Source organism: Heloderma suspectum, chromosome 2 (genome assembly GCF_057233095.1).
Source record: "Heloderma suspectum isolate Gila_16-S chromosome 2, 16-S_ref, whole genome shotgun sequence".
In the NCBI taxonomy this organism is placed as follows: domain Eukaryota; kingdom Metazoa; phylum Chordata; class Lepidosauria; order Squamata; family Helodermatidae; genus Heloderma; species Heloderma suspectum.
Window position 1 is genome coordinate 221,154,699 of NC_139459.1, and position 144,179 is coordinate 221,298,877.

Genomic DNA, 144,179 nt, shown 5'->3' on the forward strand with positions numbered 1-144,179 from the left:
CGGGCCCCAACCCCTACATTTACCTTGGGTATGCTAGCACTGCCCAGGGTGTGCCTTTCACCATGACCCCAGTCAAGGGGTGTTTCCTGTCTCTGTTTTTCCCAGCACAAACATGTGTGTCTACTCAGAAGTAACTCCCATTGTGGTCAATGAGGCTTGTTCCAGAAATGCGCACTCCCGAAGATACTGAGATTCCCATCGAAATAAGACATTTAGGAGCCTTCATGTCAAAGCTTCAAAGCTTCGATTGATCACAACAGGGTAGGGAGAACACTGTGTTCCTGTAATGACTGTTGCTTTAAGGAAGTACTTAATGTGGGCCGGGAGGAGACAAGGAGATTGTTCGCAGCTTCGGCAGCTTCAAGGCAAAGAGAACACTGTGTTCCTGTAATGATTGTTGCTTTAAGGAAGTACTTAATGCTGGGGGTGGGGAGGGAGAAGGAGAGTGATTTTTGTCAAGACACAGGAGGAAACCTCCCAGGATTTTATTGAAGGAGAAAGTGAGGGGAGAGCCTGGATGGGGGGAAGCCTCTCTTATTGGATGAGCAGCCCATGCCAGTCAGATGACATTCACTCCAATCCCCCCACCCCACTCAGAAGTATGTTCTGTGAAGCATAAGAACATAAGATGAGCCATGCTGGATCAGACCAAGCGTCCATCTAGTCCAGCATTCTGTTCACACAGTGGCCAACCAGCTGTTGACCAGGAACCCACAAGCAGGGCATGAGCACAACAGCACCCTCCCACTCATGTTCCCCAGCAACTGGTGTACATAGGCTCACTGCCTCTGGTTCTGGAGGTAGCACATAACCATCAAGACTAATAGCCATCGATAGCCTTTTCCTCCAGGAATTTGTCCAACCCCCTTTTAAAGCCATCCAAATGGGTGGCCATCACTACATCCTGTGGTACTGAATTCCATAGTTTAACTATGTGCTATCTGAAGAAGTACTTCTTTTTATCTGTCCTGAATCTCCCACCAATCAACTTCATGGGATCCCGGGTTCTAGTATTTTGAGAGAGGGAGAAAAATGTATCTCTATCCACATTCTCCACACCTTGTATAATTTTGCACACCTTTATCATGTCTCCCCTTACTCTCCCTTTTTCCAGACTAAACAATCCCAGCTGTTGGAACCTTCTCTCATAGGGGAGATGCTCCAGCCCCTTCATTGTTTTAGTTGCCTTTTCTGTACTTTTTCCAGCTCTACATTATCTTTTTTTAGGTGTGGTGACCAGGACTGTACACAGTATTCCAAGTGTGGTCGCATCATAGATTCATATAGGGGCAGTATGATATTGGCAGTTTTATTCTCAATTCCCTTCCTAATTATGCACAACATGGAGTTTGCCTTTTTTACAGCAGCCACACACTGGGTTGACATCTTCATTGAGCTGTCCACCACAACCCCAAGATCTCTTTCCTGGTCGGTCACTGCTAGCTCAGATCCCAGCAGGCTGTACTTGAAGTTCGAATTTTTTCCCCCAACGTGCATCACTTTACACTTGCTTACATTGAATCACATTTGCCATTTAGATGCCCATTCTCCCAGTTTGGAGAGATCCTTTTGGAGCTCTTCACAATCCCTTTTTGTTTTAACCACCCTAAATAATTTGGTGTCATTGGCAAACTTGGCCACTTCACTGCTCGCTCCTAATTCCCGATCATTTATGAACAGTTTGAAAAGCATTGGTTCTAATACAGATCCCTGTGTGACCCCACTATTTACTTCCCCCATTGAGAGAATTTATCATTTATTCCTACTGTCTGCTTTCTGTTCTTTAACCAGTTACTGATCCATAAGAGGACCTGTCCTCTTATTCTATGATGGCTAAGTTTGCTCAGGAGTCTTTGGTGAGGGACTCTGCCAAAAGCCTTTTGGAAGTCCAGTAAACAATGTCTACCGGATCACCCCTGTCTACATGTTTATTGACACTCTTAACAAATTCTAAAAGGTCAATGAGACAGGATTTACCTTCGTGGAAGCCATCTTGATTCTTTTTCAGCATGGCTGGTCCTTCTATATGCTTACTAATTTTATCTTGAATAATGCCTTCAACCAATTTACCCAGAACAGACGTTAAGCTAACTGTCTTGTAATTTCCTGGCAACTTATACTGGTGTGGTGCACTCACTCGTGGAGCCCTGCATGATGAATCAAAGCGCACCAAAGCCAATCCCTTGAAAAATCTGGATAATCCTCCATTCGCTTCTCCTTCCGTTGTCGTGGAGAAACCCCCGTGGTTGGAATCCTGATTTTCACACATATCAGAGTGAAGGGAAGTGCCCCCATTTTTAAAGATAATTAATGGAGTCTTTTTAAATCTTTTAATTTTTTATTGCATGCATGACAACAATCTAACTCAAAGCACCTTGACACACATCCCTTCAAACGTGACATGAAGGCACAGTTCCCCAAGCATATTTGTTTAATTTTAAAATCCCCTTTATTGCCCTACAGTGTCCAGCTACTCCTGCATTAGAACCCTTCTGCCTTCAGAAATGCATCTTTAAGATGTGTTGCTACCTTGATATAGTGAAGTAAGGTTAGCTATCTAGAATAGCACACAGCCATCTATAACTGCCAAGCAGTCTGTTCATCGATGGACCATGTATGAGCTCTGCTGAGGATTTAAAGCATCTGAGGTTATCAGAGAATTGAAGACTATGGTGCTTCTCTCAGTGTCTGAACCGCGGCAAGGTGGGTGAACGGTTTGCTGATTGATATAACTGATATCCATCAGAGGTGGCTGGGAAGAGAAGGAGCCCACTTAGAGGATCTTTCTGACAACGAGCCATAGCTTCCTTGTAATGAATTTTCTCCTTGGTGATAGGGTCAACAAGATCCTTTTCATAGTTAGATTCATCTTGCAGCATCATGGCCAGATCATTGCTAAGCATGCCTGTTTGGGCAGCTTCTGACACTAGGATACGACCAGTTTTCTTGGGATCTATTAGCCCTCCAGTCAAGTGTTGGACTTGTAAATAGGGAAAGGCATTGTCTTTGGTCATCCACCCTTTCTGGACTGCTTCTCCTACAGATAGCCTTCTCTTGGTGACAGGATCTTCAATCCCTGTGAAAGCTTTCTGAGCATTCAGCAGCCTCTGCATATAGGTGTTGTCGATCAGCCCTCTATCAATAGCTTTGTGGACAGAGTAGCGATCCCGTGAGATAAGATCAACAATACCTCCGGTAGCCGCTTGGGCCTCTAGAAGCTTTTGAGCTGTCATTGGGTCCACCAGCTTCTTGCTAAGTGCAGATTTGATGTTGTACTTGTTGTCGGAGGTGGTGTCATATACTCCAGCAATGGGAAATGTATCATCACAGAAAGCCACCTGTGGGCCAGGGGGGAAGAAGCTCTGCTTTTGTTGGAAGACAGGGGATGCAACAGGAGACTTGGAGATGATTGAACCAATAGAGAGGGATGAATTTTGCTTCGTTTCTCCTGCTACCAAGAGAGCAAACTCAGAGATGGGGATCTTGCCTTCCCTGTAGAGCTGGTATTCTTCTTTTGTAATCCTTCTAAACCGCAGGGCATCATCAATGGAGTACTGTTTTCCACTCTTCTTGTCAAGGAGGACAGAAACATCCCCTTTAGGTCCAAGGGTTGTAATTTCCTCCCAATCGCATTCTAATTCTTGCAGCTGGATATACTGACTCCTGTCTATCATGCCTCTCTTGTAGGCCTCATAGGGTGACATATCCTTGCCTGTCTCTGGATCAAGAATAGAGATCTTAGTGGAGAGATTTGTCTCTCTCATCTGGGTCTCGTGGCTTAGTTCTTCCTTGTTGACTCTGGATTGGAGTTCCCGGATATTCCGCTCTTTTTCATAAATTTGATCCTTCTCTGTAAGTATGTCTGATTCAAGGCGAGAAAGCTCTTGACCAAGTTGCATCTTCTTTTGTCTGTCATTTTCTGTCCTTTGGCTCAGGAGCTTGGACTGCTCTCTAAGGAAGAGGATTTTCTGTTGCTTCTGCCTTTCCAGTTCCCTTAATTCATCCTCAATATTGGCTTTTTCTTGCACTGTCAAATTCAGAGTTTTCTGGAGATCAGCTTCTTCTCTAGACCACGTTCTCTTCATGCCTTCTGCTCTCTCAATCTTTTCCTTGAGATGCCTGATACCTTCTTCTGCATTTTGCCGGGCAGTGCGCTCTCTGCTTAGCAGATCCCAGAGACGTGCTCGCTCATTTTCTAGCACCTTATCCTTTTCTACTCTGATTACTTCCTTGTAGATGGTTTTCTCCTGGGACTTTGTTTTTTGAAGAACATCAATCTCGCCTTGAAGATTCTTGCACTCCCTCTGAAGGTTCAATACTTGGGCCTTCTCATTATCCAGATTAATTCGCAGGTTCGTACTGGACTGCTCAAGAACGGGATCTTTTTCTAACTTGACCACTTCTTCTGTGATTATTTTTTCTTGAACTGGGGCTGGACTGTCCTCAATTTCCTTTATCCTCAAGGTAATCTGCCGCATTTCTTTTTCCAAAGCTAGCCGTTTGTTTCTGTCTTCTTGGAAGTTAAGCATTTTCTCTTTCTCTTCAACTGCTGTCCGAAGCTGTTGGACCTCACGTTCTAGGCGCCGGCGGTTGCTCACTTCATCATCCAAGCTCCTACTCAGCCTACTGTGCTCATCTCTGAGCTTTGGGTCTCTCTGTGTAAGAACTACCTCCTGGACCACCACTTTTTCCTCAGGCTTTCTCCTCTCCAGAAGCATGTACTTATTCTGCAGATCATAGATGGTATCTTCAGTTGCTCTCCTCTTTTGTGATGCATTACGTACTTCTTGCCGGAGGCGTTCAGCTTCTCTTTCTAACAGAGGGTCATTCTCATATCGGACAACCTCCTTATTAACTAGCTTGGTTTCAACCTTGGATCTTTCTCTTTTCCACTCATCCCTTTCTCCCTGTAGCCTGATCAACTGTTCTTGGGACCTGCCGTTTGTATTCACAAGGTCATTCAGTTGTTGCTTCAACCTGTCAATTTCTCTCAAAATCTCTGGGCTCTTTTCCATCTTCACTACCTCTTGAATGACTTCTTTAAATTCCACTGTTGGTGCTTGAGACCTAAGAACTTTCAGCTCAGTCAAGGCTGTTTCCACCTCGTGGTCAACCCTTGTCCTTTTCCTTGAAGTTTCTTGGAGTTCTCTCTTCAAACGTGCTATCTCCTCTTCTGTTTCTGGGTCAAGATGAAAGATCTCATTTACTCTTTCTTTAATCTCCACCCTAGGCTTTTGCTTCTCTACAGTGCTGTATTTGCTTTGCAGCTCTGTCAGTTCACTTGCTAGCAACAAGTTCTTGTTCCTCTCCTCATCTATGAGTGTCAGAAGCTTGGAAGATTCCTTCAGAAGCTCTGGATCTTGCTCCACTTGCTTTACCTCTTTCACAATGACTTTCGGCTCTGCCATTTCAATCAGTTTTTCAAGCTCTTCAATCCTGCTTTTCAATTTCCCTATTGTATCTACCACAGACTTCCTCTTGAAACTGTCTTCATCAATTTGCATTTGCAATGTCCTGACTGCCTTTAGCATCTCAGGGTCCTTCTCCAGCTTGACCACCTCTTTTACCACCACTTTCTCTCGGATGTTTGGCTGCATCTGCTCAAGCAAATGCAGCTCTTTCCTGAGCCGTTCAAGTTCAGAGAAAGAAGTTGAATTCTCGCGGAGGTGCCAGATTTCCTTTTGGAGCCTGGCTGCTTGGGCATCTAGGCTTGGATCTTTCTCTATCTTAGTAACTTCTTTTGTAAGCAGCTGGCTTTTCACCACCTTCCTGTCTTTCTCCATTTGGAGGACCTTATTGTTCATGATCTCTATATCTGCCTGTAGGCCCTTTCTCTTCTTCTTTTCATCTTCAATTTGATGAGATATTTTAGAGAGGTCACTCTCCAGAGCAGGATCTCTGTAGTACTCCATTACTTCTTTCTCTTCCACTCTTTCAATGGGCCGCTGGGTTTTCAGCATTAGCAGTTTGCTTCTCTGTTCTTCCAGCTCCTGCTGAACCCTGGCTTTCTTGCTCCGTTCCTCTTCCAGCTGCAAATTCAGAGCTTCAGATTCTCTCTGTGACCTGTTTTCAGACTGCTGGGTTTGCTCATGCATTACTTGCACTGCCTCATTCACTTCCTTCTGCAAAAAGAAAGAAGAAAGCAACTTTAAAAAGACAAGGCAAAAAAGGTTAATTCTTACACAGTGCTATAGAAATTACTCCAGATCCCAAAGTTTTACATTACTGGCTATTTGGGATAGATGGTAACACTTTAGTTATCTAGTGGGCAAGTTATTAAGAGAATAAAATATGAACTAGGAATCAAATCTCAGTACATGCATGAACTTGCTTAGATAAACCACTGTCTCAACCCCTCTCCCCATCTGTAATATAGAGATAATAATGCTGGCTTACTGGTTGAGATTATGTATATGAAGTGCTTTGAAAGGCTTTTCCTTTTTGATGTTCTAAAGGCATTTAAAATTAGAAACAAATTTCAATCCTGGATTAAATCAGTATATAAAAAGCCAAGAGCGATGTTTTAGTGAATAACAACTTGACATGATATATCTTACCAAAGGCACAAGACAAGGGTGCCCATTATTGGCCTTACTTTTTGCTTTATGTTTAGAACTGCTTGCAATTATGGTCAGAAATTTTAAAAAATGATTACAGGAATAAAAATAAGGACAAAAGAATATAACATAATTATGTGTGCAGTTGATGTGGCATTAACATTAAAAAGCCTGAAGTATCAATGAGACATGGCAATATAGAATTAAGTAAATATGGGTAAGTGGCGGGATTAAAAATAATGACAGAAGTTAATAGGAATCTGTACAAAGGCCAGATGAAGAAACACACTAAAGAGTTATTTGGGTATAACTGGACAAAGAAGCTTGTAAAATATTTAGGAATGAATAAAACAAAAATGGGGAAAAGACATTAAAGCATTATGAAAAAGTCAAACCATAAAAACACAACATGATTCACATATACCTTATCCATAACTTTCTTGGCAAATTCCAGCCGGCTGAGCTGCTGTTTGTTTTCAGCAGCTGCTTCTGTGTAGAGCTTTGTTACATCGTTTTCCTAAAGATAATTAGCAAAACCATTATTTAGATATTATGGCACTTCCTCCTGTGATATGCTGCCATTTTCCCTTTACTTCAAGGCTATCAAAATCTGCTAGACCATAGTATTGAACAAACAACACTTTGTGGGAATCAGGAATGTTTAGTCTTGACCAGGAATAGGGGACATTAGCAGTGGTGGGAGCATTTCTTGCTTACTTTGAACCTGACAATGCAATTCTGTGGATGTCTACTCAGAAGTAGGGATTTGGTTAAATTCATGTTTTGCAGATTGTAAGGGGTCTTTTGTTCTGTTGTCCACTCATGGATGGAATCAGATTTTTTAAACCAGAATTTCATTCTACTGGTATTAATGCATATTAGCGCTAATGTGAGTTGGTGCAAATTCCCCCCCACAAAGTGCAAAATCAGTCTGCAAGTCCACATGACTAGTAAAAAGCCAATCCGCTGCAAAATCTGCAGGTCGGATTCACAGAAATCCAAACTCATTCAAATCCATTGTGGATTTCTCTAATATCCAAACTCAGAAGTAAGTTCCATTGAGTTCAATGGGACTTACCCCCAGGTAAGTGTGTAGAGGATTGCAGCCTGTGTGCTTTGTCAATCTTATTCTATGTCCTATTAGCACTTAGCCAGGTAATCCTTGGTCCTTCGTTCTCTTTACTTGTGACACACTATAACAGATGTAATTTGTGTGGACATTAGAAAAGTCTTAAGTAGAGAGGATTTTCCATTACAGGAAAAAGTTGAACTAGATAATGACAAGCCAATTCTAAGAAACTGCAGCCCCCTTTACAACCCTTAGCCACTGGGCAATTTCCTCTTGTAAGCCTTGACTACTTATACCAAGTATGCATGCATCCCACTCCACTTCACCCACTGTCTCGCCTTCTTCAGGAAGCATCTTCAGGTTAAGGCCAGCCTTCATCTATTTAAGGGGTTCTTTCACTGAGCACTTTATTTTTAACTGCCTGACCCACTTTGTTGGATTTTTATGTTTTAAATGTTGTATGATTTTTAATGGCATGGTGCTGTTTTGACATTTTGTAAGCTGCTTTGAGAACATAAACTGCTGGTTAGGAGAAGTGGAAATTTTATATAACTAAGTGTGGGCTCAGGGTTCAAGCTCTCACCTGAGCCTGGATGCTCTCTTGAAGCGGGGTTACTCGGAGGCGTTTGGCAGAGGAAGCAGTCAAAGCAGGGTCCAGAGAGGACCGATATTTTCCTGCCTGAAGTTCATAATCCTGTTTTTCAAATAAATAAATAATTAAATAAAGTCAGAGGAGGATGGGCTGGTTCACCAAATGGAAATGAAAAATATGTAGAAATCCTATAAACATACATTGAGGACAGATTGTACACTCTGGGACAATTTGACCACGGAATTCTTGTCAGATGCTTTGCTCCGGATTTCATCTGCCAGCCTCTGCAGGAGAAACAGGGAGTTAGGACAAGATCCAGCACAATGCTGGATTATTACTTACAGGTAAAACTTATTTTTAAAGTACCAGTGGTATGCCTGGTGCTTTATTAAAAAAATTATAATGTCCCTGCCCAAATGAGGCTTTCTCTAGGGGTCTGATCGCTGATGACTATTTCACACATGTATGTCATCATTTGATATCACAGTCACTGTGTGTAGAACATGTACATACGAACTCACCCTAACTGTTCCTGCACTTTTTCCCATTATTTTCATGTCCTGCATGATCTCAAACGTTTTCCTTGCATGCACCCATCCGTTCATTCCACCTAGTCCTGCATGAGAGAAGGAGCCTTTCTTCCCTCTCTTTGTCTGAAGATAGCACAAGGCTCACCTTTTGGGCCTGAAGCTTGTAGTTGATCTGGCTGGGCCCATCTGTGGTCTTGACCTGATACCTGGGCAGGTTGTTGAGCCAGAACATCAGGTTCTCATTGGCATTTTGGAACTGTTGGTAGGTGAGGCTGGTGTTCCGGAGTGTCTTCTCCCTGCACAGAGAGTAGAGACTGAGATTAAGGCAAAGAGAGCTGTCTTGAATGAGTTTAGCAAGAGACCTTATGGCAGGTGTGGGCAACTTATGGCCCTCCAGATCATTTCACCTACAACTCCCATCAGCCCTAACTATCCACACATGTAACACAAGTCTCTGAGAAACTGGCTAGGCAAGAATGGCTCAATTTTCTCCTTTTGAAGTCCCATCCACGAACAAGTTGCTCTTTGCTAGATGAGAGGGGTCTCTTCTTAAAAGCCCCCATCCAATCAGCAGTGCCAGACAAGCTCAGGTTATGGCTGTTGATATGGAGAGAGGCTTTGACAGAACATGCTCTGTCCAGCTGTGAAAGGCAGGGCTATTCCTTTCTGATGACAGGGCAAGATTTTGCTTCCAAAAGATGGGATGAATAGAACTTTTAACCAAGCAGCAAGAGTCTGATAAATCCTTGGCTCCAGAACAGTGGGTGGAAAATGATGGGCTGGTCACTGAGAGAGAGGAGAGGCTCAGAATAAAATAGCTACCAGCTCTTCATATTCTTCCTTGGCTCCATAGAGAGGGAAATCATTTGCTGCACAAGAAGGTTTCAATATGGTGATTGTAATGAGAACTTGGAGGGAAAGGAGAGCCTGGAAACCATCTCTGCAAAGACCCATGATTCTAACTCTGGCCTTTTAATCAAGTTGACTCACAAGGCTAGATGTGGATTCATGAGCTTTCTTACTAGCCATGACCACCACTAGAGAGTGTTGGGCTTCTCACCTGTGATCCAGCTGGTCAGCAACAGCATGATATCGGTCATTAAGCAGTTGGACATCCTTCTTCTGCCTGGGTAGATCTGGGCAGTACTCTTGGAAATTGTTCTGCACAGCACTGCAGCAATGCTCTGCATCCTTAAAACTGCGGTTTAGCTTCAGCAAGCAGTCCTCCTGTTTCACTAACTCTCGCTTCAGTTTCTACAAAGGGAAGAGACATTCCATTCAGAACTGCAATTTATTTAATGAAAAATAAAGAAATTTCAGCATGATTGCTTTCCTGGTTTATTTGATCGTGAAGTGCCAAACATGTCCTCCCCCACCCCTAGGTAGAAAGGGATGGGTGATGCTGAGCAGAAATGAAAAGCAAGGCATCAACATTATTTAAAAATCAATTGGTTTACAATGTGTGAGGGAGAAAAAAGGACAAAGAAATGGTTTCGCCAGGCTTTATGAAACTGAAAATGTTGCAAACTCAGCTGGGTGTTAACCAGACAATTTTCTCTTCGTGTATCACAGAAGCAAGAAATGAAAGAGAGACAGAGGGAGGGAAGAGGTTCATTGGGGGCATGAAGGATGTTTTGCTAAGATTATCTGGTGGGGATCATAAATTCCCCTAGTTTACTAATAGGCTGTGGGAGCCAAGATGCTTTGCCCTGTTGAGCAAAAGTTAAGGAATTCCTCATAACCAGTGACATGCAGCACCAGTGCTAAAACTTATATTTCCCATATATGCCTCCAGTTGTGACTGTTCTGTAGCTTTTGCCCTTAATCCAAAGGTATTCAGTTGGTACGCAGCCTTCACTTTGACCTTCATGCACATATGTGGTCATACACACTACAGTGTCCATTATATCCCACATATTTTGTCATTGACCACTGAATATGAACTTTTCTACATGAAGCTGTTAATCTGCTATATCTACTTTTGGTTTTGTCGCAGAATTGAGATCCGAACACTACATGAAGACCATTTCCTTTCCTGCTTCTCCACTAGATAACCTCTAGGTGGCACTGTGAAATAGCACAAATACACAAGTGAAAAAATGATGCCTTTTCCATGCTAAAAAAAAACTAGCCGAAAGTGCTCTTTAGACACAGAAGTGAAATTGGAGGGTCATAATGTTATCTAAAGAACCTGTAAACAATTACGGGTAGGGAATGATGAGTGCACAACAAATGCCTCATGTAGAAACAGCTCTGTATCTCTGGAAGGGAGCTAAGCGAAATTGGAGGGTCATAACGTTATCTAAAGAACCTGTAAACAATTACAAGTAGGGAATGATGAGTGCACAACAAATGCCTCATGTAGAAACAGCTCTGTATCTCTGGAAGGGAGCTAAGCGAAATTGGAGGGTCATAATGTTATCTAAAGAACCTGTAAACAATTGTGAGTAGGGAATGATGAGTGCACAACAAATGCCTCATGTAGAAAAAGCTCTGTATCTCTGGAAGGGAGCTAATGGGCCAGAGGGAGGTCTGCACAAAGCTGACAGCAAATCTGCAACACTCCACCACCCTTGCCTTATTGGGTACTCTGAGCTATACAGAAAGTGCAAAAGTCAAAGAGACATAATATGAGCCAGTTTCTTCAAGAAGAGTAGGCATATGTTCCTGTTCTTGTATCCTGCCTCCAGCAATGTGCTCCCCCAGTCACAGTTATTCCAATACACACACACCCTTTCCAGTTCTATTTGTTCTGAATTCCTGGTTGCAACCCATGCCTACCCTGTGCTCACAAGTCCAGTTTTAATTTCAACATAGGGGGTTGGATCCAGAAATGTTCTTCCACACATGCAAAACTACTTGTTGCAGAACAAGACTTCCTGCATCCTCTTCTCCCCCCTGCAGCCCCCCATACACACTCCAAATCTCCTCCAGAGGGTCCCCCAACTGTCTGGAGTAGATCTGGAGGGCAAGTGGGGGGATGCGGTGGGGAGGAGAAGATGTGGGAAGTCCCGTTCTGCAAGCAGTAATCTTTCATGTGCAGAAGAACATTTCTGGATCCAACCCATGACTTCAGGTCACTCTATCTTAACCCCTGCCATTTGACTCAGACTAAAGTCTTGAGCAGCAACTTGGACCACTGGAAGTAACTCATATTCTACAGATGGTCTCGTATTACATTTGACCTTTGACAGGAGAGGAGTAATGGTACTTCAGTGAAGAGTGATGAGAGTGACTTTAGGCAGAACCAGATAAATGGGAGCTGGAAGACACCAAAAAAGGGATATCTCTGTGGTCACCCAGTTTCTCACAGCTTCAAGTCTATCATGAAGGAGACTAATAAGGAGCTTCTGACTTAGTGAATCTTACTTCCTCTTGTGTGTTTTTTTAAACGACTGAGCAAGCCATTTTGCTGGTCAACTCTCTCCTGTATCCTGTTAGTGGAAAAAAGTGGTTAGACTAATCACCTCCATCTCACCCTGTACCCATGTTCCTCTTCTCCAGAGGTCTCTCACCTGAAGTTCATTGGCACGATCCTGCAGTGCATTGGGTGATGCTGGGATGGTGCCATCATGAGATAACTTGGCCTCAAAATTGCTGATGATTTTGTCCGTGTTTTCTATCTGATTCTCCAGGTTCAAGCCTGCTTTGGCTCTGAGGAGGGGGAGACATTGTAAAGTCAAAAGGCAACATTTCACTTCAACACAGTTTTCTTCAGTTCCACACTAATGCAGCAAAAAAACCTCTTCCCCAATATCATTCAGGCTAAAACACTCAAGATTTCATAGAAGATTTTTCAGGATTCTTCCTCCTCTTCTATGCAGAAACACAGCTCTATTTTTTGCTGATGCCACTTACTTTTCATCATAGAGCCTGGAAAGCACCTTAACATCATTATATTTGTTCTTGATGTTGTTGAGCGCCACAGGAAGCTGAGAGGCAGGTGTGCCAGCAGGCTTCTTGGAAAGATAGGCCTCACACTCCTTGCGAGCAGTTTCCTTTTCTGCTCCTATGCCTTGAAGCCTCCTTGTTGCTCCCTGATTTTTTTAAAAAGGCAATCAGTTAAGTTCAGTGTGATATAACAGGTATCTACTGAGAGACCAGCGTTGATTTCAGGACACACACCGCCAGCGAATTTGAAGCCATGGGCTGGTGTGGGTACAGCCTATCAGCTTGGGTGGTTTAATGATGACTTTTGGCTTTCCCAACCCAATGGAGTTTGATCCCCATCGACATCTGAGAGGACTGGAAGCAGTTATTTCATGTGAAAGTCTCAGCCCCACACCCTTCACGGTTGTAGCCAAATAAATATTCTTATTCATCCACACAGTAGACAAAAGCAGTTGAAAATAAAAAAGGGCAAGCCAAGATTCATTCTACAGAAAAACTTTGCCCCTATGGAGATATTCATTCCCACAGAGTAGAAACAGCTCAGCTTTGGATCAATGTATGTGATTATGAGCATCTCTACACCAGCCTAAAATCCTGCATTTAAAATGGGGCTTTCTGCTTCCATTTTAAATGCAGGATCACGATGGACTCCCTTTACACGCGCTTCCTTCCCCCCTTATCTGAATCTTCCATATGTTTCATTATACGACCGCTATGTGCACTGTGGTCTAGCTCCTCTTATTGCGGGTTTTCCTCTTTTCACGGAGGGAACTCAAGCAGAACTCAAGCACTGTAATTTGATAGCTCATTATCTCTGGTCATTTAAAAAAATGAAATAAAGGTCATTTACTGCAGGAGATACCCTGGAGGTTAACAACATAATTTAAAGGACCCACAAAATTCTGTGAGTAACCAATCTCAATAGCAGGATAAAATCTCAGAGTGAAGAAGACCTATGTATCATGGACAAGTGAGCAATCCAAGGCCTTCAGCACTTACCTCCTGGGCTCTGATCCGTTGAGTAAGATCCTCTATAGGGTCACTGTAGTTTAGTGGGGACCGCATGCGGCTAAAAGTATCTTTCTTGACCAGGGCCAAGTCACCATCAATTTTATCCAGTTTATGGAGTAACTGGTCAGCTTGGGAGTCATTCTGGATCACAGTGGAGGTTCTGACTGGAGCTGGAATGAGAAGCAATAGTGACCATCCAAGGGAATTGTTATGGTCCAAATTCAATAACACCTCCATAAAGCAAGCAGAGCGTTTCGTTCAAATTCAAATTCACCCAGGAGAATAATTGCTATGCCTAAACTATTTCCTGTCATCTGTCACATCCAATCTAAAAGTTCATTCTTCCCTAAGATGTCTGAGACAAATCTCTGCTCCCCACTGATTCTTGCATAAGCAGCATATCAAACAGAGACTTGGCATCTTGAAGGCCCTAGGGCAGAGCTTTCCAAACTGTGTGCCGCGACACATTAGTGTGTTTGCGCGAAATGCAGAAAATTGTGCGGAAGGGCACCGCGGAAGGGCACCCTTACTCACATTTGCTTCCCTTGGCCCTCCCCCGGAACTTCCTAAAGCAGCTAATGTTAAAGCAGCTAAGGCTTAGCTGCTAAGACTTAGCAGCTAAGGCTTAGGTGCTTTAACATTAGCTGCTTTAGGATCATGTGGCATCTTGACGTAGGACGCACGTGATTGGAGGTGTTGGAGCAGTATGGCGAGGAGTGTGGTAATGCTGGCTGCATGAGGAGCATGGAGAATTCAAAGTTAGCGGAGCAATTAGTTGAGCAATTTGCAAACAGCTCGGGCGAGAGGCTTCGCCGCGTCCTTGGTGCGGCTGCAGGGTGGCGGGGGAGAACAACAGCCCGCTGGATGCCCCCGGAGCAGGGAGGGCTGCGCCGGGCAGGCGAGGAGCTTCGAGCCTGCACTCTCCGGAAAGATAGAGGTGTGGGGCAAAGAGAGGGGAAGGGAGGCGCTGCCCTGGGAGCAGAGCTTGGCTGGCGCGGAGAAGTGGCAGCGGCCACCAGCCCTGCGTGGTTTCGGGCGTGCCCTTTGCGGACTTCTGCACTGTGCTGCCGCGCGGCCAGGCCAAAGTAACACACAGGTGGAAACGCCGCCTGGGACTGGGACTGCACTGAGCGGGCCGTCTGCCATCTTGGCCAGTTGGAACGGAGCTCAGTGGAGGCCAGAAGCCTCAGAATCAGCGTGCTCCCAGTCACCCGGGCGAGCGCAGCTGCAGGCTGTCACCCAGTCAACCCACCTGCTGCTGGCTGAAGGGAGGCCACCCTCCCAAACCCAAGGTGGCAAACAGCAAACCACCCACCACGTGGTACTTATGATTTGATTTCTGCCATTTATTTTTATTTTTACTCTGCTGTATTCGTGGATTAACCACCCACTGGCAGTGTACCACTGGAGAGTGCTGGAACTGGACTCTGGACACAGGCATTGCAAATATTTACAGTAGTATAGCCTTGTAGTGAGACATATATATTTATACCATTTTTGTTGGACTTTTGCTTCTCTACTTCATGTGTTTTTGCAGCTGAGCTCCTACCTGGACCTATGTGTCCTAATATGTATTGTAAATACTTTAGTTAATTTTGTTTATTTTTCACATTTTCTCCTAGTCCTGATTCTTATCTTCATCTCACTTTAGCACTGTGGGAGTGGAGCGCAGGTGCTGTTATTTTCATAATAAAAAACAGAGAAAGATAAGCGCTAAAAACAGTCCTGTTATTTTCATATTTAGTTAATACTAAAACCTAGAAATAAATTTGCATAGATTTATTCATTAAATTGCAGTTGAATTACCCGTAAAATGGATATGTTTCTAATTAAGAAAAGGAAGGCTGGTGAAGATGACGTTTGCAATGAACAAAATGTAGCCGCTATAGAGGAAACTACGCAAGAATCAACTGTTGAACGGTCTGTATTAGTACGTAAGAAGTGTAAAGAAAAAATTTCCAAGCCTCGTTTTTACAGTAAAGATTATATGAAACTGGGGTTCACATTATCTGGTAATTAAAACAATCCTTGTCCCCAGTGTTTAGTTTGTGGGGATATACTTGCAAATGAAAGTATGGTACCAAATAAATTAAAGCATAATTTTACCTCAAAACACTGTCATTTGTCAGAAAAACCAGTAGAATACTTTACTGAGCTTTCAAAATCTATAAAGAAGCAGTCTGCATCATTCACAAAGAGAATGAAGACATCAGAGAAAGCTCAAAAGGCAAGTTACTTGGTTGCTCAAATAATTGCCAAAAACAAGGACCCACACGCTATTGCCGAAACCACCATAAAGGAATCTTGCTGTGCTATTGTTCGAACAATGTTTGGGCCCGAATTTGAGACAGAAGTTAATAAAATCCCTTTGGCAGATAACATGATTGGAAGACATATTCAAGACATGTCTGATGACATTAAGCAGCAAATGAAGGATATTTTTCAAGACGATAATATGATCTTTACATTGCAATTAGATGAAGCAACAGATGTCAGTGGGTTAGCACAATTATTGGTTTTTATACGTTTCATTCATACTGACAGAATTATTGAGCAATTCTTGTGTTGTCTTGCACCCTCTGCAAGGGTGGGGGACCTATTAAAATGGTCCGCCCCCGGAGATTAATGGATTCCGATGGATTCCAGAGGGCTCTGGGGGATTTTCCTGCTGGTATGGCTGGTGCTCTTGTCGAAGCCCAGGTCGCTCTGTGGAATGCAGAGATGACTCGGGCGGTTGACACGATCGCGCCCAAGCGCCCTCTCCCTCTGAGCAGAGCCCGGCCAGCTCCTTGGTATACACCTGAGCTGAGGGCAATGAAGCAAGAGGGGAGACGGCTAGAACGCAGGTGGAGGAAAACTTGTGCTGAGTCTGACCGAACACAGGTAAGAGCCCACTATCGAGCCTACTCTATGGCGGTGAGGGTGGCAAAGAGGCAGTTCTTTTCCACCAGCATTGCATCTTCTCAGTGTCGTCCGGCGGAGCTTTTCCGAGTGGTTCGCGGCCTGTTACATTCTGGGCCAGGGAGAGAGACGGTGGAACCCTCGGTAGCACGCTGTGACGAGTTTGCGCGGCACTTTGAGGATAAAGTCGCTCAGATTCGTCATGAATTGGACACCACCATTAATGCAGTTCCATTGGTAGAGGCGTTCAGAGCACCGTCTGGTCCAGTTTTATTGGATGAGTTTCAGTTACTGAGGCCTGAGGATGCGGACAAGGTGCTTGGCCAAGTCCGATCGACCACTTGTGTGCTTGACCCTTGCCCTTCATGGCTTATTAAATCAAACAAGGAGGGGTTGTCCGGCTGGGTCCAGGAGGTTGTAAATTCCTCCTTGAGAGAGGGAGTGGTGCCTGCCACTTTAAAAGAAGCAGTAATTAGACCACTCCTGAAAAAGCCTAACTTGGGCCCAGAGGATGTTAACAATTATAGGCCAGTGGCCAACATCCCCTTCCTGGGCAAGGTGCTTGAGCGGGTGGTTGTAGGACAGCTCCAGGCATTCTTGAATGAAACGGATTATCTAGATCCATTTCAGTCGGGCTTCAGGCCTGGTTTTGGAACGGAAACTGCCTTGGTCGCCCTGTGGGATGACCTCTGCCGGAAGAGGGACAGGGGGAGTGCGACCCTGTTGATTCTCCTGGACCTCTCAGCGGCTTTCGATACCATCGACCATGGTATCCTTCTGGATAGGTTGTCTGGGTTGGGAGTTGGAGGCACTGCACTACAGTGGTTCCGCTCCTACTTGGATGGCCGATTCCAGAAGGTGGTGCTGGGGGATTATTGCTCTGTGCCATGGCAATTGTGCCATGGGGTTCCACAGGCCTCTATTTTATCCCCCATGCTGTTTAACATCTACATGAAACGGCTGGGGGAGGTTATCCGGAGGTGTGGGCTGAGGTGCCATCAATATGCGGATGACACCCAGCTCTACCTCTCTTTCTCATCAAAACCAGGTGAGGCAGTGGCTGTTCTGAACCAGTGCCTGGGCATGGTAATGGACTGGATGAGGGCTAATAAACTGAAACTCAATCCAGACAAGACGGAGGTACTGTTAGTGGGTGGTTCGTCTGCCCGGCTAGGTGATATTCAACCTGTTCTGAAGGGGGTTGCACTCCCCCTAAAGGGTCAGGTTCGTAGTTTGGGGGTGCTCTTGGATCCAGAACTGTCACTTGAGGCACAGGTGAACTCAGTGGCATGGAGCACTTTTTATCAGCTTAGGCTGGTATACCAACTACGCCCTTATCTGGACAGAGATAGCCTAGCTACAGTTATCCATGCTCTGATAACTTCTCGTCTGGATTACTGCAATGCGTTATACGTGGGGCTGCCTTTGAAAATGGTCCAGAAACTTCAGCTGGTCCAAAATAGGGCAGCAAGATTGTTAACAGGGACTGGCCTGCGAGCTCATATTACGCCAGTACTTTTCCAGCTGCACTGGCTACCAGTCCATTTCTGGGCCCGATTCAAAGTGCTGGTGTTAACATTCAAAGCCCTTAACGGCTTGGGGCCAGGTTACCTGAAGGATCACCTCCTCCCATACGTGCCTGCCCGGACCTTAAGATCATCATCAGCGGCCCTTCTCCGTGAGCCCCTGCCAAAGGAAGTGAGGCGGGTAGCTACTAGGAGGAGGGCTTTTTCTGTTGTGGCACCCCGGCTCTGGAATGAGCTCCCTAGTGAGGTTCGCCTGGCGCCTACATTGTACTCCTTTCGGCGCCAGGTGAAGACCTTTTTATTTTCCCAGGCATTTTAGCTTTCTAAATTTTTATCTTTGCTGTTTTAAATCTGTATTTTAAACTCCTGTACTGCTGCTAGGTTTTATTGTGGTTGTATTGTTATATTGTGGTTTTAATGTTCTATATATTTTAAATTATTTTATTGTGTGTTGTTTGGTTTTAGTTTTTGTGAACCGCCCAGAGAGCTTCGGCTATTGGGCGGTATAGAAATTAAATAAATAAATAAATAAATAAATTATCTAGAACTTCCAGTGAGAACTAGAGGTGAAGATATATTTAAAACTTTTGATTGCTTCATGAAGGAAAATAATTTGCAATGGTTAAATTGTGTAGGAATATGCACAGATGGCGCACCCTCAATGGTTGGTTCAACAAAAGGTTTTATAGCTTTAGCAAAGAAAAAGAATAAAAAATTGTAATTACTCATTGCTTTTTACATCGCGAAGCACTAGTCGCGCAAACCATTGGAAATGAATTCAGAAAAGTTTTGGACAAAGTGGTTCAAATGGTCAATTACATTAAAAGTAGACCTCTTCAATCAAGATTATTTGCTCATATTTGTGAAGACATGGGGGCAAGGTTTAAAAAGCTTCTACTACACACAGAAGTTCATTGGCTCTCAAGAGGTTGAATGCTTTGTTGTGTATATGATTTGAGGGAAATGATGCTTAAACTTTTTGAGGAAAATCAGCAAAATGAATTCTGCGATCTAATTCAAAGCAAACTTTGGTGCACAAAATTGGCATATCTTGCTGACATATTTGAACATTTGAATAAAATACACACCAGTATGCAAGGAAAAGGAGAAAATATCTTAACAGCGGTAGATAAAATTTGTGCGATGAGAGACAAAATAGCTATTTGGAAAAGGAAAGTGAAAGAAGGAAATTTTGAAATGTTTTCCAAAACTGCTGAGTGCCAGCTAAAACGTGATATCATCTCGCTAATTGTTGACCATTTAACATTGCTTGGAGAGAAAGTTCATCATTACTTCCCAAATGTTGAAATCCAAGACTATGATTGGATCAGAAATCCCTTTCTTTCAACTGCAATGAGGAACTTTTCACTTACTGAAGAAGAATTAGCTGACATAAAAAATTATCGAAATCTGTTAATGATGCATGAACAGGGTGACTTAGACAGCTTTGGGATTCGCATTTCAAAAATGCATCCAAACATTTTTAACGCTTAAAAAGCGTTAAAAATTCTTCTGCAGTTTTCCACTACATACATTTGTGAAGTATCCTTTTCAACGATGGCAAACTTAAAGGCACTGAAAGGTGGAAGCTTAAAAATGCTTGATGACGAAATGTGAGTGTCTTTATCTAATATTCCACCAAATATTGAAAAGCTGTGTTCATCCCATCAACCTCATACATCCCATTAAAATGGTAAGTAGTTATTGGTGTTATTCAACTTTTTAAAATTCTTGCACATATTTACATACTGTTACTCATAAATGACAACAATGTATGTTATTATCTTACAAATCATATATTTTTAAATATATAAATGAAAGGTTTTCATGAGATATGTTGTATCCCCATACATTTCGTTATTACCATTTTATGTATGTGTCCATATCTCTTATAACGGGTTAGTTTAACCTCCGGTTTGTTAGTAAAACTGAATTACTGTGTCACGAAATGATGCATGTCTAAAAAGTGTGTCACCAACATGAAAAGTTTGGAAAGCTCTGCCCTAGGGGATATAGCTGAGTGTACCTTAGCCATCCTGTCACATTACAGTGGCATTGTAATTTCCAGCTAGAAAGCAGCTAAAATGCTGACATACCCTGGTGCATGGAATTCACTGGTTCCTTGTGGCTGCTTCTTAGAGTGTTCTGCGCTGTAGCTCTCTTCTGCTTTACTGTGTTCAGTTCACCTTCCAGCCTAAACACAATAGAAGATGTCAGTGTTGCTCACAGCACAGGGCTTTCCAACAGCACTTGTGCATGCAAGGTATGTTTAGGAAGACCACAGCTTTCTAGTAGGATATCAGTCAGAAGCTTTTATTCCAGATTAATTGGTAATTCATAATAAATAGCACCCCCCGCCGAAACAGTAATGATCATAGATTAGATTTACCACTCCCTACTTGGAGCATAATTCCCTAGTGTGCTGATTATGGCACAGGCCTCATTTATACCTGAGCAGCATGAGGGCTGCTTTTATATGACTGTTTCTTCCACACCACTCCAGTAGGACTGTAGGAAACAATCTTGTGGCTTGCTAGCTGGCCTGGTCACTGACTACCAACGCGTGAGATGGCTTCCTATGGACATTATCTGTGTCATGCATTCAGGAAGCAGCTACGTGGAAGCAACTCCCATGCTGCACAGATACCGCATGAATTGATTTTAATCACCTTTTATTCATAGAGTCTTGCATGACAAGGTAGATTTCATCCACTCGAACTCCTGTTTATAGCAGTGTATGCAAAATCGTATGTTAATAATTTATTCTGGATCAATTATATTACTTCTGTCACTGGATTAGTTAGCCTGGGAATATTTTCTGAACCATGTGAATTAGAATGAGGCTGCCACCATTTAAATTCACTTTGGAAGTCCCTCACCAAAGACTCCTGAGTGAACTTAGCAGTCATGGGATAAGAGGACAGGTCCTCTTATGGATCAGTAACTGGTTAAAGAACAGAAAGCAGAGAGTAGGAATAAATGGTAAATTCTCCCAGCGGAGGGAAGTAAATAGTGGGGTCACACAGGGATCTGTATTAGGAACTATGCTTTTTAGCCTGTTCATAAATTATCTGGAATTAGGAGCGAGCAGTGAAGTGGCCAAGTTTGCCAATGACACCAAATTATTTAGGGTGGTTAAAACAAAAAGGGATTGCGAAGAGCTCCGAAAGGATCTCTCCAAGCTTGGAGAATGGGCATCTAAATGGCAAATGTTGTTCAATGTAAGCAAGTGTAAAGTAATGCACGTTGGGGCAAAAAATCCAAACTTCAAGTATAACCTGATGGGATCTGAGCTAGCAGTGACCATCCAAGAAAGTGATCTTGGGGTTGTGGTGGACAGCTCAATGAAGATGTCAACCCAGTGTGTGGCTGCTGTAAAAAAGGCAAACCCCATGTTGTGCATAATTAGGAAGGGAATTGAGAATAAAACTGCCAATATCATACTGAATCTATACAAATCTATGGTGCGACCACACTTGGAATACTGTGTACAGTTCTGGTCACCACACCTAAAAAAAGATAATATAGAGCTGGAAAAAGTACAGAAAAGGGCAACTAAAATGATCAAGAGGCTGGAGCATCTCCCCTATGAGAGAAGATTCCACCAGCTGGGATTGTTTAGCTTGGAAAAAAGGAGAGTAAGGGGAGACATGATAGAAGTCTAAAAAATTATGCATGGTGTGGAAAATGTGGATAGGGAGACATTTTTCTCCCTCTCTCACAATACTAGAACTCAGGGTCATCCCATGAAGCTGATTGATGGGAGATTCAGGACAGATTAAAGGAAGTAGTTCTTCAGACAGCGTATAATTAAACTATGGAATTCGGTACCACAAGATGTAGTGATGGCCACCCATTTGGATGGCTTTACAAGTGGGTTAGACAAATTCCTGGAGGTAAAGGCTATCAATGGCTACTAGTCCTGAGGGCTATGTGCTACCTCCAGTACCAGAGGCAGTGAGCCCATGTATGCCATTTGCTGGGGAACAAGGGTAGGAGGGTGCTAATGAGCTCGTGTCCTGCTTGTGGGTTCCTGGTCAACAGCTGGCTGGCTGCTATGTGAACAGAATGCTGGACTTGATCTGATCCAGCATGGCTCTTCTTATGTTCTTATGGAAAACTGATGTGGGGAAGTTCTTCTTTAATCCCTTTGCTTGTGTATGCAGGATTGGCTAATATGCCGCACCATATTATTTTATTGTAGTTAATAGCTGCTTGAAACTCATGTAAAAAAGCAGGATATCAATTCTAAAGGAAAGTAAATGAGTTATGGGTTATTATTCTTTATTAATGGGGCTACCTTCTTCTATATACCCCCAGTATATAGGATGCTTTAGAAATATCAGATTTGGCTTTAGGTGGCTGTCAACACTTTGGAGTAAATATGGTTGTCCTGGAAGGATCAGAAAAGAGTACTAATTAGAAAGGATGTCACAGATTTACAGAGCCCCTGGTGAGAGTGGGAAGAACTTACAAAGAACAATTTGTCAGGATCTTTCAAGGACATTAGCTAATTAAAATGTTTATTTCAGAGAATGTGCTAAGCAACAAGCTACATGAATAATGTGCGTTTTGAAAGAACTGGTCCAGAGGAAAAGGGAATAGCTTCCATGCAGATAAGTCTCTTCAGCATGTTGGCCTGCAGCGTATCCCCTGATTATGGTTAAATAGGGCACTACTTCCTTAAGCCCCTTCATGGTTTACTGCCTTGTTGTGGCAAAGGGGCTTGCATAACTCAGTGAAGCCATAAGCTATGCCGTGCAGGGCCACCCAAGACGGACAGGTCATGGTGGAGAGTTCTGACAAAATGTGGTCAGAACACCAAAAAATTTTTTTTTCTGCTTCCACAAACTGTCCCTTGACTTTGTTGTTTCAGGCAGGGTAAACCTTTGAAAAGGGAGGGTCTGTCTAGAGTCAATGAGGCATTAAAGCACTTTAGACAACTGGTAAAGCAAGTGAGTCTTGCTCAAAAGGGTGGAGCCAGAAGGATGCAAGGGGGGGGATCCCTGCCTCACACCTACCTCTCAAGGTCTATGACGCTATCCCTGCAATCCTCTATTCATTGACTTGGGTGCAAGTCACCCTAAGCACAGTGAGCCTTACTTTTGAGCAAACATATATAGGATTGGGCTGTGAGAAGGCTTGATTCTGCTAGGAGTGTAAATACTAGCTAAGCATGTACAGTGCCACATCCGGGTTTTGTGGAGTCATGACTTGCTTACCTGACCTTTCTGTCTGGCTGAGAGGGAGAAGGAAAGTTTGAACAAGCAAGTGAGCACGCAGTTGTTGCTGCATCTGAGCTGTGTCGTCTGCTCGCCTGCCTGCATGGTCCACAGGGTGAGGGTAGTGAGTGAGCAGGTGCGAGGCGGAAGAGAGAGCAACAGCAGCAGTGGGGTCTGGTTGACGGTGAGCCCCAGTAGGGGTCTTGACAATGGCAAGTGACCTTTGATGATGACCGTGAGCACTTCGGAGAGATCTAGGGTAATTTGATCTGATTAAGTGTATATATCTGCATGGCCCCATCTCTTTCTCCGAGTGCCGAAACTTTCCGGATTTCACAGTTTAGGACACATTATGTTGCCAAAGCCCCTTCACTGCCTTGTTGTGGCGAAGGGGCTTGCGTAACTCAGTGAAGCCATAAGCTGTGCCGTGCAGGGCCACCCAAGACGGACAGGTCATGGCAGAGAGTTCTGACAAAATGTGGCCCACTGGAGAAGGAAATGGCAACCCACTCCAGTATTCTTGCCAAGAAAACCCCATGGAACGTATCACAAGGCTAAAAGATATGATGCCGGAAGATGAGCCCCTCAGGTCGGAAGGTGTCCAATATACTACTGGGGAAGAGCAGAGGGTATTTCCAAGTAGCGCCAGAAAGAGTGAAGTGGCTGGGCCAAAGCCAAAAGGACACTCAGCTGTGGATGTGCCTGGTGGTGAAAAGAAAGTCCGATGCTGTAAAGAACAATACTGTTTAGGAACCTGGAATGTCAGATCAATGAATCAAGGTAAGCTGGAGGGGGTCAAACATGAGATAGCACGATTGAACATCGACATCTTACGAATTAGTGAACTAAAATGGACAAGCATGGGCAAATTTAATTCAGGTGACCATCTTATCTACTACTGTGGGCAAGAATCCCTTAGAAGAAATGGAGTAACACTCATAGTCAATAAAAGGGTGGGAAAAGCAGCACTGGGGTACAATCTCAAAAACGATAGAATGATCTCAGTACGAATCCAAGGCAAACCATTCAACATCACAGTAATTCAAGTCTATTCCCCAACCACTGAGGCCGAAGAAGCTGAGGTTGATCGGTTCTGTGAAGACCTACAACACCTTCTAGAACTAACACCAAAAAAAGATGTCCTTTTCATCATAGGGGATTGGAATGCTAAAGTAGGAAGTCAAGAAATCACTGGGATAACAGGCAAGCATGGACTTGGTGTACAAAATGAAGCAGGACAAAGGCTAATAGAGTTTTGCCAAGAGAACATGCTGATCATAGCAAACACTCTTTTCCAAAAGCACAAGAGGCGACTCTACACATGGACATCACCAGATGGTCAATATCGAAATCAGACTGATTATGTACTTTGCAGCCAAAGATGGAGAAGCTCTATACAGTCTGTAAAAACAAGACCTGGAGCTGACTGTGGCTCAGATCATGAGCTGCTTCTTGCAAAATTTCGGCTTACATTGAGAACGTAGGGAAAACCACTAAACCATTCAGGTATGACCTAAATCATATCCCTTATGAATATACAGTGGAGGTGAGAAATAGATTTAAGGGATTAGACCTGATAGACAGAGCGCCTGAGGAACTATGGACGGAGGTCCGTAACATTGTTCAGGATGCAGCAACTAAATCCATCCCAAAGGAAAAGAAATGCAAGAAAGCCAAGTGGCTGTCTGATGAGGCTTTACAAGTAGCTGAGGAAAGAAGGGAAGCGAAAAGCAAGGGAGAAAGGGGAAGATATATCCAAATGAATGCAGAGTTCCAGAAAATAGCAAGGAGAGACAAGAAGCCTTCTTAAATGAAAAATGCAAAGAAATTGAGGAAAACAATAGAATGGGAAAGACTAGAGATCTTGTCAAGAAAATCGGAGATCTCAAGGGAACATTTTGTGCAAAGACGGGCATGATAAAGGACAAAGAAGGCAGGGACCTAACAGAAGCAGATGAGATTAAGAAGAGGTGGAAAGAATACACAGAAGAACTATACAGGAAAGATCTGAATGTCCCTGATAGCCATGATAGTGCGGTCACTGAACTTGAGCCAGACATCCTAGAGAGTGAAGTCAAGTGGGCCTTAGGAAGCATTACTTACAACAAAGCTAGCAGAGATGACAGTATTCCAGCTGAGCTATTTAAAATCCTAAAAGATGATGCTGTTAAAGTGCTGCACTCAATATGCCAACAAATTTGGAACACTCAGCAGTGGCCACAAGACTGGAAAAGGTCAGTTTACATTCCAATTCCAAAGAAGGGCAATGCCATAGAGTGTTCAAACTACCGCACAATTGCGCACATTTCACATGCCAGCAAGGTTATGCTCAAAATCCTACAAGCTAGGCTTCAGCAGCATGTGAACCGAAAACTACCGGAAGTACAAGTGGGGTTCCAAAGAGGCAGAGGAACTAGAGATCAAATCACCAACATTCGCTGGATCATGGAGAAAGCAAGAGAATTGCAGAAAAATGTCTATTTCTGCTTCATTGACTACGCTAAAGCCTTTGATTGTATGGATCACAACAAACTGTGGCAAATTCTTAAAGAGATGGGAGTACCAGACCACCTTACCTGTCTCCTGAGAAACCTGTATGAGGGTCAAGAAGCAACAGTAAGAACCAGACATGGAACAACCGATTGGTTCAAAACTGGGAAAGGAGTATGACAAGGCTGTATATTGTCACCCTGCTTATTTAACTTATATGCAGAGTACATAATGAGAAACGCCAGGTTGGATGAATCACAGGTCGGAATTAAGATTGCTGGGAGAATTATCAATAACCTCAGATACGCAGATGATACCACCCTAATGGCAGAAAGCAAAGAGGATCAAAAGAGCCTCTTGTTGAGGGTGAAAGTGGAGAGTGCAAAAGCTGGTTTGAAACTCAACATTAAAAAAACGAAGATCATGGCATCTGGCCCCATCACTTCCTGGCATATAGAAGGGGAAGTAATGGAAGCAGTGACAGATTTTATTTTCTTGGGCTCCAAGATCACCGCAGACGGTGACTGTAGCCATGAAATTAAAAGACGTTTGCTCCTTGGGAGGAAAGCTATGGCCAACCTAGACAGCATAGTAAGAAGCAGAGACATCACCTTGCCGACAAAGGTCCGTCTAATCAAAGCTATGGTTTTCCCAGTAGTAACGTATGGCTGTGAGAGCTGGACTATAAGGAAGGCTGAGCGTTGAAGAATTGATGCTTTCGAACTGTGGTGCTGGAGAAGACTCTTACGAGTCCCCTGTACTGTAAGGAGGTCAAATCAGTCAATCCTAAAGGAAATCAACCCTGACTGCTTATTGGAAGGACAAATACTGAAGCTGAAGCTCAAATATTTTGGCCATCTAATGCGAAGAGAAAACTCTCTGGAAAAGACCCTGATGCTGGGAAAGATTGAAGGCAAAAGGAGAAGGGGACGGCAGAGGATGAGATGGCTAGATAGCATCACCGATGCAATGAATATGAACTTGAACACACTCCAGGAGAGAGTGGAGGACAGGAAGGCCTGGCGTGCTATGGTCCATGGGGTCACGAAGAGTCGGACACAACTGAATGACAACAACACTTCCTTAAGGCGGGTTCACAACAATGGGAATAACCATATATATCGTATATAGATGCGCATGTCTCATTGTCAGGGCTCATTCATGCTTGCTGACATGAAAGTCTTACAGTGTGAATTAGTGCCTTACATGCAGTCACTATAAACATTAATGTAACCCATTTCCAAGAGCGCAAGCCCATTTTAGGAGGGTGTCATAATAATGGATGTAGACTCCATTCATGAATATGGTGATTATGCGTAGGGCCAATTCATACCATAGGCAGCAGACGTATGGGAGTGCGGATATGAGGTATGCCAACCATACCTTGTACATGCTCCCGCCAGTGTGACGCAGACTGTACAGCCTTTCAGTATATACATACAGAATTTCAGTATATACATATTCTCCAATAACTATATGATCTAGGAGGATGCTATTATTTCTGATTTAGAGAGAAGAAATGCTGTCATGGGACAGTTTCCAAAACCAACACCAATAAAAATAGGCAGAAAATGTATTCTTACCTTTTTGTAGCTCGTGTACTACTAGCTATATAAATGAGGGGGGAAATAAGAGTGGGGGGAAGCTTTATACTAACCTATTAACTCTATCTATGGCCTCAAGATCTGGAGGTGGGATGGAGAAGCAAACAGCAGGAGCGATCTTGGTTTCTCTCCTGCTATTCTGCACTACCCAGTTCTCCTGGTTGCTATTATCATTCAAAGTATACTTCTCACCCCTCTCAAGCTGTACCTAGAAGAATGGAGATTGAAAAGGGGATTGATTTCAAGTGCATTTCAGATATGGCTAACCTCTGCCATAAAAGATAAACTCAAAAACATTTTTCAGATGCCACAAAATTCTGTCCTTCACTATTCACACTCAGAGGTGTCCTGGGACTATTTTGGATGTATTTAGTTTAAATCTACACATTTTCGGCTATTACTGCCCTCAAAGTAGTAGGAAAACATAAAACTCACTCCCGCTTTCATGTATTCTCCTAAAACAAGGGAGGGGAACCTCTTACCTATGGCCCAATCCAGCCTCCAGACATTGCCTGTCTAGCAGGCAGAGCCTTCCTGGATTCCTCTAGGGAGTAGGGCTTGGCCTCCAAGCCCTGCCCTCCAGAGGAATCCCTGCTTTTATCTCGATTATCTCAGATCGGAGATAACAGCAGGACATACGGGCAGATGACTGCCCCACGCAGCACCTTACCCAGTGGGTAGGTCTCCATGGGCATCTCTACACCAGCCTAAAATCCTGCATTTAAAATGGGGCTTTCTGCTTCCGTTATAAATGCAGGCTCACAACGACACCCCTTTTCACCCGCTTCCTTTCCCTCCTCCCATTTCCCCTCCTTCTCCCCATATCTGAGTCTTCCATTATCTTTCATTGATCTCGCTCCTCTTCTTGCTGCTTCTCCTCTTTTCACTGAGGAAACTGAAGCAGAACACAACGAGGTAATTTGATAGCTCATCATCTGCGATCTATTTAAAAATGGAACAAAGGGCATTTAGTGCAGGAGATGCCTTGGATGGTCACAGTGTCATATAAAGAGCCCACAAACTTTCATGAAGGAGCAATCTCAATCGCAGGATAAAAGCTCCGTGTGAAGAAAGCCCATTGCAGAACCTAAAATTAAAGGGCCAATTGTAGTTTGGTTGTTATGCAGTCTTAGAGATAATTTGGACATAAAAGATTCAACTTTAATGGAAGAGTTTGGACAAGATGGCTTTAAAGTTCCCTAGAATTCCATGGCCCTGTTACGAGACATATGGTAAACTTGGGATAACAATCAGGGTTAAGTTTTCGACTGATGGTAGACAAGGAGCTCCTTCACACAGAGCTTTTATCCTGCGATTGAGATTGCTGCTTCATGGAAGTTTGTGGGCTCTTTTCATGACACCGTGATCATCCAAGGTGCCTCCTTCACTAAATGCCCTTTGTTCCATTTTTAAATAGATCACAGATAATGAGCTATCAAATTACCCCTTTGTGTTCAGTTTCCTCCATGAAAAGAGTAAAAGCGGCAGGAAGAGGAGCAAGATCAATGAAAGATAATGGAAGACTCAGATACAGGGAGAAGGAGGGGGAAGGGGCTGGGGGGAAAGGAAGCACATGAAAAGGGAGTCGTCGTGATCCTACATTTAAAACAGAAGCAGAAAGCCCTGTTTTAAATGCAGGATTTTAGGCTGGTGTAGAGATGCCCAAGGTTTTGCAATGTCCAAACATACATTTAGTGGAATGACTAAAGGATTTTTTGATAGGCAGGGGTGGGTGGGAGAGAAACAGGTAATTGTGCATCAACTATGCAGCTCTTGACACCCATACCCCACCCCCAAATAATCCACATAGCAATGAAGACCCAGATGGCGGATCAACAATGTCTCTGATCAGAATGCATAGCTGCCATCTGGACAAAAAGCAGAGTGGAGTCAGTGTGCAGTTCTTTTGCATCACACCATTCCCTTTTCAAATATGGCACAAAGTACTTCGCAGCTGCTTTCCCTTCTGCCTTTTGGGAGGCATCCACAGCAGCAGGGAAGACTTAAACCACAGCAAGGAACACATTAGAAAGGATAAACGCTTCAGCTGTATCAGCTTCCGTTACATACGAGAAAAGTGTTTACTCACGTCGCCCACATCCCAGTCACAAATGGCATCCACGTTAATTGGCTGGGAGGGGCAGACTCTGCGCAGTTTCAAAGGACTTATCTCCTTACTCCTCCTCTTCAGTTCAGCGATGCTCTTCTCAGCTTGCTTCACAGTCTTCTCATCATTCTGGATAGGAAGGAGAAGTAGAGAATTACAGCTGGTACATGTCTGGGGGAAATGACGCAGCCTACACAACTTATAGCCCATTAAGCCAAACTACAGCTGTACCAAATCGACAAGGATAATTTCTTGGTCATTTCATCCACCTCAACATTGGCTATTTTGTCTCAGCTATGTTGGACGGAGGGGGTGATGTGAAATTCTTTTGGGGAGAAGAAAATCAGAGTGGCTGCCGTTTTTTTCCCCCTAGAAAGCCTTGTTTTGAGGTGCTTTTTAAATTCTGGGAAATTCAAAATTGCTGCCATTATAAAAAAAAATAGCTGCCTCCTTTGCTACTCACTCGTGGCTACTGTTGTGCTATTGTAGTGGACAGCAGCTGAATAGCTATAAAAACACACACACTTTTACAGAATGGGCAGATTGGGTAGTATGCAATGTTAGCCCTACATAGAGCAGACAAAGTCCCATTCATTTCAGTGGGTCTACTCTAAGTAGGGCTAACATTAGATACTACCCATTGTTTCCCCAGCAGCTCATTTTATTTGAGAGAGGCAGTATTAGATATTCCTGTAAAGAAAAGGCAGTGATTAAATCAGTAAAAATTTAGGAAGTCACAGTGTGTGATTCCACACAATCCTATTTTTAAACCTGAACTACTAGGAACAATGTCTTTTGTATGTGGATTTTATTCTTTAAAAAAGAAGAAAAGAAGAAGAAGAATGTCTGGTAAAAACCTGAAAGATTCTTTGTCCTAAAGCAGGCCCAAAGATTTAAACAGCATCCCATGCCATTTGGGAGGTGGGGAATCAGAGATCAACAGTGCAATCCTATGCATTTCTAATCAGAAGTAAGGTCCATTGAGTTCAATGGGACCTACTCCTAACTCAAAATGTAGAAGAATCAGCAACAAGAGTCCAAGAAATTATCATGACCCAGAGAGCTAGCAGTGACCTGGCCACAGACTCAGAGGCTGAGGAACCAGTGGTGCCAAGAGAGGAGGCACTGGGCCTAAGCATCCCTATAGAACCAGAGACCCCTGAGCCAGAGATACCATGAACCCTGAGCCAGAGGCCCTCAAGCCTAGGCCAACAACGGTGGCCCCTGAGCCTAAATCCAGCATAGGGCCAGCACACTCTTCTCCAGCGTTCCACAAACCATGGAGCCAGTGCACCAGTGCTGGAAACATGCCCAGCACGAGCTCTTGGAGAGTTGGAAGACTGCTAGGCTCCATCCCAGTCCCTTTAAGGCCTCCGCTTTGTGAAAGGGGTGGAGTTGGAGGAGGGGCTCCTGGGTTGGAGTATAAATGGTTTCAGTCTGGTCTCAGATCTTATCAGAGCAAGTCACTCACTAGGAGTTCTCGTAGGTGCCTGCTTCAAACCAGAACATGACCAAAAAAAGGGGGTGGGGAGGCCATTCCACAAAACTGTTTCTGCTCGAATTGCTAGGTCAATTTCATGCATTTTTGGTTGAAACACTGTTTCTTCTGAGCCCTAAGCCGACTGGAGCTTATCAGTCATATATTGTGGCCTATCAAGTGTTTGACAATCATCCAGTTTTCACAGCCCTAGGCAGGCAGCCAAAGCAGGGTGTTTCTCAAGCTCCTGGTGGGATGCTATACATGGCTGGTGGATGGCATCATCATCATTATTATTTAATTACAATTATATCCCACCTTTTTTCCTCCTTCAGGAACCCAAGGCGGCATACATAATCCTCCTCTCCATTTTATCCTCACAACAACAATCCAGGACTCTAGCCGCTACACTACATTGGCTTGGCGGCTCACCAGTTGCATCATCCTGGCCTCCATGTTGATGGGGCAGGGACTTTTTCTTTTTTCCTATTCACACCTTCAGAAGGATGCCTGGAAAGGAGATAATCCCTGGTTTCCCCGCTCCTAAATTGTGCCCATTTATCTGAAGATATGAAAGAGCTTAAGTGTGTACAAGCTGTAGGTGGTTAGGCTCTCTCTACTCAATCTGGAATCCTGCAAAAGGCAGGGGCCCTGGTCACACATAAACTTCTTACGCTCTTGGCCAAATTAATAGATTCTGGGGATGGGGCTAGCAGGTGTGATTCTGCTCCCCACTCCACATGTTCACTCAACCCATGGTTTTTAATCTGAACCAGGGCCTTTGTGTTTTGATTCTTATCTGGGAAGCAAAGCTTTATGGGAGAGAACCTGGCCACAATGCAAAGGTTAGGATGCAGTTTTCTCCAGTGACCCATCTCTCTCCTCCTCCCCATTTCCCTCTTCTTCTGGTTTGTCTTCAGTCAAGTTAATGGTGTGCATCAAGGCCATTTGTCCTGCTTATACCTCCTTGGCTCTGCACCTAACTGACTGTAGATGAAACCATACAAATACATTGTTAGGTTTGGTTGTCACTGTAATCCAGAAAATGATTGGATCGTGATTGCTCCAAATCAGCAATCAAGATATAAGAGTTTGCTGAAGTCTCCCAGTCCCCCTACCCCCACCCTCTTTGCGGTTCTCACCTCCAGCTGATGGTTTAAGTCAGACACCACTCCTGGGCTGTCTTTGTTGAACTTGCTATATTTTGTATCAAGGTCATGGTTCAGTTTGTTTAGTGACTGGCTCACAGCATCGGCATCATCATAGAACTAAAGACAGAAGAGAAAAAGTACAATAAAAAACTTACTCAGAGGGTGCTTCTTTGGCCCTGAAGCCTAGACGGTACTTCTGCTGTACTACAGCAGAGTGTATGTTCATACTGACACTTTTTTCAGAGTGTAGAGAAGTATATTCTCATCATATCCAGTCAACGCAAGCTTCAGGACTCCAGTGTTTGGGCCCATGTTGGCCCCCACCATTTTTCTTTGTGCTGCCCACAGGGGTGATTGGGACCTGCATGAGTAGCGCAGTATAGGTGACTGCAGGAGCGAAAGGAGCATGGGATTACCCCATGCCCCTTGGTCACTACTTTTGTACATGTCAGGGCTTCTTTATGCATTTGATTTGGTGCTAAAGCACATGTCAGAGATATCCCCTAATTCTATCAATACTAAGATCTTCCACAGAAGCTTTTCTCCAAGTGCCCCTGCCATCTCAGATGCAGTGGGTAGCTACTGGGGAAAAGGGCCTTCACTTGTGGTGGCACCCCAGGTAGGGAATGCGCTCCCCCAGGGAGTTTTTCCTGGCACCTTTTGGTACCAGGTGAAGAGCTATGTATTTTCTAAAAGCTTTTTAATGCTTTAATTTAATCTTTGAAAAAATCTTTACCTATGACTTTATGCTGCTCTTTTAAATTTTGCTGTCTTTAATATGTTGTTTGCATTATTTTTATTGTATTTTGATTCTTTGTAAGCTGCCCCAAGAAATTGTTCGATGTTTGAGGTAGAAATGTCAACAACAACAACAACAATGCTAAATGACCCTGAACATTTAAAACATTCGATTTTAACATTACATTTTAATAGTACTTAATACACATGATCAAAAGGGGTAGAAACTTTAGAAACTTTTTTTTAGATTTAAAAAGGGAAAGATTTGAGTTCCCCAGGATCCGTCATATTCTACCTTTGGAATCTTCCCTTCTGTATCAACACAATTTACCTTTTTATAGTTCTCTATGTTCTTCAAGTGGTTCTCCTGGCAGATGCATAAGTTGAGAAAATTCTGCCACTCATTCTTCAGGGCTTCCTGGTGAGCCTGTAGTGAAAAAAGAAATAGTTCTTCCATCTTTCTGTCTAGCTCTGTTTCCCTCTGTTTATCTCCTTCTCTGTCAGGCTCAAGACTGACAGCAGAAGATATCACTAGGGGCTGAATCCAGACAAGAAAGGAGATATGTTACAGGACACATATAATTAATATGCCCTCCAAAATTTGAGGGAGGAAAATTGATGTATTTGATTTATATCAAGTGAACAAATCAGCTTCCATGCGGTCTGGATTAAAGGCATGCCCTAAAACATTTCTAGATATTAACATTTGCAGTACATTTCTCTGCAACTCAGGTGTGCAGTTAGAGGACAGACAATTGTATATTTAACACCTCATCCCCAAAATACCATTGTCTTCAGATTGCAAAATATTACTGCTCCCTGGGAAACTGGGTTGCTGGAATCCGACCAATGCTAACCATTATTATATTCTAAGCCAGGGGAAGGCAACCTTTTTGGGGCGTGGGCACATTTGGCAATTTGAGAAACTGTCCTGGGCTCCACCACAAAATGGTTTGGCAAAGGAGAAGTAACCCATCCAAAAGACTGAATACAAGGCAGAGGTGGGGTCTGAGCCCCACCACACTAAACAACTCCTTTGAACTCACAATTTGCAACACCAAGAGAAACCAATTTCATGGCAATCCCCACTGCTGGTAAGAAAATGTGTTCATGTGTTTTTTAAGTGGGAGGGGTAGGCGGGCACCAAGAAAGGTATTAATGGGTGCGTTAGTTGCTGTGGGCACCACATTGCCTACCTTCTGTTCTAAGCTGAACAGACTGTGCCAGTCTTTATTACAATGGAACACAAAGCCAAACCTCCTGAAATGACTTGCTCAACAAGTTCTATTTCCTTCTATAACTCAACATTTCCAGGGCATTTGTCCTGCTTGTTGTACATATGAACTTTGACCCAGCCATTCCAACATACTGGGGACGCTAGAGACTGTAATGTAATTCATAAGCCTTACATCTATAACTCTATCCTCTTTGGGCTCTGGTCCCACCTACTTTGGGCTCTCCCCCCACCCTTGCCGGAATGTGGAGTCCCTCCTGACAGGTTTTGACAGAGGTAGTGTGGACCTCAGCAGGCGGTCCCAACCCTGTTTTAGTGCATAAGAAATGACCAGAACAAATTCAGAATGGGAGCTTCTGAGATGGCCAGCAGGTGCATGAATCACAAAGATGAATTTTCTTGAGTTGCTGTTTGGCAAATGCCAATCACACATGACACACCAGTGTTGCAGAAGAAAGACAGAGACAGGAGAGCCTAAATGATGTGGGAGAAAGCAAGGTCCCTTTCATGAGTGGGTAGCTTCAGGTCCATCCCAAATCCTAATTAAGCTAAACATGTTTCCAAAAGCTAAAACCAATTATCAACATAAACAGACACCAATGTGTAGAACAAACAGATATAGTCTTCAGGGTCTTACATTAACATTGTACTGCAGGGATGAAACAGAGCTGGTAATACAAACAGCTGTTACACCTAATGAAGTAAAGGCTGTTCCTCTTAAACACACTCTGAAAAGGACCTTATAATAAACAGGCATTTGTAGCAGGATAAACCTAGAAAATAAATGTTTATTTAAGGGATAGGTTATTTCAGTGAGTCTTTCTCAAGGATTGTCACCTGGCAGCAGTCATTCCATCAGGATGAGGTGAGGGAATGAAGAGAAGCAGGGCGACTCCATCAGGTCTGCTGAGAGACCAGCCGCTTTCAGCTCCTCTCCTTGAACTGTTTCTATTTCTAACTGTTCAGTCTGTTTCCTGCCTCCCAGCTGAGCAGAGCAGAGCAGAGCAAGCTGCTCCAGCTGGTCCAGGGACTACAGAAGCAAGCAAGCAAGCTCTCAGAGAGCGAGCGACCAGAGCGAGCGAACAGGGGGAGCAAACAGGAGTTGGCCAGGGGAGTTGCAGTGGTTGAAGAGACAAAGGAGACAGAGGCTAAGAGGTAAGTGGGCTGCAGGAAGCCCAGGGGGCTGCCCTTTATCCTCCTGATTGGCTGTAAGCTCATCAGGTGCTTCTGAGAGCTCCAACTGAATTGGGGGGGGGGGTGGCCTGAGTACTCCCAGCAGATAGGTGGGCGGGAAGCTTCAGTCTGTTTCCTGCCTCCCAGCTGAGCAGAGCAGAGCAGAGCAGAGCAAGCTGCTCCAGCTGGTCCAGGGACTACAGAAGCAAGCAAGCTCCCAGAGAGCGAGCGACCAGAGCGAGCGGACAAGGGGAGCAAACAGGAGTTGGCCAGGGGAGTTTGGCGGGGAGGTCAAGGGGGAGGCCCCTAACATTTTTTTTTAATTTTTAATTTAATTTAATTTTTAAATAACTTTTTTCCATTTATTTGTCTTGTAACACACACTTTCACACAAGTGGGACTCTGCTTTTAACCTCTACTGAGTAGAGGAACAGGCACAGGCTAGTCTAGAACAATCATAAAGCTAGACACAAAAAGGGAAAAGAGGCTATGGAAGGACATGACTCTCCAATGGTGGTGACCTGCAAGGTGTGTGCAATGTTTGTTTTCTTGTCTGAGAACAACATGGCCTACACCTGCAACAAGTGCAAGTTGATCACGCTGCTGGAAGAAAAAGTAAGTGGACTGGAGTGGCGACTGTCGATCCTCCGGGGAATAAGACTACACGAAGAGTTCTTGGACAGAATGGGGGAACTACAGCAGCAAAGGGAAGACCAGAAGCTTGAAGAGCAACAGCAAGATGAGGCAGTGGGAAATGCTGAGGTGAAGAAAAATGGAGTAGAGGATACTCCTTGGAAAAGGGTGACAGTTAAGAGAAGAAGAACTAGACGCCACTCTGCACCAGTGGAAGCAGTGGAGCTGTGGAACCGATTCCAGGTATTTGCGGATGAGACTGGAGGACAGCCTGCAGAGGAAGAATCACAGGGGAACCTGCATGAGAATGAGCAAGAGGCTGAAGGTCAGTCAAACAGATGAAACCCAGGCCTACAAGAAGAAGAAGAGAAGAGTGGTAGTAGTGGGAGACTCCTTGCTGCGTGGGATCAAGACCCAAGTATGTCGCGAAGACCCGTGGACTCGCCAGGTATGTTGTCTCCTGGGAGGACGAATTAGAGACGTGACTGAAAGGTTGCCTGCACTCATAAAGCCCACTGACAGGTATCCCTTTCTTCTCATCCATGTGGGAACAAATGATACCGCCAAGCGGAGCTACGAAGAAATCACGTCAAACTTTGAAGCTCTGGGAAGGAAACTCAAGAACTTTGGGGCCCAGATAGTTTTCTCATCCATCCTTCCAGTAGTTAGAAGAGGGATAGAAAGGGAACGAAAAATACTCCGGGTGAATGACTGGCTACGAAGGTGGTGTCGACGAGAGAGATTTGGATTCTGGGACCTCGGGCTATACTTCCTGGAAGATGGGTTGTTGGCAAGGGACGGGTTGCACCTCACAAAGGATGGGAAGATTGTGTTTGGCCACAGCATGAAGAACTTCATCAGGAGGGCTTTAAACTGAATCCTACGGGGAAGGGAGATGCAATGTTGGGGGTAACAATGGACGTAGGCGCATGCACTGCAATGGAGAAAACAGCTCTGATAGCGCCCAATAATAGTCTTCAGACACATGTAGGAAGAAAGCCAGACTATGAAGCACATGGTCTTCGATGTCTATATACTAATGCCCAGAGTATGGGAAACAAACAGAACCAACTTGAACTCTTAATACAGGCGGGAAATTATGACTTGATAGGTATAACTGAGACTTGGTGGGATGACTCTTATGACTAGAATACAGCAATTGAAGGATATAACTTGTTCAAAAAGAACAGGAGGAACAGAAAGGGAGGTGGGGTTGCACTGTATGTGAAAAATACATATCTCTGCACAGAAATACAGGAGGAGGAGCTTGGTAGCCCCATCGAGAGCATCTGGATCAAAATAAATGGAGCAAAGAATAAAAGGAACCTGGTGGTCACAGTCTACTACCAGCCACCCAACCAAGGAGAAGATGAGGATGAAACTTTTGAAAAGCAAATAGCCAATGTTTCAAGCAAGCATGATGTAGTAGTAATGGGGGACTTCAATTTCCCCGATATTTGTTGGGAGACAAATTCTGCAAAACATGGCCCCTCCAGGAAATTCCTGACTTGTGTGGCGGATAACTTCCTCCTACAGAAGGTAGAGGAAGGAACTAGAGGATCGGCTATCCTTGACTTGATCCTAACCAACAGAGATGACTTAGTGGATAAAGTAGCAGTTACAGGAACTCTGGGGGAAAGCGACCATGTTGCACTTGAGTTCTTGGTTCTAAGGGAAGCAAAAGCCGAGTGTAGTCAAACACGTACCCTGGATTTTAAGAAAGCTGATTTTAATAAACTCAGAACAATGATCAGTAAGGTCCCATGTCAAGCGACGCTAACGAGAAAAGGAGTCCAAGATGGGTGGGAGCTTTTAAAAAAGGAAATTCTCAAGGCACAATCACAAACAATTCCAACAAGAAGAAAAGGTAGAAGACAACAGAAGAAGCCAATGTGGCTTCACAAAAAGCTTAGGGATGACCTGAAAACAAAAAAGCACACATACAGGAAGTGGAAAGAAGGCCAAGTAACAAAGGAAGAGTACAGGCAGGTAGCACAGAATTGCAGGGAAGGAGTCAGGAAGGCTAAAGCTGAGAACGAGCTGAGGTTAGCGAGGGATGCTAAAAACAACAAAAAGGCTTTCTTCAGCTATGTGCGTAGTAAAAGACAGAGGAAAGAAATGGTTGTCCAGCTATTAAATAAGGATGGCAAAACGATAACAGATGACAAAGAAAAGGCAGAGGTGCTCAATTCCTACTTTGGCTCAGTCTTCTCCCAAAAGAGGGTCTACGAGCCCCCTGGCAAAGGCGAAGTACGGGCTGAAGGGGCAGGATTGCAGATTGAGATCAATAGGCATACGGTCAAGGAACACCTAATGACTTTGAATGAGTTCAAATCTCCAGGGCCAGATGAACTGCATCCAAGAGTAATAAAGGAACTGGCAGAAGAACTCTCAGAACCGCTGTCTATTCTCTTTGAGAAAGCATGGAGGACGGGGGAAGTGCCAGATGACTGGAGGAGGGCTAATGTTGTCCCTATCTTCAAAAAGGGTAAAAAGGAGGAGCCTGGGAACTACAGACCAGTCAGTCCGACATCAGTCCCTGGGAAAATTCTGGAGCAGATGATAAAGCAATCCATCTGGAAGCACCTTGAAAACAATGCCATGATTACTCGAAGCCAACACGGATTTGTCAAAAGCAAGTCCTGCCAGACAAATCTGATCTCATTTTTTCATCAAGTAACCTCTCTTGTAGACCGTGGGAATGCTGTAGACATCATATACCTCGACTTCAGCAAAGCTTTCGACAAAGTGCCCCATGATATCCTGATGAGCAAACTAGCTCAAAGTGGGCTAGATGAAACAACGATCCGGTGGATCCACAGTTGGCTACAGAATCGGACTCAAAGAGTGCTTATCAATGGGACCTTCTCCAACTGGGGAGAGGTAACAAGTGGGGTACTGCAGGGCTCAGTCCTGGGCCCAGTGCTCTTCAACATTTGTACGAATGACTTGGAGGAGGAGGTGCAGGGAATGCTGATCAAATTTGCAGATGACACCAAATTGGGCGTGATAGCTAATACTTTGGAAGACAGAAACAAAATTCAAAGTGATCTGGATAGACTGGAGCCCTGGGGAGAAAACAACAGAATGACATTTAATAGGGATAAATGCCAAGTTCTGCACCTAGGAAAAAGAAACCAAATGCACAGTTACAAGATGGGGGATATGTGGCTCAACAACACTACAAGCGAGAAAGATCTTGGAATTGTTGTCGATCACAAGCTGAATATGAGCCAACAATGTGATGTGGCTGCAAAAAAGGCAAATCCTTTTTTGGGCTGCATTAATAGAAGCATAGCTTCCAAATCCTGGGAAGTACTAGTTCCCCTCTACTCAGCACTGGTTAGGCCTCATCTGGAGTCCTGTGTCCAGTTCTGGGCACCACACTTTAAGAAGGATGCAGACAAACTGGAGAGGGTTCAGAGGAGGGCAACAAAGATGATCAGAGGACTGGAAACAAAGCCCTATGAAGAGAGACTGAAAGAACTGGGCATGTTTAGCCTTGAGAAGAGAAGACTGAGGGGAGATATGATAGCACTCTTCAAGTACTTGAAAGGTTGTCACAGAGAAGAAGGCCAGGATCTCTTCTTGATCATACCAGAGTGCAGGACATGGAATAATGGGCTCAAGTTACAGGAAGCCAGATTCCAGCTGAACATCAGGAAAAACTTCCTGACTGTTAGAGCAATACGACAATGGAACCAATTCCCTAGGGAGGTGGTGGGCTCTCCCACACTGGAGGCGTTCAGGACGAGGCTGGACAGCCACCTGTCAGGGATGCTCTGACTTGGATTCCTGCATTGAGCAGGGGGTTGGACTCGATGGCCTTGTAGGCCCCTTCCGACCCTACTATTCTATGATTCTATGATTCTGTTTCAGCTTGATACCTGAGTTTGCTTTCTTTTCTTTTTTTTCCCTTCTCCCTCCCAATCACTTTTCCTTTTGTGACAGGTCTTCTAGATTGTAAACCTGAGGGCAGGGATTGTCTTACTACTGATGTTTGTAAGCCACTCTGGGAGCCTTTTTCAGCTGAAGAGCAGAATAAAACTGCTTCAAATACAGTAGATTAGATTGAGTTCCAAAATTCTGCACTTACCTGGATTGGGCTCACTGCTGGATGCTTCAATTCAATCATCCTCTCTCCATCATCCTGGAGTGTATTCACATACTCTTCCTGGTTAAGGAGTTCATTATTCTTGAAATCCTGCAGGGGAAAGGAAAGAGCCTAATATATAAACAATTCAAATGCTGAGAGACCCTTCATGGTGGGAGAAAAAAACATCCCACCTTCTATCACACCTTTTTTCCTCTGGCAAGATGCCCAAAACAGTATACATGATCCTCCTCATTCTCTGTGTTATCCTCACAACAACCCTGTGAGGTAGGTTAGGGTGAGAGTCAGTGATTGGCCCCGAATCACTCCGTAAGCTTCATGCCCAAGTAAGGACTAGAACCCGGACCTCCCAAGTCCCAGTCCAACATTCTAACCACTGCACGACACTGGCTCTCTTATGACACTGTGTGCTTTCTAGAGCATTAGCTTTGAGGGTTTGGACAGAACTAAAGGCACCCTGTCCATCCAAATGATAGTGATTTGGTTCATCGTGCTTCTTAGGAGCTCTGGTGATTAAGAGTCAACTTCTTAAGAGTACCCCAGGTCCCATTTTCTAAGGAAACTAGAGCAGAAGTCAGTGGTAGCTCATGCCAACTGAAACTAGTTCTCGGATCTGAATGAAATACCTGAGGACATGACTGAGGTTAAGGACAGAAGCAGCAGTAAGAGGTCCGACTGTTGGTTTAGCACGGGGCTCTCAATACTGATCCTTAAGGGACTCCTGCCAATGCAAGTACATTGCGGATAGCTGCTGTTCGTAACTTTGTGGGCCAAAGACATGTTTGGAGAAGGAAGGCACCTATGTTCCACGGCTGAATTCTTATTCAAAGGGGAAATGCATCTCCCATTCATCCCCACGAGGTTTATGGCATCACCTACCTCATATTCACGCCGTACTGACTGGGGATCAGTCATCTGGTCGCTCCAGTCCTGGTTCAAGATCTTGTTCTGCTGCTCTGTGAGGTAACCCAGCTCCTTTGTGCAACCTTGTACGTGTGTATAGAGGCTGCCTAAGCTCTGGCCTCGCCAGATTGAGGCTTTCTGTCAGATCGGAGAAAGAATACTGAAATGCTCTGACCACAATTTCTATTAAGTCTTTTTCAGGGCACAGAGTGCTTTATAATTCCCCACCCCCATCATGTTTAACATCATAATAAGCCCATGAGGTAGTTTATTTTTATAATTAAAAAAATTAAATTAAATGCTTTATCATTTATATCAATCCAAGACAGAGGCTACCACTGAATTTTTTGTTATAGTGTGAGGAGGCTGAGTGAATCTGGGTTTCCTCCTGTATCCAATTCCAGAACTCTGTCGACTGTATCATACAGGACTCCACATCAAGGACCTCTACACAGAAAATGGCTGGCTGGTATATTGGGGTGGGATGGGGAGATGTGTGACAGAGGCTGCAATTGTGCTCATATGGCCTGTTATGAAATGCTCCCCCTTCCCTGGAACTGCAGAAACCAATGCATGAGCATTTCTACACAAGGCTTTGATTGCACACTTGTGATTGGTCAGTCATGGAAGTTTGCGGGTCTGTTACATAACATCATCAACCTCCAGGGCATCTCCCGTGCCAGAAAAAAAGCCTGTGTAAGCAGCTGATCTTAATCCCACAAAGAATCCGGAAGCAGAAGCCCCAGTAAGTTGCGGGATAAAAAGCCTGGTATGGAGAAGCCCCACCACTAAACATGCTTCCCTTTTCCAACCACATCGGTCTGAATCTGACAAAGTTAACAATCAATAAAATATCCTAATTAGTCTTTTAAAAGGATGTTTTCCTTCTGAAAACGATTCTTACCAGCAAGTCCTTGTAGTGGCTTTTTAGATCTGCTGTTTCCTATTTGTTTGGAGAGGGAGAGGGAGAGAACATGCACAAAATAACTGGTATGTTAAGAGCAATATTTTTCACAAATTACAGGATGTGCTAAAAACAACAGCAGACCTTGTCTTACTGCAGGGACTAGTATGTATATAGTGTGGAAGTATGTGAAGATTTATTTTCTATAGTTCTGATTTGGTAGCGTCTTCTGGTTTTTCAAAAATTATTTTTCCTTAAGCAGGTTTTGACTCACATTAGTCCATTCAAAGTGTTAATCGTTTATGTCTATGCATATTAATTCAGTGTTTACCATTTTAATTTGAATCAAATTCAGATGTGATTGTAAGGAACATGACATGACTCTGAATATTAATGAAGCAGAATATCTCCATTTGCTTCATCCTTTCAAACTAGACTATGCATAGCTTTCTAGAAAGGCAGAGGGAAGCCACCCATTAGTTTAGCCTTTGCTTTTGGCTACCAATTAGTCCACACTATCAATTAGCAATTTCACTTTATAAGCTAATTATGGCTCAGTCTGGTTCTGTGGGCTGTTATTATCCCACAGTTCACTCATGGGGCAGCTGAGGTACAAGGGCTAATAAAGGGCATGACCCATCATCACATAACAAGGCAGTGGCTGAACTGGGGCTCAGATTCAAGACATTGCTACTAGTCCTGGCTTTGCGAACAAAACACATATCAGCCAATGCCCAGGACTCTCAGGCAGGATCAGAGCTGGGTTAACCATTATGCTAAGAACACTTTAACTAAGGCCCCAGGCTAAACTGAGGCCTTTATTGTGGTTTAATTATTTGGAAACTCCCTGCAGGTTTATTTCTCAATCCGGCAGCTTTGGTTTGCATCCTGGGGTGCTCTAGGGATGCACAGAACTGAGTTTGAGCAGGAGCTGCCCCTTTCTCTTCAGTGTCAGTGAATGCTTTGCAGTGTCCACACATCCTTTAGGGATGCGCATCCAGAGCATTCCCCAACACAGAAGAAAGTGGGTTGTTTTGTGGAATATAAGGCTATCCATGGCTACTAGTCACGATGACCATATATTACCTCCAGTATCAGAGGCATTATGCTTCTATATACCAGTTGCTGGGGAACACAAGCAGGTAGGTGCTCTTGCACTCATGTTCTGCTTGTCAGCTTTCCATGGGCATCTGGTTGGTCACTGTGTGCACAGAATACTGGACTAGATAGGCTTCTGGTCTGATCCAGCACAGCTTTTCTTAGGTGGTTGTATGGAACTCTGTGTATATTGGTGCCTTGGACTGTAATGACTGAGTCCTCTCCTTCTCCCTCAACTTACTCCATTGACATTCTTCATTATTTACCCAAACAAGCTCATAACATAGTGGCAGTTCATTAATCACATGACTGGAAAACAGCAGCCATAACCTCCAAATGTAGCTACAAGATTCAAGACAAAGGCACGCCTTACACTTCTTACATTTACATTTTCAGTTCTCCTCAGACCTGGCTATGCTTCCCAAGAGTACATACATATATTTTTAAAGTAACATGAGAAGCACCTCTGGAGAGAGGCCAAAGGCCAAGAGAAATGCTAAAATGAGGCCTAAATAGTAGAAAGTGTTCTTGTGAATTCCGCAAGGATAGGAAGCTCAGATGTTTATACATGCAAACATTTTAAATATGTTGAACATAAATTAGAATTGACTTGTTAAGAGGAATTTGGTGTGTTTAACTGGTTTTATGAATACTTCAACATGCATGATTAAACCTACTTCATAAAGACTCTCCAGGGTGTGGTGAGTCACACTCTGGACACACATGGAATAATTCACAAGACTGCCTTAGCACATCAATGTTATTGCACTGAATTCAACATTTTAAAAATAGACAAGTTGACCACTCCTCACAGTCCAGCAATGCAGACTTGTGAAGGCATGTTGCACATCTCAGAAATGGAAAGGGAGACAAGATGCCATTTTACCGGACTATGGAGGTTCTTGATCTGGAGGCCGTATGCTTCTATCTCCTTCTGGAGAATGTTGTGCTCTGCTATTTGTTTCTCCAGCTCTGGCATAATAGGTCCATATTTCCCTGCGTTGACTTGTTTCTGCAACAAACCCAGTAGTAAATTATCATGCTATGCATTTTCAGAGCTACTCAGTAGCAAGGAAGGTCTGTCTACTCTTGTGATCTCCTGCACAAGAACTGCACGTACAAATTGTTCAGGGCAACTGCCAGCCCTCAGGTCCTTTTAGCTGGTGATGCCAGATACTGGAGATCACTGAGCACCAGAGAAAGGTGCAGGAAAAATTATGATGAGAAGAGGAAACAGAAGAGGCAGACGTTCATGGGGCCAGCTGGAAAGGCTTCATGGCTTTACTATCACAACACCATTATTGGTAAAACTGCTTTTGCCAATCTTCTCTCTGCCATGAAACTCTTCAGGCAGAGGTGACCCTTTTGCTCCAGGACTGAGAATTGTACAGTGTTTTTTTATTTGACTGAAAGCACAGAAGGAAAAAAAACTATAATGAGACCTTGTGTTCGGGGGGAGGGTGGTTTATGCAGAGATGAAACTGCTTAGTACGTCAAATTCCAAGGCAACAATGACTTTTGGTAGTAGCCAAATGCCTTCTGGCCCTGCTGTGCCTACAGCAATCCCTAGCTAGGACACTAGACCAGAGAACCAGGCATGCATATTCTGGGCATTGTTTAGAACCCCTTGGAATAAGTAGGGGACAAACACCAGGGCAGGGAGTCTGACTTCATCTAGGGTCAAGGCAGGGGTGGGCCCTCCAGAGGTTTTTGCCTACAATTCCCATAATCCGTCACCATTAGCTATGCTGGCTTGGGCTGATGGGAGTTGTAGGCTAAAACATCTGGAGGCCACAATTTGCCCACCCCTGGTCAAGGAGGAAGAATGGAACAGGTACGTAAAAAAACAGGGCCTCTTTCAGCACCTGGCAGACCATGGAAGCCTAGATGCTCTATTGGTGAGTCACCTCTACGGTGGCCACTTATGCATCTACAAAATAGGGGACAAAAGAGGACACAGATTTGCATAACATTTTAAGATGCTGATTTTTATATGTAGATGTAAATTTAGAAATAATTACTCTAATTTAAATAGAAATACAATACATCTCATCTCAGTGGGGAAAACTGTGACCAGGTGACCTGTGCATGTCTACTCAATCTGCTGTCCATATGAGGGGCAACTTCAAGGCCCCTGCTGCTCTCCTTTCTTATGATTCTTTAGCATTAAACCGGACTTGAACTGGACTGACTTCAAAGAGAGGACTGTCCTTTGACAACCCTTCAAATAGAGGACTTTCCTCTGTAAAATAGGACACATGGCCACAGCTCCCTTCTGAAGAAGCCTCAAGAAAAGGGAGTGGAAGAACATTCTGATGCCAGTTGTTGGAGGCACACTGACCACTCTCTTTCCCCAAGTTTCTGGCAAAGGGGCTATTTTTCAGATATTGCTGCTCAGTAGCGACACAGGGTCTGGGTCTTCCAGATTTTGAGCTTGAGGGTTTCCATCAGAGCTACAATCAAAACAATGTCCTCCTTTAGGCTACTTTAAGATATTTGCACTTTAAAAATCTCTCCCAAGTTTGCTGCAGAGAAACTGCATTTAACAATCAAAACTCAGTCTCTTCTGCTGTAGTTCCTTCACCGGTGGTGGTAACAAGAGGTTCTAAGTGTACTTATCAGGCAGAATTACCATCATGTTGCATGCTGAGAAGAATTACTGAAAATATCAACAGATAGACTGGTCTGCTATGAATGGTTAAGCCAGGGCTGTTTTGATGTGCTTAGCAACAAAGGTCCAATTCATAGGGACATTTCATCATGTCAGAGAATATGGGTTTGGCTCAATACACATTTACGTTTTGCCTGTGGCAAAGCAGACCTCAGCATTTCTTCATGAACTTGGATAGCAGGTAAGTGAAGGGATATTTATGTGTAATAAATTTATTTATTTATTTATAGGCAAATCTGCAGCCTGGATCAAACAAAGCCATGTGCTGACATGCTTAAAGTGTCAGGTAAATTAGCCTCTATATATGCAGTTATCACCACTGTGTGACAGTGTCAACCTGACAAGCCATTCCTAAAATTTAGGGACAGAATGGAGCTTGACAAATTGCTGCTGAGGGATGGGGATGGGGTTTTTGTTTGTTTTTTACAAAATCTCAATGTGCATATAATCTGCATGATCACACCTAAAGGGACTTTTTGAATCATAGCCTTTGTTCCCCTTACAGGAATGAATGTTCTACTTTACAAACAAATGGCACTTGCTCAAATCAAGGGCAGTGTATCAAATCTGTAACCTTTACCTGCTTTTGTTGGAGAATTTTTGCCCAGTCCACTTTGGATCCAGCTTCAGGAAGTGTAAACCTTTCATAGAGATCTCGATATTCGGCACATTGGTGTGTCACTCGGTCATGCAGCTGCTTGATGCTTTGCAGGACAGAATCAAGAAGGTTTATCTATTAGAAAATGGACTCCTCGAAGGAAGATTTGCCCAAGAACTCTGAATGAGCTAAAGGGTTTGAACCAGGTCTGGAGCTTACCCCTTGTTCTTGTCAACCATCCAAATAAGTATCCTCCATGCATTTAATTGAATACTTCTCAGGAGGGCTGCAAGCATGACAGATCCATTACTCACTCTTTTTCAATTTCCAAGGCCTGAGGGTGCTTCATACGCTTGACTTTATCCACATCCAGGAATAGGTCTTTCAGTAGAGTTTCAGCCTCTTTCAGGTTTTTGCCATTCTCCTGCTGGAACTCAAAAGACTTGTTCTGCCGGTGGTTATTGGCATCCTGTAGCCGGAAAAGTGTAGATGTATAAGCATCATTCCCATCAGAGAGGGCAGAGTGTAGTTGCAAATCCAGAAGGCAAATGTTACCCTTTAGCATGGGTACATGATTCTCTGGTCCAAGACATTTTACTGCCTGACATGAAGGACAAGATGGCACCACCCTCCTCATATTCCATGTACAAAAACCAACTAGACTGGCAGTTGAATTTACTTCAAAACTGGTGAGGAGACAGCATCCTTCATTGCATCTAAGAACTGTGGGCTAGCTTTGGGAGTATAGAGCAGGCTGCATGGCACGCACAGGTCTGTCCTCACCATTGATTCCTGCCCCCAGCATCTGCTTCCTGAGGCAGCCATGTCATTCTGCCTAACGGTAGGACTGGCTCTATTAGTGGCTATATTATTTCCACAAACTCAGGAACAGTGTTTTTCACCACACAGTGCATCATTATTTTACAGAATTCACCACCGAAGATACACTTGATAACCATTAGCTCAATTGGCAAGAGAGAGAGAGAGAAGCTGGGACAAATTCATGAAACATAGGCTTATCCTGCTGAGGGAAAATCAACAAAAGAAACTTCCCAAAGGCACTGGGTTGGAGAAAGAGTACTGGACTAGATGTGCCTTTGGTCTGTTTAAGCAAGCTGGTTCTGCTTATGTTCCAAAATGCCGACAGCACTCAGGGAGCTCAAGAACAGTCAATGCTGTATCAAACAGGGTGGAACAGAGTGTGAGACTCCTCTCTCAGGTGAAACTGGGGGCATCTCTTCACCAGCCTAAAATCCTGCATTTAAAACAGGGCTTTCTGCTTCTGTTTTAGATGTAGGGTCACAACTCCCTTTTTCACATGCTTCCTTTCCCCCTTCCCCCCTCCTTCTCCCCCTTCTCTGAGTCTTCCATTATCTTTCATTGATCTCGCTCTTCTTCTTGCTGCTTTTACTCTTTTCACGGAGGAAACTGAAGCGGAACACAAAGGGGTAATTTGATAGCTCATTATCTGCGATCTATTTAAAAATGGAACAAAGGGCATTTAGATGATCACGGCGTCATGTAAAGAGCCCACAAACTTCCGTGAAGGAACAATCTCAATCACAGGATAAAAGCTCCATGTGAAGAAAGCCTGGATTAGCAACTGGGGGTGAGGGTTGTGGCACACCGCAGCAAGCAGAAATTTCCTTAAGGGATCCCCCAGTCTAAGATAAAGAGACATTTGGTGGGCTCTCCCGCACTGGAGGCATTCAAGATGAGTCTGGACAGCCATCTGTCAGGGATGCTCTGACTTGAATTCCTGCATTGAGCAGGGGGTTGGACTCGATGGCCTTGTAGGCCCCTTCCAACCCTACTATTCTATGATTCTATGATTTCAGTAGGTAATAGCATGCACTCTGCTCGAGTTGTCCACTTTTTTTTCCTGACAAGACTCCTGTGGCTTTAACAGCTGTGTGGAAAGAAAGAACTCCACAGACTAAATATTCATTTCTTGCTGCATCAGCATACCAGCAAAAGATTCCTTTGTAAAATTTCTGCTAGTTACACTGACTAAGGGCTCCTTCACACTGAGCTTTTATCCTGCGATTGAGATTGCTCCTTCATGGAAGTTTGCAGGCTCTTCACATGACGCCACGGTCATTCAAGGTGTCTCCTGCACTAAATGCCCTTTGTTCCATTTTTAAATAGATCGCAGATAATGAGCTATCAAATTACCTTGTTGTGTTCCGCTTCAGTTTCCTCAGTGATAAGAGGAAAAGCAGCAAGAAGAGGAGGGAGAGCAATTAAAGATAATGGAAGACTCAGATATGGGGAGAAGGAGGGGGAAGGGTGGGGGAGAGGGAAGCATGTGAAAAAGGGAGCCGTTGTGATCCTGCATTTAAAACGGAAGCAGAAAGGCCCGTTTTAAATGCAGGATTTTAGGCTGGTGTAGAGATGCCCTGAAACAGCAGTTAAATTCATAGGAGCTCTGCCAGAAACACATACACACAGTAATGTGGGGTTGCGGGGGGAAGGTAGATATATCAGAGACAACATGGGAAGTGGGGCCAATATATTTTAAGCCCCAGAAACAGCAGCTTCAGGGAAGTTAGAATGCAAAACAGGAGCTGGATGACACTGGCAAACAACACAAAAGGTTTTAAAGAGGAGATCTGATGAGCACCTCAAGAACTGAAGGAACTCCCTGTTGCAAGAAATTGAACTGTAGTGGCCTTGAGGATAATCCCACTCTTTAATTTTATAATTTACATTGGTACTTCCAGGCAGCTCTTTGATTTGGTGACATCCTCTCCCCACACGATAAAGCCCACAGAAATTCACTTTGCCTTTCTTGCATCATGTCCAGAATTAATTTCAAAAGAAAATCAAGCCTGAATTAATCTCCCATTTTTACCTCCTTAAGTTTGTTCTGTGTTTCAAGAATGTCCTTTTCCACCTGGTCAGCATTTCTTTGCATGCGAGAGATGAGTACAGCCAGGTCATTGCTACTTGGGGACCTGAGAGAAAGAGAACAGAAATCAGGTGGAAAAAGATAAAAGTGATCTGCCCAGGGTTTTTATTTGAGGCCAGGGCCAGATTAATAAGTATTATGCTAAGTACACTACAATATGAGAACTCCAACTGGGGCACTAGCCCCTGTGGTAGATGCATTAAAAAAAAATATCGCCTAGAGCATTGTGGTCATTCTGTTATCACATAACAGCAAAGCAAAGACTGAGTTGCCACATATTATGAAGCAGAATGGTAACGGTTGGTAGTGAAGGCTGGTGAGAGAAAGAATGCCTATCTTTGTTGCAGCCTTAATGTGCAGGTGCTCCAAAGGAGTTTATCAATGTGAGATCTATGCATTCCTAAAACACTGAAATAAATAAAATGATAACTCAGCTTGTCCTCTAAGCTAGTGGTTCTCACATTATGGTCTGGGGACTCTGAGAAGTGAAGTGGAAATGTAGAGATGAGTGAGTTCCACAAAATATTATGGGGAAAAGAAAAAAAAAACCCTTCTGTGAAACACAGCAAAATTATGTGTAATTGAAGAATACTGTGAGGAAGGGTAATTTCACAGATAGGTGCTGCTTGATCCACAATGGATGATAATGCCAGGGCAAGATACTCTTTTCTATGCTGGGTTTGCATTCAGATTCAGAGATCATGCTGGGTTAGGGCAGCCTTCCCCAAGCGGGTGCCTTCCAGATGTTGTGGACTGCAAGGCCCAGCATCCAGCATTCCTGACCATGCTGGCTGATGGGAGTTGAAGTTAAAACATCTAGAGGGCATCAGGTTGTGGAAGGTGGGGTTAGGGCATTGCTGATTCCTGAAGCTTTTTGTCAGGTGAGATCCCAGAGTCAAATAACCACAGGACCTCCCATTGGTCATTCATTTCTTCCTGCAGTGCTGGGGAGAAAGCATGGGAATCTAGCGGCTGCTCTCAAACTGCCTTTGGGGATAAACATGGGATGGAAATAATGTCTGAAAGACCTAAACACTCCACCTTCTCAAACTTATTAGCTCTTTATGGAGAAGTGGTTCTATGACCAAAATAATGTGCAGTGTAATCCTACCTGTGCATGTTTACTTGGAATACGTCCCACTGCGTTCAATGTTCAATAGAGTATGTCTCACTGTGTTCAGTCCTATGCAGACTTGCCCCCAGGTATGTGTGCATTGGATTGCAAACCTAAGGCTGAAATTTTACACACACCCTTACCTAGGAGTAAGCCTCACTGAACACAGTGAAGCTTACTATTGAGTCAACGTGTATGGGACTGCACTGCAAGTCTTGCTAAGGTAGACTTCAATTCTGGCAAATGTTAAGTTCAAAATATACTTTTCAGACTGTCTCATCCATTTTCTGCATTTGTTTCGGCTCTTGACCTGCTAGGTTAATGCATTTTGCGTATGAAATTTTGCCAGCTTTTCTCGACTGTGCTTCGGCATCAAATCAATGTTAATAACGAGGCTCTGTTGATATGTCATTTCTCGTGGTCCTTTCCAGCATGCTAGTTAAAGCTACCTCCTAGGTCACTGAGCAAAATCACATACTTCTTTGCTTTTGCGTTACCTGATATGGTTCTGTTATTTCAAATTAGAATTACCTCAGGTTTAACCCCTTTCATACTCACTGGTGGCACAGGAGAAGCACAGCCTTCACCTTTGCAATGAGTGTGGATCTCGGTGTTAAAGGTTCAGGCCCCTTCTCTGGTTGGTGATGTGTGTCAACCCAGCCTATTTATTAATTAAATTTCTTACACATGTTTCTGTATAACACGAGTGGGTAGCACGAGGTCCCTGTGGGCTGCATGCAGTCTGCTGCTTTTTTGCAGCCCCTCTATGCTGCATGACAAAATTTGGCAGTGTAGTGACATAGTAAGGAAAAAGGCTCCTTTTAAAAGCAAAACACTGCAGTTTGCAATTTGGTGGTGCAGCAGCAGCAAAAAGGGGCAATTTTAAAGCAAACAACCCCCCTTTCTCAGCTGCTGCTGATGCACCACTGAAATTCAGCAGCAAACTGCAACTTTTCACCTTTCCCCCATCACTGCTGCACCACATTTGGTGGCAAATTCGACTGTGCAGGAGTGATCTTCTCCCCGCCCCGCCCCCCCTGGAGGGGGCAATGCAGCCTCCCAACCCTTGGAAGTTGCTCAGCCCTGCTTTACAATGTAGGTCCTAAGGCAGTTTACAAATTAATAACACAAATCAAAACACCAATAAAATCATCATAAAACCTTCAATATTATGAGAAGAACACAGTTTAAAAGTGAGTATCAGGCTGTATGTGCCGTGTGACTTATAAAAGAGGAAGGTTTTCGCAGGATTCCAGAAGGAAACCAAAAGATCCTCCCAGGTGGACTCCGGGGCATTGGCCAGTGGCACACCCAGTGTTGGGCAATGCCAGCAGAGTGAACCCCCAAACCAACGGTTGATGCTAAACATATAAATTAGTACATGCACATTTTATGCAAATTGGTATCTACTTCGTCCTCTTTCTTGGGGAAGAGGACATTCTTGCATAAATGGCTCTCCTAACTCATTGGTCACTCCTCCTCCTGCCAGTGATATCCCCATCCTGTACCCTGTGCCCCATAAGCCCCACTGATATCTCTCTATGTCCCTCTTCCCCGCCCCCCGCCAATACCATTTAGTCTCCCCTTGGACATGAGTGCTGCTTGCTACTCACTCCAAACTACTAGGCTGTCCATCCCTGCTCTGCTGGAGTGGGAAGAATGAGTTGGATAGGGAGGATTATATGAGCCATAGGCCAGCATACTAGCTCACCCAATTCTGCAGAAGCAGAGAAGGGAGTGGAAGGGTTAGCAAAACCTGGAGCCCAACCCTGCTAACTGGGCCACCACCCCTTTGGAGGAGTTGCTGACAACCCCAGCCCTTACCAAGCCAAGATCTGATGACAAGGATGTTAATCCACTGATAACTTTTGAAAGATGCATGCTGAAGTTCATTCTGAATAACTGCGCATTAATTACTACTGCTCACTAATGCAGAATCCCCCCTCTATTTGTTCATTCTCATGTTTATAAGAATGTTTTAATGAAATTCTGCTTCATTGTACTACAGAAATTCAATTGCCTGTTTTTGATAAACGGCAGTATTTGATGTTTGGGGGGGGGGAAGAAAACAGTTGCCTTATTTTAGATTCAAAGCTGAAGCATTTTCCATGTTTATTTCTGGGAAGAGAAAGCCTACCACATTTTAACTATTTCTAAGACAACCATAGTGGGGAATTTACTGTGTGAGCATCATTACTATTGTAAATCTGTGTCAGACTCTTCTTTGGCCAAACTTCTAATTACCCATGGTATTGGATGACCTTTGAATGATTTACATAAATTAGCCTACTGCATATGAATGAAGCAGACACCCAAATGCCAAACATCATGATAGAGATGTACTCAAACACCAAATGGAAACATCATGGAATGAACTCAAATACTTGGAGCCAGGAAGAACTGCAGCCTGTGTGGATCCATTATGGGGAAAATGAAACAAGCCTTGGCCCAAACTGCACATCATGAAAAGACATGTGGGTGCCACCAATGCATGTCACCTTCTGTGTGTCACTGGTAGTTGAAAAACACATATAATGTGGTATCATTAAATTAGTATTTCCCCGTTCTCAGCAAGTGATAGCCAATGAAGCAAATCGGGGGGCGGGCGGAGTTCATTGTACGATGTCACATTACATATATGTTACAACTACGCATTACTGTGGAGACATGGGTTGGCAGTGTCCATGCACATCCCATAACATGCTTGTAGCTTGTGCCTTTCACACAGAGGAAATTGTGAAGCCAGGAGAGCAAGTATCTGGAAAGCACAAGTCAAATTGTAGAGGATACTTTGTAAAGGCTGGATTGTGCAAGCTGCAGAGAGTGGGGATAGGGGCCACTCCTCCGTAGGTCAACTGGGAGGAATCTAGCTTACCTCTCTGGACATGGAAAAGGTTGGGCTAGTTTTTTGCCTGCTGTATAATTTAATGATTCTATAGCATGAGTGTCCTGGCAGAGTGGGACACCACTATAATGTTTCTTAGGAAACATTCTATGGCCTCTAATTTCTAAATCACTTGTTCTCAAAATGTTTGTAAATGGGATCTACAAATAGAATGGTGTCCTTGTTGAGGGCAGACTCTTGAACAACGATCTAGGTGGTTTTGCTAAACTTGATGAGGATGAATAAACTGAGACTGAATCCACCAAAGATCTGATCGTTCCATCCCTGACTCAGGAATTACCTTCTCCATATGACATTCCGATGAATACTGCGGAGTGTCAAGCAGCCTGGCAATCTAATCACAACCTTCCTGTGACCCACTGCTGACTTCCCAGTGACTACTTGAGAACCACCTAGGCTGGGTGTGTTACATGCTATGCTGAAAAGAGCAGCAGCTGTTTTTTTCTCTCCCCTCCCAAAAGAGAAAAATACCTGTAATCCTTTGTGATGGGCCTGGAAGACTATGCTATTGTGGGAATCACTGTAAAAGAAAGTAAGAAAATTGCCCCCCAAGAAGGGATCCTTGTAGTATATCTGAAATAACTTAATGAGGCTGCAGTCCTATACACTTACCTGGGAGGAAGTCCTATTGAATTTAATGGGCCATACCTCTGAGTAGACATGCATAGGATTCTGCTGTTAGATATAGTTGGTGTTTTTTTGGTATTTTTTTAAACAAATTTTCTAAATATAATTTAGTCACTAATACACACTTACCAGCTTTTGTGTATTCACAATTAGAATGGAAATGAATATTTGCAAATATTCAGCATTCTATTAATTTTCAAATGTCAACATTTTTAATGAGGTATTTCAAATCAAAAATTGAATTCACATTTTGAATGTGAACTGTATAACTAAAAATGTGAAATTCAAAGACTTGTTTGCATCTCTTGTTTGTTTTGATTCTGGCAGATATCAAATATGCAGTCTCCTAAATTGTCAAGTATCAAATGTTAACTACCACTGCACATTATCTATCAAAAGTTGACAGATACTAAATGCCACGGTTGTGCATCAGATTTGGCCGAAGCCCAAAGTTAGAGCCAAACTGGACCCCTTTGGATAGTTTCTGGTGCTTCCTGAGGCAAAGCAGGCTTCCCTCTGAAGCCATCAGAACAGAAGCTGGACCCTGCACAAAGCTTTGTTTGCCATTCAGGCTTAAGAAAAACAGACCACGTGTCTCCAAAAATAGTGACTTTTGCTTTCATTTCTCTACATGCTAATAAACGGAGGAGCGGGGTTGGATGACTGATAAGTCCACCTTCTAAGTACAGTGCACACTTTACCGACGGCTCACCAATCACTGTGCTTTGGGCGAGAGCAAGGACGGGACTGTGACATGGCCATTCTTCCAACGTTGCCAGGCTTTACTATGAAAAAAGCGTTAAACTGGGTTTCAGTCATAACTCCCTTCCCCCTGCGCCTATCTTTCTGAAACTTTGCAGGGTTTTTCTCTGGGGACACCTCTATGATGTGAGCCATTTTCATATAAATTACCCACAAAACCATATGGGGAGGGAAGGAGAAGTGAATAACTCATATCCCCCAATTTGAGGACTCTCTTTCCACATAAACCACTGTGCCTATCCTTCTGAAGCTTTGCAGTTTTCGTACTTAGGGGCCACCTATATGCTGTCTGTCATTTTCAGAACAATGATCCACAAAGAACATAGGGCAATAAATGCATTTGGATACCCTCAAAATGTAAAGGCTGCCCTTGCACAAAAAATCCTGCACCTGTTCATCTGAAACTTGGAAGGCTTGATTCTCTCAGAAGGAGCAGCTATCCCTAATAATTCCATCCAATTCTGCCAAGAAATAAAAAATTATCATCAGTTCCCTTTTAAAAAATCAGAACATGAAAACACTGCACTCATTTTTCTGAATTTGGCAGGTATAATCCCCTCCTAACAGGCATTATGCCTGCAAATGTCATCCACTTCTGACAAACAGAAAGAAAGTTATAGCAATTTTTTTTCATTTCTCATAATAGTCAATGGGATCCCCAAAGCCTTGGATTTCTGAATCTCAACTCAGGTTCACTACCCGAGTCAAAGTAGATGACCTCCAAATCAGACCGAGCAGAATCTGGCCATTTTCCACAGTGCCAAACTGGGGTCAGAGCTGAATCTTGTGGTCAATGCCCATCTCTACTAAAACCATGGTATGCCATCTTTCAAATGCTATAAGATATAATATACAATTGTTTGTTTATTTATTTATTAGATTTATTAGCCGCCCATCTGGCCAGCTACCCAGTCACTCTAGGCAGCATACAATACAAATAACACAAAATACAACAAATTTACATAATCAATTGAACAAAACAACATTGCTCTAAAAAACCCTAACCCACCCCAAATGCCTGGCTGAACAGCCAGGTTTTCAGAGCCTGGAGGAAGCTCACCAAAGAACTTGTCAATCATTGAAGTCCAATAATAAATAAATGTATATTTTATCCTATTGCATGAACCATGAAATTCTGTCAAATTCTGTCACATACACCAGAGGTTTTGAGATTTTCTTCTGGGAATCTCTGGGTGAATGCTCCTCAATGAGAAGAACAGCTAAAAGAAAACTTACCCACCACTTTCGGTCCACAGGCATGGGAGAATGTTGGGCACGTTCTAGCACACACATTCAGTTCCCAATTGGTGATGCTGAGACCCAACATTGCCTAGTGAACTGAATGTGCAGCCTAGAACATGCCCCAGAATGTTGTTGCAGACACTCATGGAGCTTCCTTGCCAGATACCCAGTGTGGAAAGTGTTTCTTGGAGGTGGTTTGTGTTCGCAAACTGTGATATTCCGATGATGATGATGATGACATCAATTTATATACTGCTTACCATATCAAAAGATGTCTCAGCTGTCTGTATTGGGAAGCACCACATTCTATTGCTAATCAGCTATCAAATGCCACAAAATGACAGTGTGTGTAAAGCAGCCAACACTGAAAGGATATATTTGGTATAAAAATCTGCAAAGGAAAACTTCAGGGAACACGTTTGTTCAGCTTTACATCACTATCAAAGTGACTGAAGATTGTGTTGCAGTGTTATGTTTTAGTGTGTACACATAGTGCACACGTTGAAAACTACAACGTATGTTTTGAAAGACAGGTATACTCAGCTAAAAAGTGTCTTCTTTCACTCTGGGTCTGGGAGTCAGTCAAGGCTCTGTGTCATGTGTATATGCTTTTAAACACAGGTATTTGTCTCTGGTGCAGTGCAATGATTGCAAGCCCAAATCAGGGTATAAACTAGTTTATCCCAGATTAATCAATAGAAAAGAAGAAAGTTTGTGCATGTAGAAAAGCATAGCGCTAAAAAAAAGGGAAGAGAGACTGTAATGCACGTCTGAGAAACAGCCATCCTTCTGCTGCTGCTGATAGACATGCACCCATAAACAGCACACCACCACTCAAGAGGCATTCAGTTCACACACGTTTTATGTCTTCAGACACACCCTATCATTACTGCTAACATAAATCAATGGAGACAGAAATAATTAGTGCTCAAAAGCTTTATATGCCTTGGAGAGGTTCATGAAGGGCTCCAGCTAAAATGCTGACATGCCTCTCAAATTCAAATCCAATGTAAGCTCTCTCATTTGTTACTCATACTTTTCCAGAGTGGCAACACATCCTAGAATAAATAAATTAATATGATGGACTGGAGAAAGATTGAGTGAGTTATAATCTACCACAAGAAGCAAGGATGTTGATGCACATACTTTATGCTCAACACCAGCAAATAATACTGTTGATAAATGCAGCCTTTCCAGAAAAATTGGTTAGTACTGCAATAAATGCATAGTTGTTACTGATTTATTTTGTCAGATCTGGATGCCTTCCTTAAAGGAGGGTTTTCTGTTTCAGGAATATCACTTTTTCATAAAATCATAAAGCTGGAAGTGACGGAGGTCATCTAGTGTAGAGGTAGACAACCTAGTGCCCTCCAGATGTTTTGGACTAGAACGCCCATCTGTGGAACCCTCTCCCCAATGAGGTCCAGCTGATGCCAACATGGTTGTCTTTCTGGTGCCAGGTTAAGACCTTCCTTTACCCCCAGACATTTGGCAGCATATAATGAGGTTTTTAATGGGTCTTGGGATTTTTATTAATGATTGTTGAAAATTGTTTTACATTTTTTTTATGTAAATGGTTTTACATTAAGGTTTTTAGGGTTTTAATCTTTGTAAATGGCCCCGAGAGCTTTGACTATTAGGTGGTACAGAAATGCAAAAAATGAAATGAAATCACCTCTAGCAAGCATGATCAAAAGTCAGGTATTGAGGGAGTCGTAGTCCAAAACATATGGGATTGGATCCAACTTCCTCGTTGCACCTGTGGAACAAATACTGCTGGTGGGATTGGAGTTCTGCATCCTCTCCTCCTTCCTACAGCCCCTGCATGCCCTCCAAAATTGCTCTGGAGGGTTGGAGGACTCTCCAGAACATATTTGGAGGGGGCACAGGAGGCTGCAGAGAGAGGAGAGGGTGCAGAGGTCCTATTCCTCTAGCAGTATCTGTTCCGCCAGTGCAAGAAGGAAGTTGGATCCATCCCGGGGGGTGAGGGGATGGACAAGATTGCTTACCCCTGAATTCTAGTCCAACACTCTGCTCAATGCAGAAACTACAATGCAAGATGCATCTACAGCATCCCTGAGAGATAACTGTCCAAGGATTAAATACCTCCAGGGAAGGAGAGCCCACCACCTCCCAAGGTGCACTGTTCCACTGTTAACAGCTCTTACCATTAGGAAGTTTCTCCTAATGTTCAGCCGCAATCTGCCTCCCTGCAATTCCCACCCGCTGGTTCTAGTCCCACCCTCTGGAACAACAGAGAACAAGTCTGCAGCCTCTTCTGGGGGGCAGCCCTTCAGATATTTGAAGCCCACCAGCAGTGAAACAGAATCCTATTCTCCTCCACTGCCAAAGGCTAGATAGTCATATTGGATGAAAGAGGGCATGTACCCACGCTCTTTCCCCCTCTCAGAGGTCGCTGGCCAGTCTGAATACAGAAACTGGTTTGCATTTCTCAGTCAATTGCACAAGTTGCTTGCCTCTTGGTAACGCCCCAGTGGCTCCCCACCCTGGAATGAGGAGGAGTCAGGATAGCAAACAGTTGAACGCCACCCAGAATTCCAGCTGTTGCTTCCTGCCAAACAAGAAGAAGCATTAGTCATCGCCACACTGCCTCCCAGACATGTAGAGGCAGCCCTACAAAGGTATTTGCTTTACTGAGTTCTCTTTCTGCAGCTCAGCCAACTGACCTAGCCAAAGGAAAGTGACTGTATCGACAGAGTTGTTCATACTTTGCAATTTATGGTATGCTATGTATGGCAAGAAACCACAAAGAACTCAGGGTGTTATGTTGACCCACCTTTTCTGTAAACAACAACAACAACAGAAACCCAAGACCAAAAGTAAATACTATTTAGAGAGAACAACTCATGGAACCCTTCCTTGTCATCTGTCCATGCTTTGGCCAGTCCCCATCTAATTCAGTGACACTTCCTGTCTAAATTCACATGATCACAGAGTGCTATATGCTTCTTTAGAGATGCCAGAGACAGCACCAAGCATCCTACACTGTGTTTACTCTGACTCCTGTTTTTGGCCAGTATGCTTGCCTGTTCTTCCTGCCACAGGCTTATCTGACAGCAGCAGCTGAGTCTGCCCAACATGTCAAATTTCCCACAATGCCCTGAAACAAATAATGGAGCAATGTTCTGGAGCATGGTTGGAAATTTAACTGCTGGTGAGCAGCTTCCCACACCCAGCCTTCCAAAATGAAGATTTGGGCTAAGCTTTTAGGAAAGTATCTATCTATAGGTATCTATACAAACAATCTCTCTCTCTCTCTCTCTCTCTCACACACACACACACACACACACACACTGTGGCTGTTAAATTCTAATTCAAATAAACAACTTTCTCCAGAACAAATATGTATATTTTCTCTATGTAACTGTAGCTACATAATTGGCAGTTCACTGATGCTCCTGTCTAATTGGGTTTAATAAGAGTGCTTGGAGATTATCCAGGATGGGTCAGCAGTTACAGTTACCTGCCTTTGTGAAGCCATCTCATCACACACTGTTTGTGTTTGATTCATTTGAAGAACTAATTTAGAGTCATTTGGTTTCTGCTTGTTTGTCACTAGTTTGTCACCAAACACCATTTATTCTGCTGTCTTGAAACAGGGGTTATGCAAGTCTGCTTCTGACCAGGATTCTTAAAAAGTAAATATCTGATATTCTTTTACAATGGTCACCGTGTTTGTGGCTTGAGTAATACCTTAAAATGTAAACCAACATGTAAAGTGTCACTAACATGGATTTGTGTTTTTTTTTTCTATGCCTAATTCTTAATAGCTCTAGTATAATTATAATTAATTATATTAGATATTTAATAATTACTTTTATAATTATTATATCTATATATAAAATACTAAATGATAATGATGATGATGATGATGATGATGATGATGATGATAATAATAATAATAATAATAATAATAATAAAAATCTGTTTCAACAGAAAAACCTATGGTGGGTAAGAAAATAAATGCAAAATGGTGAAACCTGGCCAATTCTTAATTGGTGAAGCCTCATTCTCCCTCTCTCTTGTGCAGAGTGGTTGGCCACTGATGGCATCCAAGAGGAAAGGGGCTGGGTGACAGTCGAACTACATTCAGACTTCCCCCTTCTCTTTGTTATCCAGTGGATTGGTTGGTGGCAATGAATAACCTGGGATAAAGGCTGATGCAGACTCTGTCTCCCCTTATCCCTAGATACTATAGTATATACATTACTTCTGGTCTGAGATGAGTAGAAAAAGAAGTCCATTAAATCAACTCTGTGCTGATTACAGTGCTTATGTTGGGAACATAAGGAAAGAACATAAGGAAAGCCCTGGCTGGATCAGACCAAAAGTCCATCTAATCCAGAATCCTGTTTCCTACAGTGGCCAACCAGGTGATGGCCCCAAATTTGCATGGCTTTAAAAGGGGGTTAGACACATTCATGGAGGAGAAGGATATCAGTGGCTACTAGTCCTGATGCCTATATGCTACCTCCAGTATCAAAGGCAGTGTGCCTTTGTATACCAGTTGCTGGGGAACATGGGTGGGAGAGTGCTGTTGCACGCATGTCCTGCTTGTGGGTTCCCAGTTGACAGCTGGTTGGCCACTGTGAGAACAGAACGCTAGACTAAATGGGCCCTTGGTCTGATCCAGCAGGGCCCTTCTTATGTTCTTAACTAGATTCCTCCAGGAACCCTCCATAAAGGCATGAAGACAATCACGCCCCTGCATTGTTGGGCCTGGAGGTTCTATTTGGCCATCATGACTAATAGCTAAAAACCATGACTTAGGAACTCTTTCCTGGTTGGTCACTGCCAGTTCAGACCCATTATTGCATATGTGAAACTGGATTTTTTGTACCAGTGTGCATCACTTTACACATACACTGAACATGATTTATACTATTTTGTTGCCCATTCACCCAGTTTGGAGAGATCCTTTTGGCACTCTTCACAGTCCACGCAAGTTTTCACCATCTGCAATAACTTGGTGTCATCTACAAACTTGACCAACTCACTTTTGAATGCTTACCCCTAATCATTTATGAACTAATTAAATAGCACCAGTCCCAGTACAGATCCTTGGGGGATCTCACTGCTTATTCACTTCTATTGCGAGAACTATCCATTTACCACTACTCTCTGCTTCCTGTTCTTTAACCAGTTACTGATTCATAAGAGGACCTCTCCTCTTACCCCATGAGTGCTGTTTGTTTAGGAGTCTTTGAGAATGGATTTTGTATATAAAAACACTTTTTGGAAGTCCAAAGACACACAATCGTTATCAGTCATCCCTATTTTAATGCTTGTTGATACCTCAAATAACTCCAAAACATTAGCAAGGGAGGGTTTCTCTTTGCAAAAGCCATACTGATTCTTTCTCAGAACATCTTTAATAAAGATTCTGTCAGGAGCACCCTAGCTGCCTCTTACAGCCCCCTCCAATAGCCAACTCAGGACACAGACAATGAGGATTCTTTCTAAGGCTTTATTCCTTTATTACTTTATGACTCTTACAGATACTAATCATTAGCAACTAAGCAAGGAACTGCACTGGGGATAGATAGCTGAGTAGCCTAAGCTCCAGGCAAGGCAGTTGGTCCCCATTTGAAGGAGAACCGTGGGAAGACTCTAAACTTATGGGCTATGGAGAGATCCTCCCTCTTTCCCTTGGGTCCTCGGGACGCGACCGTTGTTTCAGTGCCAAACGAGCAGAGCGCCTCCTTTCGGCACCCTCCATCTGTCGTCGCTCCCTGCATCTGCGCCGAGCATCCAGCAAGCCCCCCTCCAGCGCTCTCTCACTGCCAGGGTCACTATCTATCCCAGGAATGCTGGCAGGAGGAATCTCTGCCAGCTGCTGTGCTTGTGAGAGAGGAGCGAGCTCCTCTCCCACGGATTGCTGTTCTTCCTCAGAATCAGAACTGCTCTGGGGCTCTATGGGCTCAGTTTCCACCCTGACAGATTCCTACCAATTTACCTGGAATAGATGTAAGACCAACTGGCCTGAAATCCTTGGATCCTCCTGGATCCCTTTTTTAAAAACTGGTGTCACATTGACTACTATTCAATTATCCAGTAAGGAGGACAATTTTTAAGATGTTGCTTGGAGGGCGGGGTCAATAAATCAGCAATTTTATATTTAAGTTCTTTAAGAACTCTTGGATGTCTTCCATTCAAACCCAATGACTTGTTCATTTTCAATTTGTCAATTTGCCCTGGAAATGCATGTATCATCGCCATTATTTTATTTAGTTCTTCAGATTCTCTTCCCCCACAAAAAAATGGTCCAGTTGTGGGCCCAACATCTTCTCTAGTGAAGACCATAAAGAGAATATATGCAGCTTCTCTGCAATATCTCTATCCTCCTTTAGCTCCATGCACTTCTTGGTCAGGTACCAGATCAAGCACCTCCCTGGCTGGTTTCCTGCTTCTGTTCATGGGCATCTCTACACCAGCCTAAAGCCCTGCATTTAAAAAGGGGCTTTCTGCTTCCGTTTTAAATGCAGGATCACAGTGACTCCCTTTTTAACCTGCTTCCCCCTCCTTCTCCCCATATCTGAGTCTTCCATTATCTTTCATTGATCTCACTCTTCTTCTTGCTGCTTTTCCTCTTTTCACGGAGGGAACTCAAGCAGAACACAATGGGTGATTTGATAACTCATTATCTGTGATCTATTTAAAAATGGAACAAAGAGCATTTGGTGCAGGAGACACCTTGGAGGGTCATGGCATCATGTAAAGAGCCTACCAACTTCTGTGAGGGAGCAATCTCATCGCAGGATAAAAGCTCCATGTGAAGAAAGCCCATGTGTGAACCTAGCGATGATGGATATTGTCAGCACAGCAGTGCCACCACAACACCGGAGTTGCTGACTATATCTATGATAGCCTGGTTCATATGTTATGGTTGCCTCCATGAGCATGTACCCAGGTCTAATCAAGCCTAGGTATGGGTGAGTTACATGCTCATCAGATTGGCTCAGAAATAAACCAAGCCATTCCTCCGACAAGATTGGGAAATACTACAGCTAATTTCCAAACCAATCCGCTAACAACTTCCTCACCTTCATGAGCCTCCTAGCCTCCTCCCTCCCACCCAACAACCCACTCAGCTTCAGGACCTCTTTTGGCTGCATAAAGCTGTTACAGATGGGAGGGAGTTGAACCAGGAATTTGTCTCTAGCTTGGATTTTAATCTGATCTGGAGAAGGATTTAGGGGCCTCATAATGCTCCCTTCTTCCTGGAGGTAAGCATTCCAATCCTCTGAAGCTTACAACCAGGCCCAGTCTCAGAGTGCTTCGGCAGCACCTCTAATCTGCTTGGCTATGGACCCCAAAATGTGAACAGGTCCAAAAATAGTCGCCAGCTGGATTCAGGAAGGACTCCTTCCAAGAGTTTGGTTATATGTGTGTTTTTCCCCTTTTTGTTTTCATCTTTCCTCATCAGGATAGGATTAACAGTCACCACAACTACCCAACATCCATGCCAGGTCACCTGTATCCCAATCCATGCCAGGTCAAATCTGTAATTATTCTCACCTCCATCTCAGAGCAGCTTTAGTCATTAGAAACAAACTTCTCCATGCCAACTACCTGTGCGATCACTTTCAGATTCAGGTGGTGGTGGTGCTTGTTTGCAATATCCAAAAAGGTGACTTTGTGGGAAAGTTGCGTGCTCTCCCAATGTGAATATAGCCCTGGTAACATCCCTACTCTGTACATTACCAACAAGCACCACTAGCTAAATATATGGAAGCAGTTGTGCAGGGAACTGGCAGATGTTTGTAAGATCCAGAGCCTGTAGTAGACAATATGAGTCTCCTCAATGAGAGGCATAAAGATCAAGAAGTCTGTACTTAGGAGCCAGGATGTAACCCTGTCATTCAACTTGTCTCTGTTAGCTATATAGTTCTGTCAAACAGGGATGACATGGACAGGGTTATCTTATCTATGAGGCATTTGAAAGGTACTGAGCATGATTAGTACTAGAAGAAGATCCTGGAAAGACTTTTTGAACGAGAATAATCACTTAGTTTTAGATTCGTTCTGAATTCCATAATCTAAACCATTAGCCTCCCTTGTCTTTGAGGCAGTGATCATTTATTTTTGCTTTGGGCAACCAAAGGCTGTTTAAAATCAAGCTGATCACAAAACAAAAGAGTAAACAATAGTTCCAGAACACATTAACTGGGTTGGTACAAAAGCTTCAGCCAACAGCAATATTTATCACACTAAGATAAATCTGTTCAAATACTCTCAGGCCTATATAGATATACCACATTTCAAGGGACATAATTTATTTTTAAAGGGTTGCTTTTTAGCTTAGACTAGAGAAAGGTTGAGCAGAAGATAGATTTCCAGAAGTTTGGGACTTCAACTTCCAGAAGCTCCTGCCACCATGGCCTATGGTCAGAAATGCTGGGAGTTGAAGTCCAAGATATCTGGAGATCTACTTTCTGCCCACCCCTGGACTACAGTATCACAACTCAATGGAACACAATGGATCCCTGATACAAACTACTGGTGTATCAGATGGGACTGCTGAAATGAAGAATAAGCTCACAGCGGCTGTTGCAACTAGGTAAAAGCAACACCTCTTAGAAACACCCCCATGGCATGAAAGGAATAAACCAGCCTTTCTCAACCTGGTGCCCTCCAGATGTTTTAGACTTCAGCTCCATTCAGCCCCAGCCAATATGGCCAATAGTAGGGAATGCTCGGAATTATAGTCCAAAACATCTGGAGGGCACCAGGTTGGGGAAGGATGGTATAAACTATTCAAACTGGTAAAACAATTCCATGGCTTCTCTTGAGGAGTGGCCATAGCTCAGTGGTTGAGAACATGCAGAAGGTTCCAGGTTCAATCCCTGGCATCTCCAGTGAAAAAAGCATCAGGTAACAGGTAATGGGAAAGACGCTTCCCTGCCTGAGACCCTGGAGAGCCACTGCTACTCACAGACAATACTGGCTTAGATGGACAAATAGTCCCACTTAGTATAACGCAGCTTTCTATAGTTCTCCATCAATAAGGAATAGTTCTTCCCTACTGAGAACATTCACACAGGGCCGGCCCAACCATTGGGTAGAGTGAGATGGTTGCTTCAGGCGGTAGGTGATCTGGAGGGGGCAGCAGCAACAGACCCCTGGCCATTCCCTTCTGTAGGAGGACAGACCTGTGGGTTCCACACAGTTTGCCCTGCCACCCCAAAGCTACCCTGTTGCCCTCAGGAGAAGTGGAGGGTGCTGTCCCATCACCCGCATTGAAGTCTGATTCAGCTGCCAGTCTAGCCAGCTTCTGTAGTAGAATGGAGCGGGGTGGCACTATCTTGTCCTTCATCTCAGGTAACAAAATGTTTGGGGCCAGCCCAGTATCCACAGGACTATACCACACATTCTGGCACTCCCTGGCCTCATCCCCAGCCTGGATTGCACTGTCCGTTTTCTGTAAATAACGTTAATTGTTTATTAGAAACATCTGAACCACAAATTAATGTGCTACCTCAAACATTCCAAATGTGGCTTGGTTAAGGGAAGCACAAAATCACCATGTGGTCCTATGAAGGTTTCAGATTCATTTATTTTATGTACCATTTCCTTGGGAAGCTAACAGTGCAATCTTAGGCATGCCTATTCCCAAGTAAGTCCCTGTGTTTCATGAGACTTATTCCCAGGAAGGTGTGAACAGGATAACTGCCAAAGAGAGCAGAGTTTTAACGCAGGGCTGCCAAGCAGTCTTCATTCAGATATTCCCTGGGCTAAGACCCACTTAGCTTTAATAACAGGACAGTGCTGTGTGCCCTCAGACCATTCTCTGGTCTCCATCATGTGAATGTGGTGCAGTCTGGGAAATGAAAAAAGAAGAAGAGATAACTCAGGCAGAGTGATTGTGTAAACTAGCACCAAGACAATCTTATCGCCTCCCTGGAAAAATAATCACATTCTTCATCCTACTCTGTGGTATGTGTAAACCTCTTATCAAAGGCAGCAGCTGCCCTAGCGCAAAACCACTAGAATCAAGCACATGAGGGAAAGAGAGTAAATAGCCTACAGGCAGGAATGTTCTTCAGCTGGCCTTCCCCAACCTGTTGCCCTCTGGATGTGATGGATTGCAACTTCCATAATTCCCAGCTAGCATGGCTGTTGGCCATGCTGGCTGGGAATTATGGGAGTTGCAGTCCATCACATCCAGAGGGCAACAGGTTGGGGAAGGCTGATTAAGCTGTAGAGCCTAAGGACTCCATCTGTCCTTTCATTTGTTTCAAGAATGACAGGGACCTGTCAGGGAATCTCATCTGCATTCTCTCCCTGGTGGTTGTATTTTGAACTAGCTAGAGTTTCTGAACCATCCTCAAAAGCAACCCCAGCATTGTAGTAGCATAACCTGGGCATTACCAGAGCATGGATAATTGTGGCCAGGTAGTTCTGTCCGGAAGGGGCAGCAGCTGGCACACCACCCAGCTAAGCTGGTAAAAGGTGCTCCCAACTGCCAAGCCTGAATCTGTAAGCACTACAAGATTGCTCACTTGATCATTTAGAGCAGGAGTGTTGAATCTCTTTCAGTCTGGGAGCCAAATTCCATGACAGAGGGCTCCTTCACACTGAGCTTTTAACCTGCGATTGAGATTGCTCCTTCACGGAAGTTTGTGAGCTCTTTACATGACGCCGTGATCATCCAAGGCGTCTCCTGCAGGAAATGCCCTTTGTTCCATTTTTAAATAGATTGTAGATAATGAGCTATCAAATTATCCCATTGTGTTCCACTTCAGTTTCCTCCATGAAAAGAGTAAAAGCGGCAAGAAGAGAAGCGAGATCAGTGAAAGAGAATGGAAGACTCAGAGAAGGGGGAGAAGGCGGGGGAAGGGGGAAAGGAAGCATGTGAGAAAGGGAGTTGTTGTGATCCTACATTTAAAATGGAAGCAGAAAGCCCTGTTTTAAATGCAGGATTTTAGGCTGGTGTTGAAATGCCCAGATAATTTCTCAGGGGCTGTATTCCAGTAGTGGGCAGGGCCAAAGGCAAAAGGGGTGGGGCTCACAGACACCACATATTTTAGCTTGAAGTTCTTACTGCCAGTCGCTAAGCCTTAGGAGAGGCGCTTCAACCTTTAAGAATGGGGAACAAAACTGGATAAACGTCAGGAAACTACCGGATGATCAGTTGTTGGAGGAAAGTGGATGGGGCCTAGGGAAGGACACATGGCCATCTGGAAAACCCCAGAGGGAGCCCCAGGCAGGCCAGACTGGGGCTAGGGCCTGAGGTCCTGCATCCCTGCTTTAGGGGCAGTGCAACCCCATCTGTCTTTGTCCCTGGTAGACAAATCTCCCATCAGCAGCGCCTCTACCTTGTCAGATCTTTATCCCAGTAGAGCAGCAGAACCTTAGCTAGACATAATTCATAGATCTGAACATTTCCATACCATCCAACATTTTAGAAATGGAAACAGGGACATACAAATTTTCACATCAAAGATCCCTGGCCAAGCCTCCCCACTCCCCACTATGTATTAACACCTCTTTGAAGGCTCTTCTACACTGCCTTGCTGTCTGCTGGATTTGTTTACTTTGTACCAGCCTTATCCTCCATTGTTTTAAGAGTCAAGAGGATAATTGTTCCTTTCCTTAAAGATGTATCAGAATTAACCATTCAATATATACTTTGGCAGCTGCACTGTGTGTGAAAGGGCAGGCCATGCGCAGTGTGGTGCCATAGTTTTCATGCACATGCGTTTACAGAGGTGAGCTCTAAAGGCAAGATGCATCCATTCCCCACTCTGAGATGTGGACTGCAATCCTATCTATTACCTGAGAATAAGTCCCGCTCAACTCAACAGGATTTATTTTTACAGATATGTCTAGGATTGCACTGTTAACTTCTAGAGACTCCAGGGAGGCAGCTAAACCCTGACAGATGACAACTCCTTCAATTTTACACTAACAAAATGTTAACAAAGCATCTGCAAAAGGTAAAAACAGGAACAAAATGGGGACAGCGATTTCCTTGGGATATGGGCCAAAGAACAAAGACTATCCCTGATAAATAGGGACAGTTGAAGTATATGAAGTTCTCCTTATCCAAAGTTATGATACCTGCCTACTATCTTGACTTGTGGGTTTCAGCCAGTTGTTTCACTGGCGTGAGTATTGCCTCACATGCATTACACATGCAAGAGGAATCACACCCTTCTCAGAGGAAGATGTGAAATGTGGCAGCCAGCGGATGGTATTAAGACATTGAGTTGGCAGCCTCCTGTACTCTGTTGTGGACTGTGTATATATTTGGAGTTGCACTTTAAAAAAAACTGCAGTCAGAAGACTTCTAACAGAGAACAGAATAAATTATGCAAAAGAAACCTATTGGCATTGATGGGCTTAATTTTCCTAATACATTTCTAATGCAGAATTGTGCATGTTTTGATAGGGACTAAGCTTGGGGAATATGGAGAGGAGAAACAGACCATGCATTTTGAGTGTTGTATCCATGGTCTCTAATGACCTTACATATACACATCCTTTTTTATTTCTGACTTTTCAACAGATGCAGTTTATATATTTACAAATACCTCTCTCAACCAAGTGGATTAGAAATGTCTTAAAAATAATTAAAGTCAAGGTGTGTGTTTGTGTGTGTCTTGTGTTTTGCTCTGCATTTATGATTGGATTAAAAATAGACACTCATTAGATTCTTCCGCTACATGGAACAAACACGATTATACTCCCTTTAAGATGCCCTATCTTTTAGAGATTCTGATTGCTGCAGGATGCAAGAACTTCACAGTTTTCACTCCCACTGCAGGAAGAAAAAGATTATGTCTGGTAACTGAGAAAAAGACTTCTCAAAAGACTCCATGCCACTTACACTGAGAACAAAATCAGACTTTAGCTTTCAAGTATCTCGCAAACCAAGTCATACTTTTAATTGGTCCCCAGACTGTTTCCATCTTTCCACTTCTATGAAGAATTTCAAAGGAGTTTAGAATCATGCTGTGTAGAAGGGGGCTGAGTTGCCTTTGTTACCGCTGCAGAGAAGAAGAGTTAGCACAGATTCTTTCAGCACCTTGTGCCTTAAGATGCAACCCTATACATGTCTACTCAGATGTAAATCCCACTGAGTTCAATGGGGCTTACTCCCTGGCAAGCGGGCATAGAATTGCAGCCATAGGCACCTGTTCATAGACCACTTGTGCTTCTTTTGAACTGTCCTTAGGCAACCCAGGTTCACATTTTCCTTTCATGTTTATAGTCCTCCTTATAGATATTTTATTTATTGCATTTATATCCCACCTTTTTTCCTGTTGCAAGGAACCCAAGGCGGCTTACATGATCCTCCTCCTCTCCATTTTATCCTCACAACAACCCTGTGAGGTAGGTTGGGCTGAGAGTCTGTGACTGGCCCAAAGTCACCCAGTGAGCTTCCATGGCTGAGTGGGGACTAGAACCCGGATCGCTGGGCTCCCAGTCCAACACTAGATAACTTCCTGATGTCACCCCTCCAGTTCTGTGAAAAGAAACACTTCCAAGAGTCAATGACTTACTTGGTTTGCTTGATCGGGGACCCTTTGCTTGGGGAGCTTCTGCTTGGCGAGCCTTTGCCCACCCCTTTGAACATCTTGGAGGCAACTGAAGCTCCCCTCTCTTTGTGTCCGGAAGGCTCTTCAGGAAAGGGGGTGGGATGTTTCAGCTGCCCCTGCTGCTGCCGGCTGTGGTGTGTTGAGATGGTGTGACGGGAAAGGTTGAGAAGGTCTGCAGATGGTTAAAAGCAGAATCTGGATGGCTCCTCCCCAACCTGCAGGTGATCAAGTGCAGAGATGGAAACTTGCCTTAAAAAAAATGACTAGAAAAACCAGTTTACACATGAATGAGTAAAAGCCTAGAGGGAGAAAGGGAGACCCCACCCTGGTACCCTGAAGAATGTGCTTCTGAACAAGCAGAGACATTCCCAGCTCTATTCACACGCTTTCTGACAGCCATTCCATATGATACAATTTCCTACACAGAGCCTAATCTCCGTGTGTGTGTGTGTGTAATATGTGCGCAGAGTAACGAATGAAACGAACCTTTGCTCATTGCTAGCACTCTACGCAGCAACTGTCCGGTGCATGGTGGCACAAAAACACTTGTGATGCACTTTGTACTTGACTATATATTTGTCGCCATGCAGGAAACAAGTACCCCATGGATCAGTCCAGGCCAGTAGAAGAATCTGGAACCAACTGTTCAGTGACTGGAGGAGACATAAAGAAAAACCAGTGTATTAGCTACTATACTTGCTGTATACAGTATAAAGTCTGTGGCTGGGATCCCAAGTGCTACTTCAGATATACCTCAGGGTTAACAGGCACCCAATAAGGTTTGAAATGTTTAGTTTTCTTTGAACAGCGGACACCTCTGCCATGCCATATCATAGGCTGTGAGTGCCATTTGGCATGAGAGCTGCTATTTGAGAAACACAGCCAGGGGCGGGCGGGGAAGGCAGCACAAGCAGTCTTGGCTCTATTTAAACTTCCTAATGATTTCTTTTAATAAAAGAGGGATTTCCCATTAGAAAAATAAGGCTTATAGCTGACACTTGGAAAGTTCAAATCTCCGCCCAGCCACAAAGCTCATTGGGTGACTTTGGGATAGCCAGCCACTACCTCTCAGTCTGAACTACCTCACAGGGCTGTTGTGATGATAAAAAGTGGGGAAGGAGAACCATGTGCACTGCCTTGAGCTTCTTGGAGGAAAGGCAAGATAGAAATGTAATAAAAAAAAAGGACTGGCTACCAGCATTGTGTAACCACATTTCCCTGGAAAAAAATCTAAGCAAGTCTCTTCCACAATTCTTTTGATTCTGCTGTTGCCACATGTGGCATTGATGTCTACATTTTGTTTTATATGTACTATGTTTCCATTTCCAGCCCTCGGAATACATGCAGAGAAGTATATAGATCTGTTGAAATATTTGCAGACCATTTGGTGGAGGGAGGGTAACTTATGGCAGCCTTCCCCAACCTCCCAGCCTCCAGATGTGTTCGACTACAACTCCCATAACCCTCAGAAAGCTATGGTTGTAAGTAAACCTCAGTGGTTATTTGTTTCTTTCCTCCAGCTGGAACAAGTCCAGTCAAGACTGGCACAAGCGTTCTACGAAGGACTTTTCGGCTTTGGCAGTCAAACGCACTTGTCATATGGCTGAAATGGGTGTGCAGGAAATATGCAACTAATCTCATATCTGAATGCAAAACATGCCAAGCATCTGAGTTGAAAGGAGTGCTGCCTGCCAAAAGAGCATGAAGGTGTGGCAGTTTTCATTGAAGGACAAAATAAATGTGGAATTCAAATGGTTTCTTTCTGCAGTAACAGGAGTCCATTTCTGGTGCAATTTGAGAGAGCCAAGAACAGGCTTAAAAAAGGAAGGTGTGCTGGCTTTGATCTAGGTCAGGGGCCCCCAACCCCCGGGCCACGGACCAGTACCAGTAGGAACCGGGCCGTACAGCAGGAGGTGAGCATAGGGGTGTGCGAAACCCCCTTACCTTGGGTCCGTGGGGGGGGAGGCGATCTGTCCCTCCCCCCCAGAATCCTCGCTGGCCCCAGCCGGCTCTGCTCTGTGGCGAGTCCGCAGAGCTGTTGGCCGGCTCCAGCCGCTGGTGGACTTCCGGCTGCTGGGAGGCAAATGACATCCACATAGCAGACGCCATTTGCATTCCTGTTCTTCAAGTAATAGGCTACGTAAATCTTTATGTAGCCTATTACTGTGAAGTAATATATGTAATGCGCTTGAATCATCCTGAAACCATCCCCCCCGGTCCGTGGAAAAATTGTCTTCCACAAAACCGGTCCCTGGTGCCAAAAAGGTTGGGGACTGCTAATCTAGGTGACCATGACTAAAGACATCCATGGGAATTTTTTTTTTTTTAACTCCTTTGTTTGGACAAGGAAATTTTAGCATATTGCTGAATGCTCAAATGCTGTGAACAACAACTTCAGAGATGCATTCAGGGTTCATATAGTGACAGATGCCATGTGCTTGGAAATAACCAAGAAAGGTAGGTCATGCTGGACTGCTTTGGGTGTTTCATTATATTATGAGTTTGGACAAACTGCTTATAGCAAAGTGAGATTCTCAAGCCATTTCTGCTCACTCTTTCTTCAGGCATGGATTATAAACATTTTGCATTAGTGCAGCCCCATCAGATAAGATAAGGTGTTAGCCAAGATGGTACGGGCATGCTTTTGATTTTTCTAAACTGTTAATCTTCTGGAAAACTCAGGGTGCTTCTAGATGAGGCTTTTATGCTGCAATTCTCTTGCCTCACTCACATAATTTTAGGGGTGGGGTGGGGATGTCTAGATGATTCTACTCATAACCTTCTTGTGTTTTCCTACCACTTCTGTCTTCTTTGTCCTTACTATAGGAAATGGTTAAGGGGGAAAAAGGACAGAGGCTTTCTTCGCATGGAGCTTTTATCCTGCGATTGAGATTGCTCCTTCACGGAAGTTTGCGGGCTCTTTACATGACGCCGTGACCCTCCAGGGCGTCTCCTGCACTAAATGCCCTTTGTTCCGTTTTTTAATAGATCGCAGATAGTGAGCTATCAAATTACCCCACTGTGTTCCGCTTCAGTTCCCTCCGTGAAAAAGAGGAAAAGCAGCAAGAGGAGAAGCGAGATCAATGAAAGATAATGGAAGACTCAGGGCATTTCTACACCAGCCTGAAATCCTGCATTTAAAACGGGGCTGTTTCCGTTTTAAATGCAGGATTTCAACTGACTGCCTTTACATGCGCTCCCCCACCCCCAATTCTGAGTCTTCCATTATTCAGAGTCATTCACGTAAAGAGCCTACAAACTTCCATAAAGGAGCAATCTCAATTGCAGGATAAAAGCTCCGTGTGATGAAGCCCTCAGATAAGGGAAGAAGGAGGCGGAAGGGGGTGGGGGAAAAGGAAGCACATGAAAAAGGGAGTCATTGTGATCCTGCATTTAAAACGGAAGCAGAAAGCCCCGTTTTAAACGCAGGATTTTAGGCTGGTGTAGAGATGTCCAGAATAGCTGCACAATGCCTTCTGAATGGCAGCCCTAGCAGCCCTTCATTTGGAAACACTCTCATAGAGAGCAAAAAGCTATGACAGTACTGTATCATCACACTCACTCTTATTTTTACTATCTGGAACTGGCCACAGTTGGACAGGGTATAAAGTGACATGGATGACTGCAATGATACAAAACCTCTCCAGAGAGCTGTATCATTATTATTCCACTTCTCACATCACTATGGGATAGCTGGAGCTCAGAACAAGATCAGATCAAGACTCCATTGTGTACCGAAGCATTATCCAACTGGTGCCCAAATGTTTTGGACTGCAACTCTCACCACCCCTAACTGGGGCTAATGGGAGTTGTGGTCCCAAACATCTGGAGCGCGCCAAGTTGGAGAAAGCTGGTGTACTGTAACTATTCCTTGTTTGGACATCAAAACCAGCCTCCTGCAGGCTAATATGAAAGTCAAATACATGATCACCCTCAGCACAGTTGATGCCAGTAGAAGCCAGGGGGCAGGGCGGGGGGAGAACCTGGCTCGGTTTTTCCTGGGTTGATTCACACATACAGACACACTTGGTAACTCATTACTACTTGATTACGCCATGGTCGATGGCTTGTAGCTGAATGTTTGAGGACACAACGGAGAGCTCCAGCTATTGGGTGGTATAGTAATAAAATATGTAATAAAATAAATGGAAGCCCTATCTGTGGTGTTAGATCTCGAATGGCTATTCCATGCGAGTCATCACTTCCTGCTTCTCTCACTGCATGATAAATATGTGGGTGTGAACTGGCCCTCAGATTATTAAGCATTCCGTGCAGAGAAGGAACATACGAAAGGAGGCTCTCTGCAGTCTACTCCATACTGGGCCAGACTAAGGGCCAAACTGCATCTTTTGTCAGAGTGGCATGATCAGAACTCCCAACATAATTTTCTCAAAAAGTCATCACAGGAGCCTCCAGTTTGGATCAGGACTGAGGTGTAGGGGTCCAACTCTTTCTTCCCATACTGCCCCCACAGAGCTGCTCCTAGCTGTAGTGGAGAAAACATGAGCACAAAATATGCTTCCCCTCCATGTTTCCAGCCAATAGCTGCTCTGGAGGGGTGATGTAAGTCAGAGAATTGCTGTGGGGGCAAAGGGTTAACACCGACCCCCCAGTGCCACAGTTCCAATCTAAATTGACTGTTTCTCCCCACCCTCCCAACCCCAGCCTGCTTTTTGAAGAAGAAAATTATGTTGGCGTTTCAGTCACAGGACCTCAAACGTGTCATTTGGCTCTAACAGTTCATCCAGCCTAGTAGTCTTTCTGGAGCTGGCAAACAGATGCTTCTGGAAAAAGTGTACAAGCAGAATGATAACTATGAAGTGACTTGCTCTGCCTCTTCCTTCCAGTACAAGACAGGCAATCTAAAGATGGGGTTAGGGCAACCGGTTCAACTGGCTCAGCTGCAATGTCAGTAACTTTCTATGCGCACTAGGCAGAAACCGTTGTAGACTGCACTGGTTTAGCAAGACCTGAGCTAAAATTACTCAGGGTGTTGCAATTAAACCCTCTGGGGCACCCACTGAGCCAAAGTGCAAAATGTTGCACAGAAACAGAAGCCTCAAAGAATTCCAAAGCTGTGGTAATTGCTTGTTTTCATTTCTGTCGAGAAGGGCTCAAGAACAGTTTGTTGTGATAGCTGGAAGACAGTAGCTCATGGTAAATGAGTACAGGCAAAGCTTCCGGTGCAGATGGTTTGAGAGCTTAGCGAAGCAGATTCAAACCCAAACATTGTCATACACTCACTTGAGCAAGTTTCTCCCTCCCTCTCTCTCTCTCTCTCTCTCTCTCTCTCTCAGACACAGTTTCCCAGCATAAGATTGACCTTGTGTGGCTTAAGTTGCACACACAAATGTGTTTTTTGCCCGATTGCTAACACTCAGTAATAACTGCAGATAGCAGCTGTAGTTCAGAAATAGGGGAGAGGCTGCGGCTCAGTGGTAGAGTGCTGGCTTTGTGTCGCAAAGGTCCCAGGTTCAATCCCCAGCATATCCAGATAGGGTTAGAAAAAACTCCTGCCTGAAACTCTGGAGAGCCATTGCTGCCAGTCAGCGTCGATAATACTGGGCTAGATGGACCAAGGGTCTGACTCTGTATAAGGCAGCTTCCTGTGTTCCTAAAGGGCCATGCCTGGCGCATTTCCATCTGCATCACAAGAGTGTGGGGAAGCGCATCCCCATCCAGACTGTCCTGTGCTGGTGGAGATCACATGCAATTGATGCACATCCACACCTGATCTGCACCAAGCATGAGCTGAGGTGCTGTGGTCATGGTTCACAATCCGGCACCGGGAAACATACATGCAACATACGTACTTGCTGGATGTGTCTGCCCAGTTCAGGGATCTACATCTGCAGCAACTTGCTGCATTCTATAGGGATGGGGGAGAATTTCTCCCCGAAACTTCAGGGGGCCGAGTGCCAACGTGTTCGGCCCCCCGAAGTAGTTTCGGGGAGAAATTCTCCGCACCCCCCCCCCGCACCCCCCCGGGACGGGACTTACCTTTCCCGAATGTCCCTCCTGGCGGCGGGTCCCGGCGGCGGTTTGTCAGGTCTTCGACAGGGGCAGAGGCGGCAGCCGGTCTTTCGACCGGCTGCCGCCGCCGCCATTCCAATAAAAGTTAAAAAAAAACAAAACGCCCCCGTGATAGGCTACATGATGATTAACGTAGCCTATCACGGCTAGATTTGCAAAGTCAGCCATGATAGGCTACGTAAATCGTCACATAGCCTATCACGGGTGACTTTTAAAAAAAAAAAAGCACGTACACAAATGGCGGCCCCCATAGGGAGCCGCCATTCACGTTCCTTATTTGGTCGCTGTAGTCTACGTAAACCTTTACGTAGACTACAGCGACCAAATAAGGAACATGAATGGCGGCTCCCTATGGGGGCCGCCATTAGCCGTACGCGCTTTTTTTAAAAAAAAAGTCACCCGTGATAGGCTACGTGACGATTAATGTAGCCTATCACGGCTGACTTTGCAGATCTAGTCGTGATAGGCTACGTTAATCGTCACGTAGCCTATCATAGGGGCGTTTGTGTTTTTTTAAAACTTTTTATTTCGCGGCGGGAAGCCTCCCCCCCGGCCTGAATTTCGGCCGGGCGAGGCAGGAAGCCTCCCCCCCCGGCCTGAACTTCGGGGGGAGCAGCGAAGCACCTCCCCCCCACCGCGAAGCAAGCTGCGACACCAGGTAAGTGGCTTTCGTGCACCCCTATTCTTGATCCCCCATCCACCAAGGATATCTGCTTGTGCTAGCACAATCCTATGCACACACTCAGAAATCAGTGCAATGGGGGTAACTCCCTAGTGCAGTTTTTTTAGATTTACAGCCTGCATACAACTCTTCCTGCCTGGATGGGGTGACTAACTGAAAAAAATTAAAGTTGTGATGCTCAAATCATTTAGTCCAGAGTAGCTCCAGTAAAAATGCGAAGTCAAAATTACTCATAAATCACAGCTCTACAGTTCCATGCTAAGTGAGAAATGGATTGACAATATAAGCTGTTCGTTTTAGTATCATAAAAACTATCAAGGAAGTATCAAATGTTGGTGAAAGAGAGTATGGTGAAAGATGGCACTTTCACTGTTCTGAAACCGTGTGAATGAAATTATTATTTTTTAAAAATCATACTATTTATTTCTGGAAATGATGGACCTCCAAGAGTACTCCAGGTAGAGTGGAGTGTATGCACATTTCCCTGGAAGTAAGTTTAACTGAACACAGTGGGACTTAGAGATCAGAAGATAGCCACCTCAAGTTGAAAATATGCCCATCAGTGCTTTGAGACAGATGACTCCTAGCACTACCACTCAAAAGACATTGGACAGCTATTATGTCTTTTCCTCCTTAACATTTTTGTTTGTGGAAAGAAAAAAGGCAGAAGTAGCAGTGGGAAAATACTGGAAGGTTACAAGTGGAAGACAGTGTTGTCTGGATCCCCCCCCCCCAACATTCCACAGTTGAGGCTGGGTGCTTGCACAACAAAACCCTTGTCTGAAAGCCCCCCATACAACAAACCTTTAAGCATGTTCCCTTTTTTCCTGGTGTTCAAGACTCTTCAGAGTTGGCACATTCTTTGCATTATTGCAAATTGCATTAGGAGGGGGGGGTGTATCCTTTCTCTAGCATTAATATTTCCATAAGTATTTACACTCCTTTATCTGCTTTGTTCTTCTGGTCAGACGGCACAAAGAATAAAAACTTATTTCTAATTGATCCCATTCTTCCATTCTCACACAGCCTATTATGTGCTATTACAAATGCTTTTAAGCAACAAAAAATGTTTGGCCCGAGTCACATTTCAGCAAAGTAGTTTAGCATGTCATCAAACCTGCCTTTCAGTTTGGCTTTTGAGTGCAAGGATTTAGGGGATGGCGTGGGGGGATCCAATAGAAACAAGTCAGGTACGTATATAGGCACAATCAATTCAAAGTTAAATGGATTTCTTTCAACAGGAGAAATTTAAGCATATTCTTGATGGGGCATTAAATCAGTTAACGGTAATCAGAGTTCTGGGAAAGACAGTTTCCCATGCACTACAAATGTGTAACTCATACTAGATTTTTTTTGCCAGTGTGATTAGTATGTTCCACTGCATACACATATTTACTATGGACTGCTGGAGCTCCAGAGAGGCAGCCAGCAGTCTTTGGACTGGGCTCTTCTGGAACTAGGTGGTCTGAGAAGCCAGCAGCAGTGCCTGAACCATGTGGCACTGATTTTGGGAACTGCAGCGATGGATGGATGGATATGTATAATAGAAACAGAGCCACATATGATGCTTGAAGAGGGAAAAAAGATCAAAGCAGGATTGTTCTTGTCAAGAACAGTACATAATGGTAGGCCTTCTCCTATTAGCTTCAGCAAGAGAAGCAGAGACCCATATAATGCCAGGTTCTACATCTGGCATTTTCACTTCAGACTGAACACAGTTCTAAAAATAACATTGACTTGGATCAGGCGTAGTTGGAAGGTGTCATTGTCTGGACCCACGTCAACATTCCATGAATGAGACAGGGTGATGGCGTGATAAAAGTTTCATCTGGAGGCACCTCAAGACTAATCTAAGGGATAGCTTTGATTCTCAACTGTAAAAAGTACCAGTTACAAAATGAAGGAATATCCTGTAGCTCATGGGTGGGCAACTTGTGGCCCTCCAGATGCTTTGGCCTACAAGTCCCAACAGCCCGAGCCAGCATAGCCAATGGTGAGGTATGATAGTAGTTGTGGGCCAAAGCATCTGGAGGGCCACAAGTTGCCCACCCCTCCACAGCTTACAAGGCTAGACTTACCATTAGGCAGAGTGAGGTGGCTGCTTCAGGCTGCTTCAACCACACCCCTGGTTGTTTCTCCTGAGCGCTCCAAGCGCTTCCATCCTGCAGGCCTGCTTCTCCCCCTCCCCACACACTTCACCTGTTCATTGAACACATGATTTTTATCTTCATAGGACTTCTAGTGGGCCAAAGAACAAAGGAAAAGATATGAACTAAAGCAGATGTGGAATGGGAGCAGTGACGTTCATGTATTTATTCAAAATCGTCTAGCCATCTTTCACTGCAGGCTTCTAGCCTGCATTTCTTTTACTAAACCTATTTTTTTTCTACAGCCCCTTTTAGTATTGTGCATATTGGTCTCTTGTACTCTTTGGATGTTGTGGTGAGTAGTGACCTACTATCTTTAGGTGAAACACAACAACCATTGTCCAGCAAACTGCTCTCTGCCTTCATGCATTTTTCTGCCCATTTTGGACATTCCTTACTTTTCTTGCTGGTTTGTTTCAGGTGCCTGTGTTTCTGTATTCACCTCCCTTGGCCTGGATGGGAAAATGGGAGCTAGAGATGGCAGACAGGTGGCCTAGATAGATGAATTATACAGCACACTAGATAAGACAGGCTACACTTGGTTTATTTCTTGGGGTGGTAGGTTTAGAGGTTTCTTCTTCAATGCAGAGGGAAGGGCTTTCAAAGTCTACAATACTAAGAAATGATGGCTTTGAACTGCTGGCGGAGATACCGCATTTTTAATTAGACCTATGTTGCCGTTTTGTATATTGCTGTTGCTATGAGGGATAGAGATAAACCTCTCAAAATAAAAGCCAAAGTTAAGCTAAAGGTGGCACTGGAGCTTTTAGTCCACCTTCAGAAGCAAAACACTCTCTCACGCAAAAGAGAAGCTGATTCAAGATATCACCACTTATGGTAAACAGCATTCATAGAAGCTTCAGGACAAACCAATACTTCATCGACACTCACAAATGTTGGGTGTAAGGCAAATAAGATGACTACTGCTAAAAGCTTCACTGTCTACAGAAAGGATGACCATCAACTAACTAGAAGAGAACATGCTTTAATTCTATTTGAGGGTGAAGGTTGTCATAGTTATGAAACCAGCTGCAGCAGGCAATCAAACCCATAAAACTGGTTTGAGCCAGTTGGGAAACTCCACATTCAAAGTAAGGTAAATTCATGTTCAAATCATTGAAACTTTAATTTGCAGACACCTGTCTCATTAACCCTGAATACACAGCCAGCGGGGAACAGTGCCAAGAGGTGTCTCCACAGTGGACCATGGCTATCAGACACAATCCTGCTCCTCCTCAGGCATTCACTGAACATGTGATGGGGTTTGAATGAACACCCATTATATGGTTTAGAATGGCTGACACTTTGGGAGAAACAAGGACATGCTCAAACCCAGCACAGGAAATAGCAGGGCTGTAACAAACTTTTCCTTCAGTGCCTGCAGCCTCCTTCCATATTTTTTACTTTCTGGAACTTAGGTTTCCTTGGCTAACACATGTGGAAAATCTATCAAAAGGTTCTCATCCTCAGCAATATACTAATACATTCATATATTAGAACATAGGATCCTCAAACATTTTGATAACCATATGTAGTTATCTAATAGGGCAAGGCCAAGACTTCTTGCTTTTTAGGTGGAGCCACAAATGGTGCCTCCCTGCCAAGTCAAGATGCATAATATGGAAGGTCAGCTACGTTAATGTTGGCACTTGAGGGAGAAAATCTCACAAGCACCCTTCTCCTTCTCTAGCAGTAAAAATACAGTAATAATCAATAATAAACTAACAATTTCATGCCATTCCATGACATCCAAAATCAGCTGCCCAAGGTGGCCACCTCACTCTGCCCAATGATAGGGCTGGACTTGCACTTATTTAGTACCTGTTTCCTTATTGACACTTCCAATAGTGGCGATTGCATTAGGTCACAGTAGACTTTGCCTGTAAAAAAGAAATCTGTTAATAATGACCTAACTTCTTCTTCTTCTTGTTATTTAATTTTACTTTCACGCCCTTAAGAGTCATACAATCCTTTGTCATAAACAAAGTCTTTAAAATTCTGGTATTGAAGCCTTCCTCTTTGTTGAGGTTGACAAAAATGAATGAGAACTATTTCATAAAGACAATTTGAGCTAGTTTGCTCATCAGGATATCATGGGGCACTTTATCGAAAGCTTTGCTGAAGTTGAGGTATATGATGTCTACAGCATTCCCATGGTCCACAAGGGAGGTTACTTGATCAAAAAAATGAGATCAGATTCATCTGGCAGGACTTGTTTTTGACAAATCCATGTTGGCTTCGAGTAATCACTGCATTGTTTTCAAGGTGCTTACAGATGGATTGCTTTATCATCTGCTCCAGAATTTTCCCAGGGATTGATGTCAGACTGACTGGTCTGTAGTTCCCAGGTTCCTCTTTTTTACCCTTTTTGAAGATAGGGACAAAATTAGCCCTCCTCCAGTCATCTGGCACTTCACCCGTCCTCCATGATTTCTCAAACAGAATAGACAGCGGTCCTGAGAGTTCTTCTGCCAGTTCCTTTATTTCTCTAGGATGCAGTTCATCTGGCCCTGGAGATTTGAACTCATTCAAAGTAATTAGGTGTTCCTTGACCATATGCCTATCGATCTCAAGCTGCAATCCTGCCCCTTCAGCCTGTACTTCGCCTTTGCCAGGGGGCTCATAGACCCTCTATTGGGAGAAGACTGAGCCAAAGTAGGAATTGAGCACCTCTGCCTTTTCTTTGTCATCTGTTATCATTTTGCCATCCTTATTTAATAGCTGAACAACCATCTCTTTCCTCTGCCTTTTACTATGCATGTAGCTGAAGAAAGCCTTTTTGTTGTTTTTAGCATCGCTCGCTAACCTCAGCTCGTTCTCAGCTTTAGCCTTCCTGACACCATCCCTGCAATTCTATGCTACCTGCCTCTACTCTTCCTTTGTTACTTGGCCTTCTTTCCACTTCCTATATGTGTCCTTTTTTGTTTTCAGGTCATCCCTCATAGTAGTTTCAGGTATTCAAACTTCAGGTAGTTTGAACACTCTTTGGCATTGCCCTTCTTTGGAATTGGAATGTAAACTGACCTTTTCCAGTCTTGCGGACACTGTTGAGTGTTCCAAATTTGTTGGCATATTGAGTGCAGCACTTTAACAGCATCATATTTTAGGATTTTAAATAGCTCAGCTGGAATACTGTCATCTCCACTAGCTTTGTTGTTAGTAATGCTTCCTAAGGCCCACTTGACTTCACTCTCTAGGATGTCCAGCTCAAGTTCAGTGACCGCACTATCATGGCTATCAGGGACATTCAGATCTTTCCTGTATAGTTCTTCTGTGTATTCTTTCCACCTCTTCTTAAACTCATCTGCCTCTGTTAGGTCCCTGCCTTCTTTGTCCTTTATCATGCCCGTCTTTGCACAAAACGTTCCCTTGATATCTCCGATTTTCTTTAAAAGATCTCTAGTCTTTCCCATTCTGTTGTTTTCCTCGATTTCTTTGCATTGTTCATTTAAGAAGGCTTCTTGTCTCTCCTTGCTATTCTCTGGAACTCTGCATTCAGTTGGATATATCTTCCCCTTTCTCCCTTCCTTTTCACTTCCCTTCTTTCCTCAGCTACTTGTAAAGCCTCATCAGACAGCCACTTGGCTTTCTTGCATTTCTTTTTCTCTGGGATGGATTGAGTTGCTGCCTCCTGAACAATGTTGCAGACCTCCGTCCATAGTTCCTCAGGCGCTCTGTCTATTAGGTCTAATCCCTTAAATCTATTCCTCACCTCCACTGTATATTCATAAGGGATATGATTTAGGTCATACCTGAATGGTTTAGTGGTTTTCCCTACGTTCTCAATGTAAGCCGAAATTTTGCAAGAAGCAGCTCATGATCTGAGCCACAGTCAGCTCCAGGTCTTGTTTTTACTGACTGTATAGAGCTTCTCCATCTTTGGCTGCAAAGGACATAATCAATCTGATTTCGATATTGACCATCTGGTGATGTCCATGTGTAGAGTCGCCTCTTGTGCTTTTGGAAAAGAGTGTTTGCTATGATCAGCATGTTCTCTTGGCAAAACTCTATTAGCCTTTGTCCTGCTTCATTTTGTACACCAAGTCCATGCTTGCCTGTTATCCCAGTGATTTCTTGACTTCCTACTTTAGCATTCCAATCCCCTATGATGAAAAGGACATCTTTTTTTGGTGTTAGTTCTAGAAGGTGTTGTAGGTCTTCATAGAACCGATCAACCTCAGCTTCTTCGGCCTCAGTGGTTGGGGAATAGACTTGAATTACTGTGATGTTGAATGGTTTGCCTTGGATTCGTACTGAGATCATTCTATCGTTTTTGAGATTGTACCCCAGTACTGCTTTTCCCACCCTTTTATTGACTATGAGTGTTACTCCATTTCTTCTAAGGGATTCTTGCCCACAGTAGTAGATAAGATGGTCACCTGAATTAAATTTGCCCATGCTTGTCCATTTTAGTTCACTGATTCGCAAGATGTCGATGTTCAATCGTGCTATCTCATGTTTGACCCCCTCCAGCTTACCTTGATTCATTGATCTGACATTCCAGGTTCCTAAACAATATTGTTCTTCACAGCATCGGATTTTCTTTTCACCACCAGACACATCCACAGCTGAGTGTCCTTTCGACTTTGGCCCAGCCACTTCACTCTTTCTGGCGCTACTTGGAAATTCCCTCTGCTCTTCCCCAGTAGTATATTGGACACCTTCCGACCTGAGGGGCTCATCTTCCGGCGTCACCTCTTTTAGCCTTGTGATACGTTCCATGGGGTTTTCTTGGCAAGAATACAGGAGTGGGTTGCCATTTCCTTCTCCAGTGGGCCACATTTTGTCAGAACTCTCCGCCATGACCTGTCCGTCTTGGGTGGCCCTGCACGGCACAGCTTATGGCTTCACTGAGTTACGCAAGCCCCTTCGCCACAACAAGCCAGTGAAGGGGTTTTGGCAACATAATGTGTCCTAAACTGTGAAATCCGGAAAGTTTCGGCACTCGGAGAAAGAGATGGGGAAAATATACACTTAATCAGATCAAATTACCCTAGATCTTTCCGAAGTGCTCACGGTCATCATCAAAGGTCACTTGCCATTGTCAAGACCCCTACTGGGGCTCACCGTCAACCAGACCCCACTGCTGCTGTTGCTCTCTCTTCCGCCTTGCACCTGCTCACTCACTACCCTCACCCTGTGGACCATGCAGGCAGGCGAGCAGACGACACAGCTCAGATGCAGCAGCAACTGTGTGCTCACTTGCTTGTTCAAACTTTCCTTCCCCCTCTCAGCCAGACAGAAAGGTCAGGTAAGCAAGTCATGACTCCACAAAACCCGGATGTGGCACTGTACATGCTTAGCTAGTATTTACACTCCTAGCAGAATCAAGCCTTCTCACAGCCCAATCCTATATATGTTTACTCAAAAGTAAGGCTCACTGTGCTTAGGGTGACTTGCACCCAAGTCAATGAATAAAGGATTGCAGGGATAGTGTCATAGACCTTGGGAGGTAGGTGTGAGGCAGGGATCACCCCCCCCTTGCATCCTTCTGGCTCCACCCTTTTGAGCAAGACTCACTTGCTTTACCAGTTGTCTAAAGTGCTTTAATGCCTCATTGACTCTAGACAGACCCTCCCTTTTCAAAGGTTTACCCTGCCTGAAACAACAAAGTCAAGGGACAGTTGTTTGTGGAAGCAGAAAAAAATGAGGATATTGGATGCATGCTACATATTTTCCCTCTCAGCCCCAATATCTCAGATCTAAAGAGCCAAGCCTGGCCTTCTTTCCTCTGTGTTCAGGGCCACCTATACAGGCTTAGCAATGACTGTTGAACTAAGTGGCACGTGTTTTTTCCTGGGGGGTGGTGGTGGTGTCCCTACTCAAAGCAGGTTTCAAATTTGTCAGAGAGATGGACGGGGAAAGGAGGAAGGACTGACGATTGCCATGACACCAAAATGGAGCTCTCCACATCTCCTTCCAATTATTATTCCCGCCTAGGGCTCCTTCACACAGAGCTTTTATCCGGCTATTGAGATTGCTCCTTCACAGAAGTTTGCGGGCTCTTTACATGACACCGTGACCCTCCTGCACTAAATGCCCTTTGTTCCATTTTTAAATAGATTGCAGATAATGAGCTATTGAATTACCCTGTTGTGTTCTGTCCACTTCAGTTTCCTCCGTGAAAAGAGTAAAAATGGCAAGACGAGGAGCGAGATCAATGAAAGATAATGGAAGACTCAGGTAAGGGGAGGAGGGAGGAAGGGGGTGAGGGAGAAGGAAGCGTGTGTAAAGGGTGTCCGTTGTGATCCTGCATTTAAAATGGAAGCAGAAAGCCCCGTTTTAAATGCAGGATTTTAGGCTGGTATAGAAATGCCCCCAGAAGCAGGAAAAATCTCCTCTCTGAAGCAACAGAATCCTGCTAGATCTTTTAGTTGTCTGTCAAACCTTGCTTGTTGAATTGAGACACCACACAACTGTTGGTAACCTAACTGGTTTATTAACAGGGTTTTATAGGCAGCTCTCTGGTAGGCCTCTTTATGTGGGCCTGCAGCAGAGTTTCACATAGGCAAAGGTAAGCAAGGGAGGGGGAAGTATGAAGGCTAGATTGTGCTTAAGCGGACAGCGCACAGTTAATCCTCCATATCTGAACACAACACGAACTGGGAGAACTAATTCTGAATTAATTATCTCTTTAGAGGCAAACCAACATAAACAACCTTCCTCCCTCTTTCATGATAGGCATACAAAGGGGTCTTCCAGATGAGGCTTTTACTGTGCAATTGTGCTGCCTCATTCACGGAATTTTACAGGGTGTCCAGACATCACTGGGCATTTCTATACCAGCCTAAAATTCTGCATTTAAAACGGGGCTTTTCTGCTTCCGTTTTAAATGCAGGATCACAACTGAGTCCCTTTATACATGCTTCCTCTGCACCCCCCTCTCCCCGTATCTGAGTCTTCCATTATCTGTCATTGAACTCGCTCCTCTTCTTGCCACTTTTCCTCTTTTTCACGGAGGGAACTGAAGAGAAACACAACAGGGTAATTTGATTGCTCATTATCTGCGATCTATTTAAAAACAGAACAAAGGGCATTTAGTGCAGCAGGGTCATGGCAGGTTCATGTAAAGAGCCCACAAACTTCCGTGAAGGAGCAATCTCAATCGCAGGATAAAAGCTCCGTGTGAAGGAGACCATTGTCTTCTGTTTGTGGCCCTCCTATGTTTTCCCATCACTTCCTTCAATCCTTTTCTCACCAGAAAAAAAATCCATTCAGGAAGAAAAGATGGAATAGCTGCACCATGCCTTTTGATGGTTAGGGATAGGAGTCTTCCATCTGGAAGTGCCCAAAGAGTCCAGATTTCCACTGTACCACAGTGTGCAATAATGCAAACCACTGCCACAATGGGCAAAGAATATTTCCCTAACATTCAGTATTGTGGGTGCATTTTACTTGTGCTAATACCAATCTAGGTGCAAAGATTACTGCAGACGCTGACTGCAGCCAGGAAATCAGAAGACGTTGACTTCTTGGGAGGGCAGCAATGACAAATCTTGATAAAATAGTTAAGAGCAGAGACATCACACTGACAACAAAGGTCCTCATAGTTCAAGCAATGGTATTCCCCGCAGTAACCTATGGCTGCGAGAGCTGGACCATAAGGAAGGCTGAGCGAAGGAAGATAGATGCTTTTGAACTGTGGTGCTGGAGGAAAATTCTGAGAGTGCCTTGGACTGCAAGAAGATCAACCCAGTCCATACTCCAGGAAATAAAGCCAGACTGCTCACTTGAGGGAATGATATTCAAGGCAAAACTGAAGTACTTTGGCCACATAATGAGAAGACAGAATACCCTGGAGAAGATGCTGATGCTAGGGAAAGTGGAAGGCAAAAGGAAGAGGGGCCAACCAAGGGCAAGATGGATGGATGATATCCTGGAGGTGATGGACTCGACCTTGGGGGAGCTGGGGGTGGCGACGGCTGACAGGAAGCTCTGGCGTGGGCTGGTCCATGAAGTCACGAAGAGTCGGAAGCGACTGACCGAATAAACAACAACAATACCAATGTATGTTACGGTATTATGTCCAAGAATACATTTCAGCAATTCCACCTAACAGGTTTTATCCTGCGTTGCCCTCAGAAATACTAGAGAAGGATGAATAACTCAACATGGCATTTTTTATTGTTTGAAAAGCAACATGGACTGAGACTCACTAATGGATGAGTCCGTTATCCTATGCAAAACAGGGTGACCAGTCACAATGCGTTCTGGCTGAGGCTTTACTAAGAGTGTGATCAGCCTGAAGCACTCCCTGAGCAACCCAGTAACACCCTCATTTGACATCAGTATAGAAATGGGGTCAAGGACCGATTGCTTGCTTGCTTGATTGCTTGGATTGGTTGATTTGTATACCGTCCTTCATACAAATATATGCCAGGATGGTTCACAATACGAAAGCACAATAAAAATACAATTACATGATTAAAATACTACAATAGCACAATTAAAACAAAAGCACTTTTCAAATTCACCACATTTTCAAAACCAATCCAGTTCCAATTACTGTGTTTAAAATATAGCTTCCTTTTCCATAAGACCTGACAAAATTTGTTGTAAATACCTGACAGAATAAAAATGTCTTAACCTGGTACCTAAAAGATAGTAATGTTTAGGCACCAGATGAACTTCCATGGGAAGGGACAAACATAAGAGTGTACTACTTTATCGAAAGTTCCAAACCAGCTGTCCCAGGCTGTGGAACGTCAGCATTCCGGCTTATTTGATGCTCTGTTAAACTTAAATTCAGTTCCACCTGTTTTGGCCTATGAATGAGGAAGCACGTTCCATATAGGTTAGGCTAGCTTTCCCCAACCCAGTGCCCTCCAGATGTTTTGGACTTCAACTGCCATCACCTCCAGCCAGCAGGGACAATGGTCAGGAATGCTGGGAGTTGCAGTCCAAAACATCTGGAGGGTATAGGTTGGGGCAGGCTGAGTTAAGATATGTTCTCCAGCTGCAGAAGTCCAGAATGCACAAGGACACCTTGCCGCTTTAGGGTGGCCACTTGTGAATCATTACAAAAAGAGGACATGCATCAACCAAAAAGAGGACACCCATTTGCATAAAATTTGCATGCTAATTTATACCTATAGATGCATATTTGGAAATAATTAGCTATAATTTAAATAGAAATACAATACATCTCACCCTAGTGGGGAAGACTATGACCAGGTGTTCCTTGCTCAGTGTTCCTTGCTCAGTTTGCTGTCCAGGTGCTGTTGATGGGCAACTTCAAGATCCAGCTCTCCTTTCAGATGGTTCTTTATCTTGAAACCAGACTTGGACTGGGCAGCCCTTCAGACAGCAGACATCCTCATAATAGAGGGCAGGCCTCTAGCCCTGGCAGCCCTTCAAACAGAGCACTGCCCTTTGTAAAAGAGGACATATGGTTACCTTAGGTCACTTGGTTACGCCATGGGCAGAAAACTATAGTGACGGTGGTGGATTTTTCCACACTCGGGACCATAAAAACTGATGCGCCACAATATACCCACCCCTCCAAGGAGCTTGGGATGCATTCACTTCCACTTACGTTGGGTTTTGAATAGCGATATATAAAAGCTGGCTCGGAATGAGTTATGATGCTGTCCTACAAAATTGAACGTAAGCCTCCGGAGAGAAAAAGCAGCACAAAAACACTCTTCGTTAATAATAATGCAGCTCAGAACAGAAGAACTTGAGAGCTATAACCAAACAGATTTGTATGGTGAAAATTAAGTAGTGAAAGTACAACCTGCTGTTCAGATTTTAAATCATCCTTCATGCTTATGGCCACATTGTAGACAAAACAGCCCCATTTTAGTTTGCAGAAACATAACATCAGTTATTTTCATACTAATCTGCAGAAATTCAGAGCATCACAGAATTGCGGGGTTGGAAGGAACTTGAAAATCTCAAAGGGTACGCAAAAGCATGAGGGCTTCCTTCCACTCAGGGTTCTGTGCTTTATTGCTAAACCAGAAATGTAAAAGAGCCCCTCACCCCAAATCAGGATATGGCGCATTCAGGGATTCACTGAAGGAGCACACGAGGCCCAGGCCCAGGCCCAGGCCCAGGCCCTGGGAGTTTCACTTTATCGGGACCTGGAGATTTGGGGGCATGAAAGCCAAGGCTATGAGGGAAATATTGTGGCTAAGAGCTCAATCCTATGGTGATGCCCCCGAGCCTCTGAACTCGGAGGCTTACAGGCATCTTATGCAGGGTGGGAGGAGCGGCAGAGGCCTCCGCGCTGCTCCTCCCACTCTGCATTTTGGCTAGATGGGCTTTTTCGCCTACCTAGCTAGGGTGCATCTGAGCGGGAGGGAAGGAGGCTGTGGAGGCTTCAGGATACGTTGTATCCCAGCTTCCCCAGTCCTCTCCCCACAACCAGCACGCCCCCTTTACTGCCCCCCCCCCCGGTTGTCTTTGCAAACTTAGAGAGGCAGCCGGTGCAGTTCTCTCCATGCCAGCTGTGAGGGGGTGGGGACCACAGATTCCTGTATCCACGATTGGAGCACTGCCTCTGACCTTGGATCCAGGAAGCCGAATTATCCTATGGCCCCCACAGACACAGTCTAGGTGTCATAGGAATGCTCCCTCCACTGTAGTTCAGGCCTGAGGATATCTTTAGAAATTTATTTGCCTGTATCTAGATAGCTATTCTCCAGATCTTGTGAGATTTGCTGGAGCTAATCAGAACCAGTGTTACAGCAGAGCAAACAACATTCTGAAGAGAGAGTTGCAGGTCCAGGCCCTTCTCTACAACAGAGGAAGAGTTAAACTAGGATTAGTAGCTTGAGAGACATAGAGAGATCTGTGTTTCCCTACGTGACAAGCTCTCTCAAGAACTATCAGTCCCAGAGTTCCTTGTGCATAGGCAGAAGGGAGGGACAAAGCATAATTAGGAACATTGATCCCAGGGGCAGTTGGAGGCAGTGTTGCTGGTAGGGTTTACAGGCCCAAAATATATTAGAGTAAATCTCCAGTTCTTGCATGCATGCACCCCCATCCCGACCACCACCACATTGTCATGTCTACCTATAAATACAAATCAGGCATCTAGAAACATAAGAAGGCTTAAGGAAGAGAAATAAGAGATGCTGAAGGACACCAATAAATCCTCCAGTTTTTCAAAACAGCCAAGGCCTTTCTGCAGTCTGGCTCAAGCAATACACTAACTAGGGAAGCAGGTGAAAAATGGTTTCAATATAGAGACTATGTCTAGGGAACTGATGAAGAAAAGCTGCCAGATGCATAATACAAGGCCAAGCTAATGCTTTTAAAAAACGCTCAAGTGATATCGCCACCATAGCACCGTCACATTCAGAAGGTGGCTTACAGGAAGCAGAAGTGCTAGATACACTGTATGATTTATAGGTCCCCCACTCCACACAGATCCAGGGCTTCTGCACACAGAGCTTTTATCCCGCTATTGAGATTGGGTACTCATGGAAGTTTGCGGGCCCTTTAGATGATGTCATCAACCTCCAAGGCATCTCCTGCACTAAATGACCCTTATTCCATTTGTAAAAATGTAAGAAAGATTGGTGATAATAAGCTATCAAATTAACATGCTTGCATTCCGCTTGAGTTCCGTTTGGAAAAGGGAAAAGCTGCAATACGAGGAACTAGACAACAACGCCATCTAGCGGCTGTATAATGAAACATATGGAAGACTCAGATAAGGGGGAAAAGGGGGGAAGGAAGCACGTGTAAAGAGAGTCCGTTGTGATCCTGCATTTAAAACGGGAGCAGAAAGCCCCATCCTAAATGCGGGATTTTAGGCTGGTGTAGAGATGCTCCCAGACTTGTTCTACTTTGGGGCAAGAACACTTAAGACAACTCGCTATTTTGTCTACTGAGTGCAAATTTGCAAAAGAAATTGATTTGGGGGGAGATAATCCATGATTTTGCAATGAAAATGCAAGAAAAATAAAGCTCTGAAGTGAATTAAGGCATGTTAATTATGTCTGCTTAGCCATGCATGGCTGGCTGGGGAATGCTGGGAGTTTAGAATGTTTTTCTGTATAAACATGTTACTTCTTTATTTTATTTTAGAATATTTATATACTGCTTCCCATTTTAAAAATCCTGAAGTGATTTAGAAAAAATTATAAAGCAACACATCATTATTATAACACAACCACATTTAGACTAGTTAACAGATGGGAAAAGCCAGGGCAAACATGTATGTTCTTAATAATCATCAGAAGCACATGATCATAGATTGCAGGGGGGAGGTAACCCCAGAGGGGGTAGAGGCACCACCACCTTGAACCTGGCTTGGTAGTGAACTGGCAGCTGGTGCAGCTGTTTCAGTACAGGTGTTAAGTGCACTTGGCAAGGCACTCCTCTCAACAGCCTTGCTGCCGCATTCTGCACTAGCTTCATCTTCCAAAACAACCTCAAGGGCAGCCCCACATAGAGAGCATTACAGTAGTTCAGCCTTGAGGTTACCGATGCATGGAATACAGTGGTTAAGCTATACCTGTCCAGGAACAGGCATACTTGACACACCAGCCAAAGTTGGTAAAAGGCGATCCATGCCATGGAAGTCCCTTTTAATGACAAGGAGGAATCTTTGGAGCAACTCCAAACTGCATACCCATTCTAAACATGCATAGGATTGTACCCTTAGTCTGATTATAAAGGGTTTGCAGCTGCATTGGTCTATTACAATGTCAAAAACAAAGCACTGACGGGATAATATTTTATTAGGACCAAACAAAGAATTATAAAATAGTCAGCAAGTTTTGGTGGACTAAAGAAAGATAGCAAAAATGGGTGGGGCATGATAGAAAAGAACCAGTGTGGTCCTTGGCGTACTTTCAGAAATGTAGAAAATGTAATTTCAGAATTAAAATAGAAACTTTTATTTCATGACTCATAAAATGATATGTATGTGGTAGGATCATGGGATGTGTGTGTGTGGAAGGGGGCAATGTTACAAGTTCAGGCTGGGCCCAAAATATAATGAACGGGCCTTGAGAGCACATGAGAGATACACCATGTAAGTTTCTGCATGAAGACAGGGCCCTTTATACCCAATAGACCTAACATATGAGCCAGATAAGTTAGAGCTGCATGTACTCTGTGTACCTTTAAAATAAATACTGCAGCAAGAAAAACTGAATTCAGCAGCCTAGATAAAGTATACACATTGAGCAAATTTGCATAATTTCTATCATTTTTGCATTCTTTGTTCTGAAATGTTGACTATTTGGGATGATTTATTCTGATTTTGCTGGTCACTGGGAGGAGCAAAGAGCTAGATAGGCACTGGAGCCCAAATCCTAACTGTTGGAAAGCTTCGTTAGCCACTCCTCAACAGGCATTGCCCGCCCACTTTCAAACAGATCTTCACAGCCATAAGGACCAGAAACTTGCTTTAAAAATAACAACACAACCCAAACTTGAGAAACTTCAGAAAAACAACACTCAGGAAGCTGAATTATGTGCTCTATACTATATTCCATGCTCCTGTGGCATGTACACACCTGATTGCAATGTGTCACAAGCAGAGAGGCACCAGAGTACACCATATCAGAGGTGCCTTTAGGATAGGAAAAACATTTACCAGGAAGCATTGATGGTTCATGAATAGAGCTGTACATTAAATAAGACAAGCCAGGGACATAAGTTCATTAGAAGTGGGGAAAATTCCATCCTCTCCCAAATATGGGGAAGAGGGAAGAAAAACCACCTCTGCAAAACATTAAAAATTTCATAATACCCCAATAAATGCTATCTCAAATGCTGTATTAGGAATATAGATGTCTGTGGCAGAGATGAAGAGCCAGGGCATCTCTTAAAACAGGACAATTCTCAGACTTTCTATTTCGTGTCCAATTCACGTGTGCTTTGTTTTGTTATGTTCAGGACAGCTTGGGAAGCCAAAGGAGGGTCTGGGAAAGGCAGACTGAAAGCAATTCCACAGTACCTCACCCTCTGCTTTTGTTCGACATTGAAAAGAACAAATCATAGGTCTAGAAATCTAGACAGGGATGGGCACTTAGGAGTCCACGATGCCTCCCATGAATACTCAGACTGAAGACTTACATGAGAAAGGTGCTGATGGTAATGGGTCTCCCTATCCATAACTTGGCCAGATTTCCTTCGAGGGACATGGAGAAATAAGGAAAAGGAAGAGGTGCAAGGAGAGGAAGTTACAGAGGGGAAAAAATGAAGGCATTATCTTAATACTTACCAACACCCCAACCTTTGTACAGATTAAACCTCTGCTTGGATCGTAAGCGGCAAATACCAGCAGTGTCTCTACTTCCTTAAAACACAGGAGTGGGAGGGACAGAGAGCAGTAATTTCAGATGGAATACAAACAGTCGAACTGAACTGTCCCCGATTTTCTTTAGATTCTATATCAGGCTGCCACATGAAGGCAATTCAGAACTACCAGAAACACTTGTGGAGGGACTGTAACTCAGGAGTAGGGCGCTTGTTTAGTCAACTTCACTTATTTCTTTCTCAGTTTCTCCTTATCCAGGTGTTCTCCACAGGCCTGCCGTGTTCACTTCCTTGAATTTATGTGCAGCTATGCATATTTTTGACACACAGTGCTACAGTTGCATCTATTATTTCTGAACAAGTTATATCCTTCAGTTGCTACATTGCAGTCATAAGAGTCACTTCACCAAGTCTCAGTTATACCTATCAAGTCGCTTGTGAGGGTAGAAGTGGGAACCATGTATACTGAGATCTTTGGAGGAAAGACAGGATTTAAAAAGTAATATATAGGCCAGCCCTTAAACCTGATAGATAATAGGAACTCTGCATGCTTCCAGACACTAGGGGGCGATACAGAACATGTTGTATCAACAGCTGCTTTAGGGATGTACGAAACCGCACTTACCTGGCTCCGCCAGGTTCCGCTGGCAGGGGGAGGCGCTCCGTCCCTCTCCCCGGAATCCTCGCCGGCTGGATCTGCTCTGCGGGGATTCCGCGGAGCCGCCGGCCAGCTCCGCCAGCAGCCGGACATCCAGCCGCTGGCTAGCAGGGACGCAAATGGCAGCAGCCGTAGCCACCACCGTTTGCATCCCTGTATGTAAGCCTTTACGTAGCCTATCACGTCTGGGTTAAAAAAACAAAACAAAAAACGCGTACGCAAATGGCGGTGGCTACGGCCACCACCATTTGCGTTCCCTATTTTTGGCCGTCTTAGTCTACGTAAATATTTACATAGACTAAGATGGCCAAAATAAGGGGGAACGCAAATAGCGTCCACTACGCTATTTACGTTCCCCCTTAGTTTCGCCGTCTCAGTCTACGTAAATATTTACGTAGACTAAGACAACCAAAAATAGGGAACGCAAATGGCAGCGGCCGTAGCCGCCTCCATTTGCGTACATGTTTTGTTTTGTTTTTTAACCCAGACGTGATAGGCTACATAAGTCTTTACGTAGCCTATCATGAATGGGGGGGGGGGGAAGACTGCAAATGGTAGCGGCGGCGGTGGCAGCCGGTTGGAAGACCAGCCACCGCCACCAAAGCCGCCGCTGGAGCTGCCGCCGTCCGGAACATCCGCCTCAGGTAAGTCTCATCCCGGGGGGGATCCGCAGGGGGCAGGGGGGGTGGCAGGCCGTTCCGCCACGGAGTTCGGGGGACTGAATGCACTGGCATTCGGCCTCACCGAGATCCGTGGCGGAATTCTCTGACATCCCTAAGCTGCTTGTCTTGTTCATCCCTAGTTGTCCTGTAACGTGTTTCGTTCCTTTCTTCCACTCCCTCCCCTTCCTTTATGCCTCCACAGCGAGCAGCATGTACTCTCTCCCTGAGGGAAGCAAGTAACTATCTCATGTCTCATGTCACTCACTCTCATGCACCCAGCTTTAGGGGGTGCTTGTAGCTAAACAGTGTTAGTTAGCCGCTTTGACAATGTGTATAAAAGCACTAATAATGTAAGCTGATTTGAACTTCTAAACTGGATCTAGCCTGTGTTTATTCCCTGTAATACTAAATGTGGTGTTACCATGCTTTCTTTGCATAAAGCAACTCTGCTATAAGGCACACCAGACTTTCCAACAAAAACAGGGGTATTAAACCACTTCTGGTCCCAAACTCAGAGCAGAGAGATTCAGCTATTGGGCAGTAGAGAAAATAAATAAATAAATAAATAAATCTGGACCACTTGGGGTTCCCCAGATGGCCACGCCCTCCTCTGGCGGCTTCACCCCTTTCTCCTGACCACTGATCATGCGGTGATCTCCCACCTTTTGCCTCAGTTTCTTCCCCATTCTCAAAGGTTGAAATGCCTCTCCTAAAGCTTAGTTACTGACAGCAAGAGCTTTAAATTACAATATGCTGGTATTTTTGATCCTTGCCTCTTTTGCCTTCTGCCCGCCACTGGAATGCAGCCCCCAAGAGCTTATCTGAAATTGAAATCATGCTGAAAGAAGTTCGACACCCCTGCCTTAAAGAGATGTCCTGTTACTTCTCTTTCTTATGAACTATGAGCTTTCTGTAGCATTCCATGCTTCATGTCAACACTGCAGCCATAAATATTCCAAAATGCTATGACATAGCGCAGTGGCAGAGCACACGTTTGGTGCCCACCATCTCCCTAGTTCCATTGTCGTATTGCTCTAACAGTCAGGAAGTTTTTCCTGATGTTCAGCCGGAATCTGGCTTCCTGTCACTTGAGCCCATTATTCCGTGTCCTGCACTCTGGGATGATCGAGAAGAGATCCTGGCCTTCTTCTCTGTGACAACCTTTCAAGTACTTGAAGAGTGCTATCATATCTCCCCTCAGTCTTCTCTTCTCAAGGCTAAACATGCCCAGTTCTTTCAGTCTCTCTTCATAGCGCTTGTTTCCAGACCCCTGATCATCTTTGTTATCCTCCCCTGAACCCTCTCCAGTTTGTCTGCATCCTTCTTAAAGTGTGGTGCCCAGAACTGGACACAGTACTCCAGATGAGGCCTAACCAGTGCTGAGTAGAGGGGAACTAGTACTTCCCAGGATTTGAAAGCTATGCTTCTAATAATGCAGCCCAAAATAGCATTTGTCTTTTTTGCAGCCGTATCACGTTTTTGGCTCATATTCAGCTTGTGATTGACAACAATTCCAAGATCCTTCTCACTTGTAGTGTTTGAGCCACGTATCCCCCATCTTGTAACTGTGCATTTGGTTTTTTTTTCCTAGGTGCAGAACTTGGCATTTATCCCTATTAAATGTCATTCTATTGTTTTCTGCCCAGCGCTCCAGTCTATCCAGATCACTTTGAATTTTGTTTCTGTCTTCCAAAGTATTAGCTATCCCGCCCAATTTTGTATCATCTGCAAATTTGATCAGCATTCCCTGCACCTCCTCCTCCAAGTCATTCATACAAATGTTGAAGAGCACTGGGCCCAGGACTGAGCCCTGCGGTACCCCACTTGTTACCTCTCCCCAGTTGGAGAAGGTCCCATTGATAAGCACTCTTTGAGTCCGATTCTGTAGCCAACTGTGGATCCACCGGATCGTTGTTTCATCTAGCCCACTTTGAGCTAGTTTGCTCATCAGGATATCATGGGGCACTTTGTCGAAAGCTTGCTGAAGTCGAGGTATATGATGTCTACAGCATTCCCACGGTCTACAAGGGAGGTTACTTGATCAAAAAATGAGATCAGATTTGTCTGGCAGGACTTGTTCTTGACAAATCCATGTTGGCTTCGAGTAGTAGTGACTGCATTGTTTTCAAGGTGCTTCCAGATGTATTGCTTTATCATCTGCTTCAGAATTTTCCCAGGGATTGATGTCAGACTGACTGGTCTGTAATTCCCAGGTTCCTTTTTTTTTTTTTTTTTTACCCTTTTTGAAGCATGACCTTTTGGGTCCCATTGGGGAAAGAATTTGAGAGGTCTGAAAAACGAATTGTACAGAATAAGTAGAGTGAGCATCATAAGCTATTTCATAGAATACGAAAACTAGAGAAAAATCACAAATACTAAGACAGAGCAACACACACACAGACACACACACAAACACACACACACTTGTTGTTTATTCGGTCAGTCGCTTCCAACTCTTCGTGACTTCATGGACCAGCCCACGCCAGAGCTTCCTGTCGGCTGTCACCACCCCCAGCTCCCCCAAGGTCGAGTCCATCACCACACACACATAAATATAAAATTCTGTCCCATTCTGCACCTGAAACATACATCTGACCTGCAAAACTCACACTGTAGACCACATTCAATTTCAGTAACTCAGCCTTCCCCACTATGTTGCCCTTTAGATGTGTTGGACTGGGACTCCCGGCACCCCCCAGCCAGGGAAAGGCTGGTGTAACTGGAGGAGGAGGAAAGGAGCAATAATCAGATTTAATGGGAAAATCAACTGCTATTAACAATAACTGCTTCTCTGTCATGCATTCTCTGACTATAAACTTTAGACTTTCTGAAATTGGAAGTGAACACCAGGAAACTGAGTAGTTTGTGGTGCTCTAAGTGTACTAGAAATGCTGTAAGTTAAGGGACAGGGGCCATGCTTCCATCCATGTCAGCAAAGTTGAAGGGAGCACAAGTTTCCCTGGGTTGAGCCCAGAATATGTAGACAGCCCCACTGGTCTTTAGTCATGCTGCTTTTGTGGTAAGCAAGCTCCAGCAATGCCTGGTGCAAAGCAGAGTAGTCTCTTAAAGTGGTTGATAGGGGGAAAAGAAGAGGCGCCCTTCAAGTTAACAGAATGGAAAGATAGGCTGGGCCTCTGTAACCCTGCCATTTTCTTCCCAAATCCTCCTTTAGATTGACTGCTTCTGGGTGGACATCCGAGGCAAGAAAATTCTCTCCCCACCCCCAGATTTCAGCTCAGTCTGGGATTTACCCCTCACCCTTAGCTGCCCTTTTCAGTCCTCCAGCTGCCATAAGCCATTCCTTCTTCTAAGAGTTTTCCCCATCTAATTAGATAAACTGAGTCTGGCCATAATCTCACTAGTAGAAGGGCCAGGAAGCCACTGAAGACAGCTCTTTCCCCTTTCTCCCTACTCTCAAGTCTCCCCAATCATACCAGAGGAGGGGGTACTCCAACCTAGAGGCAGGGGGAAGGCCTTTTCCTCACACTGTGGTGCTGTTGCAAAGAGAGGAAAGATGCAGGAATCCATGCCAGGGATTGGGAAGAAGTAAGTTCAGTCACTTACCTACTTTTGCACTTTCAAAGTGGTACACAAAACAAAAATCAGTTAGCATGAAATTCACATTTCCCCAAATTTTGCAGTGGAGTTCCTCAATCAAGCCATGTGTACAAAAATGTGTATATTAAGGGAAAGTGCATACAAGAACACATACATTAGTGAAAATAGTAAAATGCATATTAGGGAAATCCCATGCAAAAAGTGTGCATATTGGGCCAAATGACATACAAAAATGCATGTATTAGGAGAGAGGCGCACAAAAATGTCTATGAATTTTAATGTGAACATTAAAAAAAGTTCTCAAGACTGAGGGCAAATCAAACTTAAGACTGGGAAAATGAGGAATTGAGAGAAATTGGATTACAACTTAATTAAAAAATGCAAAATACACAACCAAACCTTAACAACAATATTCAGTACATAAATCATTAAATAAATTACAACAACAAAATGAAATGACAAAAACTAACTTGCTTATACTCCATGCCCAGTAGTGCAGCAGTAAATGTTAAAGTATACAAGTCCATCATGACAGTGCATGCGCACACATGAATGCACACAAAATACCAACTTTATTAGGATCAGTATTACTGCAATCCTATACATAGTTACCTGAGAGTAAGCTCCATTGAACTCAGTGGTACTTACTTCTGACTGCAAAAGTTCAACTTGTAAACGTTCAACATGTAAAAGTTCGACATTGAACTTTAACAAAAGATCTTAGCTTTTAATTAGAAATGCAAACAATCTTGCAAATAAGTTTTAACATTCAGACAGCTAGTGTGAAGTAGGAACCCCAAAGAAAAGGAAAGTAGTATCTGGCCTCTGGATCATTTCCCTTATTCCCTGACTTCATCTATGCAAACCTGTCACAAACAATAGTAAAACTTGAATACCAGAGCAAGGAAGCATTCTGGCATTTGGCATGGTGTTTATCTGCCCCTGAAGGATCACACTTGCAGTTTGGGGTGCTGATTAATCCAGTCTTATCAGTGGAAGTCCGAGTGGCCTCCATGGCAAGCAGCAGGTCCATGGCAAGAGTGCCAGCTGCACTCTTCTGGTCAAAAATAGCTGGCCAATTTATCCATGCCTTGGTAAGCACCTTCACCTTGATAAACAAGATTGCCAGTCATGTCTAGAAGTTTGTTTTTGATTGACAGATGAGGTTTGATTTGGGACCGGTTTTGTTTTTTAAAGAAGTACTTTTAGCTGTTACAAAACTGGATTGGAAGTTGAACACCTCTGTGCTGAACCAAGGGATAGCTAACTCAGATATTCTTTTCATGACTAAGTATATGCTTTGGTTGTGGCTATGATGACTCCCACACTGCAACTGCTTAATAACTGTAGCCAAGATAATCAAGTGTACTACTGAAAAATATTTTTGTTCCCAGCCCTGCAAGAAACATTCAACAGCAGATAATTGGCTCGATACAAATTTCTTTTCTTTTTCTTTGCAACTGGTTTTAAACAAATAAAATGAACTGAGTTTTCAACATTTCTAGGCAAAGTCACAGTAGAACACTAGCATTGACTATGGTAAAGGAAATTTTTAAAATTACAGAATTTTTTTTAATCTTGCCTAAACCTAAATCTCCCCTTCATGGATCACTGCCTTGTTGTGGCAAAGGGGCTTGTGTAACTCAGTGAAGCCATAAGCTATGCCATGCAGGGCCACCCAAGACGGACAGGTCATGGCAGAGAGTTCTGACAAAATGTGGTCCACTGGAGAAGGAAATGGCAACCCATTCCAGTACTCTTGCCAAGAAAACCCCATGGAACGTATCACAAGGCTAAAAGATATGATGCCGGAAGATGAGCCCCTCAGGTCGGAAGGTGTCCAATATACTACTGGGGAAGAGCAGAGGGAATTTCCAAGTAGCGCCAGAAAGAGTGAAGCGGCTGGGCCACCTCAGCTGTGGATGTGTCTGGTGGTGAAAAGAAAATCCGATGCTGTAAAGAACAATTTTGTTTAGGAACCTGGAATGTAAGATCAATGAATCATGGTAAGCTGGAGGTGGTCAAACATGAGCTGGCAAGATTGAACATCGACATCTTGGGAATCAGTGAACTAAAATGGCCCGCATGGGCGAATTTAATTCAGGTGACCATCATATCTACTACTGTGCGCAAGAATCCCTTAGAAGAAATGGAGTAGCACTCATAGTCAACAAAAGGGTGGGAAAAGCAGTACTGGGGTACAATCTCAAAAACGACAGAATGATCTCAGTACGAATCCAAGGCAAACCATTCAACATCACAGTAATTCAAGTCTATGCCCCAACCACTGAGGCCGAAGAAGCTGAGGTTGATCGGTTCTATGAAGACCTACAACACCTTCTAGAACTAACACCAAAAAAAGATGTCCTCTTCATCATAGGGGATTGGAATGCTAAAGTAGGAAGTCAAGAAATCACTGGGATAGCAGGCAAGCATGGCCTTGGTGTACAAAATGAAGCAGGACAAAGGCTCATAGAGTTTTGCCAAGAGAACATGCTGATCATAGCAAACACTCTTTTCCAACAGCACAAGAGGCGACTCTACACATGGACATCACCAGATGGTCAATATCGAAATCAGACTGATTATGTACTTTGCAGCCAAAGATGGAGAAGCTCTATACAGTCAGTAAAAACAAGACCTGGAGCTGACTGTGGCTCAGATCATGAGCTTCTTCTTGCAAAATTTCGGCTGAAATTGAAGAACGTAGGTAAAACCACTAAACCAGTCAGGTATGACCTAAATCATTCCCTTATGAATATACAGTGGAGGTGAGGAATAGATTTAAGGGATTAGACCTGATAGACAGAGCGCCTGAGGAACTATGGACAGAGGTCTGTAACATTGTTCAGGAGGCAGCAACTCAATCCATCCCAAAAAAAAAATGCAAGAAAGCAAAGTGGCTGTCTGATGAGGCTTTACAAGTAGCTGAGGAAAGAAGGGAAGCGAAAAGGAAGGGAGAAAGGGGAAGATATACCCAACTGAATGCAGGTTTCTGGAGAATAGCAAGAAGAGACAAAAAGGCCTTGTTAAATGAACAATGCAAAGAAATTGAAGAAAACAATAGAATGGGAAAGACTAAAGATCTTTTCAAGAAAATCGGAGGTATCAAGGGAACATTTTGTGCAGACGGGCATGCTAAAGGACAAACAAGGGAGGGACCTAACAGAAGCAGATGAGATTAAGAGGTGGAAAGAAAGTCTGGGGGTTGGACTCGATGGCCTTGTAGGCCCCTTCCAACCCTACTATTCTATGATTCTATGAATACACAGAAGAACTATACAGGAAAGATCTTAATGTCCCTGACAGCCATGATAGTGCGGTCACTGAACTTGAGCCGGACATCCTAGAGAGTGAAGTCAAGTGGGCCTTAGGAAGCATTACTAACAACAAAGCTAGCGGAGATGACAGTATTCCAGCTGAGCTATTTAAGATCCTAAAAAATGATGCTGTTAAAGTGCTGCACTCAATATGCCAACAAATTTGGAACACTCAATAATGGCCACAAGACTGGAAAAGGTCAGTTTACATCCCAATTCCAAAGAAGGGCAATACCAAAGAGTTTTCGAACTACCGTACAATTGCACTCATTTCACATGCCAGCAAGGTGATGCTCAAAATCCTACAAGCTAGGCTTCAGCAGTATGTGAACCGAGAACTACTGGAAGTACAAGCTGGGTTTCGAAGAAGCAGAGGAACTAGAGATCAAATCGCCAACATTTGCTGGATCATGGAGAAAGCAAGAGAATTCCAGAAAAACGTATATTTCTGCTTCATTGACTATGCTAAAGCCTTTGTGTGGATCTCAACAAAGTTTGGCAAATTCTGAAAGAGATGGGAGTACCAGACCACCTTACCTGTCTCCTGAGAAACCTGTACGAGGGTCAAGAAGCAACAGTAAGAACCGGACATGGAACAACCGATTGGTTCAAAATTGGGAAAGGAGTACGACAAGGCTGTATATTGTCGCCCTGCTTATTTAACTTATATGCAGAGCTTCTTGTTTTTTGTTGTTTATTTGGTCAGTCGCTTCCGACTCTTCGTGACTTCATGGACCCGCCCATGCCAGAGCTTCCGGTCAGCCGTCACCACCCCCAGCTCCCCCAAGGTCAAGTCCATCACCTCCAGAATATCATCCATCCACCTTGCCCTTGGTCGGCCCCTCTTCCTTTTGCCTTCCACTTTCCCTAGCAATGCAGAGTACATCATGAGAAATGCCGGGTTGGATGAATCACAGGTTAGAATTAAGATTGCCGGGAGAATTAGCAACAACCTCAGATACGCAGACGATACCACCCTAATGGCAGAAAGCGAAGAGGATCTAAGGAGCCTCTTGTCGAGGGTGAAAGTGGAGAGTGCAAAAGCTGGTTTGAAACTCAACATTAAAAAACTAAAATCATGGCATCTCTGGCCCCATCACCTCCTGGCATATAGAAGGGGAAGAAATGGAAGCAGTGACAGATTTTACTTTCTTGGGCTCCAAGATCACTGCAGACGATGACTGTAGCCATGAAATTAAGACGCTTGCTCTTTGGGAGGAAAGCTATGGCAAACCTAGACATGGTTTTCCCAGTAGCAACATATGGCTGTGAGAGCTGGACCATAAGGAAGAATCAATGCTTTCGAACTGTGGTGCTGGAGAAGACTCTTATGAGTCCCCTGGGCTGCAAGGAGGTCAAATCAGCCAATCCTAAAGGAAATCAACCCTGAGTGCTCACTGGAAGGACAGATACTGACGCTGAAGCTCAAATATTTTGGCCGCCTAATGCGAAGAGAAAAGTCACTGGAAAAGACCCTGATGCTGGGAAAGATTGAAGGCAAAAGGAGAAGGGGACGGCAGAGGATAAGATGGCTAGATAGCATCACCGATGCAATGAATATGGACTTGAGCACACTCCAGGAGACAGCACAGGACAGGAAGGCCTGGCATGCTATGGTCCATGGGGTCACGAAGAGTCAGACACAACTGAATGACTGAACAACAACAAAAACTAAATCTATGAGAAAACGACATAGAATGCAAACTATTATTTTAACTCTCAACTGCAGTGTTCACACAACTATGCCAGTATTGATGAGTGAACAGCTTCCTATTTTATTGAATGGCGGGGGGGGGGAGTAAAGAGGAGAAGTCATTCTCCTAACCAGATTCCAATTTTGGGGCATACTAACTGCCCCCTAGCTTTTGTGTTTAGACTAGGGATTGCCAACAGGTGGCCTACATTTGCTCCCTGGCCATGTTAACCAAATTGCAACCAGGGTGTGATGAAAAGTTTGCTCATCTTTTAACTACTAATAAAAAAGAAACTGTTCTGAAAAGTTGTGATACTCCACATGTTAATAGTGCATCAGCACATTGGGTTTTGTATGTGATGTTCCAGGCAGCTTTCTGCTTGAGAGCAGCTGTGAAGGTGCAGATTGGGCCTGAGATCCTAATGATACAGGGCAGGATATAAATGTTTTAAACAAACAATGAAGGGCTGGATGAAAATAAGCAAAGGGCCACATTTGGCCCATGGGTCATAGGTTCTACACACCTACACTAAGTGGTGTTGACTTGATTATACAGCTTGAGCACCTAAAGGAGGGAAAGGGGAGACATGATAGAGGTGTACAAAATTATGCATGGTGTGGAGAATATGGACAGGAGATATTTTTCTCCCTCTCTCAAAATACTAGAACCCTGGGTCACCCCATGAAGCTAACTGATGGAAGCTTCAGGGCAGATAAAATGAAGTACTTCTTCACACCGCACATAGTTAAAACTATAGAATTCGTGATCACAAGATGAAGACCACAAATTTGGATGGCTTTAAAAGGGGGGTTAGACAAATTCCTGGAGGATAAATCTATTAATGGCTACCAGTCCTGAGGGCTATGTGCTACCTCCAGTACCAGAGACAGTATGCCTATGTACACACGTTGCTGGGGAACAGGGGCAGGAGAGTGCTGCTGCACTTGTGTCCTGCTTGTGGGTTCCCAGTCGACAGCTGGTTGGCCACTGTGTGAACAGAATGCTGGACTAGATGGACCCTAGGACTGTTCCAACATGGCTTTTCTTATGTTCTTATAGAGTTAGTTTGTGGTGCACCATAAGCTAACAGCTCTTAGACCATTTTCAGAGGAATAAAGTGGATCCCCCAAGATTCTTGGACCAAGAACAAAGCTGCTACCATTCCCAATGAATTTAGTCTTGCAACCATACGTTTCTAGATCTCCATCTGGATTCTTCTATCACATCTTTTGTTGTTGTTCCCTAGTTCTCTCAATGGTTTTCCTCATTCATTATATTTTCTGCATGTTCCTATTAATCCTATATTGTTCTATAACCTACAAGCTGTTATTGAATTACATAGTAGCATAGACATACTAATATTTTTAGGCCAAATCATCTTGTTTATCCTTTTGAACAATACAAAACAGATGGAAGTTGTCTGAACTTCATACTGATAATGAAAGACAGATTAGTATTTCTAGATTGAGTAAACCGGTTTTAGTCCAAATTACTCAGCAGCAGAGTACTGTGCCCCAGTGTGGCTTAATAGTCCACACACGAGAAAGATCGATACACAACTGCATGAGTCAATGCATATTGTTAGTGGGATGATACAATCTACTCCCACATACTGGCTGCCTGTTTTGAGCCATATACCACCTCCGGATGCAAGACGAAAGAGCGCCCTTCTTCAAGAATACCGGAAGATTATTGACAATCTCCAGCTACCAATATTAAATGACGTAACCTACTTGGAGCGAAACAGGTTAAGATCGAGACATCCAGCCATTTCTACTGCTAAAGCTCTTCTAGAAGATGATTTCAATATCCACAACATGTGGAAACAACATTGGCTAGGAAACTGCCCTCTGCAATGCTGAAGCTTGCCCTGCATCTTGGAAAAACCACCTGGATTTGACCAGCCTCGTGCAATATGGACAACCTTGAACCGAATTCGCACGGGTCATGGTAGATGTGCAGATGCCCTTTATAAATGGAGCAAAACAACATCATCAAATTGTGATTGTGGGCTGAAAAACAAACTATCCAACATATAGTGACAGAGTGTCAAAGCCGAGCCTACAATGGAGACTTTGCTATTTTCCTGGCTGTGACAATTGAAGTAAAAAACTGTATCCGTAACCTAGACATACGTTTGCAATATTCCTGTCTATATTTTACATTTCATATTTATTATGCTCTATGTTTTTTATTGTAATGCGATGTAAATGTGCCATACGATAAATAGGCCAAATTAAATTAGAAAAAAAATCAAGGTCTTACAGAATCACTTGTGAACTTTGTTTGAATGTATAGTCTAGATGACCAATAGTGAAACTAAGCAAAACTGCAATTAAATAACTGCACTAAAGACTGCATTCTTGTTTCTACACTGAGTCTGACATTTCCAAATCAGAACTGCAGGCAACAATACATTTTAGTATAGGTTTATTGTTGCTAGGATCTTACCATGGGAGGCTTTTTCTTCTCTGATAATGGCCGATTCACTCACAGGCATTTTATACCAGATGCTGAAGTTCAGTTTTCCACCTCAGATATACACGTATGTCTAAATGACTCAGTGAACCTACTCACTGAGCAATATTCTGCTAGCCAGTTTTGATTCTATCACCAACACACCCCTGCTCACAGGTTACAATTTCAGATGGAAGGCCCAACAATAAATGTTACAAGACTATCTGGTTTTTGACATTAGTCAGCCATAGTTCCTCTAAACTTTAGAGTCTAAAGACAGACATTACATACCTTTATTATCTTTGGATGTTTCTGTAGCACTTCACAGTATCCTTGTCATCATTTGCAAATTCGGAGTGCAACACATTAATAAGCATTAAGAATCTATTTGGTGGATCCTGAAACAATGCTGTACCCGCTGCTCCGTAGCAGACTCTTGGCCCAGATGCTGGTATCTACCTGCTTTGCTGGTGGCTATAGCTGAAGTGGACCCAGGGCCAAAGTCACCACTATAGAACAGCTGTGTGTGTGTGTGTGTGTGTGTGTGTGTGTGATATTCAGTAGAAGCATGAGGAGCAGAGGAAAAAGCTCAAACGTTCCAAGAACACCCAATACATAACTATCATGCTAAGTGCATGAAACAGTATCCCAGAATGTGTCTGATCCATTATGGCTGGCTTAAAATAGTGGGTACAGGGTCTGGGCTAATCAACATCGCTGTGTGGGGCAGGAAGAAACCTTTTATTGCAGCATGTTAGTTTTATGCTCTCCCTGTAGAAATCTACCTCCAACAATCATCATAAACTTTCAAGTAAGGAAGCATCAAACTGGAAGCTCAGCACTCAAATATAGTTCAAGACTATATGCTCAGAAGGCAGTAATAAGTCTTTATTGTTTCAAGATATCTTTTCTGTCTGAGTGAATAATATGCTTTGTGCCACAGTATGTTTAACAAAAAAAGTTTAACCATTTCTGACAGCAAACCAAGGCAAAAGCAGTAGGAGTGGAATGTGCCCAGTTGCCCACAGATGTGGGGTAGAAGGTAAACAAAAGGGAGTTGGGTTGCATATATAAGAGGAACACAATTCTTAGATTTAATTCAGTTCTGAAACGAGGAGGACAGAGGAGCTCGAAGCAAAGTACAATCAACAAAACACTAATAGGCACATTGCCAGAAAGGAGACTGGGCCATAGTCCCTTGACATAGATCTCTTGTTTCCATTTAGTCTTCAACACAACTGACAAATCATTGGCTTACTAGACCTCAACTCTGTGTAAAACTTCATCATTTGATAAATTAAAAAATATCCTTTACTTCCATTTTTAGTTCCACAATAGTTTTTTTTCCTATAAAAGTCCCCTCCCACAGACTGATCAGAAAGCCCATTTGATATACATATTTTAAAACAGATGTGGCACCATTACATCCTACTGAAAAAGGCTATGTCTTTTATACAAAGTAAACAAATCCAATAATTTTGGTATAATTAAACCCAATTTTTCTTTAATCTGGAAACTATAATTCTCTGCAGCTTACTAGCTCAATGGTTGAAAAGTACATTTTGTGGAATATTTCTGTAACCGAATAACCCAGTTTCAATCCCATTTCCAGCAATGCCAAGAAACAGAGTAAAACCGGAGCACAGCATGACAAAAATATGAACACTAAAATATAGCTAAGGACTGTCTGAGCCAACTAATATTTCAGACTAACTAGATTAAACCTTTTAAGACTAGTAATATAGCTCATTGAAAAGTCCCATACACAATTTAGGTTCACAAATATTTAGAATTGTGCCTATTCATTTGGGGGGGGGGGGAATTGACATGAAGATACTTGGATTCCCACAGCACAGTTAAATGCTCTCTCATAGAAAATGTGCCCATGAACACATGGCTGAGATCTTTATTGCTTAAGATTCCAGTGGCTCCATTTACTGATTCTTCACTGAGTGGATTCTCTAAAACAACTGAATGTAATGTCAGAAATGATGAAACACACAGAATAAGCAACAAAACACCTGTTCCATTTTACCAATATCAGCTAAATTGAATATGGAAAGGAAAGAAATGTAGGGAGTCCTTTAAGATGTAAAATGCATGTGGCTTGTTCTTTCTGGCCAAAAGCTTTTTAGGTTCTCAGGGAGACCCTCCGAGGAACATATTCTTCTGCTATGGGAAGTGGTGCCTCAATGAGGAAAAATTATACCATAGACTTTAAAGTATATTACAGATTTTAATCACCATCAACCCTAATCTTTAATCCAAGAGTTTCAGAGTTCTGAAGTTTCTGAAACATAAAACTTTACATGGCTGTAAGTAAAAGTGGCAGGCAGTACAAGGTTCTAGTCAACTTTGGGTTTTCATACATTCTTAGGTAGTCCAGTCCTGGATATGGAGATATCTATCTATCTATCTATCTATCTATCTATCTATCTATCTATCTATCTAGATATATACAGATATATATATATATATATATATATATAGAGAGAGAGAGAGAGAGAGAGAGAGAGAGATATGCGCCTTTGGTTTTTCTCTGCTCTATACTGTCCAGAGGACTGGGCTAGCTTTTTAAAAATTAAATTTAGTGTCAGCCATCAAAAGAAATGAAGATATACCTAGCCCATGCAAAGTGGGTATTGCTCCTGGGTGAAAGTGGTTTGAGTCTCCAGCTCTTTCCCTCAGTTTGAGATGTTCTTAGAGACAGGCCATATTATACATGTTCTCAGGGAGAAAAGTTTCTAATGAACCAGGTGTATAGACAGAGACAGAATACTGGGAAAATATTTTTAAAAACCTCCCATGTGGATTTTAGACACAAGCAGTTAAGGTCTGAACCTGCTGGAGCTTTTCCACAATACAGGAAGAGAAGTACTCTCCTCGAGAACGGCCCTGGTTAACTCCGGAATCCAAAGATGCCCTTGATATATCCTGTAAGACCACTCTTTGCTTTCTGCTCCACTTTGTCCTCCAGGGGTGGGAAAGTGACATGATTGAGAGCCAGGTCAAAGAACAAAGGCTTGCATGGTATTGGTTGGAATTCTGGAGGGAAATGCACCAGACTGGCTTGCTTGCTGACAAGAGAAGGATCCAGACAGAAAGTCTCGAACCGTTCAGAAAGTGGCTTGATATAAAAAGAAACAAACACCAAGATTAGATTAGCTGAAACAAGAGTGGCTACCTAAGAGTTTAGACTAATGCCCAGGCAGCATTACACATGATTGGCAGAAGCCCCTTGTGCCTCATCAAGTCCCCCAAGCTCCAACTTAGTAGGTAATATTTCCAAGGCAATAAGGCAGGCACACTAATCATGGAGATTCCAGATGAACTGCCATGAAAGCCTCACAACCTCCTCCTAAACCTGTCCCAGTGATACCTCCTCCACAGGGACAGAAGAGCAAACTAGTTTAAACTGTAAAAACCCTCTATAATATGTGCGTATACAAGAAAGGTGATACCTCAAAAAAACAGACAAATGTAAATAGAGTTGCACAAACATGATTAGTGTTTAGACTTCTTCTTGGCTACTAAGAAATTTTTATCACCAAAGAGCACTTCAGTTGTAAGATTTCCTACTTGTAATTGCCTTTTATATCAATGCACAGACTAATGCCTAGGGAATTTTCCAAATCTCCAAGTATGTAGAATTCAGGTATCTAATGCCTAAGAAATTTTCCAAACCTCCACTTAAAATAATTTCTATTCCTATTTCTTTACAACTTCTTAAAAGCAAGGCAGTGGAATTTTAGTAGGAGGAATTCTGGAGAGAGATGCAACAAAATTCCATTTCTCCTCACTGCACCCCCACCCCCGCTCTTGATTTCCCATGATTCCTGAGCTTCTTATCTGTTGCTTCACCATTCTGATTCATTCATGTCATAATCTGCAAAATTCCTTTGTAAACCAATTCGGGACAATCATTTTTGCGAGCATTTGTGTGGTTTGCATAGCTAAAAATACGTATTTACAGACTGAAACATTTGGAGAAGAAAACAGAATTCTTTGTTGACCATTTTGAAATCATATGTTTTCCATGTCACTATGTACCAAAACTGTCTTACCTTGCCATCTTTCACTTGGGATGGGGACTCAGTCTCATGGCTGTCACCCGCATCTAAAAGTAAAACATAGGAATGTTTTAGGAAAATGCAGCTATTAGCAATGAAACTAACTTCACGGGAACCAGAGGAAAGTAAGGCTGCTTCACACAGTACACTGTGTATTTTGTACTCTGGAAGTCATTCACAAATACAAAAGTGCATAAGGCACAGTTCCCTTCAAAATACAGGTAAGTAGGGTGGCGGGTGATTCCAATTTACATATATGGTTGCCCTTTGTTATTTATTTATATTGTGTCATCAGTGTACCATTTCACAGAGTAACAAAAGATACGTACCTGCCCAGAAGAGCTTACAGTCTACAATGTTACACAGGGGAGGAAACAAAGGCAGAGGTAGAAGGTATGCTCCATGCACTCATATTTAGGCTTTGCTACAGTAAGGGATGGACTATGGGATTGTGACAAAGGATCCAAATAAAAGGTAGTTTTTTTAAGGAAGAGGAGGGGCAGCAAGCACTAAAGCACAAAGTCATTTGAGCAAGCAGGAGACCTGAAGATCTAAGGGTGGGGAAGCTGAAGAAGTGAAGGTCACAGGCAGTGATATATCAGGACTGAGAACTGAGACATATGCCTAGACATAGTTAAGGCCATGGAGGGGAGTGTAAAGGAAGCCAGCCTAAGTATTTAAGACAAGGTATCTTACTGTTATAAGTGGTACCAAAACTGAATGATTTTGGTGGCAAAATTCTGGATAGAGTGAAGGGGGCTGAGATGTGACAGTGAAAGAGACCAGAGAACAGAAAGTTGCCGCAGTCAAGGCAAGAGATGGCAGAGCATAAACCAGCATTTTGTTGCGGGGGCAGGGAAGAAGGGCTATATTTTTGAATGGAGAAGCAACATAGCATGGCAAAGGAGTGACTTTGGGGAGGAGGGGGAAGGTGTCAAAAATGAAGTTGAACTTAAGATGTTCACTGTGTCTTTCAAAAAGACAAATGCCCATTTCAGATCTGTGCTACACTTTTCCTTTACTATACACCAGTGGTCAACTACTAATATTTACTTTTTCTTTTCAGAATGGGACAGAGTACAACAACAAAAAGCATCACCACTATAACTGTATGAAAGAGTGGGGAAAGCCCCATGAAACTACTGTCTTCTTCCAGTGTGTTCTGATGGCAGACACTGCCTCTAGCACACTCGGGAATGTTGTGAAGCCACTATAAATACAAGCATGCAGTACAAAGACACCAAGAGAGTCCTAGGATATGCCATGTCTGGTGCCATCCTAGTCTTTATGTTGTACGCACTTGGAACACAAAAGGAAGCCCCCACTCACCTAGTATGGCAGCGGCTTGCAAGGAGTACTTTTCTGCATTCACTTGGGTGATCAGCTCTTGAACATCAGGCAGTTCCTACATAATATCAGATAAATCATACAAAACACATTTTCCAGGTATCAACATTCTATGTTTCATAGCAAGTTTCAACTAATGCTAAAAAAGATTCAAGAGGCAGAGGAGAACCCAGAACAGCTTTTATTGAGCATGGACGAATACACCCAATGGTAGCCGTTACAGCACACACATCCCATCCTGCATCTGGCAGTCACATTGATACACATACATTAAGCACATTTCCTGCAACACTAGCAAAGTTTCTTGAAGCCATAGCTACGTTAGTGTACCATATCATAATGTCTAAAGAAACAGACTGTACAAGAGCTAAGGACGGTATTACTCCTTGCCAATTGAAGAGCCACTTTAAAATGTATACGAGTTTTAAAATGTATACTAACAGAAACTTTCTCCATATCCAACTATGAGCTTCATACCTTTAAGCAGTTTTTATAAGATCCAGCCTGTGTCTGGACTTCATTGGCATATTTCAAAACTCGATCATACAAAACCAGGGCTTCACTCCACTTTTTCACCAGAACATATGACTGTGCAATGAAAAAACACCTAGTGGGATGGGAAGACAACATTGGTTGTGTTTGTACGAGAGCTCAATCAATAGTAGAAGCATCAAGAGCATGATGTAGGTGCAACCCCTTTGGAACTTTTCACATCCAGTGAGTCCCATTTCCCTCCCCTCAAAACTGTCTGGGGAATAAGTGATTATGATACCCTAAGATGGCTAGGTGGATGGTATGATTACTGATTATGGTGTGATTGTCTCTGAGGATAAACATCACAGCAAAGGGGAGACCAATCTAGCCCCATACATCTGGCAGAGAAGGAACAGTTGCAGGGATCTTGTTTCACCCTTCTCTGCTAGAAAGTACACCTGTAAGTTCGAAATGAAGTACCGGTGTCTGAGCTTTGTTTTTTTCCTCCTCCCTCCTAATCACTTTTCTTTTTATGTTGTGTTTTTTAGATTGTAAGCCTGAGGGCAGGGGCTATATTATTATTAATCTATGTTAGCCACTCTGGAGCCTTTTCTGGCTGAAGAGTGGAGTAAAAATGCTGTAAATAATCTAATAAAAAATGACATCTGTGCATGCAGCTGGAAAGTTTCATACAATACTGTAATCACTACCCAGTTTATCTGGGTTTTCTCAAATGTTCTGCAATCCACTCAGTTCTCAGTTTAACTGGCTTAGATCCAGGGGTGCCCTTCTGCTAGCAAAGCCTCTTCCACGCATAGAAGCACTGTTTCTGACTTACCAAGAAAGCGCTGCATGAGACAACTGATCCAAAATCCAACGTTCTTTCATCTGCATAAGTTTTGTTGCAAGACCTTTTTATGGCCCTCTAGAATATATTTGCTATAGCCTGTATCTTCCTTACTGTCTCATACTGCAGTGAAATCTGAGGCACTGCAAGAAGCCTTCTGCTAGTGCTTACATATGAATTCATGGAACAGTGCTAACATTTCTTCTTCCACTAATGGTTCTTTAGATCCAAACCATTGTATTAAAAAGTTAGCTGTGCGTAGACTATCCTTCAGCTTACCCCCAGCCAATCAAATAACCTTGTTCTTTGCTTGAGAATTACCTGTAAGCCTTATACACCAATGTCTTTATTCCGATCTCCTTTAGGTAGCTTTTATCTTCTTCTAGGCCAGGAAGTTGCGGCAACTCTGCCAGATTCTTCAGAGTGATCAAAATGAGAATTAACACAAAAGGAAAAAGAACCAGTATTTGCATGTAAATCTGATCATCTAGTAGTTCATAAATAAAAGTATACTTTACTGAAAGTTACTTCTTATTTTATTATGACAATGATGATCAAGTGAGAGTCACATGTCAGGAAGAACTATCCATATATTAAATGACTGAATACAGGAGCTGTCAGGAGTGCTCTGGCGGCTTCTCCCAGTAGATTCCAATAGCCAACTCAAGACACAGACGAAAGGATTTCTTTTCAAAGCTTTAATCCTTTTACCACTTAATGACTCTTTCAGATGCTAATCACCAGCGACTAAAGCAAGGAACAGCAGGGTAGCCTAAGCTTCAAATAGTCAGTTGATTCCTGTTTGAAAGAGAGTCACTTGAAGACCCAGAACTTATGGGCTAGGGAGAGATCCTCCCTCTTTCCCTTGGGTCCATGGGAGGCAGCCGTTGCTTGCGTGCCAAACGGGCGCTACGCCTCCTTTCCGCACCCTCCATCGCTCGTCGTGCTTTGCATCTGCGTCGAGCGTCTAAGAAGCCTCCCTCCCGCATTCCCTCACTACCCGGGTCGCTATCTATCTCTGGAATGCTGGCAGGAGGAATCTCTGCCAGGTGCTGAGCCTGTGAGGGATGAGCTGGCCCCTCTCCCACGGATAGCTGTTCCTCCTCAGAATCTGAACTGCTCTGAGGCTCTCTGGGCTCAGTTTCCACCCTGACAGGAGCCAACAGAGTTTCACAGCACTGTTCTCTTTTAAATGCTGTAATCTTCTTACAAGTTAACACCCTTTCCATTTGCTGTCCAGAGAATAACCTGCAGTTACCAGAGTTATCCACGTGGCAACTGTAGTAAATGCTCAGACAGAAAAGTGAAGGTGTGTGTGTATTAGTTTCCATGCAATGAATCCATATTTTTGTGCAAGGTCTGAATCTCAGGAATAGCAAAGGCCAGATACTTGGGATGATGACCTGCTGGGGCAGAGGGCACGACCCAGAGTTTTCTATGGCCCAGGAAAGGCAACACAGCAAGACTGTACTTTGCGATGAATGAACCAACAGGAAAGGGCCTCAAGCAGTACTCCAGGTTTTGCAGAGTTCTCAATGGAGGATTATGTGATCTTCTGTTTCCAGACAATACATTAAGGTCTCCTTCTAGTTTTATAGCACTTCTGCTTCCAAATATTGATCTGCACCTCATCTTAGAAAAGAATTAAGAAAACTGGTACCAGAAAACCTAGACCTTCCCCTTCATTACTATTACCTGTAAGATGATATCATAAAGGCGTATCAAGTCCTGAGGCCGAGGTGTACGCTTGCCATCCTCCTCTGGCTGCTGCTGCTGCAGCAGTGCCTTCTGCAAAGCCTTTGCCATGCTCTCATTGCGCTTGATTGCAGTGGACAGCTTGATGTAAGTCAGGTAACTACAAAGCATGATTTAAACAGTCTGTTTTGTTAAAAGCCATTTCAAAACCACTTGGATGCACCATAAGCAGCGAATAGACTAAGGAGGTGGGAGAATGAGATGACTGTCAAATTTTCTTAGAATTTGTGTGGAAGAACCTGATTCTGAGCACCTTGGATCTAAAGTACAAAAAATGTCTAGTCTTCAGAAGAACTCTTACCTGTGCAGGTATTGAATATTAGTGACTTTCCCAGAATCCACTTCCAAAGAGTGATCCCGCTGCTTCTGTAGGGAGGAGAAAAAAATTGTGCTGTATTTATTTGGGGAAAGACAACAGATATACATAAACCAAAGCTGGAGGGAAGCTGCAACCTCTCACAAGATATTTTCTTCCAAACAGACTCAGTTATGTGGTAATGCACAATACTTCATGCTCACCTGATCTGGTTTCAGTTCTTCTCGAACAGCTTGTATGGCATCTCGACACTCACTCAGTAAGGACTCAAACAAACGTTCTTTAGTCTCTTCTTCTTCTGCCTAAATAAACAGGGAGCACAGAAATATTTAAAATTGCTTGGGCCACTGCTTTTTTCTGAAATCAGAAAGTGGGTAAAAACTCACATTAACAATTGCAACCACGAACAGTGTTACAGTCATGCAGTATCATGTGAAATATTACTGAAATGTATGCTGCAATTTGACAAACTGTGGACAGTTGTCTTCATGGCTAACATCCCTGAGACTAGGGAAAGGCACAGTGACTATGCTCAAAACACTGCAAAAAGATGGACACAATCATTCTTTCTGAATAATCTGTAAAAATTTGTAGCAGGTTATTAGTTGCTATTTCCTAAACTTGATACCATATGAACCCATCAATGAAAAGTCTTTCTGCCGGCAGGCAAAGACTGCTTTATTTAAGAAAGCCTTTAACCTACAAGTGGATCTGGTGGGTTGGGTGCTGTTCTTAATAATATTGTTTCTGTAATTGCAAGGTTTTCGTTCTATTTTGATTTAGTGCTTTAATCAATTTTAATTGGTTCTGTAAGGTGCCTTGAGTGCCATTTTTAATTAAAAGGTGGGGTACAAATAAAATTAATAATAGCAGTAAGAGTAATAACAATAACATCAATAATAATAGGGCAGTGGTGGGCAACACGTGGGATGTGGGGTGGACGTGGCCCCTCCTGGCCTTTTTTGTGCCCCCCCCCACTGCTAAGGAATTTGCTGCCAAAATTCAGTGGCATGGCTAGAAGAAAAATTGTTGTTGTTTATTCGGTCAGTCGCTTCCGACTCTTCATGACTTCATGGACCAGCCCACGCCAGAGCTTCCTCTCAGCCGTCACCACCCCCAGCTCCCCCAAGGTCGAGTCCGTCGCCTCCAGAATATCATCCATCCATCTTGCCCTTGGTCGGCCCCTCTTCCTTTTGCCTTCCACTTTCCCTAGCATCAGCATCTTCTCCAGGGTATCCTGTCTTCTCATTATGTGGCTACTAGGAGGAGTGGCTACTAGGGGGAGGGCTTTTTCTGTTGTGGCACCCCGGCTCTGGAATGAGCTCCCTATTGAGGTTCGTCTGGCACCTACATTGTATTCCTTTCGGCGCCAGGTGAAGACCTTTTTATTTTCCCAGGCATTTTAGCATTTTAGCTTTCTAAACTTTTAGCTTTGCTGTTTTAAATCTGTATTTTAAACTCCTGCACTGCTGCTAGGTTTTATTGTGGTTGTATTGTTATATTGTGGTTTTAATGTTCTATATATTTTAAATTGTTTTATTGTGTGCTGTTTGGTTTTAATTTTTGTGAACCGCCCAGAGAGCTTCGGCTATTGGGTGGTATAGAAATGAAATGAAATGAATGAATGAATAAATTATGTGGCCAAAGTACTTCAGTTTTGCCTTTAATATCATTCCCTCCAGTGAGCAGTCTGGCTGTATTTCCTGGAGTATGGACTGGTTTGATCTTCTTGCAATCCAAGGCACTCAGAATTTTCCTCCAACACCACAGTTCCAAAGCATCTATCTTCCTTCGCTCAGCCTTCCTTATGGTCCAGCGCTCGCAGAAATATAGTCTCCTTTTAAAAGCCAAAAGTAGCAGTTTGCTGTCAGAATTTGGCAGAATAGCAGCAGTAGCAAAAAGGCATATTTTGCTTGAAACAGCTCATTTTTGCTGTCACCACACTGCTGAATTTCGGCAGCAAACAGCTGCTTTTGGCTTTTCAAAAAGAGGCAATTTTTCCTTGCTGCTGCCATGCCAGATAGCAGGTTAATGGGTGTGGCCCCCCAACCCCTGGAAGTTGCCCATTCCTGATCTAGGGTTTCCCCCTTCTCCACTTTCTCTGGAGCATGAGGGACTAGAATATGGCTGTGATGGCTGGTGGATTTGGGCCTCAGCTTCATGTCAGTGGATACATTTTGCGCAGACTGTTTGGTTGCTTCCCAGTCCCAAATCTAGCAATGTTACAAGTCAGATTGGCCCCAGGGATGCTTTAGCCTTTCCCCAATGCACAGAACCTGGTCTGACTGCTATGCTTAAGATCAATGGCTTCTGGATTGCATTGTTAGACTCAGCATTTCCATGAGCTTCAATAGCCCTTCAAAAACAAATACAAACACACCTTAGAGTGTGAGAAACATAGTTTTAGGATATGTTTGATAATAGCAGTTTTAAATGCCCACGCTTCCAATGTTAATCGGATTAATAAACTTCACAAATATGCTCCTTTCTCTTCAGATATATAAAAGACCTTAAAAATAAGACATTTTCTAGAAATTTGAATCACCACAGAGACAGGCCAGACATGTTTGACAACATTCTCAACCACACCCATGAGAACATTTCAACTTCAGACATGTAAAGGGGAAACCAACTAGAAGAGCGATGAAGTAAGAAAAGGCCAGATATTTATTTATTTCATTTATACCCTGCCTTTTTTCCTCTTGCAAGGAACCCAAGGTGGCTTGCATTCTCCTCCTCCTCCTCTCCATTTTATCCTCACAACAACAACCCTGTGAGGTAGGTTGGGCTGAGAGTCTGTGACTGGCCCAAAGGCACCCAGTGAGCTTCCATGGCCGAGTGGAGACTAGAACCCGGATCTCCCAGTCCAACAGTCTAGCCACTACACCATGCTGGCTCTCAGACAGAGAACAGAGCTTTAGGACTACCTTGTGGAGAAGGTGGAAATTAGTAAAATTTTAGATTATGTCGTATAGTATGTCTTGACTTATCACATCATGTTAAACATAACTACACACAGATAAGCACTGCAACTGAAAAGACGTCAAATAAATTCCAACAATTATAGAGCTAAATATCAGCATTAAGGTACTTATACAGAATTGAGGGTATAATGGACTTGAAGAGGAAGAAGGATTGTATTAGGTAATTTAAAATGCTTGAATCAGAAGCACTGATAACTGTTTTAATTATGGGATTTAAAGGTTTACATTATCTGCTTTCAGGATTTCAAATACTCTTTCTTCATAATGGTCTCTATCTCTGCAGGGCCAACTTTTGAAACCGTTGTTGCTCAAAAACAACTTTGAGAACTGATGTTTGTTAAACCCGGCTTCAGCTCATGGGATTATCTTTGAACAAGGCCACGTCTGACCCATTCCAAAAAACCATCCTAATAAACGATTCCATAAACCCACACCTCTTTGCCAGCCACAAGTGCCCCGCCCCGCAAAAAATCTGGCAAACACCCCTGTGCTTCCACCAAAGGCCTTTTCTTTGGGAAGGAAAGGTGCTCTGTCCCATGTAACTTGGGCCTTTGCAAAAAACACCAACAGTCCCTTGCTGCTGCTGCCAACAAAAACCCAATGGGAAGGGAAATAAAACTATACCCCCTTTCTTCCCCCACAGAGCAGGGCGGTCCCCTTCCCTTCCTGTTCAGTTTTTGCAGGAGGCAGCAGGAAGTTGCTGGCCATTTCTCCAAAAGCCCAACTCACAGGAGCAAAACCACTTCTTTTTCCTTCCACAGAGAATGAGAGAAAGAGAGAGGTGTCTTCTACCTTGCAACCTGGCTTTTGCAGAAGGCAGCAGCAGTCCTGCAAAATCCCAAAAGAAAGGTAAAGAAACAATCACTTAATCTATGGAAAGTGCACACGTGCGCGTGTGTGTGTGAGAGACAGACAGACAGACAGACAGAGGTGGTGCTGGTGGCGGTTATTTTTGCGTGTTTGGAGGCAGCAGCAACCGTGACACACTTCTGGTGCTTCTCAAAAAAGCCATCTCACTTTTGTCCTCCCCTCCCCTATTTATGCAGAAAAAAGGAAAAAGCTTATCCAACTGGACTTTTGCAGGAGGAAGCAGCAGAAGCAGCAATGTGCTGCTTGCACCTTCTGCATAAGCCCAGTATAAGGTCAAACACCTTCTCCTTTCTCTGAGTTCTCTGTGCAAGCTAAAGAATTGTGGGAAAGCAGGGATTTATGGTGACCACAAATAATGGGCTTGGTTAGTAAACCAAGCCAAAATTTATATACCACTGTCCACACGCATGTGTATCCAACCATGGGCTAACCATTATAGGAGCCACCCAAGGGATATTCAGCCTTACTGAACTGGCTGTCTACCTGATCATGACAATTGTTTGTCAGAAAATTCACACCTCTTAAATCCTCCTAGATTGTTTTTGGCCAAGATTAAGCCAAAACACTGGCCAGTCATGAGGTACTAGAAATGTGAAAGCCTGGAAAAAAAACATTTTCCCTACAAGGACCGCTAATATTTTTTAATGAAAAACTGAACAATTTTGGGTGAGGAAATATTTTCTTCTAAAAGGATGAATAAAATGTTTACAACAAGGTTTTCATATATGTCTATCTGGTCTTTACTCCCTCAAATGATTTCTGTGTAATAGGAAAACTTTTATGTGAGACTAGAGAGGTATGATTTCTGGAAATTTTGAAGCCATGAGAGAAAATGATTTTATTCCTCTCTGTAAAGATTCCCAACATATTTATTTCTTCCATTTTTATTAAAATGTTTGCACGAAAGTACCTTTTACAGATATATATTTAGGGATCCTCCAAGTCATGCTCAGTTTCCCAACATGCAACTGAAGACACAATATCTTAACGTATGAAGAAAATTTGCATTCTTAACAGTTTGGGTTTTGTTCTATAGTATCTTGTGCTTCTGGGCTTGTTTTGGTTAGATACTATAGCAGTCAATGTATGTAATTCTAAAGCCCACATATGGGAGAAGCCTGGTAGGTTATCCTGCCACTACACCCACACGTGATGGTGAATTGTTTGGGTTATCCCACCTAAAAAATTTTTGAGGCTTGAGCAGGGGCATTGCTAGGTTCTTGAAAGATCCGTGGCACAGGCCCATAACACAAATTTGCATACATATATATACACACACAAGAGTCTAAGCGCATGTCTAAAATGTGTGTGCGTGTGTGTGCGCGCACGATTACATACATACATAAGAAGTGTGCACTGACCCCCCACTCCACTTCAACTCAGACCCCAATTCAGTGTTTTGGAAAACATCCCTCTTCTGCTCGGGCCAATTTGTAGTAGGACCACTTCAGCTCAGCACCAAACCAGAGTCAAGGTTTGGAAAAAATGAGTCTTTATGCTTCCTGTTGACTACCATGGGAAATTAGAAAAAAACTAACCTTTTTCTCTTGTTCAGAACTGGATGATAATTTCAGGCATAGTAGCCCCCTAGAAGGGAATTACACATGCCCAGTGTCAGAAAAATAGATGCAGGGTTTATATTTTGATTTTCTTTTAAAGGGAACTTCCAATAACATTTTAATTCCTTGGAAGAATTGGATAAAAATTCCAGGATTCATTGCCCCATTAGAGATCATGTCTGCCAAATTTCAGAATGCTAGCCACAAGGGTTTTTGTGCAAGGGTGGCCTTGACATTTTGAGGTCTCCAAAAGAGGACATACTTATCTCCCTATGTTCCTTGTGAACCACTGTTCTGAAAATTACAGACAGCCTAGAGTTGTCCCTATGTAAGAAACCAGCAAAGTTTCAGAAGGATAGGTGTAGCCGTCCATGTGGACAGGCAGCTCTCCAATTTGGGGGAGGGAGTGATTTGCTTGCCCTGCCATTCACCCCTTCCCCAATAGTTTTTGGGTAAATTTGTATGAAAATGCACAGGTCATTAGAGTTGTCCCCCAGGCAAGAAACCTGCAAAGTTTCTGAAGGATATACATGCATTCTAATTTAGAATTACTAGAATTTATTTACATTTCACCAATATTAGCAGCAGGGGAACATGGATGGGAAAGTGCTATTGCACTGATATCCTGCTTGTGGGTTTGCTATGGGCATCTGGTTGGCCACTGTGCAAACAGAATGCTGGACTAGATGGACTTTGGTCTGATGCAGCATGGCTCTTCTTATGTTCTTAAATATAAAGTGCTTCTGAGCATGTGCAGAATGTTTTTCTTTCACCACTGAGCACTTACATTCTCCCCCTACCAATTCTATTCCCCTCTATGCAACCACCCCTCCTCATCCTACCACCCTCCAGGAACTCTTCATAAAAACAGATGTCTTGTTTTGTGCAACTCCTCTCTACCTCCTCCTTGTTATGCACAAGCTCTCATTGTATCTTCCTCCCCATAACTTCATTTGTGCCAAGACTTCACCAGGATTCAGCCAGTAAGTCTGTTTTCAAAACTAGGGCTAAGTTATGGAGAAACCCTGAGCGTGTACTAAGTGCCTTGCCCTCACCACTTAAGTTAGAGTTCATGCAAAAAAAACCCAAACCCACAAATGACAAAACATGCATAGGACTGAGCTGAAAGGGTAGTCAATTCATTTGGTAGGCACTGTATTAAGTAGTTAAGGAATTGGGTAGGCGCTGTATTAAGCTTGCAGTACCATGCTCACAACTCAAGACTTATTTCCGAGTAAACATGCAGAACTTCAAGGTGCAAACTTCCCTGCAAAAGTAACTTGTGCTGGAATCCTATGCACACTTTTCTGAGGGTAAGCCTCATTAAACATAATGGAACTTCTGAGTAGGAATACATAGGATTGCATAAATTAGCAATATTTATCTCCCCTCCACTTAAAGAACAAACCGCAAACTCCTATTTTTTAATTAAAGCTTTCTGTTCATAAGAACATAGGAAGCAGCCTTATATTGAGTCAGACCCTGGGTCCATCTAGCCCAGAATTGTTCACACTGACTGGCGGCAGCAGCTCTCCAAAGTTTCAGGCAGGATTCTTTCGTAGCCCTGCCTGGAGATGCTGGGGATTGAACCTGGGACCTTCTGCATGCCAAGCATGTACTGTGCCACTGAGCCGCAGCCCTTCCTATTGCTGGATAACAGCAACTGACAAACAAAACAGCCCCAGATTTGTTTCTCTGCAGCCATGTGAACCCACTCTTCTCAAAGACTTGAGTGAGAAGGACAAAACCCAACCCTCTTGTCTGTTTGTAAAAAGTCAAATACAGTTCAGAACTTATCTTACCCACTGAAGAGAATTCCCTTTAAGAATTCCCCAAGATATGCTCTGGGTGGAATAAAGAAGAGAAAGAAAGAAAGAACAGGATAGGGGAGGGGAGGGAAGAAGAAAAGAAGAATGGTGACTGGAAATGCGGGGTGGGGGGAGAATTCCCTAAGCCAAGTGGCTCCTTTCAGAGAAATAGTACTTCAGAGGAATTCAGGAGGCTGTGCAGGGTTTGCAGGATTGCACATACTTAAATGAACTGTATGAGGTGAGGTGGCTGAGGGCTTTTTCTTGCTTTTTTAAAACTGTAGAACCTATTTAAAAGCCCCAGCAGTTTCTTGATCATGACGCCACATAGTCCTAACTCTCCCTTTGGGATTATTTGAGTCCTACAGCTATTTAGGAGAAATTAAAGTGGAGGGGGAGAAAGAGGTTTGTGGAGGCTGATTGGATCCTTTGCTGTACTGAAGCTACTAAACTTCTGCAGAATCCAAAGGTTCCAGTTTGGGGCAGTAAAAACAGATGCTGTGTGAAATACCAGTATTTCACATGGAGCTCTTTCTTCCCTTCCTTCTCCCTCTTCAAAATTTCATTGCAGGCAAGCTCCCAGCAGTGGGCATGTAAGAGCAGAAAAGAAAAGAGAGAGGTTTTTTTGCACCTCAAGAAAAACCTACACCAGAAATTGGGGATAGTGACCTCCTAATGGTCACCTTAGACACCTTCTGATTAGGATCTCTAATCCCCTGGGTGACTTGACAGTTTTTACTTTTTGTTTTAGACTCTGAGAAAAGGAAACTTTATCCATGGCTAGCGCAAAAGCCACTTGACCTAACTGTCTGAACTTTGGCAGGCTCAGTCACCTCTATAGGGTGACTACCTGGGGCTGCCAGGTTCCCAAATTCCATGCACGTATATGGAAGCAATCTCTCTCTCTCTCTCTCTCTCTTTGTTTTGACAGATTTTCTTGGAAAAAGCAAATTGTACCTGTGGCTAGCACAAAAGTCACTAGACCTAACTGTCTGAACTTTGACAGGCTCAGTCATCTCTGTAGGGGCTGCCAGGTCCCCAAATTCCATTTAATAAAGTTCCCAGTTAGACCTGTCCATAAGAGAATGCTACCTCAGCTATAAAACCTTAAACTGCTACCACCAAAAAATAAATATTCTATACCTATATATACCTATAGCCTGGTTCCTATGACATAGGATTTACACCACCACTAGAAACAACTTTTCAAAATGAACAAGAATTTAGATGTTTATGAAATATTTACAAAAGGGAATAAAATGTGTCTCTTCAAAAAATAGGCTGAGATTGCTTAAATATTCTTAAATTAAATATGCTTGGTCACCATTCCCAACAGATAAGAGAGCCTTCCCCAGCTAAATAAGCTCTCAGTAATTTTTCCTTCAGATCAGATTTCCCTAAATTCCACCTCAACCAATTCCTCACAAGCAGGAACAGATCCTGTACACCAGTCTTCCGCTGCCTCTAACTCTTCCTGCTTCTAGGACAATTCAGATGTTTCAGGGACTACTTAAGTTCCCTACAGTCAGATATATAATAGGAACCTAAAATATATTATGTATAACTTTGTTTGCTCATAAAATTATCATGTCTGGTATATTAAATTTTAAAGTATAGTTTATTTAGTAAAGGTAAGGGTATCCCCAGCCAGTCGTGTCTGGCTCTAGGGGGCAGTTCTCATCTCCATTTCTAAGTCGAAGAGCCAGCATCGTCCGAAGATGCTTCCGTGGTCATGTGGCCGGCATGGCTGAACACCGAGGTGCACGGAACGCTGTTACCTTTCCCGCCGAAGCGGTACCTATTTAGCTACTTGCAATTTCTTGCTTTCGAACTGCTAGGTTGGCAGGAGCTGGGACTGAAGACAGGAGCTCACTCCGTCACGTGGTACTCGGGTCTCAAACTGCTGTCCTGCCGACCTCCGGTCTGCACTTCAGCATCTTAACCACTAAGCCACCGCGGTCCCTTTTGAAGTTTATTTAGACAGTTGCAAATTACTGTTAAATGTTTTTCATTTTATTGATAATTTTATGAGCAAACTAAGTCATACAGAATACATTTTATGTTCCTAAAGTAATGAACTGATTTTAGATCTGTAAAGAGCAGTAAAAAAAGTATTGCGTATTTTTTTTAATTTCCCCCCAATGCCTGTTGTTTCCTGACTCCACCCCCCGCCCTTTCCCCCATGGCTTCAAAATTTCCAGACATTTTACATTTCTATGAGCTACTACACTACCTATTGATCACACAGCTCTATTACACAACTTTTTCTGTGTGTAAATCTTTCTCCCCCGCCCCCCCTTTTTTTGTAATAGGAGAGGGTAAGGTACAGCTACTTAACCACACACAATAATATAGGGCCTTGATTACAGTAAAAATAACAAAGTAACAGAGTACAGGGATTTTCTACTTACTTGAGCGATAGCTGCTTCTGTGTCTGCCAGCCCCAGTAGGAAGATCCTCACTTTGTCAATCTTCACTGGCACCGATCTTCCCCGCCATTCTACCTCACTCATAGTGGCTGCCTGCTTTGCTCGAGTTTGGGTGATTAGTGACTGCAACGTACAGAAGTTATTATTTAGAAATTTGAATAGAAGCTTTCATTTTCCACAATACGTCTCACTTATTCGGTGCAAGAACCATGATATAGCATAAAATGTGGCAGTTTAATTTTCAAAGTTGTGATAACGTATTTGATTTTCTTTTGTATTCTGTCCTATCCTGAAGGCAGATAATAGTTCAAAATCAAAATATTTAAAGTATTTTTTACAAGCAGTCACACATGAAAGTGAATTTTTGCACCGTGCTTTGGACTTTCTAAAAAAGAAAAGTGGCATAGAAATTAAACAAATGATGACCAGTAGCACTTCTTGTAAGTGGTAAGAGGGTACAATCAATTACCTCTAGTTTTTCAGCAAGAAGCCCCTCAGTCCCCCCAGATCTCAACCTCATTTGCATTAGTTCACTAATAGCAGACTGGTCACCTACGAAACAAATGACAAAATACAGTTCGTACATGATGTAGTACAATAGCTTGATACATAATGAAAATCTGTTGCAAAGCTTCAAGAAACCACTTGACTGCAAAGTAAATGTAAGAACATCGGGAGCACAAAGTTAGTTTGCATCCTGAATATTCATACACATCAGAAAACTAATAAGCTGTCAGAATTAAAAAGTTTGCAATTGAAACAAGGGGCAAATAAAGGCAAATCTGCAGCTACTTGCTATTTGTAGCCCACACAGAAAAGAGAGAGGGTGATCGTGGATTGGACTGTAGCTCCATGGTAGAGACCCTGCTTTGCATGCAAAAGGTCCCAGGTTCAACCCCCAACACCTCCAGGTAGGGATAAGAAGGAATCCTCCCTGAAACCCTGGACAGCTGATGCCAGTCAGTGTCAACAATACTGGGCTAGAGGGACCAATGGTCTGAATCAGTATAAGGCAGCTTCCTAGTTTGCTATGCTGTATGTCAAAGATACCCAAATGATATACTCAACAAACCAGAAACAAATCTTAGTTCTTAGGGCCAAGCAATTGTGCTGGATGTGCCTGATCTCATCTGATCTTGGAAGCTAAGCAGGGTCAATCCTGGTTAGTACTTGGATGGGAGACTGCTTGGGAATCTGGCTTCCTGCACTGAAAAGGGGGTTGGGCTCGATGGTCTTGTAGGCCCTTTCCAACCCTAGGATTCTATGATTCTATTCAGTCACAAATAGCTTTCATCTGCAGTGGAAGACCAGAATGTGGGGGAGAGCTTCTTAACCCTTTTCTATTAAAAGCTGCCTGCTTTTCCCTCTGCAGCGGAAAAGATATGACTATTCCCATGGGAAGAACGCACCAGGAGTAGAAAAAATGGGCAGAAAAAAATTCTGGAGGGAAAAGGGTTAAGAAGCCCCACGTGAAGACAGCAGCCTCTGCAGCTTCATTTTGTAAAATAAAAAAGAGAGAGGGAGAGAGAAAACAGTAATCAGTGGAAAGCTACAGATCATATGTACTATGGCCTTTATAGAAATGACTGGTTTTTGGTCAAATGTGTACGTATATTGTTTTTTTTACAAGATTGGGAAAGTTATGGGAAAGTTGGGAGGGGAGAACCGGGGCTAAGCAGGGCAGGAAAAAGAAAGGAAGGCGCTAGATCCACTTCATGACCATTAAAGTCCCATCTTGACCATTGTTTCCTCAGCTTTTAGCATTCTCTTGCAGTTTCTTCTTGGAAGTTGTGACACCTAGAACTGTTTCAAGTGGAGACCATCACATTGAGTAATACTCTGGACTCCAAACTGCAATATGCAGGTGTACTCAGTATCCATTACTTTACTGTCTCATTTCACTGGGGCCTTAACTAGTGTAAATATTACTGCCACTCTTTCATATTTTTTCTCTTGATTTACTTACCAATATTATAGGCACAATAACGAATGTTGGGAGAGATCTCCTCCACTCGCTGATTATATAACATAGCCTGGGGACTTAACTAGTGTAAATATTACTGTCACTCTTTCATATTTTTTCTCTTGATTTACTTACCAATATTATAGGCACAATAACGAATGTTGGGAGAGATCTCCTCCACTCGCTGATTATATAATATAGCCTGCTCCTCTGTGAAAGCACTAGCCAGCTTTTCATATATGGTTCTATAGCAGAAAGGTAAAAAATATTCAGTCTTTTTTACAACAGTGTAAGCTGTCCCCCCTGCCCCTTGGGGGGGGGGGGGATGGTGGAAGAATTATTGTTACAGTGCTAAACAGTTTTTAGGAAATCCTTTTAACTTCATTATATGCTGATCAACTGTACAACAACTAATCTGGGTTTAAAATTTATCAAGAAATATATATAAAAACTGGAACATCTAGAAGAATTTGTATAGAAAAACTCATAGGTGTAAGTAGGATTGCATCAGAATTGGTATGACAGGTTATTAACACTTGAGATAACAGGAAGACCAAACTCACTTGCATTTGTTAAAAGCCTCCATCGCTGCCTTCCATTCCTGGTGCTCAAAGCGGAGCATACCTGTGAGGTAAGCTGTATATGCCTAAAAAGGGGGCGGAGGTGGATATTTATCAGTGCAGTAGTATGGCCTTCATCTATAACTATTAATATAACTAGCAGAAACTGGCAGCTTGCTCAGACTTCATTCTTTTTCCTAGCTGCCTCTATTACCACAAATACCTTGAGACCCAGTAATACCACGAAAACCTTGAATATAGTAGACCTGGCGTACAGCCCCAAGTTTTTTATACAACCACGTACATCATATAAATCCATGTTTTCAGTACTAAGAAAGTTTTCAGAAACCTGCCCCAAGTGAAAAGGCATTCAGGCAGTAGGGTGTATGATTTTTAAGACACACTGCTAGAGCTGGTACTGGTCAGTTGTTGTAGAAGCATTCATGCTATTCCCACCACACAAACAGGGGAAGGCCTGTTCAGGTAAGTAGAGTAACTTTCAGAAAATAATAAAACTGAAGTTCTCTTGCCAATGGAATAATTAAGCTGCTAGAGTCAAAGAGTTGCCAGGATTTGATGGTTCACAAATAAGTATCTAGCAGTATTTTAGTTTAGACAATCTTTGAAAGGATTGGACAAACTCAAAGATAATAGGTTTATCGAATTATTAGCCAGGATAGCTAAAAACAGAATGTGCATAAGTCAGAGGCAGTCTGATTATAAGATACTGGGATAAACAAACAGGAAACAACTATCCCTCTAATATCCTGCTTCTCAGCTTCCCAGAGGTATTTCCTCCGACTACTGCTGAAGACTGAGTACTGGACTAGATGGAACTTGCCCTCCTGTCCTGCTTGTGGGCTTCCTGGAGATATCTGGTTGGCTACTGTGAGAAGCAGGATGCTGGACTAGACAGGCCTTTCGTCTGATCCAGCAGGGCTCTTCATCAAACTTATTCTGATTCAGGAAAGTTATTATTGTATACTCCCCATTTTTCATTCTGTGTCCCACCAACAGAGCAGTTCCATGTTCACTGAATACCCAAGCTAAGCTAAGTCCCACCCTTCCTGGCTCTACCCCCCAAAAGAGTCCAGTATTTATAGCCTGCCCATTCTCCACTGCACCAGAAGAGGCTCATTTCATTTACTGTGTTCCACTGGGATTGTTAGGTATAGATAGCTACAAGTGGGTTCTCACTGGGTTGTTTTGGGGGGTGGGTAAGAGTTTTTTCAAAAAGGTTTTTGCATTTCTGCAAACCTCAGAGTTACCCCAAACATGCTGATACCTCCCCTCTTGTTCCTCCGTAGCCTTTCTTTGCTTCCAGTTCTGTCATCACTCACCTCCGGAGACTGCTTTAGAGGGAGTGATGCCACAGCCAGGAAACTTAAGTGAATGATAGGGAAATAACTGATGTTCCCATAATGATGTTAAATGAAAGCAGGGAGTCTCTAGCTTTTGGACAATGGGTTGGGCCCAATGGGTTATGTCAGCGGGAAGTTTTTGATCCAGCAGAGCTTTTCAGCTGGCTCAGTGGGGGAAGAGGCGATCTTCACCAATTCCCCCTGCAGTCCTGTTAAAATCTGCCCCAACAGTGAGAGATTACAGCGCTGGGGGCTGTAGAGGGAATTTTTGCTGGGGAATTGGCAAAAATTGCCTCCCTGCCTTTCTACCAACTGGAGTATTCTGAGCACAACTCTGCTCAGGGATGCTCCTGCCAGCAGAATAAAACACTGGATCCAACACAGTTTGTACTAGGTACCTGAGTTGTTGAAACATCCACAGATTAATATGGGGAGGTCAGGTATTTCCAGAACCATCCTCGAAAATTTTGCGCATCAACCTCCCCCTACAAGCCCACATACATATGTGCACACAAAATCTGTTACCTCACACTGACATATAAATATCTTATCTTCTGCTGCATATGTATGGGGTACTACATTAACTTCTTCAGTCCAGGAAGGACTACACGAAGACATAGTGGCTTAGCATACAGGTGGACCTTGAAATGCTCTATGGGCTGAACGCAAATCAGACCATACTAAGCAACTGTCTATGATTAGCTAATGTCTGTTTCCTTTCACTTTTTCTGTAGTGGCCCCTGATTAATGTTCTGCCTCAGGCTACGCAGATTACTGTTCTGATTCAATAAAGCTATGTTCTATAACTAGGTCTTGACAAGTCAACTAGAGACATACTAGACATTCCTAGCCTAATCTCTACAAGACGTTTTAATATTATTTAGAATTCAGGCTCATTTGTTCAAAAAGAAACAAAAGTTTGGTCTATATTTTCTCTGCCTCGCCTATAAAAGAGTTTTGAAAGCTAGCAGTAACCTGAGCTTCCAGCTTGGTCTTGGCATCCACCCGGTTGCTTTCACACAGGCGCTCCAGTTCCTCAGCATGTTTTACTGCTTTGCGCAGACGAGATAACAGGTGAAATCGTTTGCGAGGTTCTGTATTGGCTTCCTGCTTAAGCTGCATAGCATAGCTCCAGGCTCGCTCAGCATCCATGAGAATCAAGAGTAAATATCTATAGCGTATGACAGATGAGTAAAATTAACAGTTCAAACTTGTATTCCAAACATATTTTCTTCCATTATTTGACTTAACCAATAAGTACCATAGAACAAGAGAATGGATTTATCTGCTCCTAGACTTTCATTGAATTGAATTTCCCAATCATAGACTCCCTTTGTAAAATCTAATTTTGTAGGCAGCAACTTTGTCTATATTTAACCAATTATCTGCTCTGTTGATATAAGCACAATGCCAGAACTTTGTCATATGTATATCAATAACATTTTAGAACTAAATGTTTCTGATCCTGTGTCCAGACAACAACTTCCTCATGGGAGATATAACTGTATAGTTACAGTTATAGTTTTATTGTTGATCAGCAGAATGGTTATTCTATTGTTATATTTTTGTACTGAAGTTATTATATTAACAACTTTGATAATTTTGTTGGGAAATGGTATAAACATGCATGAAATAAATAAATAGTGCTAAACCTGGAGCGGGTACAGGCATCATGAGGAAACAGTACTAAGCAGCATGGAGCTTGGCTGCAGTTGCTGTTTTGGACTGTGCCACTCACACTGAACTTGCTAGCACTTATGCTGCTCTTCAGCCTAGCAGTGATCAGTACAGGGACAGGCAGAGCTCCCACATTGTTTGCGTGCTTCAGACATGTGAAATTTATTCATTCCAAAAAACCCTCTTACCCAGAAGCATCCTAACCATTCACCCAACAGATATTTCCCCACAAACAAAGCAGGTAGAAAGAAACATTGTTAGCTTCCTGCCCGCCCCACCATTCATAAATAAATTAGTATAATAGACATACAGAAGTCTGGCAGATGGAATATGCTGCTTTCCAAATCATCAATTTTTTAAAGAACAAAATAGAAATCTGCAGTAAAGTATTTTTTAGAATACTAGGCATAGCCATTTCACTGCCTAGTAGAAAAACTAATTGATCTTTCTTCCCCACACCCCCCATGGCACGCACCTGGCCCTCCCTACTGCACAAGTGAAAAAAGCCACTGTGGAACACAATGGCACTCCTGAAGTGGCTGTACATGTACCCACAAGGAGTTGATACTACAAGCATGTGGCATCATGCCCTTTCACCACTGCTGCCTTTTCAGTGATAAATTTAAACAGGAGTTGACAAATTTTGGCTGGCCTTACCGACCAACCAAACATTTGTCACCAGGGCCACCTCTCTCCCAATAGGCAGCACAAGATTAGGGTGACATCTCCTGCTCCTTCCTTCTGCTCAAACCTGGGAGATGGAGAGAGAAATTCAGCCGAATAAGAAAACAACGGAGCTGGAGGTGGGCCAGAGGCTAGCTTTAGCTTTGTGCTTGCCATGCACACTGAGCACCTATGAGGCACAGAGGCTAGAAAGCACAAAAGAAGAAGAGGAAAAAACTCAAATTGTATTGAAAATGTATACAATTTAAATAAAATAGTAAAGTGTCCAATGTATTTTGGGCACAACACAGTTTTCTTAATTAGACAATAAGGAAACCTATATTCTTCTATTCCTGAAAAAGGTGTCCACATATGTGGAGCATTTTACTATTATAGTTAAGTTCCACATATTTTTTCAGTACCATTTTGAAGTACTGACCCAGTCTGCACGTAATGACAATTCCTTGGTTGTTTAACCCAAGAATTGTCAGGCCTGAGTGGCAGCGAGCAAGCACAATGTCTCCCACTTCTGCTTTCCATCAAAACCCCAGGAATGCCCCATTCCTGGTTATCGTGACGTCCAAACCCATAACTCCGGGCTGTTTAGAGGTTAAACAACCGAGAGTTTACCCCAAGGACAAACCAGGGGCATTCCTGTGTTGTTGTTTGAAAGTGGCAATGACGAATGTGCAGGAGGCAGCGCACGTGCTCACGCACCCGTTTAGCCATGACAATTCCTGGGTTCAACAACGCAGGAATTGTCATTACACACAAATAGGGATTTTGCCTTTTTCTTTGCTTTCTTGTGTTTGGTGCTCCCCCCCCCCTTTTTTTTTTCTCTAGTTACAGAGGCAAGCCACACACCCCTTGGAGCTGGAGACAGAAGGAAGAGGTTGCCTGCTTGCTCTGCCTCTATACCTGATGAGAAGCCTGGGCTCAGAGCTCTCAAGAGGCACAGTGGTAAGCCCCCAGACCTCCCTCTCCCAACTTCAAGCTCGAGACAAGGGGTGGAGGCATGTCAACTCTCTGCACCGGACATATGGTCTGAACTCAGAACTTCCATCTGACCCAGAGGCGAGACCTTGTGCCTCCATCTCCCCACTCCAGCTTCGGACTAGAGATGGGAAGCTGAAGCTTGGTATGGCTCTGCATGAGTGCCTCACAAGTGTAGAGCAAAACACATCCCAGGCTTCAGCTGAACTTTGGGGCTGGGCAGGGGTGGGTTTAATCCTCTCTCCTCTCTAGCTAGAGGTTTTGAAGGAAACTTCACTTGCTAGAGCCCATCTGACATCTCATCCTGGCAATGGGGTGTGCAAGGTTGTCAAACCCTGTATTTAACCATTTATGCTTGGTCCAATCAGCTGCTTGCATTGCATTCAGTACAACTACTAAGTCTCCTAATACCTGTTGTCAGATAACAGCTCTTCAGTTACTTTCTTCCCTGAGAACTTGTGCCTATTTCCCATCTTGAAGTTAAGAGTTTTTCTGAGCCTTCTTAGTCGGCGGGAGCAGTAACCCCTGGGGGAGGGAGAAATCACAAAAATGGTTAACTCTTACCCAGAACAGAACTTGCCTCCTGTTCTATCTCCCACACCATGACGCCTAAATAAAGAGAAGAGTTTGCCCCAGGCAGAACATATCTAGGGTCTGAAAATGAGCTGTGACAACACACAGCTATCCTTGAAGAATCTGAGCAGGATGTTAAGTGTAAGGTATGCCCAAAGCTGAAGACAGGCAAAGGCCAAGAACTTGGAGCTATGATACCAATTTGTATTTTAGGACAAAATGTGGGTTTTTCAGATATTGTTAAAGTGGAAGACAACAGCCATGGAAGAAATTTTGATGATCGGGAAATTCTGGCAAGCCAAAAGATATGAACTATAGATTTGAATGGAATCACAATGCAACTGCACCAGCAAAAGGGTACATCTTCAGAACACCCATTTGGAGGGTTGCATAGGCCTTTTGATAACAGAACAGCCCTGCAGGCTATATTGCTGGGTGCTTCAGCCTGTAGTGCTCTAATATGGGAAGGATTCTGGGACCAATGCTGACTATACAAGCTACATGGCTGGCTTTCTATTAGCAGCAGGAGGGTGTTCTAGAAACATTTCCTGTGCTTTGAATCACATGCTTTACAGTGAGGAACAGGGAGTGCTACAGCTGCTTTACACTGGTGCCTCAAGTGGCTTATGGAATGAATCCTTTATTACTTGGTTCCACAACCTGCCCTAACACAATTCTAGGCAACTTGCTTACCATTCAGTGATTTTGTGTATTCCACAAAACTGCCATAAAGGCTGTATTTTCTATAATTTATACATAACACCAGTGTTAATACATTCCTAGAACTAAGGAAACAAGCCAAAATAATAAATCAATTATTTGGGGAGGTATCATTTCAGGATTCCACCATGACAGATGGACTAGAAACAATTTTCAATAAATAAATAACATCAAACAGTAATAGACACACCAGTTTAGATATAAAGTTCTGTCTACTTGCAGATTTTTCTCTAAAACTAGTTGCATCTTTTCTCACTGCTGATAGAACAGGCTTTCATTTAGACCCAGTTAACCTAATAAAGGCAAAGACACTTATTATCCAGCAAGTAGCTCCCTGCACTGTTCTTTGCATACTAACCTGTATCTTTGAAAGTCACCATGCCGTAACCCATGTTGTTGTTGTGATTCTTTAACAATCTGAAGGACTAAAGAACTTGTTAAGGAAACTTTAGTCAGTACACTAGAGATGTGTCAAATCTAGTTAAATATTTTTAAACCACATGTAGCACATTTACTTTAACACTAAACTTGTAAGCTCAGAGAAAACAGTTTAGCAAAACATTCTGAAAGTATGTACTGTAAGTAGCTACAGCAAAAGCAGGCTGGATGTTAGGCATTTTCCCTGCACAGACACCACTTCATATTCTTAAAATATGACATGCTTTTGTTGCTTGCTTGCCCTTGGGATGAAAATAAAACAGCTACAATAGTATGAACTGGATCACAACAGCTGTTACTTAGCAGCAGATTAAGGTAATTGTAAATTACCTTTTGTAATTTATAATTTGCATTTTGTAATCATACACTATGCTACTTATTTGTGGCCTAGAAAACATTAGTAAAAAAGAGTTTTGCACAGTACCACAAGTAGCATTCAGTGGCAAAACACTACAACTGTACATACCAATGTTAGTTTATCTGTAATTTTCAAGCTATGTTTTAGGTAACTCAGGGATTCTTTGGAAATGTATCTAGAGTGCCTTGATGAAAAGATCAATAGATGTGGGTAAGTTTAAGCATAAATACATCTGTTTTGCTCACACTGGAATTTACTGATATAAAGTTGAAGGGTATATGAAGACTGAGCTGAATAAATTACAACATAGTCACAATCAAAACCATAAATTGAATTTCCCATTTTTTTAAGGTCCCTAGTAAATCTCTCAAATGGATTCCAAGGGGAGTATCCAGCTGTGCCATTCCGCTCATGCAAAGGATGTTGTGCTAGTAGAAGCCAGGTTCTGAACTATGCACAAGGGGAAATCCAACTAAAGTTTCACGTGTGCAACCACTTTCAGGAGTGAGCTATGTGCTCTGCTAGTGCAATGCGCAAGCACTTGTGCAACTGAAAGATTTGGCAGAGCTCCCCTAGCACTATTTGAGTTTGCGTTATGACATCGCTGGATATTGCTCAAAATGTATTTGTTAAATTCTGTTGGATAAAATGAAGCACACAGGCTGCTTTTAATCCTTACTAGCACACAAAATTTCTAACTTTCATCTGTCTTGTGACTCAGAAAATCTGATGCCCCCTGAATCCTCACACTGGTTCACATGTCTCCTTTATATTCAATACAAAGTTCTTCAAAACTTTCCACAGCTTTGCCCTCTATGTTCCTGCTTCAATTTCCCATCATATCCCTGCCTGTGACCTTTGCCCATTCAATTATGACACCCTCAACTTGTCCCAAACCTCCTGCTTCTTTGAGGGAGCAATCCTATGTGGCGAGGTGGCCATCTCCGAACTCGGAGGCAACTGCCTATCCAATGCACAGCAGGAGGACAGCAGAAGAGATTGTCTCCCCCATGCTCCAGCCGCCCTTCATTTGCAGCTAGACAGCCGATTTCGGCTGTCTAGCCATGGGACATCAGAGCATGGGGTGGGGAGGCAGGATGACACATAGGAAGTGTCACAGCGGCACTTACGAACTGCCCGCCCCTGGGAATGCCCCTTTCCCCTGTTCCATGCTGCTTTTCTGAGCGTGGGGATGAGCTGCGCTGCCAATGAGGCTGTGGGGAAGGGGGTGGGGAGGCGGTTCCCTGGGAACCGACCAATCCTATGGCCATCTAGCTGCTGTCTAGCTGCCATAGGATTGCGCCCTAAATGGCTTCAACCTTCTCCCCTTCTTTAAATCACACCTCAAGATGCTTCTTTTATGCAACCTTTGGCTTAATTGCCTCACCTTCTCCTCCCAACTGAAAGGAAGTCAAAGCAACTGCACTTGTGCTTATTTTTTTCAGTACATTTGTGTCCGTTTCCTCGACTATTTAAATTGTGACCACCTCAGGGCAAAGGCTTTTTAGGGTTGGAGAGAGGGGCTTAGGGGAGAGGGTTCAGAGGAGGGCAACAAAGATGATCAGGGGACTGGAAATAAAGCCCTATGAATAGAGACTGAAAGAACTGGGCATGTTTAGCCTTGAGAAGAGAAGACTGAGGGGAGATATGATAGCCCTCTTCAAGTACTTGAAAGGCTGTCACAGAGAGGAAGGCCAGGATCTCTTCTCCATCATCCCAAAGTGCAGGACACAGAATAATGGGCTCAAGTTACAGGAGGCCAGATTCCGGCTGAACATCAGGAGAAACTTCCTGACTGTTAGAGCAATATGACAATGGAACCAATTACCTCGGGAGGTGGTGGGCTCTCCCACACTGGAGGCGTTCAAGACAAGGCTGGATAGCCATCTATTGGGGATGCTCTGACTTGGCTTCCTGCATTGCGCAGGGGGTTGGACTCGATGGTCTTGTAGGCCCCTTCCAACCCTACTATTCTATGTTACTGGGTAAAGTGCCATGTACACTGATAATATCAAGTGGTAGTCCTCCCACGAAGAAATTCACAATATTTAATAAAAGAACACTTGAGGTTGTATTTCTCTCCAGAATACATTTTATTGTATTGAGCTGAATATTTCTCAGCACACAGTCCAACAGGTTAAGAACTGCTGCATTACACATGAAAGAGGTGGTCAATACTTCAGTATCTGTTGCTTTGCTATATAACGCAGATTACAATGAATCCCACCCCACGGAGGGATAGATATGACAATCACCATGTCAATACAAAAGCGTCATCTCCTCCCCCATGAAAGATCCAGAAAAACTTGGAAAGCACCTCCTGTTCAAAGATCCTACAAATTGCACACACACTTCACATTTCATAATCCTTTTGTCCCACTTCCATGTACAGGCATGCCTGCAATGTTTTTTCCAGGACAATCTACCTTGGGCTAATCCCATAAGGAATATTTCAGATAGAAAATTTCAATGCTGGGCTCATCCGGGCACTTTTTTGGGGGTGGCGGTCTTCTAAACATGCCCCATGTTGCTAGAAATCAAACCCCGGTAGTAGGTTTCTATCTCATGCAACGTCATTGCAAAAAAAGTGACAACCCTGCAACATCTTGTTAAAGCCATAGTATAAGGAAAGCAATCGGTACTCTGCATTCCTAAAGCACTGCATCCCTTATGAGTTGAACTGCCCCCACCACTGCCCATTTCAAGCAGGGCCGCCTTCTTCCTTTCCCTCCGCTCCCCTTGGAACTCAGCCAACACCCCCTTCCCCGGAGGCCACAACCCCAAGTACGGGAAGATGGGGCAACTGAAGAAAGGCATGTGTTGGTAGGAGAGGGGCTCGGGGGCTTCCGCAGGCGAGAGACCAGCGGCAGCATGGAGGGCTGCCCGCTACCTTAGTGACACGTCCCCACTAACCCTCCCATCCCCGTCACGCCGGCAGGATACTCTCCAGGCCCAGGCTATCCCCGAGGTCACCCGACTTCGGCTTTTCATTCTCCTTGTTCTCTTCGGGGCCGGCCGCTGAACCGCCGGCGCTGCCGGCGCTGCTACCACCAGCTCCTCCTCCACGGCCGCCGCCGCCACCAGCCACCTGCCGCTCAGCCGCCATCTTGCGCCCGTTCCGCTTGGGGCGCAAAGCATCACGGGACGGAAGCGAAGAGCTGCCGGGAACGCTGCGCGCGGAAGCCGTTGTAGCCGAGGCTGGCGGGACGGTGGAGGACGCGCCGGGGCCGGGCTGTGGGGGGCGAGGACAGAGCGAGGAGAGGCGCCCGGCAGTCGGTGCGCGTCAGGGGGCGGCTCAGCTCGTTAAAGCAACGTCGCGCTGGCCGAGCGAGCCGTCCGTCCCGCGCACGCAGGCAGACCGGGTGGGGTGGCGTGGGGCGAACGGCGTGCTCAGGCGGCGCGCTAAGCGCGCTCGCGGGGGCGTGAGGTTGTGCGCATGAGGGCAGGGGTTGCCTCAGTCTCAATGTTTGTGAGCGTTTTGGGGCGGAAGAGCGGGATAACAATACTGTGCATCGGTAAAAAATTGCGTGCACTTGAACTCGAGAGGCTTCGGCTATGGGGCGGTTCAGAAGTTGAATGAACTCTGCGGGGTATGCCTTCTGAGTAACAACTTACGCTGGCGCCGGGCCTTGGTAAGCGCGTTAAGATTCAGGGACCGTGCACACAGGACACAAATCTGCATATGATAATGTATGTCTAGATAGGCAAATTCAGAAATAATTGCTAGGGTTTATTTAAATTTCGTGGGAGGCAAAGCCAGCCATTTAATTTCTCACCCAGATAATCTCAAATAACATAAATTGTTCAATTAATTTGCGCCCTGCCCGAGATCATCCCAAACCAGTGGGAAAGCCCCCCCCCCCGCGTAATTGTGGGATGGTGTAAAAGCCAGAACCGAAGGGTGAAATGGCTCCTTTATTTTTTAAAAATGGGATGTGTTACAGACACTTGAGAACAATTAGTATCAAAACCCATGCAATATTGTATTAATATTAATCCCATAACACCCAGAACCCATATGGAACAGCCTGGAATGCCAACTTCCAAGAGCCAAATCAACCAAATTCACCAGTCACACATGACTAGGTGGGAGGGTTGCAGTTAGCCATGAAATTTCCACAGAGACCATGTTCTGAAACGAGTTCTGGGCAATCATTTGTATTCCATAAGATGGCCTGGAATTGGCCTGCAAGTGAGCCAAACTGGTTTTCTTTCCCAACAGCTGTGCTTTTGTGCATTTACACAGTTACAGGATAAGCAGACAACAAAAACTACAGCTTTTTTTACTGAATGCATCTCCATGCTGAAAAACACCACACCTGTAAAATTTTTGTGTGTCGTGCCATTGCATGAACCCTTTCAACAAACTGGAGGTGGGGGAGTGGCAGTCTTAGCTTAGTCTTGGGGGACTCTTACGGCACCAAATTGTAAAACTTATGTCCTAATGCTCCTATCCTTGGTATTGACTGCTGTGACAAACTCAAAACTGATCGAATTAACCACTTACAACATAGAGAAAACATATTAAAAAAAAGAAAGCTGAAAAAAGGTTGGGTAGATTTGCTGTATGGAACTGGAGGATGCCATCTTTCAAAATGGCTGCCTTTATGCTGTCTTGGCATATATCTGCCTAGGTATCTCATAGGTTTTTAAGGTTCACAGAGCCATTGGCACTAGCAACAGTGGGACAAAGAATGATCAGAGGTTATCGGTGGTTTACAGACAAAGGCTTGGATCCAGAATCTGCCTTCTTTGAGGACGAGCTCTGTTCACGGAAGGTCCCTCTGCCCAATTTTGGGGGTTCCCCCCAGAGCTTACCCTATTCAGCAGGGTCTTTTGACTCGCTGTGTAGCATTTTGAGGGGGTTGGAGGAACTGCCATAGGAAGAAGGTGGTGGAGAAGTCCATGTCTGCCATCACAGTTGATCCAGCTTAAATCTGGGTTCAGTGTCTAATTTTTGAAAATAATAGTGGCTTTGCTTTCATTTGTGCAGTGAAGGCACAAAAATACTGCACAATAGGAATATAACTTTTTTATTAATTAGGTTATAACAGTGTACTATAGGAATACAACAATGCAACATTTGCAATTAAGGATATGTAACCCAAACAACAAAGAATCTACCACTTTCTCAAGTTTTAGCAAAAGAACATTGTTATAAACATATTTTCATTTCTATACCTCCCAATAACTGAAGCTTGCTAGGCGGTTCACAAAAAAATCACATAAATGTTGTTACAAACATCTGTTTGCTAAATGCAAATAGGATCAAATTTGGCTCTGTGGTGCAAGCGGTTAAATGAATCAATTATGACTTTGCTACAGGGATTCAGTTTGCTCCCTCGGATGGTTTTTCGATACCGTTGAGGTTATTTTATTTCACCAGGCCTGTGCTAAATGCATCCTGTCCTGTTGATTCTGTTTTTAAAGGCACAATTCTGTGCCACCCTTTTTGGTGAAATGGTCCCACTGTCAATAGCGATTCCTCCTAGCTACTGGAACCTAATCTCTCCTCCCCTGTAAGGGCCCTTCCTGTGTGGAGGAACTAGAATTCAATCCAGAAACAGTTGCTGCAGGTCCACAAAATTTGCATTCTAAAGCCATTTGCTCCCCATATGCATCATGGATCCCACAGAGGAGGCAGACAGCATGTCCTCGGCACCACTCTTCTCACAAGATTCCCTCCACACAAGCATCGCAAGAGTCAGCTCACAATGCATCTGGGCCCCAGCCAAGTTGGAGAGAAAGAAATGGTGTGTGAGAATGCGGGTGAACTTCTGGAGTGAGGCTCAACTAGGCACATTCATAGGTTCATAGATTTTCATTCGTAACCCAGAGGCCCAGGAGCACTTGCAGAGCTCCCGGCATGGTCATTGGTTCCCCTGGTTTTCCATGCAGATGTTACTACTGCAGTACTCTCGCACCCCTGCACATTGCAAGGAGAAGTTGCATGGGTCCAAGAAAAAGTTTCAGGTAAATCGCAACTCACAACAAGCACTCAGGGGTCCAGCCACATGCCATGCCATTCTGTGACAAGCTTGCTACTATCCTGCTAGGTGGGAGAGAATCATCTGGTGGTATGATTCCATTGAGCCACCCACAGAAAGTCAGGTACTGTCCCATGAAGAGCTGCCAGTCCCCTACCTGTGATTCATTCTTCCTGGCTCCAGGCACATCAAGATGTGCTGAGCCCTATACTGTGCAGACAATTGTCTCCAGTACATCCAAGCCACACACGGCCCCATCTGCAAGTATTTAAGACCCCCAGATCCTGGGCCACCCCCAAAAGCATTCCAGTTTGAGCTGGCAGTATGTCCAGGAGGTCCATCTCTGCTTCCCCAGCCACCAGCCAGACCCCTTCAGGGACAAGCTTGCCAACAATGTACTCCAGTACAAGCAGCCCATATTTTCCTTCTGTTCTGAAAAAAGAAACCAGGACAGCCACCACTGCAAGACATGAAGCCAGAGATGCTCCACAGAAAAGTAAGGGCTTGGGCACAGCCATTTGGGAAGCAACGTGGAGTACTTTCTCAAGGGAATTGCAGTTGGAGCTTGACCTCCATGTGGAAGGAATGGAGACCTGTCCTCAAGACATCAGGGCTCTTGCCACCTGCAGCACCCTGGCTCCTGTCTGCGGAGGAAGAACAGCAGTGAGCACAGCACAGTATTGTCAATCTTGACATGCTTATGATGCACTCACTTGCTACTGCCGGAGAACCACTGGAAGAACTGGGAAATGAGCCTAAGAGGACACTTCATAAATGGATCCCCGTGCTAAGAGAGTAATGTTGAGCACATGACAGGTGTGGAAAAGTGCTCAACATTACCCACTTACCAAGGGGATCCCCTGGATTTAAAAGGTTGTCCCAACCCTTGGGTGTGCCCTTGGCCTAGTCCACCCCTCCCCAAGTCAGCAGCACCTGGTTTTCATAGGAAAATGCATACGACCCCCGTTTTCACTCCCAATCGCAGTAACTGCATCTAGTTTGACAGCTGTCAAACTAGATGTGGCTACCATGTGTGAAAGTAGGCCTGACTAGGCCTCTTGAGTAGTTTGGTTCAAGCAACCAACCCAGGTGCATGATGGGACTGGAAAACAATATGTGTGCTTGACAATGAGAAGGTAATTGTAAGCTGCTCATTATAGGCAGGAAATTCTCTTTTAAGGAGTAGCTTAGGACCTTAGAAGTAAGAGATAATAATGTAGCTGTACTGATAAGACTGCTGCTGAATACTAATTGGTTTCTGAGCATGCATAGTGTGTTTTCTTTGTTCTCCAAGTTTCAGTATGTATAAAGATGCCCTGTTTTTCTTTTTGATCAGACTCAGCTCTTGGCTGACTCCCACAGCTGTGTGGTGCTCTAATAAATTTCTGACTGTTTAACCTAACCTATCTTGGATATTTCCTTAACAATTTGGTGCCATGACTCAGATCCCAAATGCTGAGGAGAATTGAACCAATTTGGACCACCATTCACTGAATATCCCAGAAGCGCACACCAAGGTAAGAGACCTTTTGAAATCTCTAAGTCTGGGACTCAGTGTGAGGCTGCCTGTGGGATGATTCTGCCTTGGCTGACGGGATACCGCCTTTAAAGAGACAGTCAGTAATTTAAGCACTTGGTAAGTTTTGTTTTTGTTTATTTTTTTGGGTTACAGAGGTCCATGGGATATGGTGTCAGGTGAATGAGAGTTGCCTTGTGTGAACTGAGGAAAAGAACAGAATGAGAGTTGCCTCTATGAATTGAAGTATAAAGGAACAGGGCAAATTATCACTGGAACCTTGTGTGAGTGAGTTTTCCTCCTTCCTACATGGTATGAGCCGGCCAACAAGGCACGGACCTCCTGAATAAATCATTCCTGAATGAATGGAGATTGGAGTGAGTGACTTGACCTTTCCTTCACTCCCTGCCATGGTATGAGCTCCCTAGACCATGAGTTACTGATCGTGCCTCTAATTCAGTGAGAGTCGGTCTCTGACTGTACCTCGGAATTTGGTAGTGCCTTTTGTTTCTTGCAACCTGTGGAGACCTGATTGTTTTCCTGTGTGCTCCTGTGTGAATTGAGGATGGGGTTGGATTCTTCCAAAGAAATTCCTCAGCCCCCAAAGGGATGCCTTCACTGTACAGGAATTACGGACCTAAGACTTGCAAGTTTTGGACAAATGGCACTTGACCCATCCAAACAATTTCCCTTGGTTGGGACCTTTGATTTAGACAGAATTGTGCATTTAAAGGGAACCTTGGAATCGCAAAAGTCCAAAGTGGCACAGGGTCAATGAGAATGCATTCTTTGATTGGTATGTTGAGACGTCAAAAAAAAAAGTCAACTAAGTCCCGGGGAGTGGAGTCTTAGAGACGCCCAAGAAAAACTGAAAGACCAGGTCAAATTTTGAAACATCAGAAAAGCCACAACATTTTTTAGAAAAACAGTGATCACTTGTTAAAATCCTGATTGTGCTAGCATGAACCAACTCATGCGAGTTATTTTGCCCCAAGAAGTGTGCAGTAGATTAAAGGAACAAGCAAACTGGCCAAATCAAGAACCAGCTGATATTAATACTTTAAACCAAGCACGCATCAGATGGTGCAGAAAACTGATTAGGCTAAAAAAAAAAAATTTTAATCAGCAGTTGTAAGCAAAACAAAAGTGAGACTACAGCAGACTACATGGATTATCTAAAGACGTTTTTGAAAAAAAATATTCAAGTGTTGCTGCCACTTTTCTGTAGCCAAGTTGAGCATTACAAAAATAAGTGTCCCCAGCAGCCTGGCCAGCTGATGGAAACACTTCACACCTCCCAGCTGCTTCTCCCTCCTCCCCCTCTTCTCAAAACTTTTAAGACAGCTGAGAGGTTTGTAAGTTGTTATTTCTATTGACCAGAGACCTTTTGTGTAAACTTGGGTGCACTATCTTTGTTCTCTGATAGAGTATATTCAGATATTCCTGAGCCACTTCCCTGGGCTTCTGAAGCTGAATCTGCTTCCCCTGCTCCAAAACAAACACTGTTCTAAAACAACTTGGGCTCTTTTGTTATAAAAGAAATTCTTATGCTCTTAGTGCTTTTACCTAAAAGCATGGAAATAAACACTGACCAATAACATACTACAGTGCTTTCCTTGATTCTGCAGCCGCTGCCTTCCTTGTTCGAGCCTCTGAAAATATTGTGCTATGTTCTCCTTTATGTACCTCAGTGGTAGCTCTTCTACTTCAAGCAAAGACTCAGCACCTGTCTCAATCACACCTCTTCAGATATGACATTTTGCTTCTCTCTAGCATTTATATTACAGTGCAACATTGTTCCACTCTAAATCCTGCTTCTTTGCTGCCTGATGCTTCTGAAAGTATCCCTTATAATTGTTTAGAAGTGGTTGAGCACCTAGCAAAGCCATGTCCAGACTTGTCAGATGAGCCACTGACTAATGTAGATTGTGTATATTTTGTGGATGGGTCTTGTCAAATAAATGCTAAAGATATATGCTGTCTGTACTTTCCATGTTGTAATAGAACAATTCTTTTGCCTAACTGTACTTCTGCTTAAGTGAAATAACTTTTTGCCCTCTCTAGGGCTACTGCCTTATTCCTTTCAGCAATAAACCAGTCTTCCATGGCAACTTTTGAAGATGTTGCACAACTCCAAAATCAAGCCCAAATGTTGAAAAAGTAGAGTCTGGCTGGTTGTCCTTGGTACACTGACCATTTGTGGTGCTCCCCGGACGGCCTCCTGGTAGCTCCCATGGTCCTTCTTCCCCACCTTGTAGTAGCAGATAAGAAGGGTAGATTTGATTGAGTCAATCCCCTAAAAGGTGAAGGTGCCACAATGGTTTAGATCAAGGAAGTTGCATAAATGTGAATAATGTGTTTAATGTACTCAGTAACTTTGTTTTTGCTTTTAGAGAACATGTCTTTATATCTGTATTTGTGGCTATTGTTCTTGCTATGTGAGAGTGTGAGCTTTTTATTCCTCTTAGTCATCAAATGCCTGTCCTTTGAGTCTGCTAGACAGATTGTCCTATATGCCACCTAAAACCTACAATAGCATCAGCCTCTCCTGTGTAAAAATCAAGATGCAATGACTGTGTGTGACTGGCAATAGAGAATAAGTGTTGACGGTCATATATTAGCTAATGTGTTTGAACATGTATTGTAGCTTAGGCTCAACCTTCTGTGTGTACCAGTAAGTGTTACTACACAAAGAAGAAAAAATGCAAGCTAAACTTACTGTTTGTGGAGGGATGCTGCATGTGCTAGAATGATGCTGTCGAGAATGAGATTTTAAAGTGGTCTAAGTAAGTGTAAATGAACTTGAGCACACTCCGGGAGAGAGCGGAGGACAGGAAGGTCTGGCGTGCTATGGTCCATGGGGTCATGAAGAGTTGGACACAACTTAACGACTGAACAACAACAAGTAAGTGTAAACTTTTATTGAAAGTCACTGGTGAGATATATTTGTACACTGAGGTAACAGTGGATATGAAATCCTATGTGTTGTGCATTGTCCCATTGTTGTGTTAGTTATTGTTGCTTTGTCTTTTTGCTTTGTATATAGCCTAACAAGCTTAAGGATAAATGATTTGTTTTAATTGCTTAATAAACAACTGCATATAGAATCTGTGAGAATTCAAGGGACGAGTATATTAGATGATTTCAAAAAAAATAGCAAGCAGTCAGGTGTGAATTTGCCAAGAATCATATGCAGTAATAATGCAGTAATCAATAGCACAACTATGCTGATTTGCTAAAAAGTTAGCAATTTTCATGATTTTAGAGTTTGTTCTCATAGCTGTATAGAATGAAAGCCACATTTTTCCTACTCACAGAAGCTAAAATAATGCACCGTACTTGCTCTTCACACTGTATATCTTCTAATTGATAAGGATTGCTTCTTTCTGTACTGTGGAAAAACTTATTTTGCTGCCAAAAGAGAAAGGCCTTGGTGAAGGGGGCCCAGCAGTGTGTGTACTTTCTGACAGTTTTCTAACTTAGTGAGACTTGCTATATAAAATCCTGAGTGAATTAGCCTGTTATCTGTTCTCGTCTGAGAGAAAGAAGGTTCACCATCTGCTCAGATAACCAGCCCCAGAGTATGACGCTCCGTCACTCCCCTGGAAACTAGAGTGACTGAATCGAGAGTTAAGAGATGTGTAAGCTTTATTTTAACACACAAATAGATTTCATTCAAATGAAGAAATGTTGTTCTTTTACATATGTATTAGTAGTTGTGTGTACAAAGCTCTGCAAATTCAACAGCATTTCCAGTGCCCCTACCATCCCCAGCCAGCAGGGCTAGCAGAAAAAAAAAAAGAATGAAGTCTTAAAGAACAAATTAGCCAAAATCTGTGCTAAAACGGGACTTAAGTGGCCAGATGCTCTACCTTTGGCCCTGATAAACATACGTGCCACTTCACACCGCCAAACTGTGCTCAGTGCCCATGAGATCCTTATAAAGAAGCCCATGAGACTCCCGTCTTCAGCACCTATTAAAGAACATCTTACTAACTTGCATTTAAGGGATGAGACTGTGTTGAACTATTGCCAAGCGTTAATGAAGTGTGTGAAGGCTTTCCATTCACAGGTTAAAAAGTGCTTCTCGATGTTCCTACAATACAGTGTCACAACCTGTAGCCTAGAGAGTGAGTCTCCAACAAAGTCCATCAGAA

At 43.5% G+C, this 144,179-nt stretch overlaps 2 protein-coding genes across 3 annotated transcripts; both read right to left on the minus strand.

Annotated features, from left to right (window-relative positions):
• Positions 1–2,328: 2,328 nt before the first annotated feature.
• On the minus strand, positions 2,329–92,696 carry EVPL (envoplakin). 2 transcript variants are annotated; one of them, XM_084838156.1, is made up of 25 exons: positions 92,371–92,696; positions 87,333–87,552; positions 69,807–69,973; positions 69,285–69,535; positions 49,049–49,151; positions 46,509–46,663; positions 46,177–46,300; positions 43,812–43,937; positions 41,828–41,866; positions 40,900–41,061; positions 40,003–40,110; positions 33,198–33,293; positions 32,120–32,245; positions 29,483–29,629; positions 27,447–27,601; positions 20,174–20,271; positions 13,639–13,820; positions 12,607–12,785; positions 12,264–12,402; positions 9,809–10,002; positions 8,894–9,044; positions 8,419–8,502; positions 8,210–8,320; positions 6,982–7,074; positions 2,329–6,122 (listed from the first exon to the last, which is right to left on the minus strand). In XM_084838156.1, the coding sequence occupies exons 4-25, from the start codon at positions 69,356–69,358 to the stop codon at positions 2,682–2,684; spliced, it is 6,087 nt and encodes a 2,028-aa protein (XP_084694282.1). In that variant the 5' UTR covers positions 69,359–69,535; positions 69,807–69,973; positions 87,333–87,552; positions 92,371–92,696; the 3' UTR covers positions 2,329–2,681. The 2 variants fall into 2 exon arrangements, with proteins under 2 accessions (XP_084694282.1, XP_084694283.1); XM_084838157.1 differs by lacking the exons at positions 87,333–87,552; positions 92,371–92,696 and adding an exon at positions 71,265–71,443.
• Positions 92,697–107,531: 14,835 nt separating this feature from the next.
• On the minus strand, positions 107,532–135,643 carry SRP68 (signal recognition particle 68). The gene is made up of 16 exons (XM_084838158.1): positions 135,463–135,643; positions 132,082–132,148; positions 130,842–130,955; positions 128,073–128,268; positions 125,740–125,822; positions 125,312–125,421; positions 123,683–123,765; positions 123,196–123,336; positions 113,767–113,865; positions 113,549–113,613; positions 113,188–113,347; positions 111,814–111,908; positions 110,649–110,778; positions 110,154–110,229; positions 108,819–108,871; positions 107,532–107,881 (listed from the first exon to the last, which is right to left on the minus strand). The coding sequence occupies exons 1-16, from the start codon at positions 135,623–135,625 to the stop codon at positions 107,654–107,656; spliced, it is 1,863 nt and encodes a 620-aa protein (XP_084694284.1). The 5' UTR covers positions 135,626–135,643; the 3' UTR covers positions 107,532–107,653.
• Between the last annotated feature and the right edge of the window lie 8,536 nt (positions 135,644–144,179).

Bases quoted from the DNA above. Each gene is read 5' to 3' on its own strand.
- EVPL (XM_084838156.1), bottom strand. From the start codon at position 69,358: ATGTTCAAAGGGGTGGGCAAAGGCTCGCCAAGCAGAAGCTCCCCAAGC. The intron at 40,111-40,899 runs GTAGGTGATGCC...TTTCCCCTGCAG, and splicing joins CAGTACGGCGTGAATATGAG to GATTTCAAGAATAATGAACT. The intron at 8,321-8,418 runs GTATGTTTATAG...TTTGAAAAACAG, and splicing joins GTGTACAATCTGTCCTCAAT to GATTATGAACTTCAGGCAGG.
- SRP68 (XM_084838158.1), bottom strand. From the start codon at position 135,625: ATGGCGGCTGAGCGGCAGGTGGCTGGTGGCGGCGGCGGCCGTGGAGGA. The intron at 128,269-130,841 runs GTATTAGGAGAC...CATACGCTATAG, and splicing joins GAGCTGTTATCTGACAACAG to ATATTTACTCTTGATTCTCA. The intron at 110,230-110,648 runs GTATGAAGCTCA...GATATTATGTAG, and splicing joins CTTATAAAAACTGCTTAAAG to GAACTGCCTGATGTTCAAGA.